This window comes from Pseudorca crassidens, chromosome 16 (assembly GCF_039906515.1).
Source record: "Pseudorca crassidens isolate mPseCra1 chromosome 16, mPseCra1.hap1, whole genome shotgun sequence".
NCBI classification, from domain to species: domain Eukaryota; kingdom Metazoa; phylum Chordata; class Mammalia; order Artiodactyla; family Delphinidae; genus Pseudorca; species Pseudorca crassidens.
Genome location: NC_090311.1, coordinates 28,279,555 through 28,409,947, shown reverse-complemented (window position 1 = coordinate 28,409,947; position 130,393 = coordinate 28,279,555). Strand labels below are relative to the sequence as shown.

Genomic DNA, 130,393 nt, shown 5'->3' with positions numbered 1-130,393 from the left:
CATTTCTTCCAGGTTGTCCATTTTATTGGCAGAGTTGCTTGTAGTAGTCTCTTAGGATGCTTTGTATTTCTGTGGTGTCTGTTGTAACTTCTCCTTTTTCATTTCTAATTTTACTGATTTGAGTCCTCTCCCTCTTCTTCTTGATGAGTCTGGCTAATGGTTTATCAATTTTGTTTATCTTATCAAAGAACCAGCTTTTAGTTTTATTTGTGCTCTGATCTTTATGATTTCTTTCCTTTGCTAACTTTGGGTTTTGTTTGTTCTTCTTTCTCTAGTTCCTTTAGGTGTAAGGTTAGATTGTTGAGATTTTTCTTGTTTCCTGAGGTAGGCTTGTATAGCTATAAACTTCCCTCTTAGGACTTTTTTTGCTGCATTCCATAGGTTTTGGATCGTCATGTTTTCATTGTCATTTGTCTCTAGGTATTTTTTGGTTGCCTCTTTGATTTCTTCAGTGATCTCTTGGTTATTTAGTAATGTATTGTTTAGCCTCCATGTGTGTGTGTTTTTTACGTTTTTTTTCCCTGTAACTGATTTCTAATCTCATAGCATTGTGGTCAGAAAAGATACTGATATGACTTCAATTTTCTTAAATTTACTGAGGCTTGATTTGTGACCCAAGATGTGATCTATCCTGGAGAATGTTCCATGCGCACTTGAGAAGAAAGTGTAATCTGCTGTTTTTGGATGGAATGTCCTATAAACATCAATTAAATCTATCTGGTCTATTGTGTCATTTAAAGCTTCTGTTTTCTTATTCATTTTGTTTTGATGATCTGTCCATTGGTGTAAGTGTGGTGTTAAAGTCCCCCACTATTATTGTGTTGCTGTCAATTTCCTCTGATAGCTGTTAGCAGTTGCCTTATGTATTGAGGTGCTCCTATGTTGGAGCACCTCCAACATAGGTTGTATCTTCTTGGATTGATCTCCTGGTCATTATGTAGTGTCCTTCCTTGTCTCTTGTAACATTCTTTATTTTAAAGTCTATTTTATCTGATATGAGTATTGCTACTCCAGCTTTCTTTTGATTTCCATTTGCATGGAATATCTTTTTCCATCCCCTCACTTTCAGTCTTTGTGTCCCTAGGTCTGAAGTGGGTCTCTTGTAGACAGAATATATATGGGTCTTGTTTTTGTATCCATTCAGCAAGCCTGTGTCTTTTGGTTGGAGCATTTAATCCATTCATGTTTAGGGTAATTATCGATATATACGTTCCTATTACCATTTTCTTAATTGTTTTGGGTGTTTTTTTTTTGTTGGTCCTTTTCTTGTGTTTCTCACTTAGAGAAGTTCCTTTAGCATTTGTTGTAGAGCTGGTTTGGTGGTGCTGAATTCGCTTATCTTTTACTTGTCTGTAAAGCTTTTGATTTCTCCATCGAATCTGAATGAGATCCTTGCTGGGTAGAGTAATCTCGGTTGTAGGTTCTTCCCTTTCATCACTTTAAGTATCTCATGCCACTCCCTTCTGGCTTGTAGAGTTTCTGCTGAGAAATCAGCTGTTAACCTTATGGGAGTTCCCTTGTATGTTATTTGTCATTTTTCCCTAGCTGCTTTTAATAATTTTTGTCTTTATTTTTTGCCAATTTGATTACTATGTGTTTCGGCATGTTTCTCCTTGGGTTTCTCCTGTATGGGACTCACTGTGCTTCCTGGACTTGGATGGCTATTTCCTTTCCCATGTTAGCGAAATTTTCGACTATAATCTCCTCAAATATTTTCTCTAGTCCTTTCTCTCTCTTTTCTCCTTTTGGGACCTGTATAATGCAAATGTTGTTGTGTTTAATGTTGTCCCAGAGGTCTCTTAGGTTGTCTTCATTTCTTTTCATTCTTTTTTCTTTATTCTGTTCTGCAGCAGTGAATTCCACCATTCTGTCTTCCAGGTCACTTATCCATTCTTCTGCCTCAGTTATTCTGCTATTGATTCCTTCTAGTGTAGTTTTCATTTCAGTTATTGTATTGTTCATCTGTTTGTTCTTTACGTCTTCTAGGTCCTTTGTAAACATTTCTTGCATCTTCTTGATCTTTGCCTCCATTCTTTTTCCGAGGTCCTGGATCATCTTCACTATCATTATTCTGAATTCTTTTTCTGGAAGGTTGCCTATCTCCACTTCATTTAGTTGTTTTTCTGGGGTTTTATCTTGTTCCTTCATCTGGTAGATAGCCCTCTGCCTTTTCATCTTGTCTATCTTTCTGTGAATGTGGTTTTTGTTCCAGAGGCTACAGGATTGTAGTTCTTCTTGCTTCTTCAGTCTGCTCTCTGGTGGACGAGGCTATCTAAGAAGCTTTTGTAAGTTTCCTGATGGGAGCGACTGGTCACTGCAATGCTTTGAAGAAGTTTTCTTTTCTGCTAGTGTTGGAGGGTCTCCTGCTGAGGCGGGAGGTGGCTGTGGCTCACCATGGGGACAAGGACACTAGCAGCAGAAGTTCTGGGAAGTAGTCCATGGCGTGAGCCCTCCCAGAGTCTGCCCAGACCTGTCTATTTCTTCCTCCCCTCTAAAAAGATTTTTTGCCTGTACTTTCTAACTCAAGTGGTGGCATCATTGTCCATACAAGTCCTACAAAATGAAAACCCGTGTATCACTCGCAACTTTTCCTTTTCTTTCCAGCTCTATTAGCCATCAAGCCATTCCAGTTTTACTTCTGCACCCCTACTGTTTTTGCCATAGTTCAGTTTCTCCTCACTTCTATCCTGGACTAAGGGCATAGTTATCCCTGCTTCCAGTGTTGTTTTCCTCACATATACCCACCAATGGCTACTGGAGCGATCTATTATGAAAAACTTGACCAGGTTACTCTTCTGCTTAAACCCTTCATTCAATAGCTATCTGGAATAAAGTTAAAATTCCTTAGTATGGTATAACGAAGCTCCCTAACATCCAATCCAGTCTCATTTATTCCAACTCCCGTACCTCATGTTAAGCTCCAGCAACATTAAAATGCTTTCAGATTCCCCATACCCACAATTACTGTTTGACTCTAGTCTTTTCCTTATCTATCCCCTCTGTTTGGAATCCCAGGACTACCTCTAACTCACTCATTAAGACTCAGTAAGAAGTCATCTTCTCCCAAGAGCCTTCCCTGACTCCCTCTCCTCTCAACCCCCAGGCTAGCTTCAGCACTGCAGTGGATTTTCAATCTTTTGGGCAGCTCTGCACGGGAACCTCAGTTCTACATGGACTCCTCCAACTTAAGATTCTTTGTGGGAGACCAGGGTGCAGCACTGTGATGAGTTTCCAGTAATCAGATACACCTGTGCCAGATTTTGATTCAGCTGCTGGAGACAAGAAAGAGGGAAATGTGTTTTGGCAAAGGTGACAGTCACTGTCATTGTCCAGAGGTAGGCAGGGGTGGTGATTAGGAGCAGGATCCAGTGATGTTGTGGTGTGATACTGAGAATCGTTCCTGGCTTCAAAGACTCAAATCTGGCTTTCTTATCCTCCCAAAGAGTCGGTGAGCAACCTATTAATTATTTGAAAACTTCATTTCTGCTTAAGTTTATGACTTGGGGATTATTGTGCACACTTAATTTGCTTTTACTGTATTTATTTTGTTAGATAATTTTCTGTTTGCATCTCCCTCACTAAGCTCTGAGCCTCTTGAAAATAATTTACTCTGTTTTATATCTCCAGTGGCTAGACTATAGTAGCTACTCACTTGTTTTTGAGTGTTCAAAAAATATTTATACAAAACACAGTGGAAAAATGTATGCCAAGAGTACAGCAACAGGATTGAAGATGACAAGGTAACTCCAACAGAAAGAATATACCAATCAATCAGACCTAAATTTTTTGCCAGCTAATTTTGTGAAAGTATCTGTTGAAACACCCTCTGAAGAAATGTTTCCTTTTAGGTAACAGAAATGAATACATTTAATCACAAATTCACACTGATCATGACTTTACCTAAAAATTAGCATACAACATTGTACAAATGCTGACACTTAAATCCCTAAACTGCTGCAACGTAGATTTAGTTAGCAAAAACCATATTCAACTATCAACGTGGATTTAGTCTTCCACATAATTTAGACACTAAAACCAGTTTTTGAAAGGCTTCATATTGTTTGAAGACTAATCAAAAGTTGTAAAAATGCATGAAAGAACTGGCTGTAAGAAGCACTCCATTTTCATAGTATTCCTTTTTACTTTGTATGCAAATAATGGGTTATGCTGTAGAATTTAACTGCTACAGTGAAAAAGTATTTAGGATGAAGTAGAAAAAAGGGGGAAGAAAAAGAGTATATAGTATTTCTCTTAAGAAGACTATTTTGGGGGAATTCACTGTGGTGCAGTGATTAAGAATCCACCTGCCAATGCACCCTGGCCTGGGAAAATCCCACATGCTGCAGAGCAACTAAGCCAGTGTGCCACAACTACTGAAGCCCATATGCCTAGAGCCTGTGCTCTGCAACAAGAGAAGCCACAATGGGAAGACTGTGCACCTCAATGAAGAATAGCCCTCACTTGACGCAACTAGAGAAAGCCCGCGCACAGCAACGAAGACACAACACAGCCAAAAAAAAGACTACTTTGGTTCTCGCTGAAAAAAAAAAAAAAGACTAATACTGCTCCTTTGTTCAACTTTAAAAGTCAAGGCCCTCCACCATCACCCTGATACCGAAACCAGACAAGGAAGTCACAAAGAAAGAAAACGACAGGCCAATATCACTGATGAACATAGATGCAAAAATCCTCAACAAAATACTAGCAAACAGAATCCAACAGCACATTAAAAGGATCATACACCATGATCAAGTGGGGTGTATTCCAGGAATGCAAGGATTCTTCAATATACGCAAATCGATCAATGTGATAAACCATATTAACAAATTGAAGGAGAAAAACCATATGATCATCTCAATAGATGCAGAGAAAGCTTTTGACAAAATTCAACACCCATTTAGAATAAAAACCCTGCAGAAAGTAGGCATAGAGGGAATGTTCCTCAACATAATAAAGGCCACATATGACAAACCCACAGCCAACATCATCCTCAATGGTGAAAAACAAAGCATTTCCATAAGATCAGGAACAAGACAAGGTTGCCCACTCTCACCACTCTTACTCAACATAGTTTTGGAAGCTTTAGCCACAGCAATCAGAGAAGAAAAGGAAATAAAAGGAATCCAAATCAGAAAAGAGGTAAAGCTGTCACTGTTTGCAGATGACATGATACTATACATAGAGAATCCTAAAGATGCTACCAGAAAACTACTAGAGCTAATCAATGAACTTGGTAAAGCAGCAGGATACAAAATTAATGCACAGAAATCTCTGGCATTCCTATACACTAATGATGAAAAATCTGAAAGTGAAATCAAGGCAACACTCCCATTTACCACTGCAACAAAAAGAATAAAATATCTAGGAATAAACCTAAGGAGACAAAAGACCTGTATGCAGAAAATTATAAGACACTGATGAAAGAAATTAAAGATGATATAAACAGATGGAGAGGTATACCATGTTCTTGGATTGGAAGAATCAACATTGTGAAAATGACTCTACTACCCAAAGCAATCTACAGATTCAATGCAATCCCTATCAAACTACCACTGCCATTTTTCACAGAACTAGAACAAAAAATTTCACAGTTTGTATGGAAACACAAAAGACCCCGAATAGCCAAAGCAATCTTGAGAACGAAAAACAGAGCTGGAGGAATCAGGCTCCCTGACTTCAGACTATACTAGAAAGCTACAGTAATCAAGACAGTAAGGTACTGGCACAAAAACAGAAATATACATCAGTGGAACAGAATAGAAAGCCAGGAGATAAACCCACACACATATGGTCACCTTATCTTTGATAAAGGAGGCAGGAATGTACAGTGGAGAAAGGACAGCCTCTTCAATAAGTGGTGCTGGCAAAACTGGACAGGTACATGTAAAAGTATGAGATTAGAACACTCCCTAACACCATACACAAAAATAAGCTCAAAATGGATTTACGACCTAAATGTAAGGCCAGAAGCTATCAAACTCTTAGAGGAAAACATAGGCAGAACACTCTATGACATAAATCACAGCAAGATCCTTTTGAGCCACCTCCTAGAGAAATGGAAATAAAAACAAGAATAAACAAATGGGACCTAATGAAACTTCAAAGCTTTTTCACAGCAAAGGAAACCATAAAGAAGACCAAAGACAACCCTCAGAATGGGAAAAAATATTTGCTAATGAAGCAACTGACAAAGGATTAATCTCCAAAATTTATAAGCAGCTCATGCAGCTCAATAACAAAAAAACAAACAACCCCATCCAAAAATGGGCAGAAGACCTAAATAGACATTTCTCCAAAGAAGATATACAGACTGCCAACAAACACATGAAAGAATGCTCAACATCATTAATCATTAGAGAAATGCAAATGAAAACTACAATGAGGTATCATCTCACACCAGTCAGAATGGCCATCATCAAAAAATTTAGAAACAATAAATGCTCGAGAGGGTGTGGCAAAAGGGAACACTCTTGCACTGCTGGTGGGAATGTGAATTGGTACAGCTACTATGGAGAACACTATGGAGGTTCCTTTAAAAACTACAAATAGAACTACCATAGGACCCAGCAATCCCACTACTGGGCATATACCCTGAGAAAGCCATAATTCAAAAAGAGTCATGTACCAAAATGTTCATTGCAGCTCTATTTACAATAGCCAGGAGATGGAAGCAACCTAAGTGTCCATCATTGGATGAATGGATAAAGAAGATGTGGCCCATATATACAATGGAACATTACTGAGCCATAAAAAGAAACGAAATTGAGCTATTTGTAATGAGGTGGATAGACCTAGAGTCTGTCATACAGAGTGAAGTAAGTCAGAAAGAGAAAGACAAATACCGTGTGCTAACACATATATATGGAATTTAAGAAAAAAAAAGTCATGAAGAACCTAGGGGTAAGACAGGAATAAAGACACAGACCTACTAGAGAATGGACTTGAGGATATGGGGAGGGGGAAGGGTAAGCTGTGACAAAGCAAGAGAGGGGCATGGATATATATACACTACCAAATGTAAGGTAGACAGCTAGAGGGAAGCAGCCGCGTAGCACAGGGAGATCAGCTCGGTGCTTTGTGACTGCCTGGAGGGGTGGGATAGGGAGGGTGGGAGGGAGGGAGACGCAAGAGGGAAGAGATATGGGAACATATGTATATGTATAACTGATTCACTTTGTTATAAAGCAGAAACTAACATACCATTGTAAAGCAATTATACTCTAATAAAGATGTAAAAAAAAAAAAGTCAAGGCCCTGGTTAACACACTGGTAATCTCTTGATTAGTCACCTTGGTCCTCATCATGATAGCCATCTGGCTATTCTGCCTCAGATAACCACTGTCACTGATTTCAGATCCACTTGTCCTGTGGATGACGGGCTCTGTCGGAGCAGCAGGCTTTGGAATGTTTATTTGCTGCTCAAGCCCATAGTCACTTGTTCTCACTGGGGAACAACCCTGTTGGTATCCATCTGTAAAGACTATCGAGTTGAGAGGGGAGAGAGCAGAAGTAAGAACTACAGTTCTGCAGCCTGTGGAACAAAAACCACATTCACAGAAAGACAAAATGAAAAGGCAGAGGACTATGTACCAGATGAAGGAACAAGATAAAACCCGAGCAAAACAACTAAATGAAGTGGAGATAGGCAACCTTCTAGAAAAAGAATTCAGAATAATGATAGTGAAGATGATCCAGGACCTCAGAAAAAGAACGGAGGCAAAGATTGGGAAGATGCAAGAAATGCTTTAACAAAGACCTAGAAGAATTAAAGAACAAACAAACAGAGATGAACAATACAATAACTGAAATGAAAAATACACTACAAGGAATCAATAGCAGAGTAGCTGAGGCAGAAGAACGGATAAGCGACCTGGAAGAATGGTGGAACTCACTGCCATGGAACACAATAAAGAAAAAAGAATGAAAAGAAATGAAGACAGCCTAAGAGACCTCTGAGACAACATCAAAGGCAACAACATTCGCATTATAGGGGCCCCAGAAGGAGATGAGAGAGGGAAAGGACCTGAGAAAATATTTGAAGAGATTATAATTGAAAACTTTGCTAACATGGGAAAGGAAATAGCCACCTAAGTCCAGGAAGCAGAGAGTCCCAGCAGGATAAACCCAAGGAGAAACAGGCCGAGACATATACTAATAAAATTGCAAAAATTAAAGACAAAGAAGAATTATTAAAAGCAACAAGGGAAAAATGACAACATACAAGGGAACTCCTGTAAGGTTAACAGCTGATTTCTCAGCAGAAACTCTACAAGCCAGAAGGGAGTGGCATGATATACTTAAAGTGATAAAAGGGAAGACCTGGCAAGGATCTCATTCAGATTCAACAGAGAAATCAAAAGCTTTACAGACAAGCAAAAACTAAGAGAATTCAGCATCACCAAACCAGCTCTACAACAAATGCCAAAGGAACTTCTCTAAGTGGGAAACACAAGAGAAGAAAAGGACCTACGAAAACAAACCCATAACAATTAAGAAAATGGTAATAGGAACATACATATCGATAATACCTTAAATGTGAATGGATTAAATGCTCTAACCAAAAGACACAGGTTTGCTGAATGGATACAAAAACAAGACCCATATATATTCTGTCTACAAGAGACCCACTTCAGACCTAGGAACACATACAGACTGAAAGTGAGGGGATAGAAAAAGATAGTCTATGCAAATGGAAATCAGAAGAAAGCTGGAGTAGCAATACTCGTATCAGACAAAATAGACTTTACAATAATATTACAAAACATAAGGAAGGACACTACATAATGATCAGGAGATCAATCCAAGAAGATATAACAATTATAAATATATATGCACCGAACATAGGAGTACCTCAATACATAAGGCAAGTAGTAACATCTATAAAAGAGGAAATCAAGAGTAACACAGTAATAGTGGGGGACTTTAACATCTCACTTACACCAATGGACAGGTCATCCAGACAGAAAATTAATAAGGAAACACAAGCTTTCAATGACACATTAGACCAGAAAGATTTAATTGATATTTATAGAACATTGCACCCGGAAGTGGCAGAATACACTTTCTTCTCAAGTGGACATGAAACATTCTCCAGGATAGATCTCATCTTGGGTCACAAATCAAGCCTCAGAAAATTTAAGTAAATTGCAATCGTATCAAGCATCTCTTCTGACCACAACACTATGAGATTGTAAATCAATTACAGGGAAACAACTGTAAAACAAAACAAAACAAAACACATAAATGGAGGCTAAACAGTGAGCTACTAAATAACCAAGAGATAACTGAAGAAGTGAAAGGAAATCAAAAAATACCTACAGACAGGGCTTCCCTGGTGGCACAGTGGTTGAGAGTCCACCTGCTGATACAGGGGACACGGGTTCGTGCCCCGGTCTGGGAAGATTCCACATGCCGCAGAGCGGCTAGGCCCGTGAGCCATGGCTGCTGAGCCTGTGCTCCATAACGGGAGAGGCCACACAGTGAGAGGCCTGCGTACCGCAAAAAAACAAACAAAAAAAACCCTACAGACAAAGGGCAACAAACCATGATGCTCCAAAACCTATGGGATGCAGCAAAAGCAGCTCTAAGAGGGAAGTTTAGAGCAATACAATCCTACCTCAAGATATAAGAAAAATCTCAAATAAACAATCTAAACTTACACCTAAAGGAAGTACAGAAACAAGAACAAACAAAACCCAAAGTTAGTAGAAGGAAAGAAAAAGATCAGAGCAGAAATAAATGAAATAGAAACAAAACAATAACAAGATCAATAAAACTAAAAGCTGGTTGTCTGAGAAGGTAAAGAAAATTGATAAACCCTTAGCCAGACTCATCAAGAAAAAGAGGGAGAGGACTCAAATCAATAAAATTAGAAATGAAAAAGAAGTTACAATGACAGCACAGAAATACAAAGCATCATAAGAGACTACTACAAACAACTATGCCAATAAAATGAGCAACCTGGAAGAAAGGGACAAATTCTTAGAAAGGTATAACCTTCCAAGACTGAACCAGGAAGAAACAGAAAATATGAACAGACCAATCACAAGTAATGAAATTGAAACTGTGATTAAAAATCTTCCAACAAAAGTCCAGGACCAGATAGCTTCACAGGTGAATTCTATCAAACATTTAGAGAAGAGCTAACACCCATCCTTCTCAAACTCTTCCAAAATACTGTGGAGAAAGGAACACTCCGAAACTCATTCTACCACTATCACCCTGATACCAAAACCAGACAAAGATACTCTAAAAAAAGAAAATTACAGACCAATATCACTGATGAATATAGATGCAAAAATCCTCAACAAAATACTAGCAAACAGAATCCAACAACACATTAAAAGGATCATATACCATGACCAAGTAGGATTTATCCCAGGGACGCAAGGATTCTTCAATATACATAAATCAATCAATGTGATAAACCATATTAACAAATTGAAGAATAAAAACCATATGATCATGTCAACAGGTGCAGAAAAAGCTTTTGACAAAATTCAACACCCATTTATGATAAAAACTCTCCAGAAAGTGGGCATAGAGGGAACCTACCTCAACATAATAAAGGCCTCATACGACAAAACCACAGCAAACATCATTCTCCATGGTGAAAAATCAAAAGCATTTCCTCCAAGATCAGGAACAAGACGAGGATGTCCACACTCACCACTATTGTTCAACATAGTTTTGGAAGTCCTAGCCACAGCAATCAGAGAAGACAAAGAAATAAAAGGAATACAAATTGGAAAAGAAGAAGTAAAACTGTCACTGTTTGCAGGTGACATGGTACTATACACAGAGAATCCTAAAGATGCCAGCAGAAAACTACTAGAGCTAATCAATGAATTTGGTAAAGTGGCAGGATACAAAATTAATGCACAGAAATCTCTTGCATTCATATACACGAATGATGAAAGATCAGAAAGAGAAATTAAGGAAATAATCCCATACACTATTGCAACAAAAATAATAAAATACCTAGGAATAAACCTACCTAAGGAGGAAAAAGACCTGTACTCAGAAAACTATAAGACACTGATGAAGGAAATCAAAGATGACACAAACAGATGGAGAGATATACCATGTTCTTGGATGGGAAGAATCAATATTGTGAAAATGACTATACTACCCAAAGGAATCTACAGATTCAATGCAATCCCTATCAAATTACCAATGGCATTTTTTACAGAACTAGAACAAAAAATCTTAAAATTTGTATGGAGACACGAAAGACCCCAAATAGCCAAAGCAATCTTTTTCTTTTTAACATCTTTATTGGAGTATAATTGCTTTACATTGTTGTGTTAGTTTCTGCCGTATATCAAAGTGAATCAGCTATATGTATACATATATCCCCATATCCCCTCCCTCTTGCGTCTCCCTCCCACCTTCCCTATCCCACCCCTCTAGGTGGTCACAAAGCACTGAGCTGGTCTCTGTGTGCTATGCTAGCCAAGCAATCTTGAGGGGAAAAAAATGGAGCTGGAGGAATCAGACTCTCTGACTTCAGACTATACTACAAAGCTACAGTAATCAAGACAATATGGGACTGGCAGAAAAACAGAAATATAGATCAGTGGAACAGGATAGAAAGCCCAGAGATAAACCCATGCACATATGGTCACCTTATTTCTGATAAAGGAGGCAAGAATATACAATGGAGAAGAGACATCCTCTTCAATAAGTGGTGCTCGGAAAACTGGACAGCTACATGTAAAAGAATGAAATTAGAACACTCCCTAACACCATACACAAAAATAAACTCAAAATGGATTAAAGACCTAAATGTTAAGACTGGACACTATAAAACTCGTAGAGGAAAACATAGGAAGAACACTCTTTGACATAAATCACAGCAAGATCTTTTTGGACCCACCTCCTAGCATAATGGAAATAAAAACAAAAATAAAGGGGACCTAATGAAACTTAAAAGCTTTTGCACAGCAAAGGAAACTATAAACAACACGAAATACCAACCCTCAGAATGGGAGAAAATATTTGCAAACGAATCAACAAAGGATTAATCTCCAAATATATAAACAGCTCATGCAGCTCAATATTAAATAAAACAAACAACCCAATCCAAAAATGGGCAGAAGACCTAAATAGACATTTCTCCAAAGAAGACATACAGACGGCCAAGAGGCACATGAAAAGCTGCTCAACATCACTAATTATTAGAGAAATGCAAATCAAAACTACAATGAGGTATCACCTCACACCAGTTAGAATGGGCATCATCAGAAAATCTACAAACAACAAATGCTAGAGAGGGTGTGGAGAAGAGGGAAGCCTCTCGCACTGTTGGTGGGAATATAAATTGATAAGAGCCACTATGGAGAATAGTATGGAGGTTCCTTAAAAAACTAAAAATAGAATACCATATGACCCAGCAATCCCACTACTGGGCAGACACCCAGAGAAAACCATAATTCAAAAAGATACACGCACCCCAATGTTCATTGCAGCACTGTTTACAATAGCTAGGTCATGGAAGCAACCTAAATGCCCATCGACAGACGAATGGATAAAGAAGATGTGGTACATATGTACAATGGAATATTCCTTGGCCATAAAAAGGAACAAAGTTGGGTCATTTGTAGAGACGTGGATGGACCTAGAGACTGATAGTGAAGTTAAGTCAGAAAGAGAAAAACAAATATCATATATTAACACATGTATGTGGTATCTAGAAAAATGGTACAGATTAACCGGTTTGCAAGGCACAGATGTAGAGAGCAAACATATGGACACCAAGGGGGGAAGTAGAGGGTGGGTGGTGGTGGGATGAATTGGGAGATTGGGATTGGCATATATACACTAATATAGATGTATAAAATATATATTTTTATACCTAATATGTATAAAATAGATAACTAATATAAGAACCTGCTGTATAAAAAAATAAAAGGGGCTTCCCTGGTGGCTCAGTGGTTGAGAGTCTGCCTGCCGATGCGGGGGACATGGGTTCGTGCCCTGGTCCGGGAAGATCCCACATGCCGTGGAGCGGCTGGGCCCGTGAGCCATGGCCACTGAGCCTGTGCGTCCAAGGCCTGTGCTCCGCAACGGGAGAGGCCACAGCAGTGAGACGCCTGTGTACCACAAGGAAATAAAAAAAATTCAAAGATAAAATTTAAAAAAGGCCTGTTGAGTTGTCCTCTGGTTGTACCTCTGAGCACAGATATCTCCCCTGGTACTTGGTGCTAACATTCTTGCCTGCTGGCTCCTCTGTTAGTCTGCAGGTACACTGTGATCTGGTTTGTCAGGGTTTACATTCTGGCATCATAAAGATCTCTCATAGTTCCATAAATATCTGCTAGACTGATACATTAGTTCAAATCTGTAAACCAATTCCACTTTGGCTAGCTTTTCATTTTCTTTCATCAAAGCATCTAATTTTTCACATACGTGGCTTCAATGTTAATGGTGGCACAGAGCCCTTTTGTTTTAGCGGGACGTAGAGTTAGGGTTATAGCATAAGAGCAAAATATGGCCTGCTGTTTATAAATAAAGTTTTTTTGAAACACAACCATGCTCACTTATTTCTGTATTATCTATACCTGCTTTCATGTCACAATGGCAGAGTTGAGTTGTGACAGAGTGTATGGCCTAAAAAGCCTGAAGCAGGGGTCCCTAAGCCCCAGGCCGTGGACCCATACCAGTCCTCGGCCTGTTAGGAACCAGGCCGCCCAGGAGGAGGTGAGCAGCAGGCAAGCTTGCAAAGCTTCAACTGCTGCTCTCAATTGCTCGCGTTACTGCCTGAACTATCCCCGCCCCGTCCGTGGAAAAACTGTCTTCCATGAAACCAGTCCCTGGTGCCAAAAAGGTTGGGGACCGCTGGCCTAAGGTATTTATTATCTGGCCTTTTATGGAAAAGGTTTGCCAATTCCTGCTCCAGAATCAACAGTGTAGTCTGGACTGGATCATGTTTCCATTCTCAGAAAGACAATTTGCCTCAAAAATGTCATGTGGCTCCATACCTGCAGTAGATAATGGTCCCCAAAGATGTCCATGTCTGAATCCTCAAAACCCTGGGGATTTACCTTACATGGCCAAAGGGACTTCGCAGATGTGATTAAGGATATTGAGATGGGAGATTATGCAAAGTGGGCCCAGTGTAATTACAAGGATCCTTAATAAGAGTCAGGAGGGTCAGAGTTAAAATGAAGATGATGTGATGACAGAAACAGAGACATCTGAAGATGCTATGCTGCTGGCTTTGAAGATGGAGGAAGGGAACACAAGCCAAGAAACACAGGCAGCTTCTAGAAGTTGGAAAAGGCAAGGAGACAGATTCTCCCCTGAAGTCTCTGTAAATAACCAGCCCTACCAACCTTGACTTTAGCCCAGTGAGACTGATTTCAAACTGCTGACCTCCAGAACCGTAAGACAATAAATTTCTGTTGTTTTAGGCTACTAAATTAGCAGTAATTTGTTAAAGCAGCAATAGCCAGCTAATACAATACCATAAGCCCAAGCAGCTCTGATTAAAATTGCCAACATTCTCCAACTGAAGTCAGTTTAGCAATTCATTGATCTTCACTGAATCCCACTGCAGTGTGAATTTGTAGAGGATTATGTTATCTTTAAAGCCCAGCTAGAAATGGTCTCAGTGCTCAAGGCTATCACCCCTTCTATCAAATTGCAAAGATCTTATTCAGCTTAATCCTACTTGGAGGCAATCTTTTGATCTCACCTGAGAGGCTGCAGGAAGGTCCTTTGTTCAAATTAGTCACAGTGATTCTGACGACAGGAGGCGGCCATGACAGATCGGTAATCTTTCACTCTCAGCTTCCCTGATCCTGGAGCTGGGGAAGGGCTGCCACGGGGAAGGATTAGAGCTTGACTCCTCTTGAAGTTCCAGGGGACACCCAGGCTGGTGGTGCACAGGCAGTGCCTTGTGACATGGTCCTGCTGAGTCTGCAGACCCCCACGGCCTGCTGCTGAGTCCCACGCACCTGCCCGCTACCAACAGATCTTCCCGAATGAACACATTGCCCGCTCCTACCACCACATCACAACTTACCTCTGGGAAAGCACTACCTGCTCCTTCAGGGTCACCTCTGAGTGGTACTAAGGAATAGATATTCCCATGCAGCTTGCAAAGCCTGCAATTTGTTGTAGAAAACTCCCTTATTGATACTCACAAAACACTACTATTGATCTTCACTAACAATCACAGTGGGCTGGATGAAACAAAGCAGCGCAAACTGGAGATTGGAGATGATCATCCCTGCTCTGTGGCACTGAATGTCTGCCACACCCAGCCCAGGTGAAACAGTACAAACTTCATCAATATGATGTACTAACAGATGGGAGAGTTTAAAATCCTGAGTTGTGTGTAGCGACCAGAGAGAGGATTTAGAATTAAGTATATGATGCTCAAGGTTTCTCGGTCCTCAGGCCTAAGGTTCTGCAAATGAAACACAACTCAGAGCACACTACTCCTGACCCTGAAACAAAATGCACAGAGTTCCAGCTTCACAACTAAGTAAAAGGCTGACATAAAATTCGATCGTTACTAAAACCATGTATTTCTAGAACTCACAGTTCACAAAAAGTTGCAGAATCATCTTATTTGTTCTCACAACAATCTTGAGAGAGAGGTCAGAAATCTACATGTTTCAGATGATGATAGACTCCCACCACCACTCCCTGTTCTCCGAGGACACTTGGGAGAAAGCATAATTGAAGAGCTACTTCCAGGCAGGAAAGGGAGCAAATTCATGACAGGAAGTAAGCAGGCAAACCGGATTTGGAAATTTTCTTCAACATTTCCTTCTGTTGTGCAGGAAACATCTGACACCCTTTCCTTCCTTGGTTTTTGTAATTCCTACTTTTCCAACAGTAGAAAGTTCTACTAAAAATAACTGCCTACACAGGTGCTTCTCAAATTTAACATGCACACAAATCACCTGGTAACTTGATGCCGTAGGCCTGGGGTGGGGCCTGCATTTCCAGTGAGCTCCCAGGGTACACGGATGGTGATGCTGCTGGTCTGAAGACCACACTTAAAAAATCACCTAGGGACTTCCCTGGTGGTCCAGTGGGTAAGACTCCATGCTCCCAATGCAGGGGGCCTGGGTTTGATCCCTGATCGGGGAACTAGATCCCACATGCATGCCACAACTAGGGAGTCCGCATGTCGCAACTAAGGAGTCCATATGCCACAATTAAGAGCCCACATGCCACAACTAAACATGTCACAACAAAGATCCCATGTGCTGCAACTAAGAGCTGGTGCAGCCTAAATAAACAAATATTAAAAAAAAAAAAAAGCATCTAGCAACCACTGTGGAGAACGGTATGGAGAGTTCCTTAAAAAAACTAAAAATAAAGCTACCATATGATCCAGCAATCCCACTCCTGGGCACATATCTGGAAAAGACAAAAACTCTAATTAGAAAAGATACAGGCACCCCAATGTTCACAGCTGCACTATTTACAATAGCCAAGACATGGAAGCAACCTAAGTGTCCACCAACAGATGAATGCATAAAGAAGATGTGGTAAATATATACAATGGAATACTACTCAGCCATAATAAAAGGAATGAAATAATGCCATTTGCAGCAACATGGATGCAACTAGAGATTATCATACTAAGTGAAGTCAAAGACAAATATTGTATGATATCACTTATGTGTGGAATCTAAAAAAATGATACAAATGAACTTATTTACAAAACAGAAATAGACTCAAAGACATAGAAAACAACTTATGGTATACCAAAGGGGAAAATGTAGGAGGGATAAATTGGGAATTTGGAATTAACAGATACACATCACTATATATAAAATAAACAACAGGGACCTACTGTATAGCACAGGGAACTAGAGTCAATATCTTGTAATAACCTATAATGGAAAAGAATCTGAAAAAGAATATATATGTATAACTGAATCACTTTTCTGTATAACCTGAAACTGTAAATTAACTATGCTTCAATAAAAAATAAATTAAAAATAAAGAAAAAGCAAGACCTAGCAGACATCTAGTGTTTATAACAATACTCATCTTTTCATAAACTTGCTACCATCCCAATGACCTCCCCTTTGTTACGGATTCATCATTTCTTCAATTTCATATTCTTTATAGGATGTTGCTGCTTTTTTCCATTCTCAAGCAATCTTAAGCCCCATCAGTTAACTCTTAATTAGATTTTTCTGGCCTTCGATCTGTCCTCCCTCCAAATCATCCTGCTATCATTTAGCTTTCCTACAACAAGGAATCCACCTAGGTAAGGAGTTTCTCTTGAAATCTAAATTCCTTGACTTGGACCTCGGGGCTCTCCAGTTTATTGTTCACTATGTGCCAGCGTTCTAGCACTCTCCATGTATTAACTCATTCCATCCGTACCACAACCCTGTAAGGCGGACAGCAGTATTTTCTCTACTTTAGATGAGGAAGCTGAAGCACAGGTTAGGTAAGTTGCCAAGGTCACAAAGCTCTTAAGTGTCTGAAGTCAGTCTGGCTCCAGAACAAGGTGGAAAGGCTCAGCCTGAGGCATAAGTTTAAATTCAGGATCCATCAAAAATTGATGTGAGACTTGGGCAAGTCACAATGTCACTGGACCCCATCTTCCTACCTCATAAAATGAAAGAGTTGGCCTCACTGGCCTGTTTCTTTCCCACGGAGTCTGTCTATTCACCTACGTTTCCTATTCCTTAACAGTATCAGGTGATACTTCCGTCACCCACTGTCCTCAGTGCCACCTCCGCTAGTGCTCCTGCCACTTCTCCCCCTCCCACCCCCTATCTGGCTTGAACTGCTGTGTGGACTTGTTAGTTCATCACTAGTGCATCAGTTTCCACATCTGTCATGGCTGGGAAATACTTACCTCTTCAAGATCCCAGCTTTTGTGTTTTGCTAGGATTTTATCATAGGAAATGGCTTAATGAAGAGGCCTGCAACATAAACATATTTTGAATATACAGTGATTCTGCTGAAATTATATTTGACAAAATGAATTTTTAAAAAATAATTATTTTATTTATTTATCTCTGGCTGCGTCTTCATTGCTGCACGCAGGCTCTCTCTAGTTGCGGCGAGCGGGGGCTACTGTTTGTTGCGGTGTGCAGGCTTCTCATTGTGGTGGCTTCTCGTTGCAGAGCACAGGCTCTAGGCGTGCAGGCTTCAGTAGTTGTGGCATACGTGCTCAGTAGTTGTGGCTTGCGGGCTCTAGAGTTCGGGCTCAGTAGTTGTGGCACACGGGCTTAACTGTTCCGCTGCATGTGGAATCTCCTGGACCAGGGCTCGAACCTGTATTCTCTGCATTGGCAGGTGGATTCTTAACGCGCCACCTGGGAAGTCCCGACAAAATGAGTTTTTGACCTGAGTTTCTTCAGTTAGTCTCTCCCATCTCTTGGGATCTGAGCATCACTGGATTGTCAAGAAGTTACCCCCAGAAACGTGAGAAGGTTCAGGCTAAACATGGAGGGAAATCAAGAAAACATACTCATGGCCCTTAGAAATGCTTTTATTTATAAAATAACTACTCAAATATAAACATCTCTAGATACAAACACTATTCACAAGAGACTCTTGCCTTGCTTCCTTCTGACCAACCAGCAGACTCAGGGGGGCCAAGGAGTTCACAGGTGTCTCCCAATTCATCATAACTTTAAGGCAAAGGTGCATTTGGAGGAGCAAGGGCTGTAAGGCTGTTCTTAATTCCCTTTCTTAAAAGACAAAATTCACAGTTTCCTGTTCCAAGGTAGGCTTTCTTGTCTGGGGCAGACCTTAAGAATCAGAGCCCTGCTCAAATAGAAACTTCAGGGGGAGATTCTTAGTGTTAGGATTAGTAAATATCTTCCTGAGGTGGAGGGAGGCACAATCAGGCACTTTAGATTCTGTTTGGCTTAGACCATGGTCTCTGAAGCACGGGGGCTGATGAAACAGGAAATGCTTATTTCCAAGTCTAGGATAAGCTACTTCTGGGACTGCTTATCCGAATTCAAATAAGACACACGCGTTATGTTTTCTGCATCTGTGGACAGTAGTGTGCTTGGATGAAGAGGAGAGGCATCCAGTCTCCCAGCAGGCTAGACTGGCTTCAGCCCATCGCAGAATGAGTCCCTCTAATGAAATGGCAGGAGCTCTGATCCTGTTCTCCTAGGAGAGTCTATCAGATATTGAGCTTCAGGAGAGAGACCAGGAGACATTATCACGCACAGACCATATAAAGTAGGATGACTGTCAGCAAGGTGTGGAGGATAGCACCTAATGGGAAGAGAACCTTTCAGATGAAGGTTCAAGGAAAAGAAAGACCCTAAGCATTTTTTAAAAGGAGAAAGAAAGTCGTTGAATTTTGCCCAAGCAATCTGGAAGTGCAGTGAAATAAATAAGAAAAAGATTACAGGTGGTAGCGTTTTAGGGACTTTTAGAAATAAGGGGTGTGTGTGTGAATGTGTGCCAGACACTGAGGTTTTAAAACACCAGATTTGGTACAAGGTCGACAAACTCCTTGCCACATGCAGAGGCGCAGCCTGAAAGGGCTCCCAGAGAATTCTTTTCATCCAAGTCGGTTTCCGGTCAGTCGATCATGGCGCGTGGGGCCACCCCAAACTCAGTATGGCACAACCAACGCCAACTTCTTCTAATGCTATAGCACAGCTTCCAGCATATATTGGATACTGGTCTTCTGACTGGAAATTTCTCGTTTCCAAAAGCTGACCCCAGGATTGGCCTCTCTTCTCACGGTCACTGAATCACTTGCAAGCCCCAGGGTCCATTTCAAATTCTAGAAATTCTAGCAAGCATCAAGGTTGACAACCCAATCAAAGAGAGCAAGACTTATCTTGTGCCCCACTGTGCCATGGTTAAGCCATGCAGGCAGGGCCAGTGTCTCAAGAGCAGGCGCCCTCTCAGTGGACACCAGGACCCTTCAGCAGAAGGAAGCAAAGGCAGCAAGGTTGAATGGGAGGCAGAACAGGTTCAGGTGTACTCAGTTTTGCAGATATAATTGGATGGAACATAGCCCTTCTTCCCATTAACTTCGGCTAACCACCATTCTGTATTTCCTGTAACATCTTTAAACTCCAGGATCTTGAGTCTCTGATTGGCTGACACACTCAGCTCATTTGGGTTCCGTGCCTTGAAGGTATAGACAGCAAAATAGACCTGTGTGAGGAAGAGAAAGTGAGTTAGGAAATGGGAAACAGCTTAGAGCAAAGCTGCCCAACAGAACTTCCTGTGGTGATGGGGACCATCTGTATCTGCACCATGCAATATGGCAGCCCTTAGCCACATGGCCATTGAACACTTGAAATATGCCTAGTGAAATGAAAGAACTTAATTTTAAATTTTGTTTAATTTTACCTAACTTAAATAGCTACATACGGCTTGTGGCTACCCTAATGAACAGGTCAGATTTAAAGAAAACCAAAATTCACATATTTTTACTTTCAGAGTTGCCTTAAAGAGTGAAAGAAGCTGCAGTCAGCATGGAAGATGGATGAGACACGAGGATGCCCTTCCATACCCCTAACACAGAAATTCTGAATTTAAAAAACTTAAAAAAAAACCCAAAACACAACTAACCTCAAAGTAAGAAAGGATGCTCTCTAGATGCCCATAACAAAGCTATCATGCAAAGCAAGGGTGGTATTCAGTGATCAGAAGGAGAAGTCAGGAGGCCCGCAGGGGCACAGGGATGAATACACACCCGAAGGCTGGGGTTTAGGACCTGCTCAGGAACTGGAGTTTATGAGGCTAGAAGTGAGCTCCTTGCACAAAGTCAGAATCTAAGAAAGGGCCATTTCCTCTCTTATCACGTCTAGAAAAACTGCCTGCTGGTGGGTCCAGAGCTGGCTGTGGTTTGTAACAGAACCACAGAGAGCTCACAGACGAAGGTAAGACACACACAGAGACTCACTGCTGCAAGTGAGCAAAGGCAAGAGGCAGGTGGCCAGGGATTCCTCAGCTGTGGATGTGAAAGTGGCTTTAAAATATGTAGGTTTAAAATGTTTAAGATACAAAGACAAGAGCAGGCCATTATGAAAAGAACAGGAAAAACTGAAACAGAGCCAGACTTTTATTTCTGAATTCTAGAAATAAACATATAGTTATTTGAATAAAAAACTAAGTGGACGAGTTAAACAGCAGACTTTATACAATGGAAAAATCAGCACACTGGAAGAGTGGGAAAAGCTTCATGGTAAAACCCTGTAAATGCTCCAAGACACAACAGCCTGTGAAGTCAGCCAGGGAAGGGCCCAGAAGGGGTGGAGCTGCCCACTCCTACAGCAGCGAGTTTCCACAAATGCTTTAAGCATTTGTCTGCGAGCCCATCTCCAGGTCACCCCCAGGCCCTGGGTAAGCCTCTGACTCACCCACTCCTGGGAGGGCATCACCTGCATCTGCTCAGGCGCAGTAACCACAGTACCCAGCCCGCACTCACCTGGTTGCCTTCCGCCTTGCTGTTTTCCAGCTGTCCGTTTCTGTCATCCAGAGACAGGGCTGTTCTTGCACATCCTTTTACGAGGTCTCTACCCTGCCCGTTTCGCCCTGGCACCGAGTAACCAGCCATTTCTGGATGCCTGGGGTTTCGGGAGCTCCTCAGAGTGGGAGCAGGCTGCTGAAGGTCTCTGGCAGCGTCTACCGAATCCCAGGGCCCATGCTGGGAGGGGGAGTCTGGGTCCGAGGGGCATCTGGAAGGGCTGCTCTCTGAGTTCAATGATGCGCTGAGAGTTCCTTGGTCAAATTCCGTCATTGAAGATGTGTCTGGAGGCTGTTTCTGGGTAGGCCCTGAGCTAAAGGACACGGCCACACTGCTGGGGTTGAAGGTCAAGGTGCCGCCGCTGTTCTGCCGCCGGGGGAACCTGGGGGAGGAGCTGCCGTGCTCCGACTCGGTGGAGGAGTGGCTGCCCACGGAGGCGTCAGAGTGGCTGCGGCGTGCATTGTAGGGCTTCAGGAAGGAGCTGTACACAAAGCCTTTGGTGACTGCGGGCAGGAAAAACAAACACGAAGAGCTTTTCGTGGGAGGAGGAGGGCAGAGGAAATCAGGAGAGAAGAAACTATGGTTTAAGGTCAATAGTGAGACAAAATAAGATTCCTAGAGACAAACAGAACAGACACCATCCCAGGGCATAACGTGGGTGGTAGAGACAAGATGCTGTGGCCTCCTGCCAGTTCACGCCTATTACAACCGCACAACAGGTGAGTGACAAGGGGCTTTGCTGAGAATTAAGAGACAGTAACAGAAACAACCACAGACCACATGTCTGAGTGAGCATGAGTAGATGAAGAAAACAGAAGGGCCAGACCATGGGAACAAAGGCTAATGGGAAGACAACTAAGGATGTGTTCAATTGTCCATTGAGTGTGGTAAAAAGGGATTTTAAAAACCATCCTCAGCATGACAGAGCCCCTCGGATACACCTCCCTGCCCTCTCCAACCACACACTTGAATCTCTGTCCCTGGTTTAGGAATGAGGTGGGAATACTGTGAGAACTAGCTGCTTATATTAGTTAGAATACACATCTAACACATATCATATCAATATCATATCAATTCATATCAATAAATTGCCTAAGATGAGGACAGAGAGGGCCCTCAGCTAAAATTTTTAAGCATAGATTAGGGATTGAGATCCCTAATCCATAGGAAAAATTGTTATATTTATTAGGAAAGAATTATCTGTTAAGGCAGGGACCCAGAGTATGTAACCTCGACTTGAGCAAGGGCCATCTCTGTCTTGATCTTTAGAGTGTCTCCTGGACCTAAAAAAAAGGCCGGCTTGCACTTGTTCTATCTGCTGGGCAATAGGGAGGAGTCCCCTGAGCAGATGCCAAGGGGTGGAGGGTCTAAGAGCTGATGCTATGAGCTTCTGGCTACCACTTTACTCACCAGGATTTAGTAGATAAGGAAGAACCCCAAGGACAGGGGGGGCTCAAACAGCCTGGATCTTCACTAGGAGTTCATCTGTCTATCAGTGGCTCTCACCTGTCATCACCCTGGGGGCCCCATCCTTCGTCCTTCCTTTCCCACTTCAATCTTTATTATTTTGGGTAAGCAGAGCACGGGGCTGGGGGAGGAGAAAAAAATCCACACAACACTTTTAAAGAAACTGAGAAATGTTAAAATTTTCAGTTCTTGTGGTATGAACACAGATGTTTATTATAGAGGCCCACAATCCTTTTCTAAAACACTCGGGGCCAGATGTGTTTTGGAATTCAGATTTGGGGATTTAGGAAAGGTAATCAAGTATACTACAGATTTCATGATATACCCAGCAGGGTCTGGGTCAACACCCCATAGTCAAACCCATTCATGTTTCTGTAGCAAAACGTATGCGACTAGTCCCACCAAAAGGGAAGAGTAATGATCATAAACAGCCTCACATCATTTGTTCAGGTTTTGTCACCAAATGAGTTCAGATCAGGGCAGGTTTTGGCAAATTAGTTCTGAAAAAAAAAGCTCTGATATTTCAAAGCTTTTCAGATTTTGGAATTGTTATTCTTTATTATTCTTTGTACGTTGAAAAAAAAATTCTGTATGCCTTCCCCACCCCCACTCCCAACAGAAAAAAAAGCTGTAAGCTGTTTTTAAAGTCATTCCCTAAATAGTCATGAAGTAAAATTGTTTGTTGGTTGGGAGCAGGGGTAACTCAAAAAGCAAACAACCCCTTCTTAAAGGTTTTAAACTCATATGCTCACAAAACACACCTACAGAACTTGTGGTTCACTCAGGTTAGGATCGAGAGGGCAAAGGACCCTTCAGGCAGGATTCACTGCCTGTAAAGGTAAAGCAAGGCAAGATCTTGCAAGGTAAGTAATGGAGTCTCCTCTGGAATTTTTAAAAGAACAAAAACAAAATCAAAGACTGGTTTTGTTTCAGTAATGACTTGAGCATTACACTCTCTAGAGACGGAGAGAACTTTTAAGGTTGCTTTTCCCTTTAACCGAACACTCTCATATTTTTCTCTGGCCTACCCAGGATTCAGGCACAGTCCAAATCACTCTTTCCTCATTTAGAGTTACAGTAATCTGTCGCCTACTGTTCTTACCTCCATTGTCAATCAGCCAGCGGTTCTGGCTGCCCATGGGGTCCTTTTTCTTAATCACGCCCACCAGGTCACCTTCCAGAAGTGAGACGTCCAGGTCCTGGGCAGCATTGAAGTTCCGTTCTGCTTGGAAGAGCTTTTCAGGGGGATACCTTACCAAGAGGGAGGCCCGGAGTTCTTCTGACTGAAGCATGTAACTTGGCTGAAAGGCAATATAAGAAATACAATCATCAGGCTTCCCTGGTGGCGCAGTGGTTGAGAGTCCGCCTGCCGATGCAGGGGACACGGGTTCGTGCCCCGGTCCGGGAAGATCCCACATGCCGCGGAGCAGCTAGGCCCGTTAGCCATGGCCGCTGAGCCTGCGCGTCCGGAGCCTGTGCTCCACAACGGGAGAGGCCACAACAGTGAGAGGCCCGCATAACGCAAAAAAAAAAAAAAAAAAGAAATATAATCATCAAAACCCCTTCCGGGCCGTTATCCCAGCAGCTCTATTTAATCCCATATGCTGTCAGTCTCAGAAGTGGAGGCAATGACAGCCAGCTCCCTACTCCCATCAGACGCCTTTGTGCCTGAGTCAGTCCATGTGGCTACAGGTAAAAATTGTAATCTCTTGGGTCACGTTTTGGTGCCTTTGTAGTAAGAAAATTTAACACACCCTTAGTTTTATATCTGTTATCCTGTGACAAAAATATGTGATTAAAGTGCCACCTAAAGAATCAAAATATCTAAGTAACATGAGTAGGTCTGCTTTTATTTTACTGTATGAATCTAAACAACTGAGACTTTCCTTATCTAGACTTCATATCTATAAAAACAATATTCATAAAAATAAGAAAAAGTAAACGTGATTAAAAAAATCTGATTCCCTCTTTTAGATCATATAAATTAATGTCTATGGGATTACATGGGGCAAAAATATTGTAAGCACAGATAAATCAGCAGTCTTTTAGGTTTTTACCCCATATAATCTGGTATATCTTACCGTACTTTTCAGAATATGCAAGAATCGAGTTCAAAAAGAAAATAACTCCAGGTTAAAAAGTGGTCAGCCATTAACTGTTCGGCAGTGTATCAGATAACCACCTTTTCCAATACATGATCAAAAATAGGGAGCCTGGAAGAATTAACATACCCTTAAGCCAGTTCCTTTCACTGATCAAAGTACTAATATTAATCCTTTACTAACTCCTTTCATTGTATAGGATAGGATCCAAGAATGCTTTTCAGAGGGCATTTTGAAGTCTATACCAGGAGGCACACTAGTGGCGCCTAGTGATAGTGAGTGAAGGAATGAATGAGAGCATGATAGATTTGAACTCAATAACCTTTATTCTCCAATTATTATAAAATATTTAAACTCCTATTAAATTGCTCATCTGTAGAGACAGAGCTGAGTCCATCAATATTAATAATAATAATGATGATGATAATAGCTTACTTGAATAATGCTAACTAATAATGGTGTCAGGCAACGTCCAAGTGTTTTACATATTTTAACTCATTTGAATCTCAAAACAACTCTATGATGTAGGTATAACTATTATCTGTGTTTTAGACATGAGGAAACCGATGAAGCACTTGCTCAAGGACACAGAGTGAGTCATTGTCAGAATTGGGATCTGAACCCAGGCGGTCTTACTCAGGAGTTCACACCTTAACCACCAGGCCATATGAGCCTCTCCAGTTCCACTCACCAGGCCCAGGAGTGGCTTTCGGGTGGACTGGCGGTCCATAGTTTTCCTGTCAAATGACCTCTTGGTGGCAGGAAGAGACTCTGGGAAGAAGGTGAAAACCTGGAGTTGCTGCAGGACCCTGCTGTGCTCCTCATGGAAGACGGCAATCAAGTTCCCTTCCCTACCGGTGACGTTGAGTAACTGGAGTCCATGCACAGGGAGAGCAGAGACAGAGGAAAGAAGAGAACACACGTGAACGATCCCAGGACTGGCACAGTCTCCTTAAAACTCCTCAAGTGTAAGCCACCAACACCGCAGCCCAGTGCCCGCAGCCCGAGCTGGCTGGCTCCTCCGGGATCTCTCAGGGTGGAAAGAGAGCCATTTAAAGGCCACAGGTTCCCCGGCTCCATCAAGGGATCAAGAATTCTGATTCCTGACAGGCCTGACCCAGTGACATACTTAATCTACCTAGTTTAATAATGTCTCTGACAACCTGGCTGTGTATTCCCAGAAAAACTCCAGGAGAACTTGGGATTCTACCTCTCCATGGGGAGGGCGGGCCTCACCGAGAGCAACGGCTTCAGCTGCTCCAGCGCCTGGCGCACGAAGTCACAGTGGGCCTCGGCGTAGCCATGCACACAGTTGCTGAAGAGGCCCTGCGCGTACTGATGGAACTTGGGCAGCTCGTCCAGCAGCTGGGCGTTCAGGGCCTCGTAGTTGTTCCGGGCCGACTGCAGCTCCTCCAGGGTCTTCTTGTCCTTCAGCTTCTCTGCCCGTTCTGTACAGTTATAGAAGTCCAGAAGCTTGTCAAAGCGTTTCTGCACTAGCTTGTGGGGCCCCGTGAACATGTTCAGTAACTGATTCAGGGGAGAGATGACCAGCCGCTCTGTCCTCTCTTTCTGTGGGGAGAGAAAGGCACGGTGTTCAGTGTCCCGAATTTGTTATTCTCAAAACTATCTTCAGGTGGATTTTGTTATGTCCTGTACCACCTGCTTTGCTCCTAGTGCACGAGCTAAACCCATGCAGATCCGACACCAGATGTACGCACATATTCTACAAAGCTTCTCAGCTTATAACTCTTCACCCAACTATTTGCTCATGCCAAAGAGTGTGCAAAATAGCTGCATAGTTGATAACAAATGCTAAACTACATACATGAACATGATGTTTGCATTACAACCCATTTGTGACCATCTGTCTGGTATCACTTACGTGTACGTGTCTATATATAACTTGAATTTAACTTAATGTTTAGTTGTTAAAAATAGAATTACCATATGACCCAACAATCCCACTCCTGGGCATATACCCAAACAAAGATACATGCACCTCTATGTTCACAGCAGCACTATTCACCATAGCCAAGACATGGAAACAACCTAAATGTCTGTTGACAGGTGAATTGATAAAGAAGATGAGGTACATATATACAATGGAATACTACTCAGCCATAAAAAAGAACAAAATAATACCATCTGCAACAACATGGATGCAACCAGAGATTATCATACTAAGTGAAGTAAGTCAGAAAGAAAAAGCAAATAACACATGATACCACTTACACGTGGAATCTAAAATATGACACAGGACTTCCCTGGTGGCGTAGTGGTTAACAATCTGCCTGCCAATGCAGGGGACACGGGTTCGAGCCCTGGTCCGGGAAGATCCCACATGCCGCGGAGCTACTAAGCCTGCGTGCCACAACTACTGAAGCCCATGCACCTAGAGGCTGTGCTCCACAACAAGAGAAGCCACCCAATGAGAAGCCCATGAACTGCAACAAAGGGTAGCCCCCGCTCTCTGCAACTACAGAAAGCACGCGTGCAGCAACAAAGACCCAATGCAGCCAAAAATAAATAAATAAATAAAATATGACACAGATGAACCTATCTATGAAACAGAAACAAAATCAGTGACATAGAGAATACACTGGTGGCTGCCATGGGGGAAGGAGGTGGGAGAGGCTTGGATTGGGATTGGGGATTAGCAGATGCAAACTGGTATACAGAGAATGGACAAACAATAAGGTCCCACTGTGTAGCACAGGGAACTATATTCAATATCCTGCAATAAACCATAATAGAGGAGATGCCGCCGTTAGCCCTGCAGCCACCGCGGAGCTGATACTGCTCTGAGCCAGCCAGCCGCCGGGAGTGGGGTGGCAGTGCAAACATGAATGTTGGAGCTGCCCACAGTGAGGTGAATCCAAATACCCATGTAATGAACAGCCGGGGTATGTGGCTGACATATGCTTTGGGAGTTGGCTTGCTTCATATCGTTTTACTCAGTGTTTTACCCTTCTTCAGTGTTCCTGTTGCTTGGACCTTAACAAATGTTATACATAATCTGGGCATGTATGTATTTCTGCATGCAGTAAAAGGAACACCATTTGAAACTCCTGACCAGGGTAAAGCGAGGCTCCTAACTCATTGGGAACAACTGGACTATGGAGTACAGTTTACATCTTCAAGGAAGTTTTTCACAATTTCTCCAATAATTCTATATTTTCTGGCAAGTTTCTATATGAAGTATGATCCAACTCACTTCATCTTAAACACAGCTTGTCTCCTGAGCGTGCTAATTCCCAAAATGCCACAGCTACATGGTGTTCGGATCTTTGGAATTAATAAGTTTTGAAATGTGTTCTGAAATGAACAAAAATTTTTTACAGCTACTGAGTTTTCTGTAAGGAAGGAGTGGTTAGTAAACTGCACTGTTTCTGTGATAATGTGAAATGAGAGGTAGCTACATTGGAGAGCCAACTGCTGGTTCTTCATATGCTGTTTTGAAGCGCAGATTCTTACGAGAAGATGCCTCTCTTTAATGAATCTGGTATCCTTCTGACGAGGGGCTTTAGTTAAATGGCTATAAAGTAAGGGTGTAGTAGATAAATCCAAGGAAATAAGAGATTTATAAGAAACTAAGTCCAGCTTAGCTTATAATGAATGGGCATTATGTTAGGAGAAGAAAATGTTTAATCATTCAGTCATGGTCAGTTTAAGCAGAGTTACATGTAAACCAGAATCATTTCTTTACAAGTTTATTATAGATTGTTTTTATTACCATGCATGTTCCTCTTGTGTTATATAAGAGGATATATACCCTCTTGTTTTATACAAACCAATTCCTACCTTATGAATGTACTTTTTTGGTTTTGCAGGCTCAACATTGTGTTGATAGATGAGTTCATTTTTACATTTATTAAGTTACTGAGTTCATGAAGGTCCACCTTCATGACTGATTGATGATAGAAGATAGTTAGGCATCTTAGAAGCAGCCTCTGAGTCAGCCTTCTAATTTTGGAACAAAGTGGGTTTTGCTGCCTTTCCAGGTACAAGGCTGCTAAACCAATTAAGAAAATAATTTATTTCTTGTAATTAAAGTATATGGTAACTTAAAGTTCTGCTTATTTGGTTGAGCAATCTAATTGTTGAAGTCTGCCATTCTTTAGCGTTGGAAATTTAAAATGGACAACTACATAGCCAACCTGCGATCTGGCAGAAACTGCTTCTCTAGCAATACTATCAGAGTGAATAATGGAGTCTTTTTTTAGCAGGTCTGCAGTAAAAGGTATATTTCCTTAGTCCTCCTGCTCTCAGTCTCCATACTTTGCCCATTAATATTTTGCCTGTCGATGCACGAGTCTTAGTATAGATAACTCAGAATGGTTAACTATTTCCAAAGCAGCAACCATATTGAATCCTTGTGACTTAAGAGAAGCTTTCTATAGTTGCTGACATTAATTGCAAGAAATAACTATATTCTACTTTGAGAAGTAAACATGTCAAAAGAAAGTTCTGATATGTGACGAAACTGAAAAACCTAGAACATTTGTAAGCAAAACTGAGTGAAAAGAATTATAATACCAACTTAAAAGTCAATTTGTTTCAAACTGACTTTTGGAGGTAATGATCATTGTTTTGTATTTCAAAAGTATTGAGTTTAGAAATCAGTTGTATGATAATGCCTTTGTATGTTTGTCTTTTCTCATGTATTTTTAAATAACCAGTAATCTATACTTTAATAAATTTTTCTTTGGTGTAAAAAAAAAACATAATGGAAAAGAATATAAAAAAGAATGCATATATATGTGTAACTGAGTCACTCTGCTGTACAGAAGTAATTAACATAACATCGTAATTTATACATCAATAAGAAATAAATTTTAAAAAGATTTAGTTGTTACATAATCTGGAGTAGAGAAACTTTCACACACCCATCATACCTCTTCTACTCATAACTACTTAGTAATACTCTGTTTTCACTTTTCAAAAGTTTTTGTCTAATTCTTTCTAGAGGGATAGACATAGAGGGCACAATATTGACACAAAAGAACATAAATAGGTGCTTAGTAAATTACTTTTAATAAGATGCTACTGTTAGAATAACCGTATGTTCCCCCAATGTTTTCTAAAGATGCTTCAAGCATCCAGAGATCTCCAAGAAGCTATCAAAGCCCACCCATTTCTACTCAGGAGATATATATAGAACATATATTTAGAATTTCCCAAGCAATTTGGCATTTTATAGTCTTTACAAAACAGTTTTTGCCATTTCAAAAATCTATTTGTTAATCTCTTAACTATGCAAAAATATTCCGTTTTAAGTTATTAGTTCTTTAGTTGTTTTCTTTTGATCAGTTATCCAGTAGTGATACCAGATTAAATTTCCTGGTTTTCCTTTATCCCCTGAAACTGGGCTGATCACAATTATAAAAAAATCTATTTGCAGGGCTTCCCTCGTGGCGCAGTGGTTGAGAGTCCGCCTGCCGATGCAGGGGACATGGGTTCGTGCGCCGCTCCGGGAAGATCCCACATGCTGTGGAGCACCTCGGCCCGTGAGCCATGGCCGCTGAGCCTGCGCTCCGCAGCAGGAGAGGCCACAACAGTGAAAGTCCCGCGTACCGCAAAAAAAAAAAAAATCTGTTTGCATACATGCAGGTCCTATCTGTCCTTTCAGCTGATTGAAAGTCAGGTTCTGAATATAAAATTCTGATATGAACTTAGCTAAAGAACACTAGGATTCCTGGTCCATGGAAGCGTGTCTCTATGGAATTAACTTTTCCATGAGCTGGATGTTACAGAGAACCCTGGGAAGAGGCCCAGCCTGAAAAAAGTGGGCTGAAGAGTCACTTACAAAATTTGTGAAGAGCTGGTCACTGATGTAGCGATGCACCTTCTCGAACTGTTCCAAGTCTCTGTGTCCCTTCTCCATGCACACATCCCACATGCTCACGGCAGCCACCACCTTCACACATGCGGATTCCTGCAGCCAGTTACAAACACAGGTAAGACCAGACAGAACTTCTAGCCTCCATCATTCATCCTAGATAGCAGTTAGCAGTCAGAACCAAAGCGACCTGCCCGTCCAAGGGCTGTCACCCATTGCTAGGGAGACAAGGCTTTTTAAGAGTTGGGTGCTCAGGTGTATACTTGCTACACATTTAGATAACATGGGGAGAAAATAGCCAATAGGGAGATATCAAAATTAGAGGAATTGTAGGCTAAAGTCCTGAGGCAAGGGAACCATACTTGGTCAAATCTCTCACTTTAAGCCAATGTGTTCCTGGAAAGTCTTATAAGCCCTCAATTTTACTTATCACATTTTCAAAACATGAATGGAGAGAGTTTGCTATTTAAAAGAAGTGTCGGAAGCACTTCAAATCAGTGGGTATTACTCAATAAATGATAATGACAGATAACTAGATAAAAAACAAAAAGTTGGATTCCTATATACTAATATAAATTCCAGCTAGATTGACTAATATAAAAAAATAAAATGATAAAAGTACTGGAACATAGGACATCTTTTTAAAATTATCTTGGAATGGGAAAGACCTTTTAAAGTATGACACAGAACTAAGAAACCATAAAAGTTTAGTTAGACTACACAAAAATAAAACTCTTCTACACAGAGAAAACATTTTAAGCAAATTCAAAAGTCAACAAACTGGGGCAGGGGGTATTTGTAAGCCAGCATCTCAGAAGAAGGGCTCTTTTCTCCAACATATACAAAGGTACTACCAGTCAATAAGAAAAAGAACAATAAATCAATAAATAAGTGCCCCCAAATACAGACAAATCACAGAAAAAGAAATATAATGATTTAAACATACAAAACTATCCTCAACTTCATTCATAATATAAGAAATGTAAATTCAAACTATATTAAAATAGCAATTTTTACCTTTCTTGCCGGCAAAGATAAGACATTTTGATTTTGATAACACTGTATGTTAGCAAGGGATGGGGAAACTGTTTCATACATTGCTGGTGGGGAGTTTTCACGGGTATGATATCTATGAAATTTGCATTGCTTTATGATTTGGCTCAGAAAACCTAGTACTCTGGCCTTCAGATATGCTCACATAGATCAGAAAAATGATCTACATGCAAAGATATTTCTCGTGCCAATGTTTCTAACTTTTTGCAACAACTTAAACATCCATCGATGGGGACTAGTCAAATTTATTATGGCATGTCCATAACAATTAAATACTATACAGTTGTAAAAAAGAACAAGGCAGCTCTGTGTGTGCAAATATGGAACGATTTCCAAAATGCAAAACCCAAGGTGCTCAACAGTGCGTGTGTGTCTCTCTCTCTCTCCCTCACACACGTTATCTCTGACAGAAGAATCTGATAGATGTGTCCGCCTCTATAGATGACTAGGAGACAGGGGAGGGGGAGGAGTTATTTTTACTTTATACTTATCCCTTTGGTAGTTTTTGAATTTTGTACCATTTTACTTAAAAAAAAAAAAATAACAATAATGATTTTTAAAAAGCAAAGGATCTCTTTTAAAGGAAATTATTTGTTTCATGGGATGAGATTTTCCTCAGGACAGGGGTACATGGTATACTTATATAAACACTATTCTATTAAATCAACAGAGAAATTACAGGTTTTAAGAGAAAGGATTCTAGTCCTGGTTCTGATTTCATGAAGGAAGCACTGCCTGAGGGAAGGAAGACCAGGGCCCGCCTGATCTCCCAAGTTCTTGCAACTCTCTAGACCTATTCGTGGCTCTAACAACCTTAGAGGCCTATGTACAGTTGTAAATAAATATTATTATTAGGAAGCACACCCCACAGGAACCATTCTCTTACTATTTGATCTTCAAAATGACTTTGACAAAATGAACTGTCACAAGTGCTTCTTCTATAACTGGGTACAGGAGACAGGGGAAAAAAAGGGTGATGAAGCTCGAAAGAGAGGGAGGAAAGAGCTAGGTCCCTTTACTATGAATACAACAGTGCTGATCTTCTGACATTGTTTAACTTTTAAATAACCTGTAAGAGGGCCTTCCCTGGTGGCACAGTGGGGTTAAGACTCCACGCTCCCAACGCACGGGGCCCAGGTTTGATCCCTGGTCAGGGAGCTAGATCCCACACTCATGCAACAACTAAGAGTTCGTGAGCCACAACTAAGGAGCCCACGTGTCGCAACTAAGGAGCTGACGAACCAAAACTTGCTCACCTGCTGCACCTAAGACCTGCTGCAACCAAATAAATAAACAAAACAATAACAGGAGGATATTCGTTCAGTAGTTATATCTGTAAGAATCCCAATAAAAAGTCTGTCATGGCATACTGGTCATTTGAGTCCAGGTTATTCCACATTCATTAAGCAATATGCTGGATGAACAGGAGAGCGGATGGAATTATACCATATGTGATTCCTTATTTTTTTTTTGGCTGGGATCTTAGTTCCCTGACCAGGGATTGAACCCAGCCCCATAGCAGTGAAAGCACCGAGTCCTAACCACTGAACCACCAGGGAATTCCCCACTGTACATGATTCTAATGAGAGTGATGTCTTTACTCACCCGGATATGCTGGAGGTAGAGAGACAGGTCTCGGATAAAAGATTTGATCAATCTTTCTTGCATTCGGAAGTTTTTCTCTGTTTCTTCAAATACTTCATCTTTAATCTGTTCAAAATAAAAAAGTGCTGTTAGCAAATTGGGACTTTCCCTCAATAGACCTTATTGGCAAAAGCATCTTTCTTAAAGCATCTTTTGTTTAAATTTTAAGCCTTTGATGTTTCCCTCAATCATACTGAATTGGATTTGACAGAGCTCCTAAGTACACACAGGCCCTCCTGGCTCTAACTGACCCCGTCTGTTCCTGATGGAAACCCTTTGCTGGTCAGGCTGTTTGCTTCACCAGTATTGTTGCCTTGCCTGGTTTGCCCTGCCCCTCTCCTTTAAGACTCAGATTAAATCTCTTGCCAACATGAAGCACACTCTCACGGAGCTCTAGTTTTTTTAAGTACCACAGCGTGTAGAGAACAAACTACAAAGCTTAGCAACTGATTCTTTAGCTGGTATTTTCCACTGACTGTATCACATACACATGGTTCAGTGCATGAAGTCTGGAGACTGGATCTACTCTGTTGATAACTGTTTTACAAATCACTCAAACCTTAGACTTTACATTTCCTCATGTGTGACATATGGTGTTGAACAAGGTGATCTCTGAAATCCCTTCTAGCTTAACATGTCTACAATTTTCATTTTGTCTCCCCAAATAGCTTATAAGCTCCTTATGGGTGTCTAAAACCATGATAACTATTACATGGTGACCGATTTGGCCTCCTGATTTGCCTTCATACACACTGTAAGCAGCTCACCAAGGCTCGGATGGAGGGTTGGGTGGATGGATTTAAATGAACAGTAGCTGCAGGGTCCTGTATCCACCAGCTAGCAAACACCAGGGGAGGTACTAAGAGGGGAATCTTGCCAATTCACACCATGCAGGCTGCCCCGTGGAGCCCTGAAAAGCAGCCAAAGACAGGCTGAACCTTCAAGCGCAGGAACCTCACCTGTGGGGCAAAGCCAGTGAGGTGCTTCAGGTGACTGCTAACCCGGTTGGATTTCTTGATGATGGAGTGGATGTTCAGTTTAGAAATTTTCTCCATGAGGCTATCTTCATCACCCTTTCGGTACTTGAGGACTGGGGAGTGAGTCAAATTGGTGAGTGAAGAAAGCCCTCTTCTGAGCATGGACAGACTACAAATGAGACTAACAGCCCAAACTAGAGCTAGTGCTTGTTTGCAATGAGCTTATAACTGAGTACACAAAACGTTAATCCAAATCACCATTTATGGACAGATCGGATACCTGGAGAACAGCAGAGACTGTGCGCAGACTGGAGAAGGTTAGAGATGAGGAAGGAAGGTCGCAGAGGTGTAAGGGACAGAGCCTAAGATTTGGAGTCAAGGAAACCTGAGTTCAGTGCCTGGGTCTGTCATTTCATCAAGGTGTGGCCTTAGGGAATTCCCTGGTGGTACAGTGGTTAGGACTCTGCACTTGCACTGCCAGGGCCTGGGTTCAATTCCTGGTCAGGGAACTAAGGTCCTGCAAGCCATGGGGTACGGCCAAAAAAAAAAAAAAAAAAAAAAGGTGGGGCCTTAAATAAGCCACTTAACTTCTCTGAGCCCCATTTTCCTTTCCAATAAGATGTAGAAAGTAATAGTACCTGACTTATAAGACCACCTTAAATGGTCTCATATACAAACGAGATATTTATATACAATCGTCTCATAGTGAAATGCTATGCAGGAGTTTTTGATTAATCTATGTGTCATGCATCAGGCACAGTCTGCAGAAAAGCCTGGAAATAAGAGTAAAAGGGTAGCAAGGGAAGGCTGGGTGGTAGCAAAAAGGCACACTTTACTGTTGTAGGAGATGAAGATGACATTACATGAGGAGATATGAACCAAGACAAAGGGCCAGATGGCCAGAGAGCTTTAACATCCACAGTCAACATTAAACACGGGTGTCATGGCTGAAGCAGAAGGGGAAAATGATTTTAGATAAATATGGAGAATAGTGGAGAGACAGGCAAAGAGGCTATATTATAGATTCTTTGAGGATATGAATAATAAATCAGTTTAGCATGGTCACCATGCTATACTCATTGAGTGTTCAAAATCAAAGCCTCAACAAGAGATTTGATGAGACAAAAGAAATGGTTCAGTTTGTTCTATATTATAAAGAAAGAGAGGGTGTTTGGCAACTGACTGCACAGTTCTGTGGGGGAGGGGAGGGGCACAGACCAGAGGCAGGACTGATGGGACCAGGGAGGTGGGCAAACCCGGGTCTTCTGAAAGAACACAAAAAAGTTCTAGCTTCAGTGGAAACACTGAAATATCCAACCAGACGTGCAGAGCAAACACATATAAGCATGGACTGGAGAGGACTGCCTTCAATGAGTTGAGAAGGCAATCACTCATGCTTGAAGGAACTCTCCTGATCAGCCATTCTCTAATAGGTCTTTTTATCTCTTAGGAAAGACTCATTGCTATAAGCTTTATCACAGGTGCCTTATTTCCAACATGCATGGTTGTGCTTTTATTATGATCACTGTTTTTTTTCTTTCATTATCTCATTTTCCCCAAATTCTATTACCATTTCTTCATCACAGCCCTATTACCTACCATCTGCCTGTCCACCTCTGGTGAAGTAATTAATTCTTTTGAGAAGGAGAACATTCTCAAGGGTATACCTCCTTTTCAGCAAGTATGCTTTTCTTACCCAGGTCCTTTCGACGTTTATATTCATTAATGTTAACGTTGATTTCCTTGACTGCAAGGACTGCACTGGTTAAAGGCACTTTATCTGGGTGGGACTCGGGGGTGGAATTCAGCAACTCCATCAGCAGCAGTGGGTAGCGCATTACTCTCTGCACTGGTTTGATGAGGAAGGAGCCCAGGTTAATATAATTTGTGCATCCCCTTCAAGAAAAGGAAAAACAGAGACGTCAGTCAACTGTCAGTAACACAGGGCCTACAGGTAGTATTTGTTATTCCTAACATAGCTCCGTTCTTTCACCCTACTTCCCAACTTAATTCATTCACATTTACTGGGCACCTAATAAATACCAGGCAGTGTTCTAGGTGCTGCGGATTTAGTAGTGACCCAAAAAAGTCCCTGCCCTAGTGGAAAGAGGCAGACAATAATCAAACAAACATTATATGAAGTGTCATTAGGTGGTAAGTGCTACGGAGGAAAGTACAGCAAGGCAGGTCTACTTCTAGGTTTCTGTCTATAAAGGAAGAAAATAATGAAATGAGCTTCTGCATCAAGTGGCAAGAACTTACCATTCATTGTACAGGCTCCTACAGGGCAGCGAGCATGAAAAGAAGAAACAACTGATTAAAGAAAATACTGATGCTGATTTTCACATTCCTCTCAGAACATATTAGTCCAACTAATGCCTATTAGCTGGGCAGACAAAAACCACATGGGACAGAAGGGGAATTGTGAATGTCTATGGTGGCATATCTAGTCTATTAAAAAAAGTCAATAAGCCCTTAACTTCACTTTGACCTACTTAGACATATATTATATCCTTATAGCCTGCCTCCCTAAGACAGGAGACTCTCACCTGATGGTCAAGAATAACTGACTTTATCTTCTTACCTTTTCTCTCATTTGGACCAAACTATCTTCCTGGCAGCTTCTTACCTGAAAATGCTAACTTAATACTTTGTGTGTATAGATAAAAGTGATTTTAATGGATAAAACTACAAGCAGGAAGCTACTTAAGATTTCCATGATATAGAATGGGAAACGGCAAGTTACATAATAGGACCTACGATAATGTATCACTTATGTTTAAAATATGATAGATCCATAACATAGACATGGGAGTGACTTCCAAAAGGCAGAACTGAAGAGCTATGATGGAATGAAGTGCTCAAAACTCCTACTTAAGATCTGCCAAGGAGTCCTGAAGATGCTTCTGGATCTTCTCATCCTTCTCATATATTTCCAGCAATGAGATGGCCTCATCATGATTCTGGCAATAAACCTTGTATGTTCCTTCAAGCTCATCTCGGTGATCAAGAAACACTGGTCCTTTGGAATATACACAAACATACAGTGTTTTTTAGTAACTTTCTTCTCAGCGTACTAAATGGAAGGTATATAACCAAACTTTAATACCAGATAATCCTATCACAAGAAATGAGAATAAGACTATCCTTCAAATTAATATGATATTTCCATGTAACAGCTTAAAATTCTACTTATTTAAAGCAAAATTTAAGAGAACTATCTCATCCATGTATTTATTTTTCAGAACGCATACACATGCACACGTGCATGCACACACACACAGCTGGTCCCTGAAACAGAGTCCAGTCCCTTTTCCGTCAGGCAGAGTAAGGCATTTGCAAGTACTCTCCATATAGGCATGTGATCAGAACCTGTAAAGACCCCTCAGCTCTCTAAGCCCCAAATCTCCACAGGGGTGAAGAGATCCTTCTACGGCAGCAGCTTCCAACCTTTTCTTTGCACGTAAATACACAAGACTATGAAGTTTATCATATTAATAAATATATTAATTTATAATATAAATTATATATAAATATATTAATACTATATTATATAAATATAAACCCTCTGAATCTATAATAATATATGTACTTCTTTATAAAGCACTGAATAGCAAAACATAGCAATGAATCTAATAATCACCATAATTTCAAAGTATGATAAGTGACACAAGAAACTGGTGTAACGTGTTGTTTCTGGTCATTGATGGAATTTCGAGATACTGCATGCAACAACTTAAATGTGATACGAGCAGGTGACTTCAGTTGGTGACAAAGTCACTGTTCCCTACAGTCATACCTTAAATCAATGCTAAATTTCTGTTATAAATAAAGAAACTTCTATACAAGTTGGTGGAGTACTTGAAATCTACTCATGGACCCCTGGTCTACACCATTTGGGCATAGGAATAATTCCTAAGCAAACTTCCCCGGAGCAATTTCATTTAGATCAGCTGCCTGAATGTGCTGATTCCCTGAATTGTTAAAACTGGTCTTCCTCTTGCCCCTCTTCCCTCTGTGTACCTGGTCCTTCCTTCTTCAGCTTGCACTGCTCCCCAAAAGACAACGTCCTCTCATCCTTGAGCTCCTCCCTCAAAATATGACCCTACTTACTGCTTCCCCTATAACTATTTCTCCCAGCCGCTGTGGGCATAAACCCCTTCCCTCAGGGAACCCCATCCCTTTCTCTACAAGGTCACCTCTGTTCCCTCCATGTTGTGTCCTATGGAATTCCCTATTCTCGTGCAGAGCACTTTCTATTTAAATGAAATGTATTTCCTTGATTATAGCTCCTTCCAAAAGAGAGCCGTGACTGTGTCCATACAAACCACACTCGTGCTGCCGTCCAACTGGCAGCCTTTCTTTGTCTAATCCTGTGACTCAACAGGCACAGGAGTTAAGAGTGGGGCTGCTTCCTTTTGACGTTCAGGGCCCCTTTGGAATCCCTGAGCCACCAACGTCTTTATCCAGTTTCACCAGCCGGTATTTGCCTGTCTTCTCCCCTACGTCTCCATTCCCCACCAGCACTCCCAGAACCTTCACTCTCACACCGGTTACACTGTACGTCCTCCATTCATGGGTTTTACCCTCCCTAATGGTGACTCTTCTACATCAACTACAAACTAACAAAGCTACAACTTAATTTACAGTGTCTTTCAAATTTGGGTCAAAACCCATGAATGGGTCATGGAATCTACTTTATGGGTATGATCAACACATTTTTGAGGAAATAAAATGGAATAGAAAAGAACAGAAAACATTGAACACAGTAAAAGTAAGCACAGACACACACACAAACATGTATCCTGGTCATTAGGTAAAATGTATTTCTTTCTGTGGGACATGTTTAAAATAATAAAAAAGCCAGTTCCTTAGATACTACTACATATCCAGAGTCTCCTGGTACTTCTTCCTCATCTCAACCTCCTCGTCTTCTAAATCATCCAAGCCCTGAACACCTACCATTCTCTCCTTCCCTGTGGACCCTGTTCTGCCTGTAACTAGAATCCTTCTCCAATCAGGCTTATAAGTTAATTCAATGATGCTTTTTCCAGCATCCTGGTTTACCCTGGATTTTCACCAAGTTATCCGCTCACTGTATACTTTTCCATTTTTATTCCTGGATCATAAAAACTGCTTGGAAGGCATACTTTAATTAAAAGGGGAGTTAAGGCGTAGTGCAGAACAGTTTGAATAGTATGCTACTGTTTATATAAATTTTTAAAGTGGGGATGGGGGACCAGGGTAGAGAAATACATATGTAATTGCTGTTATGATAAACTATCTCTGGAAGGAGATGTAAGAAAACTGGTAACATTAGTTGCTTCTGGTTGAGAAGAGCTGGGTGGCAGGGGACAGATAGAAGAGTTTTCATTAAGCAGTTCTTGGTACCTTTCAAATTTTGTGCCATGTGAATGTATTAAAAATAAGTTACATTTAAAATATACTCAGGGTTTCCTGGTGACGCAGTGGTTGAGAGTCCGCCTGCCGATGCAGGGGACATGGGTTCGTGCCCTGGTCCGGGAAGATCCCACATGCCGCGGAGCGGCTGGGCCCGTGAGCCATGGCCGCTGAGCCTGCGCGTCCGGAGCCTGTGCTCCGCAACGGGAGAGGTCACAACAGTGAGAGGCCCGCGTACCGCAAAAAAAAAAAAAAAAAAAAAAAATATATATATATATATAAAATATGTATCATACATTAAAATAAACTTAAGCAAAATAAAACATTGCTTATGCAATTCATGTCAATCTGCCCTTTGCTAGTGGCTCAGCGAAGCTTTAATTTGCCTTCCCTGACTTCTCAGAACCTTCCCTTATCAGACATTCAAAACCTTGTCCTTTATTAATTCTCCACTGAATGCACTGCTTGGCCTCCTGGTGGACCAAGACTGGAGCTCCCAGGCTGGTGCTCTCATCCAACTTCGGCTTCGCCTATTGCATACCACGGTCACTGCACACTGTCCCTCCTTGTAAAGCTCTGAGCCGGGGCGGTTCCTAGGCCCTCTCCTCCCCCATCCCCCGCACGCCTTCAGCTCATCTCAGTCGGCTACCTAAATCCTCGGTTGTCTTGGGACAAGAAGGGGAAGGGAAAAACAAAAATAAACAGCTGATATTGTATGGGGGTGAGATTATGGATATTCTGTTTTCATTTCCTCTTTTATTGTTGTCATAACACACAGGTAATAAAATAAATTGAAAAAATGTTTGATTAATAATTAATTCCTTTCAGATACCAGTTTCTCTCATTTCTTTCATAATTCAAATTAATAACCTACAGATACTTATTTCAAGTGCCTTATGAAATCCTATAAATTGGCTTTTATGCTTTATAGGGTGACCTCTATAAAAATGGGGTCACCATGGCTACCTCTAATCAATGTGTGCTTCTTCTTCCTCAACCCCCCTGACCTCTGACCTCTCCAATTAAACTGAGAGCAGGACCCCAGGCTTCAGTTTCTCTTGCAGCTGTTCTGTACAGAATTTAACAGCCTATGCAGAGATGACAGAAAAGACCTGAGTCTGAATGTCAGTCCCATCAAGTACTAGCCATGTGACCCTGAGCAAATTACTTCCTGCTGTAAGTCTCAGTTTCCAATCTGTAAAGTAAGATTAATAGCAGCTAAACCTCATAGGGTTGTTGTAGGCAACAAGTGTGATAAAGCTTGACATACCTTGAAAGGGTGTGTGGAGTACAATAAATACCAGAGAAATGTAAGTTGCACTATCACCTAACATCCCACAGCCATTTCTGCAGGAGGGCAGAGCCGTGACTGTTCTTATGTCCATTTCTCTCCCAGGTAAGTCAGGTCAATACCACCTAGCCTAAGTCAACATCATGAGCCTACTCCCCTCTCTAGTGATCTGTGTAGGCATATGCATGTGACCCAGCTCTGGCCAATGAGAAACAAAGAGGATTCTGGTGAGGGGGCTCTGGAAAGGCTGCTTACTGTTAAATGACACAGGGTCAATTTTTCCTTCTGCTAGACGTTGTGATGTGTGTAGTGGAATGGCTAGAACTGTGGTAGCAACTTGTCACTATGATTCCAATAATATAGCAAAGTGATAAGATGACCCCTCCCACAAGGCAGCAGAGCTGGTCTGTATGACCAACAGAATATGGCAGAAGTGATGGTATGTAGTATCTGAGATCAGGTTATAGAAGACACTGGGGGGACTTCCCTGGTGGCACAGTGGTTAAAAATCCTCCTGCCAATGCAGGGGACACGGGTTCAAGCCCTGGTCCAGGAAGATCCCACATGCTGGGGAGCAACTAAGCCTGTGCACCACAACTACTGAGCCTGCGCTCTAGAGCCCGCGAGCCACAACTACTGAAGCCCGTAAGCCTAGAGCCCATGCTCTGCAACAAGAGAAGACACTGCAATGAGAAGCACCCCAACGAAGAGTAGCCCCCGCTCGCCACAACTAGAGAAAGCCCGCGCACAGCAATGAAGACCCAACGCAGCCAAAAATAAAGATAAATTAAAAAAAAAAAAAGAAGACGCTGGCTCCCATCTTGAGCTTCCTCTTCCTCCTGGATCACTCACTTTGAGGAAAGCCTGAGGTCATGAAGATGGTGAAGAGGCTCACATGACAAGGAACCGAGGCTTGATGAGCTGAGTGAGCTTTTGGAACTGGATCACTGATGGAGCCCCAGATGACAGCAGCCCAGGTAACAGTTCGACTCCAACCTCATGAGAGACCCTGAGCCAGAATCACCTAGCTAAGCCACTCCCAGATTGCTGAACCACAGGAAAGTGATCTAACGTGTTTCTAGTTTTAAGGCACTAAATTTTAGTATAATTTATTACACAGCAATAGATAACTAACACAATTCCCTTGTTTATAAGAAATAATTGTTTTTCAAACATTTTGACAATGACCCACATGAATAAATACATTTAAAATCATGACTCAGGGCTTCCCTGGTGGCACAGTGGTTGAGAATCTGCCTGCCAATGCGGGGGACACGGGTTCGAGCCCTGGTCCGGGAAGATCCCACATGTCGCGGAGCAACTAAGCCTGTGCGCCACAACTGCTGAGCTCTAGACCCGTGCACTCTAGAGCCCACAAGCCACAACTGCTGAGCCCACATGCCACAGCTACTGAAGCTCACGAGCCTAGAGCCTGTGCTCCACAAGAGAAGCCACCGCAATGAGAAGCTTCCGCACCGCAACGAAGAGTAGCCCCTGCTCGCAGCAACTAGAGAAAGCCCGTGTGCAGCAATGAAGACTCAACGCAGCCAAAAATAAAGTAAATTAATAAAAAAAAAAATCGTGACTCAGTATACATATACAAAGAATTGGAAAAAAGTTTCAAAAAACTATAGTTATTATTTACAGTACATTCTGATATCTTCTATTTTATTGGAAAAATATATATTGGGTGCTAATTTTTTTTAGAGACCATTCAGTAGTTTTTTTTTTATTATTAATAAGACTATAAATAAAGAAAGGCATCCTTTTTTTTTTTTGGCCACATGGCTTGCGGGATTCTTAGTTCCCTGACCAGAGATCGAACCCAGGTGCCCTGAAGTGGAAGCTCAGAGTCCTAACCACTGGACTGCTAGGGAATTCCCAAGAAAGGCAACTTTTCTTTTTTTTTTTTTTTTTGCAGTACGCGGGCCTCTCACTGTTGTGGCCTCTCCCGTTGCGGAGCACAGGCTCCGGACGCACAGGCTCAGTGGCCATGGCTCACGGGCCTAGCCGCTCCGCGGCATGTGGGATCTTCCCGGACTGGGGCACGAACCCGTGTCCCCTGCATCGGCAGGCGGACTCTCAACAACTGCGCCACCAGGGAAGCCTGAAAGGCAACTTTTTGAAGATCAATTCTCCACGGCATTTCTACATGACTTGGGACAGCTCTTGTCCCAGATTATATTTCCAAGGATGTTAATATAAACAGAAAGCCTTGGAAAATAGAGATAGATTCTCCTTCCTGGACAGACGGCAGGTTTGTTCCTGACCAGAATAACAATGTCTTCTTCCTGTACAAAGTTGGACGAATCTGCCAGCAGCCTGCTATAATACTGCGGTTTATCTAAGTGTGATTGGTTCCTTAGCTGTAAGATAAACCCACTGTGTTACTGGGTTCTAAACTGATCTCATGACCCACTAACAGGCTGCAACTGTTGGTCTGAAAAACATCATATCATGTGACAACAAAAATTTCTTCTATTGCAAGCATCCTCTATCACCTCAAGGTATATAAAAGGAGAAGCAGGGGCCAAATAACCTTCGAACTAAGTAATTAACACTTAATTTTCCTAACAAAACTACCAGCTGGGCCCTTCTTCCCCTGCCTCCTACCTATGAAATTAAACAAACAAACAAACAAAAAAACCTGCTTCTGAAACAATGGCAGGGGCTCATACCTACGGCATCGCTGATTTCCAGATCAGCCAATAATTGCTTTGAGACCTTAATCACCATCTGCATATTTCCAAAAAGTCCCTCAAAATCAATGTTTGGTATCTGAGAAAGGAAAACAAAACAAAGATGCAGAGAAATAAAATTAACGGCATATCATTCACATTAGGAACATCTCTTCAAAGGATGATACAAAAGCTGCTCAAGGTTATCTTCACTCACTCTCACGAAGTTTCCAGAGTGGGAACATCTAACATCGCCTTTAGTGTCACCATCTGTCCTTGATCCAACTACTTTCTGCTCCCCCCTCCCCCACTACCATAGTAAAATGACCGTAGAACCACCAATTTCTATAATTGTACTGGGACACAAATTCCACCCAGTACCCAAAATCGGATGGCACCGTCCACATCCTAGAGAAGTTCTGTGAGTGACTGCTCCAGGAGTCCACACTCAAGCTGAGCCCAGTGGTCAAGTAACAAGCAATAGGATTGTAAATCCCTGGGATACCAATAACGTTTTTTCCCTGTCTTCGGCATCTAAGAGAGTGTCTAGCATACACATATTAGTAAGACTTTCTGGAATAAACCTTATACAATCAGGTGCTACAGCCAGGTAACCCACCATCCCCAGACTTCATTATATTATTGCACAACCTCCCAGTAAAGTGACAATCCCAGACTCACTGGAACTGTTTTCAGGAGCCACAGAAACAGGAAATGTCCTAGGAATTATTGCAGTAACTTAAGTTAATAAGTTAATAATGGACTTGATAAGTGACAGGATGGTGAACGCTTAAGTTGATGACAAATGTAAACTGGGGCCCTTGAATTAAGAGCAGCAAACCCAATAAATTTTATTTCAAACCCAATAAATCTTTGTGGTGAAAGCTTCCATACCCTAATGCATCAGGCTTGGAGAACCACGTTCAAGGCAAAGCTAACTTTCTCCCACAGTTCCCACCTGTGCCTGCTGCAGGGGTACCATGATCCGCTCCAGACACATTTCCAGATCCCGAATGTAGTCTCTCTCCGTCTGAAGAAGTTCCTCTATCACCTTGGCTCTCTTCTCCAGCATCCTCTGCTCTGGGCTCTCAGTGGACACAGACCCAGAAGGGGCCACTAGTGCTGAAGACTGGGAGGAGAGGAGTGTCATTTCTAGAAAGGAAAAGAGAACTGGTCAGTAGCTCTGGGTGTAAAAGCAGACCTCTGCAATAGTTTCAGTTGAAAAGAACACATTCTTTGAGAACCAAAGGTCTCGCAATTGTCAATCATCAGGAAATCTGATCCTCAAGTCAGTTCTAATCACGAAGATGAAGAGCTTAGAAAGCCATCCCTGCAGAAAGAACTTCTCCCATCTGCGATACCATTTCTAGAATCTGTCCTAAAAACAAGTAGCTGGCCCATTTTATGAGGACAAATCAGCGTCTACAACCTCCTTGGGAAAGAGGTGGAAAGAGGTGCTGTTCTTAAAAAGAACTGCTTGGTTAAGAATCTGCCAGCCAATGCAGAGGACACAGGTTTGAGCCCTGGTCCAGGAAGATCCCACATGCTGTGGAGCAACTAAGCCCGTGCACCACAACTACTGAGCCTGTGCTCTAAAGCCTGCAAGCCACAACTACCGAGCCCGCGCACCACAACTACTGAAGCCTGTGTACCGCAACAAGAGAAGCCACCACAGTGAGAAGCCCGCACACTGCAATGAAGAGTAGCCCCTTGCCACAACTAGAGAAAGCCCGCGTGCAGCAACGAAGACCCAATGCAGCCATAAATAAATAAATAAATAAAAAGAACTGTTTTCACTTAGTTAGGTATAAAACCCGTTTCATGAACTTAGCAGCAGAAATACCAAGCTGGAAGTTACAAATACTGATACAGCACATTAAAAATAATATTATGGGGAACATAATAATGCCAACTAAGGGAAAGACAAAAATTAGGTAGGAATTATCTGTCTGAGATCTGGGTGACTGTAGGGCCCACCTTATTCCAGTTACTGTGATGGTGGATTAATATTAGCATGTAATAAAATATGTAAAAACTGTTTAGATTCTCCCTATCAAAACATTAATGAAGGGGACTTCCTTGGTGGCTCAGTGGTTAAGAATCCGCCTGCCAATGCAGGGAACACAGGTTTGAGCCCTGGTCCGAGAAGATCCCACATGCCACGGAGCAACTAAGCCTATGGGTCACAACTACTGAGCCTGCACTCTAGAGCCAGCAAGCCACAACTACTGAGCCCACTTGCCTAGAGCCTGTGCTCCCTAACAAGAGAAGTCACCGCAATGAGAAGCCCGCGCACCGCAACAAATACCCAACGCAGCCAAAAATAAAAAAATAAAATAAATTTATAAAACAACAACAACAACAACCAAAAAAACATTAATGAAGACTCACAAGCAAGTTTTGCTACTTCAAATGTCCTTGAAGATACAAATGTCCTATAAGTAGGAAGTTCTTTAATAGTATTTTCAATTAAAAAAACCTCTATAAAACCACACCACATGATCTAAGAATGAAAACAAATATGTATTTTGTCATTAGCTTTTACAAATACCTGTTACTTAGATACATATGAGGAGAGAACTATTATGCATGAGATGGCATTTGTTCATTTAAAATGAAAGTTAAATGCTAAAATAAACAACTGAGAAAATTTCAACAGTGAAGCAATCTCTGCTGTTTACTTCAAATTCCTTAAGATCCACTTTAAAAAATGACAAATTTGGTAAGTAAACATACTAGCAAGTCTGAGTATGATTACAAGAATGTTTTTACCCAGATCTAAGAAGCAAAAACACAAGTGTTCAAACTACTTACGGAAAACTAGGCTTTCACAGCAGATTTTAGTCTCCAAAAACCTTCCCCACTGCTCCTTCTCTAAGAATTTAGGAATTGCAATGTTTAAAAAGTGTAACCCAGATTCTGGTTTCTAAAAACCACTCTTCAGTAAAAGGAACCAGAATTCTTCATGTGGAAAGGGCATGGAGCCAACTTGAAGTAGCTCCCACTGGCCAAATCTGTACAATTTGAGTATCAAAATAACTAAGCACAGCAAAGCATTGTAATCCATTGACTAAAATAAGAATCCACGAGCTCTTATTGATAGTATATAAGTATATAAATAAATGGGGGAGAAGAGAAAGCTCTTTCTTATGGTAGAATGTCAGCTAATAAATATAGAACAATGGAATTAGAAAAATCAGTATTTTGCAATCATCGGAATAAAATTTGGTTCAGGAACAAACCATCAGTGAATGATTCTGGTGTTGGTGGTAGGGTTTTGATGATGATCGGGATATCTACATAGTTTTGAACTAGTTATTAAAAATTATTTATTACAAAAATGAAAAAGTGACTCTAGAGTGGAGAAGTGGGTTACACCATAACCTAGTAATCAAAATTAACACGACCAATTAGGGACAAATAGACATCATGTGCTACCAAATGTCAGGTCTAGAAATAACACAATATCCCTATATAGAAAGACAGTCAAAGATGCATAATCTGAAATGAATCTTGAGGAAACATCAGACAAACCTAGGGGTTTGCATCCTTCAAAATGTCATGTCATAAAAGACAGAGGAAGCCTGAGGAGCAATTCCCAATTAAAGGTAACTGAAGGACTTCCCTGGTAGTCCAGTGGTTAAGACTCCAAGCTTTCACTGCAGGGGGTGTGGATTCCATCCCTGGTTGGGGAACTAAGATCCCACATGCACATGGTGCAGCCAGGAAAAAAAAAAAAAGGAAGAAAGAAAGAAGGAAGAAAAGATAACTGAAGAGATGACAAATAAATGCAATGTGTGATCCTGAACTGAATCCTGATCTGGGGAAAAAATTGCTACAAAGGACATTAATAGGACAAGCTGATGAAACTGGAATATAGACTATAGATTGGGTGTATGATTAAACCAATTAAAAATTTCCTGAAATGGACAGCTACATGTAGAAGAATGAAATTCGAACATTCTCTAACACCATATACAAAAATAACTCAAAATGGATTAAAGACCTAAATGTAAGACCAGATATTATAAAACTCTTAGAGGAAAACACAGGCAGAACACTCTTTGACATAAATTGCAGCAAAATATTTTGGATCCATCTCCTAAAGTAAAGGAAATAAAAGCAAAAATAAACGGGACCTAATTAAACTTAAAAGCTTTCTCACAGCAAAGGAAATCACTGATAAAATGAAAAGACAACCTACTGAAAGGAGAAAACATTTGCAAATGATATGACCGATAAGGGATTAATATCCAATATATATAAACAGTTCATACAACTATACATCAAAAAAACAAACAATGCAGGACTTCCCCGGTGACGCAGTGGAGAAGACTCTGCGCTCCCAATGCAGGGGGCCCGGGTTCGATCCCTGGTCAGGGAACTAGATCCCACATGCATGCCACAACAAAGAGTTTGCATGCCACAGCTAAGGAGCCCGCTGGTGCAACCAAATAAATTAATAAATATTAAAAAAAAAACAAAACGCTATTTCAAAATGGGCAGAAGAACTGAATAGACATTTTTCCAAAGAGGAAATGCAGACGGCATATGAAAAGATGCTTAACATCAGTAATCACAGGGAAATGCAAATCAAAACCACAATGAGATATTAACTCACACCTGTCAGAATCGTTATGATCAAAAAGAACACAAATAACAAACGTTGGCAAAGATGTGGAGAAAAGGGAACCCTCCTACACTGTTGGTGGGAATGTAAACTGGTGTACCCACTGTATAAAATGGTATGGAGGTTTCTCAAAAAACTAAAAACAGAACTACCATATGACCCACCAATTCCACTCCTGGGTATATATCTGAAAAAAACAAAAACACTAATTCAAAAAGATATATGCACCCCAGTGCTCATAGCAGCATTATTTACAATAGCCAAGACATGGAAGCAACCTAAGTGTCCATCAACAGATGAATGGATAAAGAAGATGTGGTGTGTATACATATACACACACACAATGGAATACTACTCAGCCATAAAAAAAGAACAAACCGTTGCCACTTGCAGTAACACTGATAGACTTGGAGGGCATCATGCAAAGTGAAATAAATCAGACAAAGACAAATACTGTATAATATCATTTATATGTGGAATCTTTTTCTTTGGCTGCTCCATGCAGCACATGGGAGCTTAGCTCCCTGACAAGGGATTGAACTTGCGCTCCCTGCACTGGAATCTCCGAGTCTTAACCACTGGACTGCCAGGGAAGTCCCTTATATGTGGAATCTAAACAATACAACAAACTAGTGAATATAACAAAAAAGAAGCAGACTCACAGATATAGAGAACAAACTAGTGGTTACCAGTGTGGGCGGGGAGGGGCAATAAAAGGGTGCGGGAGTGGGAGGCACAAACTGCTGGGTATAGGATAGGCTCAAGGATGTACTGTACAACACGGAGAATACAGCCAATATTTTCGAATTACTGTAAATAGAAAGTAACCTTTAAAAATTGTATTAAAAATTTTTTTAATAAAAAAATTCCTGACATGGCACATCTATGGTGGTCATGTATGAAAATATCCATATTACACACTGACACTTACTAAGGGGCATAATATATGCAACCTAGTCTCAAACAGTAAAGAAAAAAAAGTGTGTGTGTGTGTGTGTGTGTGTGTGTGTGTGTGTGTGTGTAGAGAGAGAGGGAGAAAGTGAGCGAGAGAGAAAATGAAAACAAAAATTTGGCATAATGTTAAATACTGGCAAATGTGAATAAAGGAGGATCTGTGTACCACTGCAATTTTCTATAAATTTGATATTATTCAAAATAAAACGTAAAAAGACATAATTAGAAAATTTCTCTTTTTTGGTAGAATGACAAAATTTCAAGCATAACTCTTATTTCATCAGAAATTAAGTAAATCATGATTAAATTAATTGTAGTGTACAAAAAATTGATTTTCAATGGCCTTAAATTTTCTTCGTGATTTCAAAGCTACAGAATTTCAGACCCAAATATGGTTTCAGAAGCTGTAAGTTGAGAAGAGAAATTCACCTTAAACACAGGACTAAAAAGCTCTGGAAAGGGAGAACACTCACTGAATTCCTACCACGTGCTAGGTGCTTTACGAGTTATGTCCCTGAACTCATTTAATATTCACATCAAAACTCTAAAGTAGTATTACTATTCCCATTTAACAGATAAGAAAACCTAGCCTTTGAGAGACTGACCAACTTGTCCCAGCCTATGTGATGAGTAAATGGCAGTTCTGGAATTTGAATCTAAATATATTTAAATCCAAATCCTGTATTTAAATCCACTTAATCCTGCACCATTCTGCCTCTCTAGCCTGGAATCTCAATTTAAAAAGGTCAGGGCCGGGGCTTCCCTCGTGGCTCAGTGGTTGAGAGTCTGCCTGCCGATGCATCTGCCTGCCGATGCAGGGGACACGGGTTCGTGCCCCGGTCCGGGAAGATCCCACATGCCGCGGAGTGGCTGGGCCCGTGAGCCATGGCCGCTGAGCCTGCGCGTCCGGAGCCTGTGCTCCACAGCGGGAGAGGCCACAACAGTGAGAGGCCCGTGTACCGAAAAAAAAAAAAAAAAGGTCAGGGCCTATTTGCTTCAAATCTTAAAAATTCCCTGGAAACTATTATCTCTCAGGAATCAAAGTTCTATTAATTATAATACTTGAAAGCATAAAATACCAGCAAGCACTCATCAATTAGAAGTCAGCAACTTACAACCTAAGAGACACAATTAGATTTTTATTTATATTTAAAAAGAGAAAAAGAAATGGTAACAATTCTTCTAAAATATCAGCATGCTATTTTTTCCCTGCAGGTAGATTTATAAATTCTGGAACAGACTTTAAAAAACAAAAAGGAAAACAGTTTAGCTCGATCAAAAATCCCTGTGGGGTGTTTTTGCTAAATTGTGTTTCCTGGGCATCACCCCTGAGACTGATTCAGCAAATCTGGGTGGATCTGCAGTTTTAACAAAATGCTAGGTGCTTCTGAAGATGCAGGTGACCTCCAGGCTCCACACACACATGAATTAATACTCAAGGATTAAATCAAACTAGGAACACCTGGATTGAAATAGCTGCAAATGTAAAATTGTTTTTCCATTATTCCAAATATACCCTAGGGGGGAAAAAATGATCAACAATTTTACTATCTGGGACACCAAAGTGAGAGAGGGGGCCCCTCACCCTGAAAGCCTTTGAATCGCGCACTCCCCCACTCTTTAACTGGGGGAACCCTGAGAAAGTCCATTTTCACCTCTGGGCCTCAGCGTCCTCATACGTACAATGAGGATAATAATACCTGTTTTGCAGAACTGCTGAGCAAATTAAACAAGGTAATTACTCAACACAAGTTAGTTCTCCCACAACGGGCCAGAAAATGCTACCTGACCAGGTTAAGGTAAAATGCACCGAGGAGAAATGGTTCAGATACCATAAAGTTCCACTTTTCTATAAGAACAATAAAATCTGGGGATGCGGAAGCACATGGAGGAAACTGAGGCCCAGTACCAGCCTAACAATAAAAGTTGCAGACTAGCCCCACTTTCTTCCTAGGGCGGCCCGGGAGGCGTTAGGAGCTGGGGCTGACTGCACAAACTTACTACTGTGATAAAGCAATTAGGGATGGGTTGTTTTTTTTCTTTTGTCCCACCCCATCCCCTCCCCCGCAAAGTCCCCATTCCATTCCTTCTCAAGATATCCTCACCCCCTCAGGTTAGTGCATGGTCCCAGGCTCATACCTCAGTGTTCCTAGGAAGCGATTCAGTTAACCTGCAGCTTCCCACAATTCTACCAACCACATTCCAAAGCAGAGTTAAAGAGAAAAGCCGCTCACTCTTCCCTTGCCTCTGAAAGCTGGCTCCGTCTTTGCTGGGGAGAATCTTTGAACCCCGGCGAGGTCCCAAGCGGCACTTGAATGAGGCGGCTAACTGTTCTACCTGCTTTTGTGAGGCTCCAGCAACCCCGGAACATACCTGCAGCGCCAAAATTCTGGTGCAAATGTTCCCACGGGTGGAAGGGCTGGCAGCCAGAGCAGAATCTTCCCAGAGCTCTGGAATGCTCCACAACCCCCTAAAATCCTTTGAATAGGGTAGGCATTTCCCCCAGGCTTTCCCATATTTACATATGAATCGTCCCGAGTCCTCCAGGCTATCACAACAGGGCCTGTTCTAAAGGACGGAACTGGAATTCTCCAATTCCTGGACTGAGATGCAGAAGAGCGGGCCCAGCTCTGCTCAGACTCAATGCCTTTTCCCTATTAGCTTTCCTTTCCTAGTCCTAAAACAGCCAAAACTCCACTTCAGGAGTTGTTTTTTTTTTAGGTTTGTTTTTTTTAATGTATTTATTTTTGGCTGCGTTGGGTCTTTGTTGCTGCGTGCGGGCTTTCTCTAGTGGCAGTGAGCAGGGGCTCACTCTTCCTTGCAGTGCATGGGCTTCCACTTCCACTGCTCTTGTTGCAGAGCACAGGCTCTAGGCACATGGGCTTCAGTAGTTGTGGCACGTGGGCTCAGTATTTGTGGCTCATGGGCTGTCGAGCGCAGGCAGGCTCAGTAGTTGTGGCACACGGGCTTAGTTGCTCCGCTGCACGTGGGATCTTCCCAGACCAGGGCTCGAACCCGTGTCCCCTGCATTGGCAGGTGGATTCTTAACCACTGCGCCACCATGGAAGCCCACTTCAGGAGCTTTTAATCACGAGTTTTATCTCTTTTTCCTACCCCTTGCTACATATTGTGTTTTTTTGGATACTCTTTTCAGGGAAGCAGTCTTATGATAAGAGGCAAGGATGTAAAGGGGGCAGCATTTGTCTACTTTTCTGCCCTTAGGACCTCTCATTCGGCAGGCAGTCCCTCTCCCTGGCCAGGCACAGGTCTCACTCCCCCCCCCCCCCCAGGTCTTGGTACTCTAGGTACCTTACCCTAAAGCCATCAGAATGCAGATCTTACCAGGCTGGTCCCAGGACAGCAAGAACAGCACAGAGTAATTCACTGGAATTGGGAGCCATGCTCACAGCTCACATTTACATTTTAAAAGAAAGTGAGGAAAAGAAAGTTGCCGAACAACATGTCATTTTTGTTTAAAAAAAGAAGGTGGAAGAAGAGGAGGAGAGAGAAAAAAAAGAGAGAAAACATGCAAAAACCTCTACATATTTCCATATACACACATATAATATGTAAGTGCACAGAGAAAGGTCTGGGAAGAGAATACACTAGACTTCTCAGCGAGTTTTGCCTCAGAGAGGGAACTGGGATTTGGGATAGAAGGATCAATGGGGACTTGAGCTGAATCAGTACTTTTTAATCTCACAAGAATCTATTAATGTATTGCCAGTAATTTAAGACAAACTGTCATGCTAGCCAAGATTCATCTCTACTAGTGAAATTTTAAGCAATCTGAGAGAAGAACTTTTGGTAAAGAGCCATCCCACTGCTACTAGGATGGCACCATTGACTCCTGAGGCGTTACTGGATGGTGCCTAACTCCCGGGTTGTTGCTTCCCTCCACCATCGAATGGAGCTCTTTTTAACTTTAAATTTTACCACATATTTATATGGCACTTACTCTATGTGTCAAGCATTGTTCAGGCACTTTACAAATACTGGCTTATTTAACCCTCATCACAATCCTACTATCGTCCCCATCTCACTACTGATGAATGAAGAGAAATTCAGTAACTGGCCAAGTATGTGGAAGATGTGAGCCCACACTGGCTCCAGAGCCTGCAATTGCTACTCTGCCTCTAGTGCTTTTTCCAGGCAGGCAAATCTTGGGAACTGTGACCTGGAAATCTACTTGTGGGTTTTGGTGACCACCTGGTAGCTAATGATAAAATGATGTGATTTTAAAGCACACTTAACCTCTGTGTAGCCACAGGTCACCCACCATTAAGACTGTGAACAATTATGTATCTAATCACATATACATATGTTCACATCATTATAGCTGTAAAACCCTACTCAGTATAACGTAAATAATTCCCCAGACAGAATCAAATCTAGCAGTGTCATACACAGTAAATATTCAATAGTATTCCAGACAATTTATGGCAGAAATTATGTGCAAGTGAAGGGATGTTTACCAGCGCATAAAGAAAATTTAGAAACCACCAAAATTTCTCCCAAAAGGGGCCTGTTAAATAAATTGCTGTGTATCTGCATAACAGAATGCTATTACAGCCACTGAGATACAGATTTATATTCATTAATACAGAACATTGTCTCATGTGTGTCGTTAAATGGAAAAAGATTACAAAAGAGCTTGTGAAAGAACTGCAATTTTGTTAAAAAGGGAAAAATATTTTCAATGCACATATTTGAAAATGAAAAAGTCTTGGTGACAAAATTCTGATTTTTTTCTTTTCTTTTCAACTTACTGTATTTTCTAGTTTTCCTCTAGTGAACATATAATATTGACATGACAAATAATAAGGTGGAAAAAAACATTTGCTATACAACAAGAATACTCAGTCCTCTCTCAATTACCCTGTTAAATCCCTTTCAAATTCTTTCCTCACTTTTTTATAATCTGAGACTTCTTTCCTGACCTAATCCCTTCAAATTGCTGAAGAAAATGGGTAATAAAACACTTGAAATAACAGTTTGCTAGTCTAATAAGAAAAGCAAAAAAAAAAACCCACCTGCTTAGCAATCTGTCTAGAAAACTCTGAGAGGAAGCGATCTTTGTAAATTTGTTCATATTCCCACCAGGCCAAGCAGGGGATCATTAAGTCCTGGTTTTCCATGTGACCACATCACTCCAGCCGGCCCACCTAGCCCCACCACTTCTTTTCCTTCAGCACCTATGTTACTTGTATTTGGAGAAAGTTTATCCGGCTCAATGTTAAACTTTCAGCACTGTGGTCCCTGGCTTTTCTGTAGGACTCATAGCAGACTCTTCCCGGATCACCAGACTTCAGGGAAGAATCTATTATATTTTGGTCCTAAATCTCAACAGTAACTGAAAAAACTTTCCCTGTGCCTTTTGCTCAGTGACTGCCTTGCCTATTTTGGCAAGTAGCCTCCATCCAGCACAATCCCTGCTGGGAGGGTTTCCACCTCGGGAAACCCATTTCCCCCTTCTTCTACCAGGGCCTACCCTGGCCTCTAAAAGAAGAGCAAACAAGAGTCAAGTGCCCAGAGTACAAGAGTCTGCAACTTCTTATGCTGCCAGGATAGCGAAATTAACACTAGATCCTCTGAAACACCATTTTTGAACACTCACCAAATCCTAGAAAGGTGTGCTGTTAGGGTGCTTAAAACTATGAGGTTATTATTATTGTTGAATCTTTAGGCAGCAGAAGTGAAATAACCAAGAAGGCAAAGATAGTTTTTGTAAAATAATAATTAGAAATAAACCATCACTGTTTAATAAGCAAATTTTGATTACAATCAGCCAATAAAACTTTACATGAAAACTTTATTTTCAGACACACATCTGATGTTTTATTTACCAGGTCTCTTGAAGGAAGGTATTATTGCTCTCATTTTTCAAATGAGAGCAAAAAGCAATGAAATGACTTGCCTGAGACCACGCAGCTAATAACTATTCAAAACTAGCATCTCAAGCCGGTGCTTTCCATCAAATGTCAAGGCCTGTTCTGGGTTGCATGGCTTTTTGATATGAGTGTGGCTGTTTCCTGCACTGTATTTCCATTTTTGATAATAACATTACAGTGATGTCTCAAATTTTGCTCATTAACAGGACCCTCTGGTTATTTTTCTATCCTACTCTAGAAAACCAGATTTTCTTCAGCTTCTATTAGTTTACTTTTATTCCTTCCACTTGTTCTCACATTTTATGTATCTTTTAGAACTGTGTACAAAACAAAACAAAAACCAGTTGATCTGAGTTATAATCCCGTTCAAAGTTTTAATTACAAAAATATATGAAAATATTGAATAGAGAGCTACCAAGCAGACTGCTAGGAGATGGGGCAAAGTACAGAAAGCTGAAAAGTCCTCTAAAGCTTTCTTCCGTCTCAGGCAAGTCATTTCATCTGTCTGGTCCTCAGGAACAGCAAACCAAGTGGCGTGAAACTAGGTGGTGTTAGACATAAATTCATGAAACAAAACAATAATACAAAATAGAATGAACTTAAGCATTACGTATTTTGGTTACATTAATTTAAAAGGGTGAACCCAGTCTTTCAAAATAAGGATTCTTTCCAAGTGTGATCCAATATTTTTATGGTAAAACCTGATTAAGCCTAGGATATCAGTTAGTACTATCTTATTTTCTAGCTGAAACCTGGGGAAAAAAACAAAACCTCAATATGAGGGAACATAAATTGGGTTTTCCCCGGGACCCCAGCCATTCATGCTGTACAGGCTTCAATGAGCTCTCGGCATTCCAATAGTCACTCTGTTCCCTTATATCTCCCCAGGCTTCCACTTCTAGGGACACATGTGGAGCTGCTTCTAGATCTTCCGAGGGCAGCAGGCTCAGTGAATTAAGGTACTCAGACTACAAGTCAGAAGATCTGGGGTCTAGCCCTGCCCCCACCTTACCTGAAATGTTACACAGCCTCTCTGGGCTGTTGTTCCCAGGTGTGTATAACAGAGCAGTTGAGCCTCTTTGATTACTTCCAGGCTCTAAAATCTTATGTACTTTCCTACTCTGTTACTTCACTTACTCCTCTTGGTTTGGTATAACTACACTAGTCTCTAACTAGCTCCACAAGGAGTGTCACTTAGCGTGTCACTTAGTGACTAACCTGGGCAGTTAGTCGCTTCCCCTCCCCGAGGTCTGTGCTATTACGGAACATAGCACAACATATTTTAAGTATTTGTTTCCTTATTATTCCTTGAACATAACAAGCTCAGCTTGTCTCTGTGCTTTTCTGCTTACCTACTGTCCTTTTAGCCCAGTTAGATGAAGGCTTCTCTAGTCCTTGGATTACTCTTTTCTCTAAACTTTACTTCTTGAGTAACAACACAAAATAATACTTACTATTTATCTTTTGATGTACATGTTCTGTGCCCTCAAATAGAATATTTCACTGGATAACAAATATTCATTGAGTACCTACTGTATGCTATGTAAGGGTCTGGAAACACCACCTTCACTGCCATCATGGAGATTAGAGTCTACTGAACTTTTCTGCATACCTAATCTGTACCTAATTTACAGCAGGTAGCACAGCAACCAGCACTTAAGAGAAGGCACCAATTATTATTATTATTTAGAGTGCCCTACACATTGTTCTGCATGATTGTAATGAAAAACACTATGCAAAGATTTTAAAAAATCATTAAATATCCTAATTTTTGTTTGTCTTAAGTACTTAGCTGCCATACCTATGACACTGGGGTAAATAAGGTTTCAATCTTCCCCTGAGGGGCAGAGGGTGGAGAGCAGAGGAAACTGAATTCCATATCTCCAAATCACTGAGGAAAGGACTAGAGGAATTCTACAATAATTTTTATCTAAGTATTGCTGTGAGGTCAATGGTAAGTGGAAGCATCTCCATATTTCAGTAGATGCTAAGATGCGCACTTTTTCATATTTTAACATTTCAGAAATGGAAATGTCTTTTCCAATCAATAGCATGTTAATTAAAGTCTTCTAGGGACTTCCCTGGTGGTCGAGTGGATAAGACTCCACGCTCCCAATGCAGCGGGCCAGGGTTCGATCCCTGTTTGGGGAACTAGATCCTGCACGCATGCCGCAACTAAGAGCCCACATGACGCAACTAAGGGCCCACATGCTGCAAGTAAAAATCCTGCATGCCACAACGAAGATCCCGTGTGCCACAACTAAGAAGCCCACGTGCTGCAACTAAGACCTGGGGCAGCCAAAAATAAAAATTAATTAATTAATTAATTTTTAAAAGGAACTAGTTTAAAAAAAAAGGCTTCTAATTAGAAGTCTTTCTTTTTAAAAATTTTTAAAAATTTATTTATTTTTATTAAAAAAAATTTTTTTTTTCATTTTTGGCCATGCCACTCTGCTTGTGGGATCTTAGTTCCCCAACCACGGACCAGGGATTGAACCCGGGCCCTTGGCAGTGAGAGCACTGAGTCCTAACCACTGGACCACTGGGGAATTTCCTCTTCTTTCTTTCTAATGCTACATAAATTATTCAGTGTCTTACAATAGATGGTGTTTTAGATTCAACGAAATGCAATATATTTCATCTGTTTGCCTCCTCTCAGCTTATGATTTGAAGGGGTTTCTTGATACCATAGAATGAGGTCCGTGATCTAGAATCTAGCCCAGCTCCCTGCTGTGTGGCCATGTACACAAATGTGTATCTTCCCACCAGAAATGACTTGCATTGCACTGTCACACCCCTGTGGCTTGACAGCCTGATGTTTACACAGTTCGGGCACTTTCTGGTTTCTCAGGAAATATCAAATTGGACAACTCTGTGTTAGGGTGGGAGTGTCAAGTTTCTGAGCTCCCAGCCCAACACTCCTTTGAAGGCTGGGCCTGCCGTGGCACTGCAAGTTAGCTGCTTGAATTCACCCCCCTCCCACTGCCCCCGCTTCAACATCCTCAGGTCCACAGGAATGACAATGCCCTAGAATACTGCCTCTTCCTATCCTACCTCAATTTCTTGCCTTTCCTGGTTATCTTTTTGCTTTTACAGAGACCTGGGATCTTCCCAGAGCAATATTCCTTTATCGATGATGAAACATTACATAAAAATAATGTAGGTAACAGCTTGTGGAGAAAGCAGACAGTCTAGCTTACTGAGACTACCACACATGATCCCAGTAGGCAGGACCGCCTTACTTTCTCTAAAGCTTCGATTATCTCCCAACTCTTGACAAAATAGGACCCTTCATTTATTCCCTTTTGCCTCCACATATTTTCTCATTCCCTCTCCTTTGCTTCCTACCTACTCATCTATCTTCAAACAAGCACTGACATCTGATTTTAAAAAGTAAATACACGAAAACTTTGTTCAACTCTGTGCCCCCCTCAGCCACAGTCACACCTCTTTGATGCTTTCTATGCAAGGCCTTGAAAGAGTGGTCTTCATGCCCTCCCTCTATGACCTCCCTCCCCCATCTAAATCCTTTGCAATTAATTGTGTCATCACTATATTCCAATAATATTGCCTTTTTAGTCAACCGATAACCTCAACAAACCCACGGCATCATCCTTGACTTCCCTGCAGCATCTGAAAGTGTTGGCCATTCTCTCCTACTCTATGTCCTCTGGTTTTCTTCTGCCCTCCCCTAGTGTTCCTGCCATCTCTCCTCCTCCTGTCCCACGCTGTGGGCGTCCCCTAAGCCCAGTTCTCAGACGCTTGTGCTTTCCCCAGCCATTCCCATCCTCAGAGAAGTCATCCACTCACAGTGTCAGTGATCACGTCTCAGAGGGTGAATCACCACGTGCAGGTCCAGCTCTGACTCCTTCCTCAGGTTCTGGTCCGAACTCCCATCTGGTTTGTAAGATTTCAATACGCTAGTTCTTCCCCACACCGTGTTCCTCTTTGTCACCACAACTCTGCATCTTTGCTCATAGGCTTTCCCCAGCTGGGAATTTTCTCCTTGCTTCTCTCTTCCTATCTCAACCCCACTACTCCTTTAAGCTTTAGCTCAAATTCAAACATCTTCCTAAAGTCTTTTCCATTAACCCAAGTAAAAACTGAGCTATTCCTCTTCTGATTGTCCATAGCATTAACTGTCTATGCTAGATACTTCTCTACTTTATTTAATTATTCATATTTTTACATTTTGTCTCTTCAACTGATCTATAAACTCCCGTGATGGGGAGGGGTCAGGGGGAGGTATCCTTCCCTGGATACCCCAATGCTTGGTACAGTGCTAAGTACAAACACTAGTTAATAAACACCTGTTGAACTGCATTCAAAGGGGATATGGGATCTATGTGCTGGTATAGTATGATTCATGATGATGATAGCAGCTCATGTTTATTTAGCATTTACTATGTGCCAGGCTCTGTTGCACTATTCTGAATATTTGCACATCTATAAACTCACCTATTCCTCATAATACTATCATGTACGTACATTATCTGGTTTTGTTGATGAGGAAACTGCAGCATAGAGACAATAAATAATTTATACAAAGTTACACAGGTAGCAGGGCCAAGGTGGGGGAAGGTACCTAATAGTTCTTCTTATTGCAGTTATAAAATTATATTTGAATCATTTGCTTATATGCTGCTTTCTGTTTAAAACTGTGAGTTCCTGAAGGCAGGCACAAGTCTTATTCATCTTATCCAATGTCTCATTAGAGACACGGCTTGCATTTGGGGCAGAACAATTCTTCACTGTGTAGGATGGTCCTACACCCTGAAGACATTTAGTGTCCCTGGTCCTTGCCTCATAAGTGCAAGTAGTCCCCTGCACCCTGCCATTGTGACAACCAAAAGATATCTCCACCCATTTCCAAATGCTGGGGCTGAGCTCGCCAAGCCTCAGAAAGCCTGCCGCCTCCAGAGCCCTCTACATACCAAATCGACACCTCAACAGTCCCTAGAGCTCTGATTTAAGCTAGGTGATTCCCCATCCCAGCCTTCACTACTGCCATTGGACCACGGCTGGATACCTAATCAATGAACGGTTAATTCATATGATGAGGCCTAACTAAAAAACTCAAGCTGAGTCAATTATACTCTCTCCTGGGAATTTGAATTAAGAACCACCAGGCAGGGCTTCCCTGGTGGCGTAGTGGTTGAGAGTCCGCCTGCCAATGCAGGGGACACGGGTTCGCGCCCCAGTCCGGGAAGATCCCATATACCACGGAGCGGCTAGGCCCGTGAGCCATGGCCGCTGAGCCTGCACGTCCGGAGTCTGTGCTCCGCAACGGGAGAGGCCACAACAGTGAGAGGCCCACGTACCGCAAAAAAAAAAAAAAAAAAAAAAGAACTACCAGGCAGATTAGATAGAACAGAGGCAGAAGCTGCAAGAATGCCCCAGAGAGTGTTGGGACAACTATGGTTATGTGCAATCTAGTGAAGGAGTAGAAAATATAAGTGGAAGGTGTTGGTCTGTGGTTAGAGAAGACCAAGGCAGAGGCTCAGAGAACAGCAAAAACATCTTGAGGAAAGATGGCCTGTGAGAGAGGGATACAGAGAAAGCGAACAGCTGGTCCACGGGGTACCTGGCGTCAGTCCACTTGTACTACAACAGCAGCCTTAGTCCTCCTCAGGGTCTTAAGGTCGTTTCTGTCTAACCAGAACATAGTACAGTGTTTGGTACTCAGTAAATTTGTTAGATAAAGATACATGAATGGCTCATGTTTGTTAAAACAGAACCAAATTAGAATAAAAGCTGCAAAAAGGGCTCTGAAAACTGTAAAGCATGTAAAATTAAAGTGGTACCACTATTACTACTGCTGATGATGAAATGCCACAGTTCATTCTGCTGAACTTTTGTTACTGCCCAGTTAATTCCTAGAAGCAGGCCCCTGGTCTCTGGAGGGGCAGAGACCTCTTGGCACCTGCTATACTCATGGCTTGTAAGCAGCCTATGAAATTAAGAAGGATACAAAGCTAATGCCTTGGGGACTTCCCTTGTGGCCCAGTGGTTAAGAATCTGCCTTCCAATGCAGGGGATGTGGTTCAATCCCTGGTCAGGGAACTAAGATCCCACATGCTGTGGGGCAACTGAGCCCCCATGCTCTGGAGCCCACATGCCACAACTAGAGAGAAGCCTGCATGCCACAATGAAAGATCCCCCATGCCACAATGAAGACCCCGTGTGCCACATGTAAGACCCAATGCAACCAAATAAATAGTAAATAAATATTAAAAGAAAAAAAAGTTAACGTCTTGGATTGACTGGCAGATATTTTATTCCAATAGTCTGAATACAGACTGTAGCTATAGAGATATATTCACATACTCGCAATGAAAAGAAACCTTGACTCTGAGAGTCTTAAAAACTTTGAACTATCTGTGTAACACTGGGAAAAGTGCCTTCAAATCTGCGCAGGTTTTTATCTTGGGAGAAAAACAAAACAAGATTTTCTTGCTCCACTGCAATTACTGTCCAAACTTTTAAGGAACCGCTTTTACAGTAGGCCCTCTGTATCCACAGGCTCTGCCTCTGCCAATTCAACCAACTGCAGAGAGAAAATATTTTTAAAATCCAGAAAGTTCCAAAGCAAAACTTGAATTTGCTACACTGGCAACTGTTTAAACAGCATTTACACTGCATTTACAACCATTTACAGAGTATTAGGTATTATAAGTAACTGAGATGATTTAAAGTATATGGGAGGATGTGCATTAGGTTACCTGTAAATACTATGCCATTTTATCGAAGGGACTTGAGCATCTGTGGATTTTGGTATCTGCAAGGCTGTGAAGGTGGGGGTAGGGTGTTGGTCTTGGAACCAACCCCTCGCAGATACAGATACCAAGAGATGACTATAAATCCCTCATCACCACTTCCCTCCTAAACTCCCTGTAATATGCCTTGTGTCTCTGTTGCTCCTATTCCTCACCTCATGTCCCAATGGTCTTTACTTAGAACACATCCTCTCATAGCTTTGCCGCATGTAACACAGTTGAACCCACCCCATTCGAAGCCCTTCTCTGGCTCCCATAACACAATACTTTTCTGCTCTTCTATGTTCATTTATTTGAAATGAACCTAAACCTGCACTTCTGGCTTTAACTGTGGTGCTGTAGTAAAAGCACTGGTCTGGGCATCAAGAGACCCAGTTTCTATTCCTGGTCTAAGGATCGACCAGTTACCTTGGCCACACGGTTCAACTTCTCTGAGCTCTGTCTCTTCATTTATAAACTGAGTGAGTTGGATTTAAGTATTTTTTCACAGTGTGACTCACATTTTACATTGTGCTTCAGTAGATACATACATACATTTATCTAATCCATGTATGTATGTTATATACACACACTCAGAAGTATTACATGCTTACTTTTACTACATGAGATGTACTTGAAACTTTCTATTCATTTCTATTTTATTTTTCAAAAAATGCTAGTTGTAACCCACTAAATAGACTTCAAAACCCAATCACGGGTGGTTACCCACATGTATAAAATACTAGACTTGTTGAAATGTCAGGTTCCTTCTAGTAATAATATAAGAGGATTTTGTGTTGTAGCCTTCCAACCTTGAACCATTAGCCTTAACTCACATCTGGATTCCAGCTTTCTATTTCTCTCTGTAAGAGTTCTTCATTTAGATATCATAATATCACTTAAATTAACCTAGTTAACATGGAATTTGAAGCACCAGGTCCCCTTCCCATCAAAACTATTTATGTTATTAGCAAGTGTAAAATCCTAGTGTTGACTTTTGGTCTAGTAATGGTAGAGTAACCTACATTGTACTAACCTCCCTACTGAAAATTATTAGCAACTCTGGACAAGATTTTTTTTTTTTTTTTTTTTTGCCATACGCGGGCCTCTCACTGTTGTGGCCTCTCCCGTTGCGGAGCACAGGCTCCGGACGCGCAGGCTCAGCGGCCATGGCTCACAGGCCCAGCCGCTCCGCGGCATGTGGGATCTTCCTGGACCGGGGCATGAACCTGTGTCCCCTGCATCGGCAGGCAGACTCTCAACCACTGCGCCACCAGGGAAGCCCCCCGGACAAGATTTTTTTTAAAAAAATAACTGTGTGAAGACACTAGAAAGCCACCAAAAGCAGCCAGACACTGGAGGGGATACGACTCGAAACATGGCTGGAAAACTAGGTAAGATCCCTATTTACCTGATACCTCCTCCCCCTACCCCAAGGCAATCCCTAGTCTTTCAGCATGCTGGAGAATAAAGCAAAAACTGAGAGCCAGCAAGTGGTAATCTTACTGGGCTGCAGAGTCAAAAAGGTTCTGGGGCTCTGAAGTGGCTTGATGTTAAGGGAGAAATCCTGCAAAAGAGTACGCTGCAGAGAGGACAGCCCCAAAATCTATGCAGAAATTCCCTTCAAATCCTTGAACTGTGCATGCAGTGATGAGACTCCAGGGAACCCAGCAGAAAGCAATAACAGCTGGAGGCTAAAGAGCCCGGCAGATATTCAGAACTCTCTGCAGCTGGGAAGACAGTTTGAAATCTGAGTCCCTTCAAATCAGGAAGTTCAATAAATATGTCCAGTGTTCCACTTAGAAACCTCTGCAGAGCCGCACCTTAGGAGTAAGGCCCACCTCCCAGGAGCCATACCCTAGGACTAAGGGCAAAACCGTAACAAACCTGCCCTAACAAAAATCTAAGCTTGAGGCCTTCACAGGAGAAACTGATAAGAAAGGTGAGGGGAAGGAAAAACCCTGGCAGACCAACTTGGTTTCTAGCCTGGAAGATGGTCGAGGAGCAGGCACTGAACAGCGCTTTGTCTCTCAGATGCAGCAGGTGGAGGGTGGGGAAGAGTGGGGGAGAGGAAGGCACGGGCATTCCACTTGGGTAATTACACCTGCAAACACAGGGTGCGAGGGCAGATGTCTGTCCAGTTGGGGGAGGGGGGTCAGTCTGGATCTCAGCAGGGCGGGGACCATGCAGTGACAATTGGGGTAGCGGAAGGATTTGTAAGGGGGATGAGAGGTGGGTAGATAAAAGATGAAGAAATCATAACTTATGAGCACCTACTATGTCCCAGACATGTGATTGTTTTATTTATATTATCTTACTACGAGACAGGTATGATCATCTTCATTTTACAAATAAGAAATCCAAAGCTCAGAGAAGCTAAGTAATTCCTCTAAAGTTACACTATTAGTAAATGGTGGAGCTGAGATGTGCATTCAAGGCAGAAGACCAACTCCAAAGCTTGTTTCCTTTCTGTAATTAACTGTTGTAACTGTGTAACTTTCAGGAAGGGCAGTGGCACATGTGCTGTAAAACAGCTAGCAAAGAACATTAGAAAACAAAAAGATCTCTGGGACAGACTAAGATTTTGTTACAAGTCAAGGAGGATATTAGTGGTATAAAAAGGGGTGTCAATATGAATATACTATCAAAAGTTAGTTAAGTCCTCAAGTAGAGAGAGAGTTGTAAAAATGGAAATGGTATAAAGTGGAACTGAGCTGATTTCAGAGAGCTCATAGGGCATATTACAACACTCCAGAGAGAAGGGTTTGACTGCTAAGTCAAACAGAATAAACACAATTAGGAGGCTTAATACAATAAGGAACTAAAGATAGGAAACAAAGTTCATCTAAGGAACGGCTGTGGGGGAAGGGAAAAAGAACGATGTAAAAACTAACCTAAGGAATCACAGAATCAGATTTTTTTTTGAGCTGGAAGGAATTTAGAAGTCATCCAATCCCTATCATTTCAGAGCAAAAATGCACCTAGGAAAAAACACCTAGCTGCTAAATATCTCAGCCTCCCAACTAAAGCCGGGTTTCATTTTTATCTTTATAAATACAGGTAGAAAGCCTGCTTTGTCCAAAATGGTGCCCTGGAAATTCAAGTTAAGTCAAGCCTGTGTTGAAAGACCACTGGATAAACCACTGGCAGTTCCAGGATCACACCAGGGACTTATGTTTTCAGTGGTCCCCACCACAAATCTAACCGGTGGGCCTATTCTGAAGGAGACCTGGATGAGAAAGCTTCACTTGGGAGGAAGGTGTGACATGGATTTTCCAGATTGTTCACATTTTCTGACTCTAATCCTTCTCCTCTCATCATATGCTGGACTCCCCCCAAACTGGCCAAAACCAGAAAGTCTGTTTGGCATGAGTATAACACATATTAAAAAAAAAAAAAAAATTCAAGACTTAACAGGAACAACAAAATAAAATAAACATAGTTCATTTGAGACCTGGAGAAGAGAAGACAAACTGGCAAGAAAGAAAGAACCTCTAATGATAAAAGACTCTTAATATCCCCATTTTACAGATACCTTAGTTAAAGCTCAGTGAGATGAAGCCATCTGAATACCTAACATGTACAAAGCACCATGAAGAATATAAATAATCTTCTCATTTCCACAAGGGTTTTAGTGCTCACCATTCACTTAAGATTCCTGAATGTCAAGGAATGAACAAACTATAAAACAAGTTAAGTCTTCTAACCCCCTAATGTCTAAAGTGCAGGGATTGAGAGAAAGAACACACCAGGAAAATAAATTTTCACTTGGTGCCCTGGTAAAGGACTTGCCGTCTCCATAAGACAAACAAAAGATATTAAAGTAAAAAGGGAAAGATACCTGGGATTAGAGACCCTGACAAAAACCAAGAAAGGTAAAGGAGAGTTCCCATGACAACAGTCTGATTTTCAAAGCCATGTCACAAATTTACAGTACTATGCACACTCTCGCTCTGTGATGTCCCACCCAGAAGAATTAAATCTCTAAGGCTGTTCTCACTCAAGATACACTTAATAAGAATTTTGGGGGCCAGGTTCCTTAAGTATACAAATGTACCCGGTGCCTGGTAGAACCATCACCCCTTTTATCTATGTCCAGGTCTTATCCTCTAAGAAGGCTGGCTGAGTTCATACCTTGGGCTCTCTTCCTGTTTTGCACAAATTCTGAGCATCTCAGGGTGCTGGGTGCTGTGCTGCGGAAGCGGCTATTCCTTTTCCAAGTCTCCGGGCCATTTAATTTTCTCTCTTCCTCTAAATGCCAGCTATTCTTCTCTAATGAATTGCCCCAAGGAATGCCACGATGATGTTCTCCTTGGTTGCCCCCGGTCCACTGATTCCGCAGACCCTCCGGGATGACCCCTCTGCTCCCAGGTGCCATCATTCCTTGTCTGTCAATGCCATTACACTCCAAAGTCTTCATTTGGTGGAGAGAATCTGTTCCTCTGTAATTCTGAAATTTATACTCACAGTTTGCAAATAGAGTATCAGAGCCTCTATTCTCCATATCAAAATTACTCTGATCCCCGGCATGAGTCTTCACTTTGAGATCGATTTTATCATTTTGATAAACATTCCTGTCCCTGTCACAGTATTTGACAAATTCATTACCTTCACTGACACCATTCAAGTCTGGGAAGTCCACAGACTGACCATTAGTATAATTCCCAGGAACATGATATAAATCATTGAGGTCTCTATAATAAAAATTAGTTTCTTTACAATCCTCAAGATTGTAATTAAAATTCCTGCGGTCTATATGCCGGTTTTGAGGTTGACCAAAATTCTCCACAGAATCATCCAGACCCCTGTAGCCAGTCCACTGTCCAGTTTCTTTAGAGTCCTCAGGATTATGATTCCGATTCTTACGATTTACACAGCCATTCGTCTCCCCACATCCTCCAGCTTTCCAGGTTACATCTGGGCTTCCTGCAAACCAATCATCCTTAGTCGCAGGGTTCAGATTCCCATAATCTACGTTTTCTGAATTCTTATAATCATTACAGCCTGGAGTCACACTTCCGTGGCGCATACAGTCCTTTCTACTTTCCTTTGATTCCTCATTGTCCATATAGCTTGGTTCACTCTGCTCAAAATCCCAGTATCCACAATGCCTTTTTCTGTAAGGTCGATTCTGCCCTGTGGCCTGGTATCTGGAATCCAAGTCATCTTCTCTGTAAAGTCCATCCAGCGCTGTAAGGTTCCTTTTCTGTAGACTTCTGCAATCTTCATACTCCCAGCTGGAGCTCCAGTGCCCTTTCTCCTCCAGTTCTCTTTCTTTCCTCATCTCATGGGTTTCACACATATTCACTGTGCTCAAAGACACACGCTTTATCACTCTCTTCCATGGACCTGGGTTGAACGGAGATGTGGACAGGTGCAGTGTAGCCTAAGCCTGAATCTGTCCTTCTTAAAGTGTCTTAAAATGTCTCCCAAAGCCCTTTAAACGTTCTTCTTCCTACTTCAGTTGGAGCACGGGGAGATGTGAGGTTATTTCGACCTCAGGATCCAATCAGTGGGCTGCTCTATCTTTCCCCAGGGAGCCCAGAAGGTAATTAGTAACTAGCGTTCATGTGATTGGAGTTGGCAGCTTTGTTTGGTGTTTCCCTCAAGCTGGTCAAACTGGCTTGGCTGCTTTATGAGCTGAAGGTAAGAAGCATTTTTTTTTGCAGAAAACGCAGAGTGAAAGAGAAAGAGCCCCCTTTAAAAGCCCGAGGTAAGATCATGTAACAGTCTCATCTGCCTCTTTAATCCTTTAGTAATCAATCAGGGGTACGAATAAATGCTTTCATGTGCAGCTCAAACGGGACCTCCACTACCTGTCCTCCCAGTCTGGCTTTCTACTCTCCTTGGACATCTGAAACTCTTCGGGATTCCCCTTCCCTTTAGTCAGCGGCAGGACTCTTCCGCCTTTGAGAGCTTTGCTTTTATGGGATTCAGGTTACCCATTAGTGTATACTCAAATCACAAGCTGTTCCAGCTCCTGTCTGCAGACACACTGGCTTATCCCACTCAGGAAAGAAAAAGTACGTCTTTTATTCTGATCTGGTGTATGGAATTTTATAGTGTAAAGACTCTTTCCCAGAGGAATACAGTTATATATGCTTTCACACTTTCCTTGATACTTGTCATGCCAGCGAAGCATCAAAACCATTCATCTCCTAAATCTCTTTCCTATCTAATTCATATAGCATATTTAGGAACTGGAGAATGAGGTTGGAAATCAGAAAGGTGGGTATAAAAATACCATTATGAATTCATCAAACATTAGATTATTTTATGTGAAGCACTGTGGAAGAGAAAAGGATGAAGTTGGTCTCTGTCTCTTACCATGCAGGAGCAACACACTATAAAGTAAGATTGCATGTGAAAAGTGCTTTGACAAACACAAATGACAATGGCAACAAAGCAGAAGTCCCTGGTAGGACAACTGGAGGTTTCATGGAAGTGGTAGCATTTGAGCTGTGCCTTCAAGCATAAGCAGGGTTTCCAAAGACTTTCCACATATGGAGAACTAGGTAATGGGGAACACTCTGAAGAATAAGTAACAGGGATCATGCTGGAGGGGTAGGTTGCAGCAGATCCCAAGGGACTCGAATGCCACTTATTTTATTCAATGGATAATAAAGAGTCACTGAAGGTTTCTGAATAGGGGAGTGACATGCTAAGAGAGTCTTTAGTAAGATTACTCTTTTAGCTATCTGGTCATCTATCAAGTATCCTTGAACTTTTATCTAATCCTTATTTGTGAAACAATGTAAGTACCCTAAGGAGACCAGGGTTATATGCTTTATCAATAATGAGATGTTGGTCTTCCCTGGTGGCGCAGTGGTTGGGAGTCTGCCTGCCAATGCAGGGGACGCGGGTTCGAGCCCTGGTCCGGGAGGTTTCCACATGCCGCCGAATGACTAGCCCGTGTGCCACAACTGCTGAGCCTGCGTGCCACAACTAATGAAGCCCGCGCAGCTGGAGCCCGTGCTCCGCAACGGGAGAGGCCACCATAGTGAGAGGCCCGCACGCTGCAGCGAGGAGTAGCCCCTGCTCGCTGCAACTAGAGGAAGCCCGTGCACAGCAACGAAGACCCAATGCAGCCAAAAAAAAAAATAATAATAATAATAATAATGAGATGTTTACTCTTGGGTAAACCACTTATTCTCTCTGGGACTCAACCAACCCATCTATAAAATGAGGCAGCTGGCCTCAATGACATCATTGATTCCTCCAGTTTTAAAAATCCATGCTTCTATTTTCCTCGCAACTCCTTTTTCCTTTCCTCAAATACCTAATGTGCTGTTACACACCTTTTAGGTTCTACACTAATAGTTACTGAATGAACCTCTAGATTGTTAAATCTGATTTTCATGCAAAGGTTTTTGTTCCATAGTTCTGTTGCAGTAGTAGCAACAGCCCTGGCAGCTGCCGTGTTGTCAAGTGTGTATTAAGTGCCAGGATCAGGATGAGGGGCTAGGAAGTTGATATAAATGCTTTTTGATCTTCACTAACTGTAAGGAGGATATTATGTTATCTTTATTTTACCACAGATAAAGAATCTCTGAGACTTTGAAAAACCTGTCCAAGATCACATAAACTAGTACAAGGAGGGGCCATAATTTGAACCCAGATCTGTCTGACTTCACGGCACTAGGCTCAGAGGAGTATCTCAAAAACATAGGAAAGCCTTAATTTCCCTCAAACCAAGTAAACAAACAAGTACACTCTATCATGGTCTAATTCAGGGGTGGACCACTGCCGAGGCAAGTGTGCACACACCTCGCCCCACACTGCCATTCCCTCTTTGTCTCCAGTCCTGGCCTACTTCCACCCTGCCCCAGTGCTGAACCTCACCACCCAACCGCGATGAGCACTTGTACCAGCACATTACAGAAAGACTGTCCAGTATCGGCCAGCTCAATAATCTAAAACCTACTGCCTAAACCCAATAAAGACTGTGGTCTGGTTCACAAACCAACAGGATGACAACATAATTTGGGAGGACAGCTTTGACTATGAGTTATACAGAGGAACAGCGTAAAAGAGGGCACATAGGAGGGGGAATTAGGACAGCTAGCTTCTAGAAGTTCAATTTCTGCTAATAACCAGTTTGTAGCTATGCTTAACCTCTGGCTGTCAGTTTTCTTAGTGTAAAATGAAGAAGTTAATAGTTTCTCTGCCACTTTAAATCTAAAATTCTATGATCTTACTTATTTCTAAGTTAAAAATAAAGATTTATCTTTCCCTAACTGTTACGGAAAACAGAGTTTCCTTTGGCAACTTAAAGTCTTTGATAAAGCTAGCATGATAAGAAACACACCTAGTAAATCGACCAAGAGAACAGATAAAAAGAGGATAAATTACAGGTAAGAAGGATACTAGTTATAAAAATAATCCAGTAGTAAAAGTTACACAAAGGTAAAAAGAAATGATCTTTGGATGAGTGGAGAGTGAAGAGCTGGTTATAATATGGAGCTCCCCTCTCCCCACCTCACCCCCTCTTCTCTTTTTCTAAGCCCTACTGCCTGTGGGACTTTAAAGATATAGTCTGTATAAAAATGTAAACTGCCTCAGGTTTGCCTCATTACTGAGACCCAGAACTAATCAAAAGCTGTGAATGGGTTGCACTTTTCATGTGATAAATCTGTGTGCAAAGAAATGTGGCCCAAGGGAATGAGGAGATAACAGAGAAATAACTTTCTTATTTTTCTCAGTCCTAGTCCTACTGGTGAAATACAACTTTGTAGATAGTTATCTTCCCTTTCACTTGAAACAACAGTCACATTCCACAGGCCCTCTTCAAAAGCCCTGAGCAGTACTCTGCCATGATGTTTGTTACTGGTTACTATAGGGTGGGTGATCAGCTACAATGACCATCCCTGGATAGAAATTCTCCGAACATAATGCTAGAAGCGAAGGTGGGGCAGCAGGATTTGAAGGATGAGAGAAAAGAGGCAGAAAGTAGAGGAAAGGTAAAGGAACAAAAGGGAGGAGACAGTAAAAATAAATAAATCAATCTAGTAAGAACAGGTAATTACCTAAACTTTTCACAGTATCTCTGTAACTGCCCACGTGGTTCCTCCAGCCTGATGATCAATTCCTCCTCACTTTCTAAGACTCTGCCCCAGTGACGCTCTCTGATTCCCATAGTTCTTGCTATTTTCCAGAGCACCATGCAAATATCCCTCTCATCTTACCTGTTACTTTATTATACTTGTTTACCTCCTTTTATTACACTGAAAGCTTGAGGGCAAGGACCAAGTCCAATCTCCAGCACAGCTCTGTACGTGGGGCACAAGAGGTACTCCCATGTTTAATGAGTTGATGGTGGTCATATTTATTGGGCACATGCTAGATGCGAGGCAGAGGGCAGGAGAGCTTACAAGTTAAAAGCACAGGCTGTGCTTTTTTTTTGAATCCTGACTCTGCCACTAACTAGCTGTATAATCTTGGGAAAGTTCTTAAGCTCTCTAAGCCTGTTTCTTCATCTTTTCACCATCAAATCTACCATCCTACCTGCATCTGTACCCATCTGCTCTGCTTTCCCTCTTGTTAGAATGGAAGAACTGTCTCTGCTCTGATAACAGGCCAATCTCTCTCTCTGTTGGTTCACTGATCCACTCCCTCCTGACCCCTCAAAGACTTTGTTTCGGCAATTAGGCCCTCCCTCTCCTGCACTTCAGTGTGCCCCCTCTAACCATCAGTCTCATGAGCCTATGAATGTTTCCTATCTTTTTAAAAATTTTATTATTTATGGCTGCATTGGGTCTTCGTTGCTACACACAGGCTTTCTCTAGTTGCGGTGAGCGGGGGCTACTCTTTGTTGCGGTGCGCGGGCTTCTCATTGTGGTGGCTTCTCTTGCTGTGGAGCACGGGCTCTAGGAACGCGGGCTTCAGTAGTTGTGGCACGCGGGCTCAGTAGTTGTGGCTTGCGGGCTCTAGAGCACAGGCTCAGTAGTTGTGGCGCACGGGTTTCGTTGTTCCGCGGCACGTGGGATCTTCCCAGACCAGGGCTCAAACCCGTGTCCCCAGCACTGGCAGGCGGATTCTTAACCACTGTGCCACCAGGGAAGTCCTGTTTCCCATCTTACAAAGAACTTCTGCTTTGAAAGACTTGAGCAAGCCAAATACTCAATGCCTCTATTTCCTTACCTCTCACTCTATCTTTAATCCATTCCAATAAGGCTTTTATCCCTTTGTTATCACTTTACTGAAACTGCCCTTGACAAGGTCATCCAATCCAATGGTCATTTCTGAGACTTCATCTTACTTGGCTTCTCAGTAGCTTTTGGACAGAGTCACTTCCTCTTTCCTGAAGCTCTTCCTTCACTTAACTGGCTGCTCCTTTTCCTTTGCTAGTTCATCTCCCTTGTCTTCCACATTCCCAACATTGGCTGCCCCAGGTCTTTTCCTTTGTACCCAGTTACCTAGCACACAGAAGGAATTCAAGAAATTCCTTGACTAGGAATGTGGTTTCCACTCTTAGTGCAGCTGCCTCTCAGCCTAAGGGTTAATTAGGAGGAGCTGTAAAGAAGACCCTATCATTAAGGTTAAAGTAACTTGAGGGATCTCAATACAGCAACAGCCTCCAGCTAAGTGGGAAGAGGGTCTGGAAATGAGGGAGAAGACAGATACTTAAGATCAAAAAGTAAGTTCCCCAGTAAAGGAAGAGACTGTGGACTAATGAAAAGACAACTGACTGGGACAGGGGAAGGCAGAAACAGAGAAAAGAGTCTGAGAGCACTGTAAAAAGAAAAATAAAGACTGCAATACAGGAAAATAAGAGGTGTTGGGGGGATCTGATATACTTTGAAGGATGTTCTAAATGGACAGGGCTGTGAGAAGCATTCAAGATGTTTTAGAGTTTAAACCTTATGATGCACTTAAAGGTGAGTTAGGTGAGGGTTCAAATAGAGAAACTGGAAACCGTGAGCAGCTTGGGGATGTTACTAGTATGAATGAGTAAACACTTTGGAAACTTAAGTAACTTCATGATAAGCCAACAGTCAGAAGTATATCTGGGGCTTCCCTGGTGGCGCAGCGGTTGAGAGTCCACCTGCCGATGCAGGGGACACGGGTTCATGCCCCGGTCCGGGAAGATCCCACATGCCACGGAGCGGCTGGGCCTGTGAGCCATGGCTGCTGAGCCTGCGTGTCCGGAGCCTGTGCTCGGCAACGGGAGAGGCCACAACAGTGAGAGGGGCCCACGTACCACAAAAAAAGTATATCTGTGAGGAAGGATTAAATATTTTAAAAATATATATGTCAATACATACATATATGCTCTTAAATCCACAGATATATGTAATTTAGCAAATAGTTTTCAACCAATCAGAGTACTAAAAATGTTACTGTTGGCATAAATTATTTTGGAAGTAAGTTGGCAAGAGTCAGTTGGGATCCTTCCACCTTGAGCACTTGTAGATCTGAGTTTTCCAACTGTTGCTTCCTACCACCCACTCTCAGAGGTCAAGCAATCCCTCCTTACGTCAAAACACGCTGCCACTTCGCTGTGGCACAGTGAGAATGTACATAAAGCTGTACAGTGAAACCCACCTGAATCTGAATCTGGCTCTCCCACTTAACAACTGTGAGACTTTCGGCAAACCTCAGTTTTCTCATCTGTCAGCTGTGGACAATTTGGGGAACTGGAAAAAGTGTATAAAAGCACCTAGCACATTGTTTGACAAAGTATAAGCACTCAATTATTTATAATTGCTGTCATCATCCTACTCTTTCCGTTCCTATCTTCCAGACAGCTCACTCCCTGGGCCTCTTCTCTTTTTCTCTATCTATACTTTTTTTGTTTTTTTAAGTAATCTCATTAAATGTCGTGACTTTAAATAATGTCTATGTGCTGAAAGAATTTGTCTATGTGCTGTCAAAATTCATTTGTCCCAAATTTATGTCTCCAGGCCTAACTCCTCTGAACTCTGGCCTGTGTATCAAATTGTTCGGTTGACCTCTGCCTTGTCCCACCTCCCCCACCAACCAGCGTCTCCTGCACTCTTCACTATTAATTGAGAAATTACTGGCAACTCCAGTCCTTCCAGTTGCTCAATCTCAGGGTCATCCTCATCTCTTTCACCTCACATCCAATCCACCAGCAAGTCCTACTGGCTCCAACTCAAATATACCTTATATATGATGCTCAAAATAACTGAGCACTTCTCCTCAACCCCACTCTGCCATCCTGGTGCAAGCTACCATCACCTCTTGCCTGGATCATTACAGTAGCCTCCTAACTGGTCTCTCTGCCTCTGCACTTCTGTATTTTCTCAACGCCACAGACAGAGTGACTCTGTAAAGTTCTAAGATCATGTTGCTCCCCTGATCAGAACCTTCCTGGGGCTTCTCGTCTTACTCCGAATGATGGGCTACAAAGCCCATGCCTTTGCTCTAGTTGAACTGGCCTCCTTGCTATTCCTCAAACAACAGGCACACTCTTATACTTGCTGTTCTAGCTGCCTGAAATAATCTCCCCCACCCCCAAAATGGTTTGGCTGGCTTCCTACAATCATTCAGATCTTCACTCAAAAGTCACTTTCCTGATTCCATAGGTTCTTTTGCCTCCTAATAATACGCATATTTTTACTTATTGTTTGTCTCTCCCCATGGGGGCAGAGATCGCGGCTATAACTCTAGAACGCTGCCTGGAATACAGCAGGAGCTCAACAGTATTTATTGAATAAATGACTGCCCCAGAGTTTTTCATCTTTGGGGTCTTGCTACATCTGGTAAAGTGAACAGTAGTAGTCAACACGCTCAGGTAGCCAGTGGCAGCAGGAATGCCTGTGGCTGAGGCAGGAGGCTAGCACTAAGTGCTGCAAAGCCTGGGTGAAATCTGAAACCCATACTTGAAGTCCCTGGAGCTATTCCAGTTTCTCCACCCCTCTGCCTGGAGCTGAGGTGAAGAAATGTTCACAAAGCCACACTACAAACTGCAAAGACTAGTGCGTCACGGGCTAATTATAAGTTAACCATTCCTAGCTACGGTTCTTGACATACATTAAACCCTGTCTGCTAAAAGGAAAACTAGCTTCTGTCCTGAATCATCATGGACTCTGAATGGCTTCTGACTATGGTTGCTGTTTTATGGATTTATATACCAAGATAAAATCCATTACAAGTAACTGAGCTAATTTTTACTGAGCCAACACCCTGAACTAGATGTTACAAAAGCCGAGGATATTGGGTTTTTTCTTATGTACTGACAAACTAGAAAGAAAAATCATTATTTCTTTTACATGAACTTTTATATCTTAAAAGACCACGAAACGTTTTACCTTTTAAACTCTATTACCTTTTACTAGTTTGGGAAAGAATTCTTATACCTGAGGCATTCCAAGGAGTCTTCAGAATAATAAATTGCTTCTGTATGTAGAAAAACCATACCTTCAATTTTAAAAAATCTGTCTGGAATATTATGTATCACTTCAGTGTAAAGATGTTATTATTCCATATCAGTCATTCTCCAACTGGTTAACCTAATGGCTCTCTTTAGTGGACCTTAGATCTCACCCAATATCTTGGTTACTTTCATTTCATTACTAACATTTCAGGAAAATGTTACTTTCCTGAAAAACATTCTGATTTGATGTGCAACAGTCATTTAAAATTCAAATTAAAAATTACCCCGAGTGTCTCTGGCCAACCTTCTTCCTGGCATTACCTTAAGGGGAGACGTTTAGGAGCAAGGTTCCTGATGCGGAAGAGGCTGACTCTACAATTTACCAACCACTGCACTGATTTAGAACAACAGGGTCTTGGCCCACACAGAAATTAACTATGGCCATAATTCAAAGGCAGCAAGACAGAGAGACAGTGTGATTAAATACAGAGGTCAATATCAGTATGATCACTAGAGTTTCAAAGATACACAAATATGAATGATACTATGACTATATCCTTTTTATTAATCAGTGTATAGCCAGTGCCTGGGTCATACTATGTGCTGAAGAAATGTTTGCTGAGTAAAGAAATGAATGTACAACCCTGACTGTCCAATTCAGGCATGTGAACCTCTCCTCGAGGTAGAAAAGGACTATGATATGCTAAAATGAGATTCTCTCAGGGCCACAGGATGTAGTTCTAATAAGGGCTTCTAAAAGTAACTTGTACTGGTAAATCTGAAAAGTCTGTGGACTAACGCTGAATGTTTCTACTGCTTCGGAAGCCAAACTATTTATCAGATTTGAAGGTATCATTTTTGGTTTTGTTTTTGTTTTGTCCATGCCCCGCAGCTTGCGGGATCTCAGTTCCCCGACCAGGGATTAAACCCAGGCCATGGCGGTGAAAGCCCGGAATCCTAACCGCTAGGCCACCAGGGAACTCAATTATTATTATATGCTTAAATTATTAAGCAATTTATTATTCTGAAGACTCCTTGGAATGCCTCAGGTATAAGAATTCTTTCCCAAACTAGTAAGGTACTGTGTTTTATGGACTTCTACTTGTTAATTAGCAACTCATCTGACCAGAAGCTCCTGGAAGGCAGACAACACATCTATGTTTATTACTATATACGCTGCCCTTAACACAGTGCCTGGCACATGGTAAAAACTTAACCAACATTTGCTGGATGAATGAGTGACTGACTCGATAGCATCCTGAAGCCTACAATGACATATCATCCCCAACACACTATACTCACAAATGCCTCCTAGCATTCTACCCTGACTCTACATGATAATTCCAGACTTAAAACTCCTAATTCTCAGACACAGCCAAACACTAGCTTATCTAAAACTACTAATAAAGGACTTTCTATTTCCAATAATTGACGTTTAGGCCAACCATCTCACAGAAAGAAACCTTAAAAAGTTAGACGAACTATTTAAAAATCTTAAAACTATCATCAATGACAAGACGGTAGAGTACAGGCCAAAACCAAAAGGAAAACTAGAATCCAGAGGGGTAAATAACCACAGAAACTACAATGCCCTGGGGCATCTACCAGTCCCAGAAAACTCAGCTTTTGTTCCAATGGCCCTCTGAGGAGAAGAGGTTGATAACCCAAAGCCCAAGGCAAGGTAAGGAGTCTAAAAGGAGACCTTTTCTATAAATAAGCTAAGATTCCAGAGACTCCTGAGAGAGAATCAGAACTGGACCAGCCCTCCTGCAAAATTACATCTCGGGCTCTAATACCTTCACCGTCCAAGGTACTTTAAGCCTTGAAATTAGTTTAAGGTGGAGGTGGACTCAGAATGATATCGTTTCCACGTGGGAATTCCTCCTCAGCGTTGCTTAGGGAATTTATATTACGATAATATTTATATAATTTATATTACGATCTTACGATTTCTGAATCGTAAGAAAAAATCAGCGGAGAAATCTGGAAAAAAAGGAGAAAATACTATAACTCTCTGTGAGAATAAAGCTTAACAATAAATGTAGAGACATTACTGGTCTCATTACTGGTAGAAAGAATCTACCAGTGTCAAGTTGAAAGCAAGAGCAGAAAATACTGACCCACAGAGTAAAGATTAAGGTTGACCGGGACAAAAGTACATAGGAGAAAAGTGACTAGGACCTAATCAGTTAGTATTGCTTGTAACTGTTGCTATGTTATGAATGTGTTTATAAAGCACGTGTGTTCATGGCCCTGTGCGCTAACAGTGAGTCACTCTTGCAAATAAAATAAATACTAATAAGGGGCTTCCCTGGTGGCGCAGTGGTTGAGAGTCCGCCTGCCGATGCAGGGGACAAGGGTTCATGGCCCGGTCCGGGAAGATCCCACATGCCGTGGAGCGGCTGGGCCCGTGAGCTACGGCCGCTAAGCCTGCGCGTCCGGAGCAACGGGAGAGGCCACACAGTGAGAGGCCCGCGTACAGCAAAAATAAATAAAAATAAAAAATAAATAAATACTAATAAGCGTATTTGCACAGTATATTTTATATAAACCTTGTAAGTGATGGTCCAAGAAATATCAAATTTTAGAAGTAAAATAAGTCCTTAAATTGGCAATTCTGACACATGATTCTGTGTAGCACTGAATCTTGCTCAGAGGCAAATGTTCCATTATTTTAATACTACTCAAAAATGTTTGCTCAGTGTTTTCCAGTGTTTGTATTTGCTATAGGCTATAGTTCTTTGTAAGTATTTTAACAAGAGAAATGCAGAGAAGATGTGAATATTAAATATTGAATCATTATATTGTATTACCTGAAATTAACATCATATTGTATGTTAATTATTTCAATTAAAAAAATTTTCAAAGATGTGAATGTTGTCATAAATTTATTGTCTAAAATTTGAATTAGCAAAACAATATTGATTCCAATGGCAAAGTCAAAATCAGGGCAAGTAGACAAAATATTTTCACTGTTAAAAAAGAATATAAGCACACATATGTATAACTGAATCACTTTGCTGTACGGCAGAAATTAACACAACACTGTAAATCACCTACACTTCATTAAAATTTTAAAAAAAGAAATATTCAATGCAAATAGTTGCTAGAAAATAAAAAAAGAAAACCTGTCTGTAAAAAAAAGAAAAAGAAAGATTATGAGCTTATGCAAAGCAACATGTACCCTAATGGCCCCACCTGAAGATGTTTTTGGATACATTCTTAACACTCAACCAACATCAAAGGAAACTTTTTTCTATGTCTGGAATATTAGTCACAAAACAAAGATCAATCCCATCAGACAGGGCAACTAATACTTTGTGTATTTAAAATTTTGTTTTAAAAATCACTTTAAATACTAAATATTTGTGGTATGATTTTACAGTTTTTAAATTATTTTTATTTAACATTTATTTTGTGTTAATATTCCCTTATTTTAATGTTTTATATTATCAGATGTCTAGTATCATGTTAATTTTCTAATTTTGATAAATATTTTTGAGTTATGTAAGATATTAGGGTTAAGGGAACTCTACTATTTCTGCAACTTCTCTATAAATCCAAAATTATTTTAAAGTAAAAAGTAAAAAATAGGGACTTCCCTGGTGGTGCAGTGGTTAAGAATTCGCCTGCCAATGCAGGGGACACGGGTTCGAGCCCTGGGCAGGGAAGATCCCACGTGCCACAGAGCAACTAAGCCTGTGCGCCACAACTACTGAGCCTGCGCTCTGGAGCCCATGAGCCACAACTACTGAAGCCTGCGGCGCCTAGAGCCCATGCTCTGCAACAAGAGAAGCCACTGCAATGAGAAGCCCGCGCACCGCAACGAAGAGTAGCCCCCGCTCGCTGAAACTATAGAAAGCCCTCGCGCAGCAACGAAGACCCAACGCAGCCAAAAATAAATAAATAAAATTTTTTAAAAAAAGTAAAAAATATTTCAAAGTTAATTATCAGGTAGAGAATAATTTTACATGTCATTAAAATATATAATCTCATAATATTTTGGTTCATAATAATAAAAAATTATGCATTTATTTCATATATATGTGTATATATACATAAAATCTCTGAAACTTTTAGTATAATCCTAACACAGGAAAATTGCTCACTGTTGATTATTACATACATTACTGTTATTACTTAAGAACACGTAAATAACAGTTTTTTTAAAAATACAGAATAATTTATAATTTCAGGAATTCCAATTTCTTGTTCCTGAATCTCAAAGATTACTATCCTTCAGGAATTGCGAAACATTAGCTGACCAGAAGCAGCTGACAGAAAGAAGTGCAAATCCTCTCTGGAGACAGGTGCCTTCATCTCCGGTCTTAATGTTTTCTAAATACTATGACTAGCACACAGTAAAAGGTAACCAGACACACAAGGAGTCTAGACCACATGAATGAGAACCATGTGACACCAAAAACAGTCCCACTAAGACTTAATATCTTGGAATTATCATATGCAGACTATAAAATAACTATTCTTACCATAGGTAAAGAAAATAAAAAACAAGCTGAAAGATACCTACAGGAAACAGAAAACTATAAAAGGTAACATATCAGGTTTGAAAAAAAATACAGCTTCTAGGAAATGAGTCCTCATGACGTAATAATTCCAGAGTTTTAAGGAGCAATATGAAGAACAGTATAAAGGCTATATATATTTAAGTGTGAGCTATATGTAAATCTATATACCATCCTATACTTAAATTGAATCCATTCAATGTATTCCCTGTTGATCTAACTAGATTCACACTTATATGCATAAGGTGGAGCTGAATGTAAACCAAACCGTCAAGTGTATCCTGCTCTAAAACCACCAAGCACAAACCAGAGCCCTCAGTTGACTACAGTTCAAATAAATAAAGCCATACCCTTTCTTCTTATACTTAAGTCTTGCAATTAGAAGTGCTTCTTAATTATATTTCTTCTAATTTCTCAAACCCCTATTAAATGCCTATCACATGATAAGCATAGCTAGGCATTTGTCCATACATTTTCTTATTTAAAAAAAGAAGAAGAAAAAAAAGAAGAGGAAGGAGGAGCAATAGCTACAATAAAGAACCTAATTTTGGGTCTGGCACAGCACTGGACTATTTTGCTACCATTGACTGTGTCTGACAAGGGGACCAGCATCTCAGCACTGACAGTCCTTAGCTCTCCAGTAGTCCAAGTTCAAAGTAACAATGGAGGAAGGAGATCTTTGAAAGTTCTGGAAGGTAGAGCAGAAACTTCAACTTCATTCAGTTAAACTAAATTCACCAAGTATTTACTGAGTCTACTACCTGTTGGACACTATACCAGGTGTGTGGGAAATGACAAACCAACTAATGTACAGTATCTGTCTTTTCATTAGGCTTAAAATTTTCATCGAGAGGCATATAAACAACTAAATATAATATCAATCAGGATTAGATAAATACTGTATCAAAAGTTCTTTAAATCTTATGCCTTAAATTTCAAGGTTAGAGATTGTATGGGACTGGATTGGAGGGGTAAAGCCTGGTGCTCAAACTTATTAATTCTGCCTCTTTCAAGGGACTTCTTGTATTGCTGGATACACTTTTTATGAAGACAGAAAAAGATGACCTTAAGAGGAACTGTCAGTGATTGCAAGAAGTAAGTAATTTCATCATACTAGCAAATAATACACCTATTGAAAAGCAATCAAGTCAATATTAATACAGCCAATGCTGTATTTGGTGAATGCAAATAAAGAACAGTTTCCTGATTAAGACTATACCCACCTACTGCAGGTCTTTCACAGCATTAAACTTTTAGAACTTAAAAAAAAACAAAAACATAGTAAGAACACCAGCTGAATTATTAGTCCTGAAAAAGAAGGTCAATTGAATAAAAAAGAATACCAATTTCATCCCTCAGTACCAGTCCATTACTCCATATAGTCCTTTAAAAACACTGCACACTGTTTTTATGCATAGAAGACATAATATTTCTCTGGAACACTACTAATTCTAATAAGTATCATTATTGAGAAATTTTTGCTACCTGGAATTTGGGAGAGTTTTGTTCTGTCACCTGTATGTCTAATGCAAGAACAGTTTACAAGTATATCTCAAAACTTGTATGTATGGAAGGTGATGGAGAATCTGGGGCTTGCTATGTCTTTGAGGATGTAGCGCTGAGCCAAAGTTCCCTCAGGATTCCTTTTCAGGCACTCTGAAATCGTCAAGGCATCTGGCATTCCCCAAGAGTTCAGATACTCATATTAAATGAACACCCTCTTGAGGACATGTCTAGGTGCTCACCCTCGTGCTTTACCTTGAGAGCAAATGTCACCACTGTCCTGTTGAGCACAAATGACCCAGGGGCCCAGTGATCTGGCTGGTCCCTAATTCATCACCCTGCATGTGCTCCAGGACATCCTCCCGGGCCATGCCTCTGAGTTTGGAGTTCCCGCAGAACTGTGTCCACTTGCACAGCAATTCTTGCCTGAGCATATTTTAGACAGAGGTTTCCTCTCTTTCTGTAATCCGTCTGCTTTCCATCTTTCAGAAAGTTACTCGACTTCTGGCCTTCTGATAATACTCTTTCTTCTTGGAATTTATTATTTTTTTTTTTCATTCACTTTTAGAGATCTAAAGGACAAGGGGAAGTTGGTATGTGTACTTGGTCTGCCATCTTGATTTAGTCTCTCTGGGCCACCATTATCTTGTTTTTATTTATTAGGATCCTGCAACTCCTAGATCCACAGAGTGCTTTTTATTATTGACTTTCCTAAGGACATGTAGGTTCAGAGCTCTCTGGCACGCATGCCAAAGGGCATGCAGTCATGCTCTCCTCAGGCTCTAGACCAGTTGCTATTATCTCACTCTTTTCTTCTTCCTACTTTATAAATTATTTCTCTTGATAGGCTGGTGAATACAAATGAAGTCTCCAGAGCCTGGTCACCCCCCAGTTAAGAGACAGCATTTCAATTTTTGAATATGCAAGGTGGGAAACAGTAAACCATAGTAGTTAAAGACATGGGCTCGATTCCCGGTTCCCTTAGCAAGCTACTTAATCTCTGCAAGTCTTGGTTTCCTCATCTATAAAGTAGCCAAATGAATTAACCCAGTACCTTCAAGGTAGCTGTGAAGATTCTTTGTGACAAATGCTTGTTAATACATTAATAAATGTTTGTTATTATTATTGAAACTTAGTCCCTGGACCACAAAGATACAACATACTGTTTTCTCATGAGTCTTAGCCTGGAAGTCTTCAGTCCTGAGCAGAGTCTGGTTAAAGAAAGTTATATCTGGGGACTTCCATCTGCACAACTGCTATGGATGTCACAGAGGTATAGGAGGTATAAATGTCACTGAGGTCTGAGCTTTTTTACCTGAGCAGCAAATGGAGTTAGGAGGCTATAGTGGTCATAGGATACATTCAGACAGAGCCATCTAATTGTGGTGACAGAGTGAGAAATTAGGTAATAAAAAGCAAACCATTCCTTAATTGTCCATCATAGATGATAACACATCGCTAAAAGCCTGGGTAGGCTGTTACTTGGACTTGTGGGTGTCAAGAAACAAGTATATACTATCTCCTCATCACTTACCTCTAAGTTGCTGGAGTTCCATGTCCAAACTCTCAATGTTACTCTCGTAGAACTCAAGATTCTCAGGGGTCTCTGCCCTTAGTGATTCCTCTTGCTTCTCCTCCAGCGGTAAGTTCAGCTCTTCTTGAGCCCTGCAGCACACATCCAAGTCCTGTTCCATCTCCTGAATCCTCACCAAGACTAAGGGACACTGGGAAGTCTGGTCCAAAGTTTTCTCCATGTTCTCAGGGCCCTCCTTTTCTAGGCTCTCCCAGCCAGGACGGTTACAGGTTAGGAGCTTGGGGGGTACTGCATTCGTTCTTTGCTGGGCTGAGGGAGGCAGGGGAGCGGGGCGAGAAGGTCGCATTGCCAAGGGTGGTTCCGGTCTCAGGCTCTGGTCCACTGGCAAATGGGGAGGAGTGGATGCTGGAGTACAGGGACGGGGTGGCGGTGGCCTTAGAGCCTTTCTCCTCTCAGGCAGCTCCTGCTGGATGATCAGCTTCGAGGAACCTCGGAAAATATCCTTTTTGGAGTTAAAGTCCATGATTGAAAAGTGGCGCAAAATTTTATCTGGTTCTGTGCCGGGCCCTGACAAGCTCTTCTCAAACTCTATCAGTTGTTGTGTCAACTTAGAATCCAGGTCCGTGTTGCCGTCTCCCTGTGAAAGTGCCACTGCTTCCACAGCAGGTGTCTCGTCTTGCAGACCAGGCTTCATCTCTGATTTCTCTGATGCAGAGCAAAAGCTGGAAGCATTTTCTTTGGGTGTGAGGTGCTTTTTCACACACCTCGCCATGCCCTGGAGCTGAGGGCTCAACTGGCTGGGTCTGACTGCCCTGGAGGCTAAACGGGAAAAGGTGCTATGAAGAGGTGTCACTGGCTTCTGAAGGGTTTTCGGCTGGGAGTATGTTCTTCTGGGAGGTAGGCTGGAGTAGTCTCTAGTCCTTGCTTCTAGAGGAAGAGGGTCAGAGTACTGGTGGGGGCGGGGGTTGCTTCCTCCTCCTATAGAATAATACTGGTTTTTCTGCAATTCGGGATGAAAAGGTACTGGAGTTTGGGACGTAACACCATTTACCACCTCTGAAGGATCCTTTGTGGAAGAGTATTTGGTAAGAAGCTGTTCGTGCCCTGAACCTGTGCTTCTTGGGGGCCCTTCTGAGGTGCCCACGTCCCAGTGAGAGTTTTTGTCTTCTTCATACTCAGAAGTCAGATGCTCCAGTGGGGAAGTGGATGTTTCAGAAATAACTGAGTTGGACTTCTCTGCTTTATACTCATGAGATTCATGTCCTTTTCCTTCCACTTCTAAGAAGTCCTCTGAACAATCCAAAGATGTGTCAGGGATGTTGGTGAGGCTGCTTTCCTGTGGCAGATCCACGGTTTCCTCCACCCTTGTTTGAGGACATAACTTTACAAAGCGGTAAGGAAAGATGCCTGTCCTGCCCTTCAGTGATCCTTCTAGCCAGCCATCTTCCAGGGTCCCCAGGATTCGGATTTTATCGCCTACTTCGAAATCCAGCTCATTTGGCTCCAGGGCTTGGAATCTGTAGAGGGCAATCCCGTAGGTGCCTGGCTGCTCGCCTTCCTCTTCTGGCTGTCTCTCTTCTCCTGTGTTGGTATCTACTTCACCGTTAGTAATGCAGTCATCGCAATTTCCAGAACTTACTGACTCATCCACAGTCCTCAGGGGCCCCAAAAGCTCTACAAAACCTTCCGGAAAAATGCCTCTTCGACCCTCTAACTCCCCTTCAAACCAGCCTGGTTCAGGAACTCCAATAATGGTAATCACATCCCCTTCTCTGAAGTCCAGCTCCTCATCCAGCTGCGCAGAGAGCCCCATCAGTGCCCGGGCCTGTCCCATTGAATACTCGGGAATCTGGAGAAGGGCACTCTGTGAGTGCCACTGCCGACTCTGTGAGGAGAGGCAGAGCTCCCTAACACATGAGGATGGGAAGAAGCCCCGGGCACCCCAGCAGCTCCGGCCCTGCAGCCAGCCGGCAGTGGGAGTGCCATCGAGAACCACTAGGTCACCTGAAGAAAGAGAAGAGAAGCAAAGATAATGACCTCGGTTATCACCTCAGCAGGATACTGGTATAACTAATAGTGCAACTCATCATCTTAAATAGCTACCAAATTCAAGGGAATATAAACCTAGAGTTTTAAGTGCATGAACACTTTTTGACACTTAGGGTGGATCCCTAAGATCCTTTCAGAGGGTCTGTGAGGTCAAAACTATCATATTTTCTTCATACACTTCATATACTTCAGTCAAAACAATGTAACGTGGCAAACTGAATATAGATTCAAGAATCTAGATTTCTTCTATTAAACCAAGTATTAAAGACATCTGCAAAAAATGCAAACCAATGTTACTCTTCTCACTAAATTTTTTTTGTTTAGGAAACTAGTTATTTTTCATAAACTGTTATTTATGTTATTAATGCTAATATGAGTTTTTAAAAATAAATTGATAATTTAAAAAATTTCTCAGCTTTAACAGCTAATATGGTAAATATCAATAGACTCACACAAGCAAGTGCTCTTTAGGGTCTCAAAAACTTCTAAGAATGTAAAGGCATCCTAAGATCAAAAAGTTAGAGAAATGCTACTACCAGCAATAGTCTGTACCACTGGATTCATTTATAAATGATGAAGAATATAGTCATGGCCACTACAGTCCTTTGAATAGATGGATCTAATTTCTCACACTAAATTATATTCAATATCAAAAATCGAACAAAGAAAGAATCTTCAGGAATGGGTTGGAAGTGTAGGGTGTGGACAACAAACTGTTCATTTATTTTCTCCAGAGCCCTTCTTTTTTTTTTTTTTAAACACCTTTATTGGAGTATAATTGCTTTACAATGGTGTGTTAGTTTCTGCTTTATAACAAAGTGAATTAGTTATACATATACATATATCCCCATATCTCTTCCCTCTTGCCTCTCCCTCCCTCCCACCCTCCCTATCCCACCCCTCTAGGTGGTCACAAAGCACCAAGCTGATCTCCCTGTGCTATGTGGCTGCTTCCCACTAGCTCAGTTTTACATTTGGTAGTGTATATATGTCCATGCCACTCTCTCACTTGGTTAGAGCCCTTCTTGAACTATCCTTATCCTGAAAATACATCATAATGAAATCTTAGAAGAATGTTCTAGTAATCAGCAGTTTGTTTTTGAAAATAACCAGTAGCTCCAATATTGTTGTTTCAGGCTATCTTCACAAAATATAAGCTAAACAGTTAGCATCTGCCTTATTATTGAAGAAGGTGAGGAAAGGATTTGTCCCAGTTAAAAAATTACCCTATAGTTTTGCAGCAAATTGTTTTGCAGCAAACTTTTAATTACCTGATTATGAACTATTCATTTTGTAGATCATCAGTTTTAACTTTTTTAACTAGCTCCACGCTTCTAACTTCCTTTTGTCCTCTAATTTCTTCTCTCAAAATATTTATTCCATTCGTCACTTACTCTTTGCTACCTTATCCAACTCCCATCATATCTCACTCTTTTAAACCTCGCCCCAGACACTGTCTCTTCCAGTCTACCAAATGATTCATGCCAAACTAAGATTACAAATGTACCCATTTTATCATATCCCTCCCCTGCTCAAACGTTTACCATGAGGCATGAAGGCTTCTTCCTACCGCCTAAGGCTTCTACCCTAATTATCCTATTCTTACTACGGGAAATATATTTAAAAAAATAAGTTTGCTGTGGACACTCTCCAAAGAGGTTTAGTTAACTAAGCTACCAAAAGGCTACTCTTATGTTTTCACCTCAGTGCAAACTGGTATTCACATCCAGTCACAACCTCCCCTTGCCCCATCCCCAGCTATCCAATATTATCTCACCTCTGAGACCCTATTCCACACAAGGGGACTTTTCATTGTCTCCTACAGAAGCCTCTCCTCTCCATCTGAAACCTTAGCATGCTTCCCTGAGAAACCTTAGAAGCCTACACACATCTTGGCCATCTGTAGCCTACTAAAGAAATTATCACTTATATCAACAATTTTGACACTTGTATTTTTATATACTACACAGCTTCTAATGTAAGATTTTGCATTTACTGGTAGGCACCCAATACATTTTCACTGATTTCATGCTGTTTTGCTTAGATGTCCCTGAAAATAGGGTCTTGGTCCTGTATTTCTATTTTCCTTTAATTCCTGATTCAATATCCATTGGTCAGAGCTTGGGGTCCTGAGAATTACAAGTGACTTTTTCCCCCACTAGTTCTAAGGCCATTCCATCAGGACCACAGAGGGAATTCACTGGAGACATGGCTACTGTTCAGACACAGTAGGTCTTTTGGTGATTAAGAATAAAAGCGTGGGTTTCCCTGGTGGCACAGTGGTTAAGAATCTGCCTGCCAGTGCAGGAGACGCGGGTTTGAGCCCTGGTCCAGGAAGATCCCACATGCCGCAGAGCAACTAAGTCCATGTGCCACAACTACTGAGCCTACGCTCTAAAGCCCACGTGACACAACTACTGAGCCCACGTGACACAACTACTGAAGCCCACGCGCCTAGAGCCCATGCTCCGCAAGAAGAGAAGCCACCGCAATGAGAAGCCCGCGTACCACAACAAAGAGTAGCCCCCACTCGCCAAAACTAGAGGAAGCCAGCGTGCAGCAACGAAGACCCAACGCAGCCAAAAAAAAAAAAAAAAAAAGAATAAAAGCGTGCCAAAACTCCCACTCTCCTGGCTTTGAAATGAACTGGCTTTCTTTCCTTCCTTCTGTCCTTCTTTCCTTCCTTCCTTCCCTCCTCCCTCCCTCCCTTCCTTCCTTTCGGCTGTATTGGGTCTTTGTTGCTGCGTGCGGGCTTTCTCTAGTTGTGGCGAGCAGGGGCTACTCTTCATTGCGGTGTGTGGGCTTCTCATTGTGGTGGCTTCTCTCGTTGTGGAGCACGGGCTCTAGGCATGCAGGCTCGGTAGCTGTGGCTCGCGGGCTCCAGAGTGCAGGCTCAGCAGTTGTGGCACACGGGCTTAGTTGCTCCACAGCATGTGGGATCTTCCCAGACCAGAGATCGAACCCTTGTCCCCTGCATTGGCAGGCGGGGTCTTAACCACTGTGCCACCAGGGAGGTCCCTGAACTGGCTTTTTGCTTGTTTGTTTGTTTTGTTTTGGTTTTGGTTTTTTTTTGCGGTACGTGGGCCTCTTACTGCCGTGGCCTCTCCCGTTGCGGAGCACAGGCTCCGGATGCGCAGGCTCAGTGGCCATGGCCCATTGGCCCAGCCACTCCGTGGCATGTGGGATCTTCCCGGACCGGGGCACGAACCCGCGTCCCCTGCATCGGCAGGTGGACTGCCAACCACTGCGCCACCAGGGAAGCCCTGAACTGGCTTTTTTAAACCTGCAGAATTAGAATATTTTCTTGTTTTACCAAATCTTCATGAAACCCTTATAATAGGGTTTGTTTTCCTATTTTCAGTTGTTTTTTTCAGACTGTTTTTTCCCTTTCCTTCTTTCTTTTTTTTCTTTTGGCCATGCGGCACGACTTAGTTCCCTGACCAGGAATCAAACCCATGTCCCCTGCACTGGAAGCACAGAGTCTTAACCACTGGACTGCCAGGGAAGTCCGAAAACAATTTTGTTTGTTTTTATTTTGGCCATGCCATGCGGCTTGCAGGATCTCAGTTCCTCAACCAGGGATCGAACCCGATCCATGGCAATGAAAGGCTGGAATCCTAACCACTAGGCCACCAGGGAACTCCCTGGGTGACTGTTTTGATAAGCTTTGTTACCTGGCAGATTGTCATTCTGTTGATTATTTCTATATAATAAAGGTTTTGTTTGTTTGTTTTAAGTCACAATTTAGGCCCTGAAAAGCACTTTAGAGATAATTTTGGTGAACACTTTTATTTTACAGCCCTGTTACTGAGTTTTTTGCATTCCTATGCCTTAGGAATAGAGGCTGCTTAGTGATCATTTCTAAACTTCAAAAACAACAATATGAGGAACTCCTGGAATAGAGTGAACAAAAAAATAGGAAGTGGGGTGACTCTTAGGGTCAGCCTGAGCCTTTTGCTTATGCACAATTAATCCCAGCCACCACACTGCTTGTTTCTTCTGGTTAGATTTTTTTATTCAAACAAGAAATGCATTAAGAATAAGATGATAAGAAAGAATGAACGTCCTAGAATCTGAATATAAGTAGTTTGACCCTGCAGGATAAAGTCCCTCACTGAAATCTACTGCCCAGGGACTCTGTACTCTATGCAGACCTACCACTCTTTACCTGGGTTTCCACACGAGCCATATCAGAACCTAAATCCTGATATCTCACACACATGGCACCACAGACTTATGACACAAGTGCTTTAACTGATAATTATCATTTATCTATTTATTTGTAAATAAGTTTATCAATTTTCATTGGTCTTTTCTGGGGGTTGAGAGGTGGCCTAGAAGCATGAGCTTATAGGCAAGGGATAAGCATTCTGTGTTGTGTCAGGCAATTAAATATTTCATCGCTCTCACTAATTTTTTTTCTCTCCTCTTTCTCCGTCTTTTCCTTGTTGTTTTGTTTTTGTCTTTTGTTTTTTCTCTCTTTTTTCCCCTTTTTATTTTCTAGGACAGCACCTACATTGATCTAAGAGACAAACTTGTTTCTGAATTTAAATATAACTCAAAATACAGGGAACAGACCAAAACAAATAGAAAGCTTCGGGAAAAGGAGAAAGGGTGACACCTGCTGGAAGAACTACTGGTGGTCTGGATTCGAAATAGAATCTCCCAGGGAAAATGTACATACACACAAAACTTCACATAATCATCAGAAAATAAGGTCCCCCGAAGCACATCCATGAACCCCAAGAATCCTAGGTTGAGAATAATAAAATAGCTAATCTTTATTGAGTGCTTACCCTCTGCCAGATGTGTTACATGTATAACCTCATTTAATCCTCACAACTACCCTGATGTAGGTATTATTATTTGTAGACAAGGAAACTGAGGCCAAAAGAACTTAAGTAATTAGTACAGAATCACAGTTATTGAGTTGTGAAGTTGGATTTAAATCTAGGGCCATCAGAATTCTTATCCCCTAAACTATACTGCCTGCCCTAAATACATATATATTTTTAATAATATAATTTTATAGTTAAAATATATAATTTTTTCTCTTATAACTCTCGATACTTCTGAAAGGTAAGTAAATAACAACTAAAGGCAGCATGGTAAAACAAAACAGATCTCAAACATTATCCCACATGCTCTTAAAGGTTTCCAAATCCCTCCTGACATATATTAAATCACAGAAGAGGAGAAGCTTCACTGCTACACTGAAGGACCAAAGGAAAGGCAAAGAAACAACAGGGAACTGGATTAATAGTACTAGAGGACAGGGATAAAGGAATGTATATACTCATGAGCGGAGACGCTGATCTAATGGAAAAAGCAGAAGGGCCATTTTCAGTCTAAGAAGTAGAAGGGCCATTCCAAGCAGTAGACTTAGATTCAAGTCATAAACTATATATAGTATAAAACAATATTTTCATTTTTTTTAGTGATTTTGTTTCTAACTAGTAAAATATCTGTTATATATATAGAAAACAAGAGGAATTAAAATCATTTCTGTGTCTCAAGCTAAACTTCCCAGAAAAAGACAAATTGTATAGATACACCTACTATCCCCATCCTCAAAGGCTATTATTATGTTCAAATCGGAAGACATACAGAGCTAAAATACGTGAACAGCATAGAAGGAAAGAGAGCTGAATAGTCAATGTGTTTACTGGCAGCACAATATCACAGAAGATAAAACCACTAATAATTAGTACATCTCTTTCTATTCTCTCTTTTCCTATGTATTCCCCCTGCCCTGCATCCTCTTCTTTTGAGCTCTGCTTATGTTTTTCAGCTCCACAGCCTTAACTTGTTAAAAGATAGTCAAGATAAGATCTACAGACTCCAGGACCCAGCCTGACCTTGAGTCAGTCTTGGTAGAGGTGACTTGTGGCTGAAAGGTCCACACCAGGGTTTTCCTGAGAATCTCAGGTGGCTCTGGGATTCCTGAGGTGGATTTTAACTTCAAATCAAGTTCAGAACACATCAGTCCACCAGGAGAGGCATTCAGCAGAAAATCTGTTTAGTACCTAAGACTTGACTATGCAAGATATATTATGAAGCAAAAAAACTAATTCCAGAAGCCACTTCCTCAAATTCCTCAAATGTTGTAGACATACTGTATATTCCCACATAGTACATTGTTATACACAGTATTTGCTCCAGGAACCAGGTGTAGGAAAAAACAATGCCAGGCCACCCACATCCTCTGCACAGCTCTGGTGGAAGCCACTGTGCCTTGGCTTCCACCAGACCCTCTGACTGGTCTGACATGGACTCAGCCCCCCTATGGGAGAGATGTGAGTAGGGACATATGAGGCTCCCTCCTATAACATCTTCATCTATTTCTGTCTGTCTTCCCAACGTGGATTAGCAAAAAAGCACACAGAACAGAGGTAGAGGCTTAGTGTAAAGTGAAGGCAAGAAACTCTGAAAGCTGATTTTGAGGATTAAGGTCAAAGCCCAATATTCCTTTCTTCTCACTGACTAAGGGTTAGGGACTTTGCTAGGTCTCTCTCCCCACCTCTGCACTCTCTCTCCCATATGTGTACACAGTTTAAGAAATTAAGCCTATCCCTTTAGTGCCATACTCAAAAGAGTAAGTAACAACAGTAATAACATACCTAATAAATTATACAATTTTGATGACTGTTGTGAGTCATCATAAAATTGCACTGATCATAAGCTTCAGTTTGTGGAACACTACTGGCTTCTATGCTTATGCAGAAATGTATGGACTTAATCAAGTACATGTGCCGAAACTGTTTAGTCACTCTTTAGACGTTCATATGTCTATCAGAGTGTAAGAAGTGAGAAATACTTGGAATATCACTGAGACATGGCTATGACCATCCGTTTTAAACCACTTCCCTTTAAACTGGTTCTGATGAGAACTTTAATAACATTACCTAATAGTTGAATAGCAATGGGGCTGTTTTGCATCTCTCTCTTAATTTGCATACTGTAATTCCTGCTCTACTATTATGCATTAATAAATAGTATGTTGTTAGCAAAGTCATATCAATTTTTACGGGAAAAAAGATAACTGTAGTCTGAAGTGTAGCTACAACCTGGGGCAGTAGAAAGAGAATACCGGGCTTACAAATAATCAGGTGATGTAACTTCACATTCTGAGGCCAAAACTTCTCAACTGCAGGTAACATTCTTTGAATCTCATTCTCATTATTATTATCATTTTTTTTTTATGGTAAGTGGAGGAAGTCATTTTCATTATTTTTTAAATGCAGTTAATAATACTCACTTTGCTACCTGCCAGGTCTGTGCTGAGAATGAAATGAGAATGTATTTGTGAGAGAAAATGCTGTGGAAATTATGAAATGCTACTCAAATATAAGGCATTATTATTGTCAGCACTATCTTGGTATTATTGAAGACTCTCTAGAGGTTAGTCACATAAAAATTCAAAAAAAAAGATCTAGTTGTCAAAATGGACTGACTCCACCAATCTTATTTTGAACAGTCTACTCTTGGATGATCAACTTACCTCGATGGAGGGAAAGGCTGTTCAATTCTAGGGATGTAAATTCACAGATACAGACAAACAGTCTCTCGCCCTCTTTTAGACTGGGAATGGTAACAACTTCCACAAAACTGCTGGGGAACTGTCCTGAAAATAAAAGCAAACATTTCCAATATTAAAATTCCTTTTTTCTGTCTGTGTACCAGGACAAAAACCTTTTTTGTGATCCCATTTATAAACCCTGAATTGAAAACTCACTGAGTACTCATCACTGGAGAATATAGTGTAGAAAACATGCAGTGCACAAAATTAGGTGCATGCAGAACACAGAGAGTGCAATTCAATTCAATGAGCATTTACTGGGTGTCACTCTGTCAAAGGCACACTGCAGAGGGGAAAATGAGTAAGACAGTCTTGGCCCTGAAAAATCTTAAAATTTGATTCAGACATAAAATCGAATTCAGACATAAACGATAATTCAGTTTGAAATCCAGTGTCACATCCTAGGTACACAAATTGCTATGGAAGTTCAGAGAAGGTAGGAAATGGGTCAGGAAGAAAATGAAAAATTTTATGAAAAAGACTACAGTTGAATCTGAAGATTGGCAGGGTTTTAACAAGTAATAATAGACAAACAGGGCCTGTCAGTTGGAACACATCGGAAAGTTTAGTTGATTCCACCTTCTAACTATCTCTTGCATATGTCCACTTATCTCCAGATTCACCACCTCGGTCCAAGCCATCAGCACCTCTCACCTGGATTACTGCAACCACTTCCCATCCCACCTCCCTGCCTTTGGCTTTGCCCTTTCCTATCATTCTTCAATCTGCAGCATCGAGCTTTCTAAAAGACAAATCTGATTGTGCTTAAAGCACGTTTACAGTATCCTGTTTCCACAACTCCTTTCCATGGCATGCGCTGTCCTCCATGATCTAGCTTCTGCTCATCTCCCCATGCCATCTCCCCCCGCTCCACCATTCACACTCCATATGCCAGAATGAACTTTCTCAGTCCTTCCATGTTCTTTCTCTCTCATTCCAGGGCCTCTGAATAATTCTCTCTGCCTATCCTCTTTGCCTTGCTAACTCCTACTCACCATTTTTATCTCAGCTGAGATGTCACTTCTACTGGGAAATAATCTATCATCTCCCAAATGTGGCTTAAGTAACAATAAGAGTCTGTTCTAAGGACTGTATGATATACTCCAGCCCAGACTTCCATAAATATATATAAGTTAAAGATTGGATTTAACATAGATGCATAGTGTGGGGGAAAAACTTCCAGCCTTCCCTTGGCAAATTCATAAAAGAAACTGGTGCTAACATTTTTCAAGAATAGAAAAAAGGAAACCAGGTGCATGGAAAGTGGGAGTTAAGTGCATCTAGGGTAGAGGGCAGATTTAATAAATTTAGGACACCCACGAATCTAGGAGGGCAGCTGGTACCTAACCATGTCAACCTTTTAAAGGAACCAGTAAGGAGAGAGGCAGTGATAACAGACATTCTCTCCTTGCTGGCAGAAACCACAGTAAACACACACAGAAAACACAAAAGGATCTGAAGTGTATTTATTGGGCTTCCCCTTAAACCTTTATTTTTTATTTTTTTATTATTTTTTTTTTTTTGTGGTACACGGGCCTCTCACTGCTGTGGCCTCTCCCGTTGCGGAGCACAAGCTCCAGACGCACAGGCTCAGGGGCCATGGCTCACGGGCCCAGCCACTCCGTGGCATGTGGGATCTTCCCGAACCGGGGCACGAACCCGTGTCCTCTGCATCGGCAGGCGGACTCTTAACCACTGCGCCACCAGGGAAGCCCAAACCTTTATTTTTAATATGGAAAGAAGGGAGGGTCTGTGGTCTATTTTGTACGTGAGGAATTATGAACCTCTTACCTGTCACATCCTCTTTCTTTCCTAGAAGCCAAAATTCATCCACCACTGCCAACACCTCAATAACATCTCCCACAAAGAGCGGCAGTTCTTCTGATACGCTAGGGCAGAAGTCAAAGATGGCTCGAACCACTGAGCCAGCCTCCATCTTTCATAACCTGGAAAGAAAGGTCAAAAGAAATGGGAAAGCATAAGTATTTAAGACACTGTAATATAGATTGGTATCTTGAGAATTATCATTAAGATATAAAGTATCTTATTAATAATAAATTATTACTAAGATATAAAGTATATATAAGACTACTTATAATGAAGTCAAAGCTAAGCAAATAAGAAGTTTGTACTTTCAAAATACTGTCTCATTTCTTTAAAAACAATAATTTCCTCATATGTTTTCATTTAATTCTCCAAGTCATTCTGGAATTGAAAAAAAAAAGTGACTTATAGCTATGTGGAATAGAAAACATGCAACTTGGAAATGCAGACTTTCCAATATGCTTGAAGAAGGCAACATGGGAATTAACATTTTTAAGGTACCAGGCAAGAGGGTGCTCTTAAAATATGGTATTTAAAAAGTAGGGATTTTAAATATGGCATTTCATCTATTCCCCATAACTATCTTTTTTGCTTATCTTTTTCCCTTTGTATTTCCACATGTATTTTATTTTATTTTTTCTTCAAGTTTTATTGCGATATAATTGGCATATAGCTCTGCATAAGTTTAAGGTACAAAGCATAATGATTTGACTTACATACAACATGAAGTGATGATCACAATAAGTGTAGTGAATGTCCATCACCCCATACAGATACAAAATGAAAAAGAAAAAAATGTATTTTTCCTTATGAGGATGGCTCTTAGGATTTACTCTCTTAACAACTTTCATACATAACATATAGCTGTGTTAATTATATTGATCGTGCTGTACATGACATCTCTAGTACTTATTTACCTTATAACTGGGAGTTTATACCTTTTGACTGTCTTTGACCAATTCCCGCCCCTCCGCCCGCCCAGCCTCTGGTCCCCACAAATCTGATCTTTTTTTCCATGAGTTTGTTTGTTTATTTTTGAAGTATAGTTGACCTACAACACTGTCAGTTCCTGTTACACAACTTAGCGATTCAATATTTCTATGCATTTCAAAATGATCACCACGATAAGTCTAGTCATATGTCACCATACAAAGATACTAGTTATTAACTATATTCCCCACACTATACCATGACTCATTTATTTTACAACTGGAGGTTACTTCTTAAACTCTCTCACCTATTTCTTTCCTCCCCTCACCCCCCTCCCTTCTGGCAACCACCTGTTTGTTCTTCGTATCTATGACTTTTTTTGTTTTATGTTTGTTCATTTGTTTTTTAGATTCCACATATAAGTGAAATCATACAGTATTTGTCTTTCTCTGACTTATTCATTTAGCAGAACACCCTCTAGGTCCATCCATGTTATTGAAAATGACAAGATTCCATTCTTTTTTTATGAATAATATTCCATTGTCATGGAATATTCCATTCTATCTTCTTCATCCATTCATCTGTTAATGGGCACTAAGCTTGCTTCCATAGCTTTTGTAAATAATGCTGCAATGAACACAGGCGTACATATATCTTTCTGAATTAGCTTTCTTCAGATAAATACCCAGGAGTGGAATTGCTGGATCATACGGTAGTCCTATTTTTAATTTTTTGAGGAAACTCCATACTGTTTTCCATAGTGTTTGTACCCATTTACATTCCCACCAACACTGCATAAGGTTTGCCTTTTCTCCACATCCTCGCCCACACTTGTTATTTATTATCTTTAACAGCCAATCTGACAGGTGTGAGATGACATCTCATTGTAGTTTTTCTTTGCATTTCCTTCATGTGCCTGTTGGCCACCTGTATGCCTTCTCTGGAAAAATGTCTAGATCCTCTGCCTGTTTTTTAATTGGGTTGCTTGTTTTTTTGATGTTGAGTTGGATGTATCATTTGCAAATATCTTCTCCCATTCAGTACGTGGCGTTTTCGTTTTGCTGATAGTTAGTTTCCTTTGTTGTACAAAAGCTTTTTTTTAATATAAATTTATTTATTTTTGGCTGCCACGGGTCTTGTTACTGTGCGTGGGCTTTCTCTAGTTGCGGCGAGTGGAGGCTGCTCTTTGCTGCAGTGCACGGGCTTCTCATTGCGGTGGCTTCTCTTGTTGCAGAGCATGGGCTCTAGGCGTGCGGGCTTCAGTAGCTGTGGCACACAGGCTCAGTAGTTGTGACTCGTGGGCTCTAGAGCGCAGGCTCAGTCGTTGTGGCACACAGGCTTAGTTGCTCCACGGCATGTAGGAGCCTCCTGGACCAGGGCTCGAACCCGTGTCCCCTGCATTGGCAGATGGACTCTCAACCACTGGGGGAAGTGACTGAGAGCTTTTTAATTTGGTGTAGTCCCTCCCCACAGCTATCTTAAAGATGAGGGTACTGAGGCTCAGCAAGTTAGAAAATTTGTTCAAGATCACAGAGCTTACAGCAGCAGGGCCAGGATTCAGACTGAGTGCATTCCGGCCTCTACCTACTGAGACCGTGCCTGTAAAAAAACCGATTTGACCTGAAGAACAGCAGCAGGACCATACCTCAGTGGCCCAGATTTAAAATGCATTGAAAAAGACAAATCCATAAGAAGAATAAGAAAGGGCTATGTAGATGGCGCCTCCAGACAAGCTTTAGTACACTATACCAGATCAAGAATGTGTTTTCGGTTCAAGGACGCCTACGGCCCAAACTTGCATACTATCTTATGGTGTCTGTGCTGTAATAAGACAATGCGTCTGTTACTTTGTGTCAAGGGAGCCTAAGGACATGTTAAGCAATAGAAAGGGAGGCAATAAATAGAGGGCATATGCCATCAGCCATGATTACCTTCAGCCATGATTACCTTACACTTCTCCAAGGTCTTTTGCAAGGAGCGGCAGAAGATCTCCAGAGTGTCCAGGCCCCAAGCCTATTTTTCTTTATTTGCCTCAAGTATCATTTGGTGTTGGCAGAGATGAGGATTCTAACTTTCATCTCACATATAACAATAAACAACATCAAAAAGCACTAAGTGCCTAATTACAAAAAAGGATAGTTATAGCTCTAAGTTTACAGTCTACAAATGATGTGGACAAACATTTAGGCACATAAGAAACTGTTCAGTCCGTTAATGTGAAGGGCCTATAAGATTTTAATGGCACATGCAACACACATATTACATATTTAATTTGAACTGTTGAGTAAAAAGAGCTTATCTTTGAGTTACTGAAACTTTTTTTCCTATAATGAGATGACTTGGGTACACAATGGAGAAGAGAAGTAGCTAGTACCATTCCCCACATCCTCTCCCACCACATATTTTCTTTAAGTATTAAAAATATATAGAATTAAAATCACACACTGAGGAGGCAGCATAATGTGAATGCAAAGTACGAGGCTCCTTGAGTCAGAGAAATCAAGGTTCAAATCCCAGCTCCGTTCGTTATTAGCTTTTTCACCTTGGATATATTACTTAAACTCTTTGGGCTTCAGCTTCCTTTTTCAGAAAAATGGAGATAATCATACTTTCATAATAATCATCAAGAGGATGGTCATAATGATAAAAATAATTATACTAATGCCTAACATTTATTGAGCACTTACTATGTGCCATGCATTGTACTATGAATTCCCTCACTGAGTTCTCACAACAACCTTATTGTATATAATTGATTCCCATTTTGCTAGTGAGGATACGAGGTCAGAGAGCTTATATAACCTGTCCAGGTCACAAAGTCAGTCAGACATGGAATAGGAACCCAGATCTGCCTGTCTCCAAAGCCTTAACCAGTATGCTAATAGTATGAAAGGACCTAAGCCAGCACCTAGGTGCTCAATAAATGTTAGCAGTTATTACTAAACATCATTCCCATAATCAGCTACAAGATCAAATGTGTGCCACCAATACAGCATCGCCAGAATGTGATATTTCAAGTATATAAACTCTACAGAATTTACCATTTCAACACGTCAAAACGTGGTTAACTTTGACCATGTTTTAAAATAGGCACATTATATACACCCTTGCCTTCTTCAGTAGAAGAAAAGACACTGAACATGAACTTAGTAAGTTCATTATTAAGACCATACCTTACTGTACTCTGCTGTAATACAAAATACCAGTACTATGTAACTTTTAGGTCTTTCTCTTTTAATGTCAGCTTTCCCTTTGCTATCACTTTATTTCCTCTGTCAACTTTTCTACCTCTTTCTAGATTGTTGTTTATAATCTGTTAGGGGGTGGGAGGACCACACACACCCCACCAAAATTATTTAAAGTTTCCAGATAAATAAAAAGTAAACATGCGTCAAATGAGAGGCTAACAAACTCTTCTGCAGTGGTAAAGTACATGTGGTAGTGCTCGAGTCCTTCAACAGTTATTTTTTATGTGCTCTGAGGCCCCTTTCTTACTTTCTGGCTGTCTTCCAGATGTCAAATTTCCACATAAGGGTGGTGCCATAAATAGTTTTTCCCTAAAACAAACAATACTTTTCAAAACCCTTAGCCATCTATAAGTTATTAAAACAATTCCTCAAGGCTGAGCCAGGTAGATATTATTTTCCTTCTACTACTGTATTTTCTCAAATTCCATCTCACTATCAGACTAAATATATACCTCATTATCTAAAGTATCAAGTAAAGAATTAGCATAAGCCCCACAGGATAACTTAGAGACCTACCCTGTTACACGGAGGAGTAACTTTTGTTATTTGAAAGAGTTAAAGCTTCTCCCTGAGAACCTTCCTTCCAGAATATGACTCAGAAGCAGAGGAGGGTCTGGCTCAATAAATACGTTTACTGACTGACCTCCCACCCTATTGGAAGGAGTGTGTAATCGCTGAGGAATACACACCCTGGAAGGGTGATGAAATCAGAGCCTGGCTAAACTACATGATTTGTGGGTGAGACCAGAGAGGAGATCTTTATGTCCTCTGTTTTATGTGGAATATCATGAATTTCATCTGTCTTCCCTGTATACACTATAAAAAGCAACAATTATTGTTTTTGTCTGGGCCATTTTAGAAGCCGGGACTGGGAATTCCCTGGCAGTCCAGTGGTTAGGAGTCAGTGCTTTCACTGCCGTGACCCGGGTTCAATCCCTGGTCAGGGAACTAAGATCCTGCAAGCCACACAGTGCAGCCAAAACAAAAAACAAAAAGAAAGAAAAAACAAAACAAAAAACCACCCCAGAACATATGTTTTGAAACTCAATCATAACTAGCTTATATATGAACTGTTCCACCAACTTCAGATGGAAGTAAAAAGAACTACATTGGAAATCAGAAAGCAGATGGGCTTGAGAGAAAGCAGAGGAAATAAATGCCTGTATGGCATAAAGTCTGGGATATCAGAAAGTTTGCTATGAAAACAACACTTCTTCTCTTGCTGGTGAATGCCAGCCCTTCCACCTTTGCAGAGTCACTGCATTTGAGGTGTAAAGATTCTTCATTCTTCAAACACTTACAGGATGTAAAACTCTATGAGGGAGGAGATTTTTGTCTGTTTTGTTCACTGGTCTGGAGTAATGCTCAATGAGTAATTTTTGGTGAGCAAATGATTTATTGAACTTTAGGAAAACACATGGAACTGTTCATATCAAAATCTCTTCTTCCACTTACCTGAAACTAAAGTAACCATCTCTTCTCCACAGTTTTACCTTCCAGCTTCAGTAACAGTGTCATATAAATCTTTCAGATCAAACATTAAAATCTTGCACTTCATCTTCTACAGCCCACAGACAGTAGGCTCAGCTCTCTGGCAAAGAGCTAAACCAGAACCAGAGTTCAGGTCTGTTTGACTCCAATGCCCATGTTCTTTTTACTATAAATGTTACTTCTCTTAAATCTCACTGGTTCTTCCTCCAAAATCTCTAGATTTCCTTTTTCCTCTCCTTAGTACTCTGATATTGTATTACAAAAATCTTCAAACAGCCAAGTTGAAAGAATTTTACACCCACCACCTAGAGTCTACCATTAAGAGGTTATTGCAGCCACTTTATCACATACCATCTCTCTCTTTATCCATTTATCAGTCCATGTTATTTTTTGATGCATTTCAAATATATTTTATTTTATCTTTGATGCATTTCAAAATAAAGCACAGACATTTCCCCCAGTACTTCAGCATATGTCTTAACTAGAGTTTATTATTTGTTTACAGTTTGTCTGTTTTCTTTTTGGGAAGTACCATTTTCCTCTCTTCTTGGCTAAAGATACAATTCTTTTCTCCCCACTCATCTGTCAGTGAACCTGGTTAATCTTTTAAACTGTCAATCTTTACATATTACACAGTTGCTAAGAATTTACAAGGTTTTCCTACTCTCTATAATTCATTCACATATTCAACAAATATTAATCAAGCCAAACAGAGTCAATCAAATTCCCACGCAGGCTAAAAATTTGGCTCTGCTGGGTAGACTAATCATTTGATGACTCTTTAACCCCATATTCTTTAAATATTTATTCTCTAATTCTGTTGGTGACTGACAGGAGCATTTAAACTCTCCTCTATTGTCCTAAGCAACTCAACTCCTATCCCAAGGTATCCACCCTACACAGGACAAAATAAGACCCTGCAGATAACCTGACCACTCTCTTAGAAGGAGATACTCAGGCTTATCTTTCAATGAGGGAGAGATCTAAAGAGCAGAAACTGTTTGGGTTTTTTTGTTTGTTTGTTTGTTTTTGCTGTGTTTGGTCTTTATTGCTGCTTGCGGGCTTTCTCTAGTTGCAGCAAGCAGGGGCTACTCTTCATTGCGGTGTGTGGGCTTCTCATTGCAGTGGCTTCTCTTGCTGCAGAGCATGTGCTCTAGGCGCACAGGCTTCAGTAGTTGTGGCTCACGGGCTCTAGAGCGCAGGCTCAGTAGTTGTGGCGCGTGGACTTAGTTGCTCGGCAGCATGTGGGGTCTTCCCGGACCAGGAATCGAATCCGTGTCCCCTGCATTGGCAGGCGGATTCTTTTTTTTTTTTTAACACCTTTATTGGAGTATAACTGCTTTACAATGGTGTATTAGTTTCTGCTTTATAACAAAGTGAATCAGCTATACATATACATATATCCCCATATCTCTTCTCCCTTGCCTCTCCCTCCCTCCCACCCTCCCTATCCCACTCCTCTAGGTCGTCACAAAGCACCAAGCTAATCTCCCTGTGCTATGCGGCTGCTTCCCACTAGCTATAGGTTTTACATTTGGTAGTGTATATATGTCCATGCCACTCTCTCACTTTGTCCCAGCTTTCCTTTCCCCCTCCCCGTGTCCTCAAGTCCATTCTCTACGTCTGCGTCTTTATTCCTGTCCTGCCCCTAGGTTCTTCATGACCATTTTTTTTTTTTTAGATTCCACATATATGTGTTAGCATACAGTATTTGTTTTTCTCTCTCTGACTTACTTCACTCTGTATGACAGACTCTAGGTCCAACCACCTCACTACAAATAACTCAATTTCATTTCTTTTTATGGCTGAGTAATATTCCATTGTATATATGTGCCACATCTTCTTTATCCATTCATCTGCTGATGGACAGTTAGGTTGCTTCCATGTCCTGGCTATTGTAAATAGAGCTGCAGTGAACACTGTGGTACGTGACTCTTTTTGAATTATGGTGTTCTCAGGGTATATGCCCAGTAGTGGGATCGCTGGGTCGTATGGTAGTTCTATTTTTAGTTTTTTAAGGAACCTCCATACTGTTCTCCATAGTGGCTGTATCAATTTACATTCCCACCATCAGTGCAAGAGGGTTCCGTTTTCTCCACACCCTCTCCAGCATTTATTGTTTCTAGATTTTTTGATGATGGCCATTCTGACCAGTGTGAGATGATATCTCATTGTAGTTTTGATTTGCATTTCTCTAATGATTAATGATGTTGAGCATTCTTTCATGTGTTTGTTAGCAATCTGTATATCTTCTTTGAAGAAATGTCTATTTAGGTCTTTTGCCCATTTCTGGATTGGGCTGTTTGTTTTTTTGATATTGAGCTGCATGAGCTGCTTGTAAGTTTTGGAGATTAATCTTTTGTCAGTTGCTTCATTTGCAAATATTTTCTCCCATTCTGAGGGTTGTCTTTTCGTCTTGTTTATGGTTTCCTTTGCTATGCAAAAACTTTTAAGTTTCATTAGGTCCCATTTGTTTATTTTTGTTTTTATTTCCATTTCTCTAGGAGGTGGGTCAAAAAGGATCTTGCTGTGATTTATGTCATAGAGTGTTCAGCAGGCAGATTCTTAATCACTGCACCACCAGGGAAGTTCCCTGATTCTTAAATCTGCAGTGATTTTTTTTTTAGTGCCGCAAGGATACTTTAACACTTTCTATGGACTGAAGACCTTGGCAGCTACCTCTTAATCCATTTTTGCTCCCCTGATGTACCAAGGAATACTCAAGATGATATAAGCTGTAGTTCCTGCCCCCAAGAAGCTTAGCTTAGTCTCCACCACTTCCCCAAAATATGTTCTGAGGACACTAATCATATTGCACCCAAATACAAGAGCTCTATGGTCATTATAAACCTGGGAAAGGCTATAAGCCATATTTCTCTCTTGGAGGGGCATAAAAAATAAATACTGAGTCAATCCAGGCAAGAATCACTTTTTAATCCAGCTTTCCTAAATTTATCTGGCAAAGCACACTTTTTTCAAGTCAAACTTTAAATTTTTTAAATTGTTTCTCACCCCACTTATTCATAAATAGTCCTTGTGCAGTTCTAGCCAATCGAAATGCTCTCTGCTCCCATAAAGCACTTTCTGTCCAGAACTTGTTCTTTGTTTACATGCTGTTTCTTTTTTCCATGGGGGGTTCCACTGTCTGTCCACACATTTAAACTCTCCCCACTCTCTACTGCTTCCAGATGATGCCCTTCTCTCTTGCTCAAGCCCACCTCCACCTTTCATGTCTCAGCTCCCTTGCTCTTATTCACCTTGTAGATTTGTGAGACATCAGACTGGACATGTAAAAGTTACAGCCATGAGAGAGAATGTATTAATGAAAACATACTCAGAAATTGGGCTTCCCTGGTGGCGCAGTGGTTGAGAATCTGCCTGCTGGTGCAGGGGACACGGCTTCGAGCCCTGGTCTGGGAGGATCCCACATGCCGCGGAGCAACTGGGCCTGTGAGCCACAACTGCTGAGCCTGCGCATCTGGAGCCCGTGCTCCGCAACAAGAGAGCCTGTGATAGTGAGAGGCCCGTGCACTGCGATGAAGAGTGGCCCCCGCTTGCCACAACTAGAGAAAGCCCTCGCACAGAAACGAAGACCCAGCACATCAAAAATAAATAATAAATTAATAAACTCCTACCCCCAACATCTTAAAAAAAATACTCAGAAATAAAAATAACACTTAAAAAAGTATATCATGCAACCCAAGTGTCCATCAAAAGATTAATAGGTAAACAAAATGTGGCATATACATACAATGGAATATTATTCAGCCTTAAAAAGGAAGAGCATTCTGACACATTCCACAACATAGATGAACCTTGAGCATATTATGCTAAGTCACAAAAAGACAAAAACTGTGTGATTTCACTTATATGATGTATCAAGAGTAGTAAAACCCATAGAAACAGAAAGTAGAAAGGTGGTTACCAGGAGATGATGGGGAGGAAAATGGGTACAGTGTTTCAGTTTGTGACAATGGAAAAGTTCTGAAGATGGATGGTGGTGATTGGTTGCACAAAAATGTGAATGTACTTAATGCCACAGAACTGTACACGTAAAAATGGTAAATTCTATGTTATATATATATATTTACCAAAAGAAAAAAGATTTTAAAAATCTATGTCATAAAATGTGAGAGAATGTGAAAGAAGTCCTGGTAAACTTCAATAATTTTTGATAAGAAACATATATGCAAGTCTGGACAGACTTTACTACAAAAATCTCCTGAGATAACAAACTAAACTTTTCCCCTGATAGACACAGATATCAGACCTGGGATAGACTGAGAACACTGACCAATAAGCCAGTGCTGGGTGTCTTCCACTTCCCCTTCCAGGTCTGTCCTCCACCCTTCTGCTCTGCTCTGTGCTCCACAAGGCTAACCCCCAAGAACTGCATCAAGGCGCTCTTCTACCTCTGGCTTCCAGCTGGGTTCAGCCAATGGGTGGCACCAGCAGGAGATCTGAAGGCAGAGGGATGGTGAGGTTGGGTATTTTATTCCCATGTGTCCCTCCCTGCTGGGCTGTGGGTTGGCTATATTGTTCTACTAAAGGCCACAGCCACCATCAGAAAGCCCCCTCAAAACAGCTCTTTCTCTTGGGTTAGGTAACCACCCGGTTTCTTGCCCCTGAGGTCTGGGTGGCTCACCTGCTATCCCTGGGGTACAGTACAATTCTCTGTTATTTTCCCTAAACCTGTCCATTCCAAGTGGGACCTCCTCAAATTATCCAATTTGAGTGTGCCTTCTATGTTCTGCTGAGCCCTTGACAGATACATGCCCAAAAGGATTTTCTGAATTTATGAGAACTATGCATAAAAAAAGAGACAGGGCTTCCCTGGTGGCGCAGTGGTTGAGAGTCCACCTGCCGATGCAGGGGACACGGGTTCATGCCCCGGAAAGATCCCACATGCCGCGGAGCGGCTAGGCCCGTGAGCCATGGCTGCTGAGCCTGCACGTCCGGAGCCTGTGCTCCGCAACGGGAGAGGCCACGACAGTGAGAGGTCCGCGTACCGCAAAAAAAAAAAAAAAAAAAAAAAAGACAGAAAATATAGGAAACTATATAAAGTTAGTTTCCTAAATCTACCATTCTAAATCTAGGTGAGAGATAAGAGGTAGATATATAAATTTTGAAAGCTTAAAACATGTTTAGAAAAATATTGATGCCTGGGGTCCTGTGCACCCACCCTTCAAAAAAATCTCCACTTTTTTGACAGATTTGGTGCATCAGACCCAGACTCTAAATTGTTTTGAAATTCTGAGTGACCTATTTTACTACTAGGAAAGTAGGACACAATGTGTGAGAGCTTTGAAAATTTACTATATTCTTTCAAATAGCACTGATGATACCTTGCACATTCTTCCTAATATTGCCCAATTCATAGTATAAGTCTAAATTCTGGACTTTCAGAAGAAAATTTCTGAAGGAGTTTCCTTAACTAAAAGACAGTTTCTCCTTTCTTGTTTGCGCCTACAAAGTGGGAGGTACATCTTTGTCAACCTGAGAAGAGATGCAAGAGGGTCCTCTTCGTAGGGACTCTCCAGTATAGGTTCCTTCAAAGGAATATGCTTTCACGAGCATCTGGAAATTTCCTTATGTCTTGAAACTGAACTCTCCATAAAACATTTTGGGGAATGGAAATCCATTTAAAAAATTTCAAGTCCAAGCAATGAAAAGTAATATTTAACCTCAAAAGCAATTGCACAGTTCTCTTATTCTTGGCAATATAGGACTAAAAAGAATGAGCTCTTTCCTCTGGGTGAAAGGATAAGAGGTGTCAGAAAATGAAGTCTAAATCTGTTTCCGGAAGGAAATGAGAGAAGCTAGGAAAACATTATTTCCTCCTCTGGTTTATGTCACTAGAGTTCATTTTGGACAGAAGGTCAGCAGTCACTGCCAGGTGATTACTCAGAGAACTAGCAACAGATGAAGAGGAAAAGTAGAACCCACCTAGATCATGGTGGCCCCCATGAAGCTGAGCAGCATGGCCTGGGCTAGCTGTCCTCCAACAAGTATCTTCTTCCAACCCACTGTGCTCTCCTGATGACAGCAGCACTGACTCACATGTACTTTGCTAAACAGGTTACGGAATGTTGGACTGTAAGAAAAAATAAAAAGCCTGTTCTGACTTAGGTGGGATGATCAGAGAAATGAGGTAGAAAAGGAATCTGCTATTGTAAACTGTCTTACAGTTTATATTATATTTTGCTTATTTCAAACTTGTCTCAAGTTGGAAGGCAACAACCTCAAGCGATGGAACAGGACATAGATCAGAGTTTCTGCCAATCATGGAAGGGCCCTTCAGTCCTCTTCAGGATTTAAACGGAACACCTCTCATCTAAAACAACTAATTTTTTTTTTTTTTTTTTACAAAAGACAATTTAAATTAAGAAAGCTTCAGGATTGACTCTTATGGAATAGCTGTTTCAAGTAACTTGAAGGATTCCACCCTCCTCTCTCCCCCACATTAAGCTGATATTTTTCTCCCTTTTCAGTTATTTTAAAAATTTCTTATATATCTCTACATCAATTTTGTCTTTTTTGGCAAATTGCACTGGTGGAGGAAGGTTCCAAGACTAATATTTTAGGACTACCAAATTTGAGGACATTTACATTAAAGAAACATTTTTCAAATGGGTCAACCTAAGAGTTCCTTAAGTACTTGCTCGGGTTCCCATTTCTTAAATCCTGCATGAATCTCAATTATGAAATTTAAGCATCACTGACTCCTAAGTAAATACATTGGACATGTCTGAGCTAAGGAGCTTTATTAAAATTAACAGCTGTGATACGTTTTGTATACAATAAATGCCCAGATAATACAACTGACAGCAGCTGCAGAAGTGCAGATTAACTTGAAACTATAAAGTGAAACTTCAGGGTGAAGCTGCAGTTAACAAGGAACAAAACAAACATGTGATAACAGGCAGTTTTTAGGACAGTTTCCAGGAGATGCCAAGAACATTTATTAACCCAAGCTATGAGGATTAATAGTACAGAGATCTGCAAGGTAAGCATCTTTTTTCTTTTCCTTATCTCTTTCAAGCACAGGCTATTTTTTTGGCTAAAGAAGATTTAAAAGACAAGGAGTTTCTCTACCCTTCAGGTTTTTTACAGTATAAAATATTCTTGATATTTTGTAAGAAAGAATCAGAAAAGGAATTTAGAAAACTAAAGATTCTGAGAAAGAAAAATAGGGAGGAAAGAAACTGTGCAGTTGGAGTTAAAAATAATTGAGACCATTCTCAGGGTGAGTGATTCTAGATCATTCTACGCAGTACCAACTTCCAAGGACCGTGGAAGAGAGGGACCAGCAGCTCTATACAAATAAGTAAAAACTAACACTTCTAGTTATAGAAACTAGAGTCACTATACTTGAAAGGAAAATGTATATATGGATCTTCTGGTAGTTTCTATCCAAGATGAACCAGAGAGTTACGCCAAGACACAGCAAACTTGGTGAATGGTGGATTCCTTAGATGGTATCAATGGGGATTAAATGTCCTAAGTCAGGATGTTCAAACCTAAAATTCAACAATGGAAAGGTTCACTTGATTTAAAAGAGATATCTCACAGGAAAGGAAGGGCAATGGTATGATATGTAAAGAAACTAATGTATCTACATGGAAACATGTGAATCTAGGAGTGAAACATTAGGAACTGTAGCTAGGATAAGAAAAAAGGAGAAACAAACAGGTGGGAGATTTATATTACAGGCTGCCATGAGAGATGAAGAACAAAGATGATATATTAATAATAAGATTACAAAATCGATACAGAAACTAACCAAAAGTAGTGTCTGGTAGTTGATATGAGCTAGAATACTAATTCCTTAACAAACAGCAAATACACACAAATCACAATCCAATTAATTAGCTACATCCTAGAGATTTCAGAGTCCTTTGCTGGGCTATCCAGGCAGCTAGCATGTCAGATCATGGTGATTCCTAGCAAGAGGAATGAAGGAAATAGTTCAGGACTTTGCTCTAGTTCTGCATACTATTTTGTTTTGGCTTTTTTTCTCTAAACCATGAATAGGTGTTAAATTTTATTAAATGCTTTTTCTGCATCTACTGAGATGATCATTTTCCCCCTTCATTCTGTCGATGTGGCAAATTACATTGATTTTCAAATACTAAGTCAACCTGCCATTTCTGGAATAAACCTACTTGCTCGTGATGTATTACTCTTTTTATATAGTGCAAATTTACTTTGTTGGAGATTTTACACCTATGTTTCCCAAAGGATATTAGACTGTAATATTCTTTTAAGTGTCCTTGTCAGATTTGCCAGTAAGGGTTAGGCTAGCCACATAAAGAACTGGAAAATGTTCCTTCATCCTCTAATTTCTGAAAAAGTCTGTGTAAGATTGGTATTATTTCATCCTTAAATATTTAATAGAATTTGTTACTGTAATAATCTGGGCCTGGAGAACTTCAAGGAAAGATTTTTCATTAAAAATTCAATAGCTTTATCACATATGGGGTTACCCAAATTTTTCATTTCTTCTTGTACTGATTTTGTTAAGTTGTATTTTTCCAAGAAATTTGTCCATTTAATCCAAGCTGTCAAATTTGCTGCATGAAGTTGTTCAAAATATTCCTATATTAAGATTTTAATATCTGTATGATCTATAATGATATTGGAAATTTTGTTTTCTCTTTTTTCTTAGTTGTGCTAGGGGTGTATCAATTTTGTTCATCTTTTCAAAGAACCAACTTTTGACTCTGCTAAATGTCTCTATTGTTTGTTTTCTAGTTCATTGATTTCTTCCTCTATTATTGTATCTTTGTTATTTCCCTCTTTCAACTTTAGGTTTACTCTGTTCTTCTCATTCCTGTGAAAACTTAGATAACAGATTTTCAACCCCTCTTCTTTTCTAATATAAGCATCAAAAGCTATGAATTTCCCTTTAAACACTGCTTTAGCTACACAGATTCTGATACAGTGCTTTCACTTTCATTCAGCTAAAAATTTCCTAATTTCCCATTGATTTCTTCTTTTAACTATGGGTTATTTAGAAGGGTGACATTTACTTTCCAAATATTTCAAATACCCAGAGATCTTTCTGTTATTAATTTCCAGTTTAGTTCTGCTGTGGTCAGAAAGCATGCTCTATATTATTTTAAATTTATTGAGATACTTTATGGCCTGGCATATATGGTCTATATTAGTGAGCGCTCTATGTGCACTTGAAAAGAATGCAGTTGTTGAGAATGGTGTTCTATTAACGTCAGTTAGGTTGAGAAGATTGATGGTGTTATTTCATCTCATATATACCCTTGCTGATTTTTTATCTACTTACTCTATTAATATTGAGAAAAGAATGTTAAATCCCTAACTTATTGGGATTTGTTTTTCTCTTTAATTCTGTCAGTTTTGCTTCATGTATTTTGAAGATCTGTTACTAGGTAAATGCACATTTTGAGTTTTTCTATCATCCTGATAAACTGACCTTGTTATCATAACAAAATGTCCCTCTTTATCTCCTTACCTTAAAGTCTACTTTCTCTGACATTAATATAGCCATGCCAGCTTTTCATGCTTACTGTTTACTTGGTATACATTTTTCTTTTTATTTATTTTTTTATTATTATTTTTTACTTTCAACATGCCTATGCCTTTATATTTAAGGTACATCTCTCTTTCCTCCCAGCTTTATGGAGACATAATTGACATATAATATTGTTCAAGTTTAACATGTACAATGTGATGATTTGATACACATATATATTGTAAAATGATTACCACAATAAGGTTAGTTAACACATCACGCACCTCAAATAATTACAATTTCTTTTCTTGTGGTGAGAACATTTAAAATCTACTCTCTTAGCAATTTTCAAGTATATAATACAGTATTGTTAATTATAGTTACAATGCTGTATATTAGATCCCCAGAACTTATTCATTTTATAAGTGGAAATTTGTTCTCTTTGACCAACATTTCCCCATTTCCCCCACCCCCCAGCCCCAGAAACTACCACTCTACTCTTTTTCTATGCATTTGGCTTTTTTTTAGATTCCACATACAAGTGACATCACATAGTTATTTGTCTTTCTCTGAATTTCTAAAGTGCATCTCTTTTAGACAGTTGTTAAGTCGGATCATTTATACTTTTAAATTAAAATATTTGGACCATTTAATGTAATTACTGATCTTGCATTTGTTTCTATTTGTCCTATTTTTTAATTCCTTCTTTACTGCCTTCTTTGGGTTAATCAAATATTTTTTAGTATTTCATTTTAGTTCCTCTAGTGGCTTTTATTTATACCACTGGATTTTTCAAGTGGTTGTTTTAGGGATTGCAATATGCATCATTAACTTATCACAGTCTACTTACATTTACTATTATACCATTGTACATACAATGTATGAGATACATAACTGTATAATTCCATTTACCACACCATCCTGTCCATTGTGTTATTGTTGCCATATATATTATTTCTACATATTTGTGGTAGCTTTAAAGTAGATGCAAAAATGTTTTGATACTACTCCCTATCTCCTCTTCTCCTGAGTGTGGGCCATACTAGTGACTCATTTCTAACCTACAGAATGAGGTGGTAGCGACAGTGTGTGATTTCCAAGACTAGGTTGTGAGGACACTCAGGTAGGCTTATGGAGAAGCCCACATGGTAAAAAAACTGAGGCCTCCTGCCAACAAGCATGTGAGCAAGCATCTTGCAAGGAGATTCTAGGGTCCCAGACAAGCCTTCAGATGAATGCAGCCCCCACCAACATCTTGATGGCAACTTGTGACACACCCTGAGCCAGAACCACCCAGCTAAGCCACTCCTGAATTCCCAACCCACGGAAACTGTAAGATAATAAATATTTAGTGTTTTAAGCCATTAATTTTGGAGAAAATTTGTTATAGAGTAATAGATAATTAATGCAATATATTATAAATCCCATAATACAATGCCATTTTTGTTATAAACAATCAGTTGTCCTTTAAATAAATTAAGAAAAGAAAAGAAGTCTTTCACTTTTGCCTGTACAATTACCATTTCTAGTGCTCTTCATTCCTTTCTATAGATCTGAGTTTCCTCCCGGTATCATTTCCTTCAGCATTTCTTGCAGTATAAGTCTGCTGACAACAAATCTGCTCAAATTTGAAAATATTTTAATTTTACTCTCATTTTGCAAGGATTTTTTGCTTAGTATAGTATTTTGAATTCATGGTTTTATTTTTCTTCTTTCAAACTTTAGAGATGTTGTCCTATTGTCTTCTGCCTATTTCAAATGAGATGTCAGCTGTCATTCTTTGTTGTATGTAATATCTTTTTTCTCTGGCTACTTTTAAGAATTTTTTTTTTACCTTTGGTTTTCAGCAGCTGACTACAAAGTGTTTAGGTGTAGTTTTCTTCATATTTACCATATTTGAGGTTCACTAAGAGTTTGGGATCTATGGGTTGATGTTTTTGACTAAATTTGGGGAAATCTTGGTCATTATTTCTTCAAATATTTCTTCATCTTTCCTCCTCTGTTTATGTGATTCCAATTAGACATGCTAAATTACTTGATACTGTCTCACTGTCACTACAGCTCTGTTCTCCCCGTCCCCAATCTTTCTTCTTTTCAGCTTGTATAACTTCTATTTATCTGTCTTATAGTTCATTGGCCCCTTTCTTCTGCAGTATCCTTCCTGCTCTTTTAAGTCTATCCAGTTAATCTTTATTTTAGCTGTTGTACTTTTCAATTCCAGAATTTCCATTTGGCTCTTTTTAATAGTTCCATTTCTCTGGTGATGGTCCCTATCTATTCATTCATTATGGCCATCTCTTCTTTTAAATATCTGAACATATTTACATTAGCTGTTTTAAATTCCTCATGAGCTAAATCTATTATCTCAGTCATCACACAATGAGTTATATTTTTTCCTCTACAGTATGTGTCACATTTTTGCTTGTCATATTTTCACTTCTTTGTATTCTAGTAATTTTTATTGTATGATATACATTGTGTATGATATGTTATAGATGGTCTGGATTATACTGTTCCTTTAATGTGTGTTGAATTTTGTTTTGACATTCAGTTAAACTACAGGAAGATCCTCTTGATCCTATTAGGCTTGGTTTTATATCATGTAGGTTGGGTTTTGTCCTGAGTCTTAAGGTATGGCATTTATTGTAGGTATTATTCTTACTCCTAAAGTTGTCCTAGCTGGGGTCTCAAAGGAATGCCTGTAGTGCTCATCAAGGTCTCTCTACTCTGGCCGGACTATAAATCCAATATTTCTGAGCACTGTGCACCCTCAGGTATCTCTGCTCAGCTCTCGGCCCCACAGAAGCAACTCTGACTCAGGACTCACAGAAGCTTGCCCTGTGCATGCCCAGCCCAGCCCTTGGCCAAAGACCTGAGATAAATCCCCAAGAAGATTCCTGCCCCTATATCCATTTGCTGCTGTCTATCCTCCTTTACTCTGACCTACAAATCTCAGCCCTCTCAAACCTATGAAAACGAAAGCAGATGGTTGTTGTAATAAGCCATTGAGATTTTGAAGTTATCTGTTGCACAGCCAAAAAAAAAAAAGGACACAGTGTGATATTAGCTGTTTTGACTGGATCAGCTGAGCACTTCACTTTTCCATCAAACATGCATAACCCTTATTATCTGGGTAAACTATTATCTTCTAAGACCCAACTCATGATACCTCCTCTATGAAGCCTACAGAATTAGTCCCTATCTCCTACATGCTCTACAGGGCAGGGATTCTTTTCGTCTATTTTATGTACCGATGTATATCAAGCACCTAGAGCACTGCTTGGTATGTAGCAGGCCCTCCATAAATAGTTGCAGAATTAATGAGTTAACACACTGAACTACTTTAAGTTATATATCAAAATATATATTCATATTCCCAATGATCATGCTCCTCTTTCACACAGAGCTATACAGGATCTCACAGGATTCATTTCCACATTAGGAAGGTTGGGCTTTGATTTTAGGTACTTGGGAGCACCTGAAATATTCAAATAAGCAAGTATATTTGTTAGAATTAGAACTGGTTCTAAGTAACTGAGCACCCCCAAATACAAGGGGGAAAAGTGTGTTTGTGTGTGTGTGTGTGTGTGTGTGTGTGTGTGTGTGTATATACAAACAATTTTTTTTCCAGATGAAGACAAAAAGGTATTCCAAGGTAAATCATCCTGGTCACTTATCGTCATATCATTTTTTTTTTGGAGGGGGGTGCGTTGGGTCTTCGTTGCTGCACACAGGCTTTCTCTAGTTGCAGTGAGCGGGGGCTACTCTTCGTTGCAGCGCATGGGCTTCTCATTGTGGTGGCTTCTTTTGTTGCAGAGCATGGGCTCTAGGCGAGCAGGCTTCAGTAGTTGTGGCTCACGGGCTCTAGAGTGCAGGCCCAGTAGTTGTGGCGCACAGGCTTAGTTGCTCCATGGCAAGTGGGATCTTCCCGGACAAGGGCTTGAATCCGTGTCCCCTGCATTGGCAGGTGGATTCTTAACCACTGTGCCACCAGGGAAGTCCTTCATATCATTTTTGAAAAACAGGTTTACTGAGTTATAATTGACATACTATATAATTAATCCATTCAAAGTGTACAATCCAATAGGTTTTAGTAAAGTCCCAGAGTTGTGCAATCTGCACCACTATCAATTCTAAAACATTTTCATCATTTCAAAAATAAACTCAATACCCACTAGCAGTCACTTCCCATTTCCCTCCATAAAATCTCCCCATCCATCCCATCCCTAGACAACCTGTAATCTACTTTCCGTCTCTATAGACAGAAAGATTTGCCTATTCCATATAAATGGAATCATACAATATGTGATCTTTTGTGACAGGCTTCTTTCACTTAGCATGGTATTTTCAAGGTCTTCATATAATTTTCAAATACAAAGATAATCAGCTTAAAACACAAAGAATAATTAAGAGCACAGATTACAAAGCCAGACTATCTGGATTTATCTTCTATCTCCACCCCATATTAAAGTTATGTGGGCTTCCCTGGTGGCGCCGTGGTCAAGAATCCACCTGCCACAAAACAAACAAACAAACAAAAGAATCCACCTGCCAATGCAGCGTACATGGGTTCAAGCCCTGGTCTGGGAAGATCCCACATGCCACGGAACAACTAAGCCTGTGCACCACAACTGCTGAGCCTGTGCTCTAGAGCCCACATGCCACAACTACTGAGCCCGTGTGCCACAACTACTGAAGCCGGCATACCTAGAGCCCGTGCTCCACAACAAGAGAAGCCATCACAGTGAAAAGCCCGTGCACCACAATGAAGAGTAGCCCCCGCTCGCCTCAACTAGAGAAAGCCCACGCGCAGCAACAAAGACCCAATTCAGCCAAAAAAAAAAAAGGAATAAAATAAATTAATTTTTTAAAAATTACATGATTTGGCTTCCCTGGTGGCGCAGTGGTTAAGAATCCGCCTGCCAATGCAGGGGACATGGGTTTGAGCCCTGGTCCAGGAAGATCCCACATGCCGTGGAGCAACTAAGCCCGTGCGCCACGACTACTGAGCCTGCGCTCTAGAGCCCGCGTGCCACAACCACTGAGCCCACGCGCCTAGAGCCCGTGCTCCACAACAAGAGAAGCCACCTCAATGAGAAGCCCACACGCAGCAATGAAGACCCAGCACAGCCAAAAATAGAATAAATAATTTTTTTAAAAAAATTACGTGATTTGAGGCAAGTTACCTAACTTCTCTGTGCCTTAATTTCCTCACCTATAAAATGGGTTTAGTAATAGAACCTGCCTCACAGGATCACAGTGAAATTTATATTTGTTAGTATACATAAAGCACTTAGAATAGTACCTTACATATAGTAAGCACTACACAGGAGTTAGCTGTTATTATTATTACTGTTGTTATCATCATCATCTGCGTTAAAGAGGAGATTATGGATAGATAGTCTCAAAATCTTTTTCATAGGTGGGGAATGACTGCTAATGAATACAAGGTTCTTTTTCAGGGTGATGAAAATGTTCTGGAACTAGACAGTGGTGATGATTGCACACCTTTGTAACAGACCCAAAAAACCCCACTCAATCGCATACTTTAAAAGGGTGAATTTCATGATTTGCGACTTATATCTCAATTTTAAAAACTGAGTGGCTCTCTTGTTTCAGAAACTGCTGTACTTCAAGCAAAAAATAGTGAAGGCATACATGGATATCCTGCCTTGAAAAAAGCTAGAAATTTAAATAGCCTCCCTATTTCTGCCCCGCCCCATCCCCAAGATTTTCCTGTACTTATGTTTTAAAAATGTGTCCTCGCTATTAGCTGCAAATGGAGGGTAGGTAATACAGTGTTTGATTATGTGGACTTTCACTGGGCATGGCTACATAAAGGAGTAAATTTAAGATGAGAAATCATTTTTGCTACTAAATTGTATTAAGTAATAACTACATTCATAACAGTTAAGAGCTCAGAATTAAGTCAGAGAGAATTAGGTTCAGTTCTTGGCTCTGCCAGTTGTCAAGCTATGTGACCTTGGGTAAGTCACTTAAACCATTCTGAACTTTTGTTTCCTCATATGTAAACTGAAGATAACAATAGTAATTTATTTCATGGTGTGTTATGAGGATTAAGTTTGATCGTATAGGTAAAACATTTAATACACTTCCTGGTAAATAGTAAGCACTCAGGTATTTTGTAAATGTCACCTATGAGGATTGTGCTGATGATGATGATGATGATGATGATGAAGGGGGAAGAGAAGGAGAACTGTCATCGTCCTGCAGACTGATTGTAACAATAATACAGATGAGGCAGCAACTTCTGGGTGGGGTTAACTGCTCAAAACTGTTACTGTCTTTTTGAGAGGAAGGGGGAGTAATGTGACTGTTGTTACTGGTCACAAGGACATAGCAATTGGCATCCCCTTCTACGCTAAGCTCTAAATGAACTGTGTATTCCCACAAGGATTCGGCAGCAGTTTCACTTACAAGATCCTTGCCTATGGGTCTAAGAAAACCTTTGCCAAATGCCTTCCAGTGATAGAAGAGGAATATGAAATTAATTTATTTACTCTTCTAAAAAAACCCTCTACTTCTAGGAAAAACATTAACACTATCGTTCAGTCCTTCAAACTCATCTACCTTTGAAAAATTGTTCTTTGGCTTGACATTTACAATTTAAGATTGCCACTGCCCTACTTTAGACTCTCACCGTCTTTTCTTTGGGACCATGGCAATAGCTTCCTAATTGGTTCCCTACCAGTCTTATCTCCCTCTGTTCTATTTTCCACACTGCAACTAGGATTACTGTTTTTTAATACAAAATCTCATAATTCTTTACTGCTTGGAGTTCACAAGAGCTTCCCATCCATCACTGGTAGGAAGTATCTAAAACTCCTATGCAGATCGTACAAAACTCTTCATGATCTGGTCCCCATGCGTAAGTTTGGCCTCATTTCTGGACATTCCCCACCCACCATACACCCTAAACTCTAGCCTCATCAAAATACTGGCAGTTCTCTGCAAGGCAGTACAGCTTTGTAACACATATTATTAGAACACAATACATCTACAGACTGCTTTTCAAACACATTATCTCATGTGTGTGCTGTTGCTTCCTGTGATCAGGGTGAATATGAAGTGCTTATTTTTGTTAACTGATCACTGCAAGGAAGAGCAATCAATAACTAGCAAATCACTGATATTTTTGCCAGTGTCTGACTGACACTTTTATTGTGAATAATAATTATATTTTACTTTTTAAGTATTTGGAGTAACGAGAAGAGAATGTTGACCAAGCCTAATTCCCACCTATGGAATATAAGAATAAAGTTTGAGGGACTTCCCCAGTGGTCCAGTGGCTAAGGCTCCACACTCTCAATGCAGGGGGCCCAGGTTTGATCCCTAGTCAGGGAACTAGATCCCACATGCTACAACTAAGAGTTCGCATGTTGCAACTAAAGATCCTGCATGCAGCAGTGAAGATCCTGCGTGCCCCAACTAAGAGCCAGTGCAGCCAAACAAATAAATATTAAAAAAAAAAAAGAATAAAGTTTGAACATACTGGTAAAATTCAACACAAAGATTTCCAGTAATTTACTGTTATTAATTAAAGCAAACCTCTTACTTAAGATAACCAGTTAATTTCAAAATAAAAGTATAAGCAGGGCTGTAACAAATGTATTAAATGTCCTTCTCGTTCTATGTTAGATTTTTAGCCTTGGTTTATTAACTGTTCGGCTTTAAAACTAGATGAAAATACTGACATTGAGATACTTTATTCTTACAATCGTCAAGTCACTAAATAAAGCTAAATATAGCGTCACATTTCAACAACTTTCATTCTTTTTACTTTAATATTGACTGATTACCCTGCAGAATTATCACAGTTGACTAGCAGGTCAAGGCAGCAAGACTACAAGAGAAACAAAACAAAAACTGGACTTCTTCATGTCTACAGTGGTCCAGATATTATAATTACTGAACAACATCTAGACAGTGGCAGCAAAAAGACCAGGTAATGTACACTATAGGTCTGAAGACCATACGTATTAGTATTATGCTCCACAGTCTGGCTACATGCTCAAGAATACAATACAGGACCCCCAACAGGAACTGACAAAGGTCTGGTTTTAATGTAAACTCACTCTCCTCTTACCTGATCCTCCAGGGGTTCTGTTTCCTGATAAGCAGATCTAAACTGTAAGACGATAATATCCCAAAGAGGTTCTGGCACTGAGCCCCAGAAATCCTTAAAGCAACAGACACGTCTAAAAGAAGAAAACCAGACCACTCACTCGCTTCTCTATTCTCTTCTCTGACTCTAGGGAACACGAAAATGCCTTGCCAAAGAGAAGATATAAAATTCCTTCTGAGGCAAAATGTTTTTAAATAGAGATGGTCTGCTGTTGATTATGTCATTCCCTGTCACCTGGAACATTTTGGAAGACTCCTTGGAAATGACCTCTGGGCCAGACCAAGCTATATGTGGGCTGGTGAATCCTTTCTATTTATGGAGGCTGAATAACTTGGAACCTCCTAGAGTGACTAACAAAAATGTAAATTAACTCACAACAGGACAATAAGGTTGCATCACAAACCATTTTTAAAAATCCAGAATGTGGGAAACTATATGACAAAATTCTTTAATAAAATAAACTATAATCAAAAATTAAAATGAAGGGCTTCCCTGGTGGCGAAGCGGTTAAGAATCCACCTGCCAATGCAGGGGACACGGGTTCGAGCCCTTGTCCGGGAAGATCCCACATGCCGAGAAGCAACTAAGCCCGTGCGCCACAACTACTGAGCCTGCGCTCTAGAGCCTGTGAGCCACAACTACTGAAGCCCTTGCGCCTAGAGCCCGTGCTCCGCAACAAGAGAAGCCACCACAACGAGAAGCCTGCACACCGCAATGAAGAGCAGCCCCCGCTCGCCGCAACTAGAAAAAGCCCACGGGCAGCAACGAAGACCCAACACAGCCAAAAATAAATTAATTAATTTTTAAAAATTCAAATGGAAATGGAAGGAAAGGCAACTTATCAATTAAAAGCTACTTAAGAAACATATTAGCTGAATGCAATGGGTGCCGTTTCTTGGATCCTGATTCAAACAAATCAATTGTTTAAGAAATTGAGACAAATGGCAGAAATTTTGAACACTGACTAGTTTCTTGATTATATTAAGGAACTACTGCTGCTTTTTTTTAGGTGACAGTAATGGTACTGTTGTCATATATAAATAAAAGGGAATCCTTTTTGTTTTCTAAGTCGCTAGAACCAGAGGATCTACAAAACGGCAAAGGGAGGTGGAACGCAGGAACCAACTTAGCTTTCTACATCTTTTTTTTTTTTTTAACTTTATTTATTTTTGGCTGTACTGGGTCTCCGTTGAGGTGCGCGGGCTTCTCATTGCGGTGGCTTCTCTTGTTGCGGTGCGCGGGCTTTCAGTAGTTGTGGCATACGAGCTCAGTAGTTGTGGCTCGCAGGCTCAGTAGTTGTGGCCCACGGGCTTAGTTGCTCCGCGGCATGTGGGATCTTCCCGGACCAGGGCTCGAACCCATGTCCCCTGCACTGGCAGGCAGATTCTTAACCACTGCGCCATCAGTGAAGCCCAGCTTTCTACATCTTAAATTGAGTGTTGGATACATGGACATTTATTGTATTGTTCTTTATTCATTTTTGCAAATCTTAAATACATTATTAGCAAAAGGTCAAAAAGCCAAAGAATGCTACCTGGATTTGTAGTTTCAGAGCCTTTCCTGTTTTGAGGTGCCACCCATTTCTGACTGTAGAGTCGACATCACATAGGATCCAGGGAGGAGCTCCCTGAGCAGTCCCAGCTGCAGACAAAATCCTCCCAGCCCCTTCACATCTCACAGAGCACTGGTGAGTAGTGCGGCAAACATGAAAAAAGCACAACTACCAATAACCATGTGACCATATAAGTCACTCCTGTTCTTCAGTCACCTGCTTACCTGAGGCCTGCTATGGCACACTGGTTAAGAGGGTGGGCTTTGGAGAAAAATAGATTTGAGTTTGATTTCCTGTTCTATCACTTAACAGCAACATAAACTTTAGGGCAAGTTTCTTAACCAGTTTGTACCTTAGTTTCTCCATATGCAAAATGAGGATTACAACAGCACGTTCTTTATAAAATTGTTCTGAAGATTAAATAGGAATGCAGTTAGTACTATGACTGGCTAAAATATTAGCTGCTGTTATTATATTATTGTTGTTGTTTTATATTCCTTTCCCTTCATTTGAATTCAGACTGCTAGTGAAACCAAAGACATATAATTATAATTAATAATATACTTAATGCTATCATATTGTTGTAGGAAAGAAAAAGAGACATATCTGATTAGAGTAGAAAATAGGGACATGGAAGTAAATTAGAATATATATGGACAGTCTGGATCAGATTCGAGGGCCAGGTAACAAGTGTCAAGCAGTAGAATAATATAAGCAAAATAATAGTAAAGTAGTATTTCAGGGCCATGACTCAGACAATGGTCTACATAAGATAGACTGGGTCTATGGCACTGGGCTCCAGGACAGCATTTTGGTGCATTTGTGGCAACCCAGTTTTTTTTTCTTTAGCACCCTACAGAGTGCTATTTCATATGACTGAGCCTTGCTTTACAATAAAGTGACCAGGTATATGCAGCATGACTATTCATCATGACAATTCTGAACCAGATCCAGAAATGAGACAGAAATGCCAAAGGTTTCTGCATGGCTGGGGATGGGAGGAAAGAATAAACTAGAAAGCGGGAGGACACGGGGTGTGAGGCTGGGAGTTCAGCACAACTCGGCACATTCACTGCAACTTTTTCTGCTGATGGGACAGATCATTTATCGTAAGAGAATCAATCACCTCATGAAAACAATGCAGAGTGTGTGCTGGGCCCAGAACCCACGGCTAGAACGTCAGCAGTGACTATTCTCTCTGGGGCCCTACTCCCACCATGTGCTTGTCAGCAACACAGACACTCACACGCCACTTTCAGAAACCACAGACCCCACAGGAGCGGCTAAAACAGATGTAGAGAAATTAGCTCTGTGGCTGGGTTGACAGTTACGCTTACAAGGTGAAGGAAGAAATGGGGACTCTACTAGTTTATTGAACCCATGCATTTAAAGGAGGCTAAGAGAATTTTCTTCCCTTATCCCTCCCTTAAGAGTTCCCCTCTCTGTATCACAGAGCTGCCTCCTTACAGACTGACTCATTTTGTGGGTTCCATCTGTTGAGGGCATGCTATGTACCAGGCAAGGCTAAAAGGTGCTTGGGATTTATCAGTGAATGAAACAAAGGTTCCTGCCCTTGAAGAACTTCCTCCGTGAGGGATGGGGAAGGCAGACAACAGCATTTTAGGAAGTGACAGGTGTTTTGGCAAAATGAAAAAGCAGGGTGAAGGGATGAGGAGTGAGGAGGAGAGGGCAGTTGGATATTGAATCTACCAGCTGATAAGAATGTTACCTTAAAAATTCTGTCACTTCCTGCAATTTATTACGACACTCCCTCACCAGTCATCACACTAGCAGAAGGTGATTAGGAAAACAAGACAACAGCATTGGGTTTATTTCAGGGTCAAAAGAAAATAAATACAACTATTTTCTTCATACTTTTTATTTTCTGAAAGATGAATGCAAATGTGGTCTAAAGAAGGAAGGTGCTAACTGAACTGAAGCAAAGTGACATCAAATAGACTTCTCCCCTTCCTCTCCTCCGAGCTAGTCTTCGGTCTGCTGGCATGTGGCCTATGACTTCTGCATACTCTGAGGCCGGGCTGCCTGGGCACTCCCACACAGCCTGTTCGAAATGTCCAAGTCATCAGCAAACTGTAACCCCAGCCCTATAAGCTAATCATATCTTTCTTATTGCTTTTTTTTGGAAGATCAATCAAAGCAAGACAAACAAGAGTTGATGGCCTAAGGCTGAAAAAGGAGGGGTGATACACAATTATATAGCCCAATGTTAGGTGCATTCTCCTCCTCCACAAAGTAGCCCCTCTATTCCCACCCCCCCAAAAAAAGATCAGAGAGAGAGAAATAAACACTTTAACAGGGGTTGATGCTAAAAGGTAGGATTAAAGATTTGCATTTCTACTTGCAAATTTTCTACAATTAAGAGGTATAATTTTTATAATTCGGGGAAAATAGTTAAAAAAAAAAAAAAAAAAAAACCCAATCATGAACCAAAAGAGATAGCCCTGAGACTACTGCACAACACCCTAGCAGTTATGGCTGCTAAAGAGCTACCTGCTGAACCATGTCAATATTTTGTGAGATATACTTAGGTGAGATTTATACCCGGAGCAGAGAGTGATCCACAGAGTAAGGAAACTATAATTTTACATATCTTATATTTACAATCATGCTGACGACTACAGTTATGCTGAATATGGCACTCTCATTCTTCACAACAGCTTTTTAAATTCTGACTCAAAGCAGGAGGGAAAAGCTGATCTAACGGTGAAATAAGCTTATATTGGAATTGTGAGATGTTTACCATAAATTTATATACATAGGGTTCAAAAATATTGAAGACTTTTATTAATCTTCTTATGCTTGAAGCTTAAGCTTAGCTTAGGATTTTGGGTTGCAGCCTCCTGATGCCATCTTATTTCTTTGGAGGACAAATCCTGAAAGAGTATTTGACAAGGCTTAATACCATTTATGATGAAAATGCTCAGTAAACTAGGAATACACAGAGGAGAACACCTTAACCTGACAAAGGTACACCTAAAACCTAAAACAAACATTACATGAAATGGGGAAACTTTAGACTCATTCTCTTTAAGACTGAGAACAAGACAAAGATGTTCACTAGCATAGCAACTGTTTTGACACTGTCCTGGAAGTTCTGGTCAGTGCTGTAAAGGAAAGATAAATAAGAAGTATAAGGATGAGAAAGGAACAACAAAACTATCACTATTTTCAAAGGATATGATTAACTATGGGGGAAAAGAAACAACAGAAAACAGGAGACTATTTGAATAAGACAGTGAAGCCAGGCTGTGAAATACAAGATCAGCTTACAATAATCAATACCTTTTCTCTTAAACTACCAATAGCTAACTAGAAAACAACAGTAATAGAAATAGACATGATTCACAATAGCAACAAAACTATCAAGTAGTAGAAATTAATTCAACCAAGAATATACTCTTAGACCTTTATGGAGAAAACTTTGAAGTTCTAATAAAGGACTTAGAAATGAACTGATGAAGTATTTAGGGGTAAAGGGTCATGATGTCTGCAACTAATAACTCAAATGAGTCAGCAAAATGCACAGAACTGAAGAGAGGGAGTAATGAAGCAAATATGGCAAGATGCTAACATCTGGTGACTCTAGGTAAGGGATATACAGGAGCTCTTTGCACTAATCTTAGAACTCTTCTGTTAGTTTTAAATTATTTCCAAATAAAACAAAAATTCTGAAAAAAATAAGCTGAGTAAATGAAGAAACACATTACATACTCTTGAATGAAGTAAGTTAATATCAAAAAGATGTCAAGCCTCTCCCAAATAATTGATAAATTCAATGTAATCCCAATAAAAATTCCTCAAAAAATTTGAGGAACTTGATAAACATATTCCAAATGTTATATGGAAAAACAATGGCACAGAAGTAGCTAAGAAAATTTAAAAATGAAGAACAGAGATGGGGCACTTGTGCCAGTCATGAGGATGTATTACCAAATCACTGTAATAAAATCAGAGCAATAAAAAACAGAGCAAAGGGCTTCCCTGGTGGCGCAGTGGTTGAGAGTCCGCCTGCCGATGCAGGGGACACGGGTTCGTGCCCCGGTGCGGGAAGATCCCACATGCCACGGAGCGGCTGGGCCCGTGAGCCATGGCCGCTGAGCCTGCGCGTCCGGAGCCTGTGCTCCGCAACGGGAGAGGCCACAGCAGTGAGAGGTCTGCGTACCGCAAAAAACCAAAAAAACAGAGCAAGAACTGACAAACTAATGTAACAGAATAGAGGCTTAGAGCTAGACTGGTGTATCCATGGGAACCATATAGGAGAAAGAGGGTACCACAATGTAATGGAGGAAAGCATGGGGTTTGGGGATATGTTATTGGAAAAACCGGCTCATTAAATGGAGAATAATAGGGCTGGATTCCTATCTAACACCACGTGCAATGTGGGCTCTAGATGAATTAAAGAAATGACCTACGGACTGGGAGGGCCTTCTTAAACAAAACTTGAAAAACTCTAAGCCAAAGAATTTATTTACCTGATTACATTGAAATTAAGAATTTTTCTTGATGAAAGGACAACAAAGACAAAATTAACATATGAGAAGATATCTGCAAAGTTACTATAAGTGAACATCTATAAACTGTCTTCCACAAGTCAACAGCAACACAGATAGTAACTGCAATAGAAGAAGACAGGAATAAGTAATTTACAGATGAAACTATATGCATAAGAGATGCTCACAATCATCAGTAACCAAAGAAATACAAATAAAAATGACAAGGTATCACTTTGCACCTATGAGATTATAAAAGGTGGAGAGCTAGAGAAAGCTGAGTGCTGGTTGGGACATGAGGATACAGGACCCCTCAAACACTTCTGGCAGGAGAGAGAGTGGTGCAGCCATTGTGGGGAGGAATCTGGCACAGTTTGATCAAATTCAGGACATGCAAGCCTATGACGCAGTGATTCCCTTCGAAGTGTATATCCCACAAGTATATTACACAGCTTTATAAGTGGACCGGTATGAAGATGCTCACTGCAGCAATGTTTGTGGTGGTAGGAAGTAGAGACAACCTGAGTATCTATCACACAGAGAGGAGATAAGTAAAACTGTGGTTCACACACAGCATGGAATATAATGCAGCATTTGGAAGCAAAGAATTAGATGTACATGTAGAAACACAGGTGTATCTTAAAAACAGTACTCAGAGAAAAAAGAAGCAAAATGAAATACATTACAAATTAAAATACATATGAAACAAATATCCCCACTTTGCAAGATCCTATACAGACAAAAAGAAACGTTACATGTGTTCAAATGAGCATCTGTGAAGCATGAGGTGAATGGGAGGAGAAGGGAATTAAAAACAAAAGAAATCTTTTAGGCTCCTTGCATGTTAAAAAAGAATTCAAATGACCTATGATAAAAATAAAATTAGAATTGTTTCCTTCCCCTAAGTTTCCAACTTTCCTAACAACAAAAGCAACTTTGGTTGCCAGCTCTGTTGATGAGTAACAGCTTTTCATCCTTTTTCAAGCAGGAAGGGAAAAATTCAGGGATCAGCAGAGTACTAAAGGGATCAGTGGAAAATAGTCACGAATCAGTGTTTTTGTTCTCATGACCTGACAACCTGACTGAAAAGACCCCATTACCTCTTGATTAGGAGTGATTCAGCTCAAGACACGTTGCTGGCGTCAAGTTTTCATGTCCTTTGAAACTATTTACTTTCAGAACCTCTTCATATACAATCCTTTGGCCTCCTCACAGTGATTCCACACTATTTAAAATCTAAAAATTCTAGAGCTAGAGAGCACCTGGTTATTCTACAGATGAGGAAACACAGGCCAGAGGAGGATTGCGGTTTAGGCTCACACAGCTGGTAGGAAAGGCAAGCTCTTACTGACTGTGCCCTTGTCCCCCTTCTGTCTCTCTGGCCCAGCAGCCAGAGTGATCCTGTTAAAACATTAAGTCATCAGAAGCTTCTCTGTTCAAAACCCTCTACTGGCTCCCCCCTCACTCAGAGGAAAGGCCAAAATCCTTACAAAACGGCCTACACGGCTGTGCCCCTCCCCACTCCCACCACCTCTCATCTGCTGCACTTTCCCCTCGCCCACGTGGGGACCGCCTGGCCACTGTGACCTCATCATCCCTCACACATGCCAAACATGCTCCTACATCAGGGCTTGGAACTTGCTCATCCCTCCGCCTCCTGCTCACTCTCTCATTCCTCTCAAGTCTTAGATCAAAAGTGATTACAGTAGAGGCCTTCTCTGACCACTGTGCACTTTGTGCGTACTCCCCCCGCCCCACTTTTTTCCTCACTTACGCCTCCTTCAGGTTCTCCACAGCACTTACGATCGTGTGACCATGATCCGTTCACATATTTATTTCCTGTTTGCTTCCACACCACCAGAATACCTACTGCATGAGGGCAGGGCTTCGTCTGCTTTGTTCACAGCTGTATCCCAGCACCAAGAACAGATACAGGTGCTCCATGACTATTTGTTGAGCCTTGGTTTAACAGCTCTTTCATCACAGAGCTGATCTGTGATCTGATTTCATGACTGCTACTTTAGACCTTTCTGCCTTTCCAGGCAAGAGACTGATATAATTAGCTCCTGGCCAACGAGACTAAACGAGACTAAGTTATCCAATCTTGAAGATTAGTTTATTCAGATGTTTTCCTAAGCAAGGCATAATAAGAAATTATTTAATATTAATTGAATTTATGTTTAAAACTTTTCATAAGTATTCTGAATGAATTTTAAGGATGCTTTAGCTGAAGATCAAGAACAATTGAGAATTTCAAAGCAGATAATCTTGTAATAATGCTGTGGGGTAGGTAATACATTAACCGACTTCAGAAACGACAGAATAATAAACCCAGAAAAAATTCAAGCCTTATACCTGGCAGTGGGTATGCAAGCCTCCATTTGCATTGTAGTTTAATTGCTTTTATCATTTAAAAAAGTTCCCCAAATTTAAAAAGTACCTGTAAGCTGAACAATCACTGAAGTGTCTGAAATTTGAGAAATCACTGTTTGCTTATTTAGCCCAACCTTGATAAAGTGAATGGGAGGGTTGAGAAGAATAATGCATTTGAAGATTCACTATGCATTCTGCAGAAAGGGTTTCCTTCTGAGGCAGAGAGAAATGAGTTTACTGGCTCTGGAGGCTTCGTAAATTGCAGTCTCCAAGTTTAGGGAAAATAAAAATCTAAACACATTCCATTTAACCCTTTTTCAGAACGAGAGCCTCATGGAGTCTTGCACTATGTTCTAAAAACGAACACCCACTCTTAGTTTTTAGGAGATCTAAATGACAATTCAAGAATTATGATTTATCATGTGCTTTAAGAGGAGAAAAAGTAGTGTAAGTTCAATCAGTGCTTGAGAGAGGCTCTGAATTGCCTCTTTCATGTGGATGAAAAAGGAATGTGAAAGGGTCTCTCGAGGTAAGAGGGACCCTAAGAAGAAAGGACCCAGAAAAGAAGAAACAAGAGATGGGAAAGGCTCTGCTTTGGGGCTGCAAGACAAAATAACTTGAACATATTTGGACAGATTGTCTATGAAGATTATTGTATCTCAGTTGAAAATTCACACAATATGAACACTGTATAAAAAACATCTTATCACATTTTCTGAGGCAGAATGTTCTCGGCTTATTGCAAGAGTTATCTGTGTGCTGCACAGACGCCATCCCCAGGCCAAATTTTAGCTATTCTCCACCATACACAAAGCACTCTATTCCAGTCTCTGACTTTAGTGAATTTAACACTGAGGTAATTTGAAAAATCTCTTTTCACTTATGTTAGCTCAATAATGATAAAGTGACCGGGAGTGTTGAGAACAACAGTGAATTTGAAGATTCACTATGCATCACGCAGAATTTTTTAAAAACATGTTTTCTCAAAACTTTGTGTCGTTGACACAATGAGTGACATATGTTTCAAATTAACACGTAAAAATCAGGGAACTTTGGAGATAGAAGGTAGTCTTAGAGGTCCTTTGATTCAATAATTTAGAGAAAAACAGGTGCTGGGGATAAACTAACTTGCTCATCACCTGGAATCTGTTCTATGCTACGAAAGTAATAAACGCAGCACCAACTCTAAGAAACCACACCTGTATGCTGGCAGGTACTTCACTTTTCAGTATACAACTACAGATTAATCAGTTCTGTAACTTCAGCTATACAAACACGTGAAGCTAAACTATGCTCAAACGCTAAATATTAGTGCTACCACTGGCTTGCCACATACCACAGCATCGGTGATTATGAAAGTGTTTAAACACAAGACGTTCATATGACTATAAAAGAATTACTGTAAAAATAGACCTAAAGGCAAGTTATCAATTACAGAATAATGTTGTGAGTGCCCTTCATTATTATATCAATATAAATGACATAGACAATAAAGGATAATGAGATTCCATTTAAAGTGGGTTTTTTTTCATTTAAAATTTAACTCTATACACCATGCATTCCCCACAGCACCTAATTTGCAGCAGACCTGGCCTGTTTGTAACCCCAATATTCCTTTATTCAACTGACAGCACTGACATCCTTTTCAAGGTTAAATACTCTGAGAAATTGATGCCTGGTGGACATTAGTACCGGCGGCAGGAATGCAGGTGTACAAAACTCCACCATAACCAAACCTGCATCTCTAGCCAAACAGGTCTTACTCTTGCTTCGGTAAGCCATTCCCCCCTTGTCTCCCTGACACAGAATCACGGACTCCTATTCCGACTGAATGTGACTCTGTGCAAGCCTGAAGAATCTCTTCATCTGTTAAATAAGGGGGCTGGACTAATGCTGGATTCTTTTCCAGCTTTCAAATTCCGCCTCATTGCCGGAGTGGCAGGGTGGTGCAGTGAAAAGAGCCCTGGGCTTGCCTGACACCATTTAAAAAGCCCACGTCTGCATCCCTCTGACTGCCGGCCCCCCGGCCTCCAACTCCCCGGCACCTCCCTGGGCCCGACTGACCTGGACCGGAGAACTCCGACGAGGGCCCGGCGCCCTGCTGCCCCTCGGGGGCTCCCGGCCGGGGCAGCGGCCGTGGCGGGGCAGGGGCGGCGCAGGCCTGGCCGCCCGGCGCGTTCCTCGGGGCGCGGGTCCCTTCCGCCCGCCGTCCCCGGACAGCGACCCGGGCTCCCCGCCCGGCCTCGCCCGGCCCCTGACCAGCTCTCCGCCGCCTGGCGGTCCCTCGGCGCAGCGGGCAGCTACGACCGCCTCTCCCAGGCCCGCTGTCACCTCCGCCCCTGGAAGCGGCGGGCGGGTCAATCCTGCGTGACTCAGCGTGGCGGCCCCGCCTCCGGACTCCCGCCCAAGCTTCCGCCTCGCGCGGCCCGCGCGGCCCGGGGGCGCCACGCTCCTTACCCGCGCGCCCACCCCCTCAGACGCCCGCCCAGCTCTCGCACTCCTTGACGGCCCGCCTTGGATGCGCCCGCCCCTTTACGTCAGAGGGGGCGGTGCCCCAGGACCTCCATTCTGGGAAACTGAGGCACCTGGCGGAGCGGCGCCGACCCTGCTAGGGCAGCTCGAGCGTTGGCTGCTCGTGGAGCGTTCAGTTCTACGTGCAGCTCCCGCTGATCGAAAGCTCCTTTCCTTCCTTGCCGATCCCTCAACCGCCACACTCCCGCTCCAACCTAGAAAAGGGTTAAATCCCATTTAGAGAAGCCGCATGCAGTTCCTGCCGGTGGTGCGGTCCTCTGTGCTGCCCGGAGGCAGTTTCCTTTATCACCTCACAAATACTCGGCGTTCACTTCGGTCTGTTCATTTTTTTCTGAGGAAAGTCTCTCAGGACACCTTTGAGAATTTAAGAGCAACGAACAGCAGAATGCAAGAACTAGGCAGGGCTGAGAGCACGCTTTTAACTCGTTCGTGAATCCTCGCGGGATTCCTTTTGTGTATTAATGGCCTCAAAGTCACACTGCTTGGTTTGTTGCTTGAATTTCTGTGCCTAGTTTCTGGGATCTACCTGGGGGATGCTGAAGAAGATGGAACAAGTCTGTCACTGTGAACGTATAACAGATAAACCTCTACAGATGGTCCCCACCTAAAACTGTTGGACTTAAGATTTTTCCACTTTACAATGCTGAGAAAATCGTAGGCATTCAGGAGGAACCACAGTAGAATTTTGAATTTCTATCTTTTTCCGGGCTGGCAATATGCTCTAGGATACTCTCTCCTGATGCTGGGCAGCGACGGTGAGGCAGCTCCCGGTCAGCCACAGGATCAGGAGGGCAAACCACCGATACACTTACAGCCGTTCTGTACTCATGCAACCATTCTGGGTTTCACTTTCAGTACAGTACTCAATAAATTACATGGGATAACCGGTGCATTATTGTAGAATAGGCTTTGTGTTAGATGATTTTGCCCAACTGTAGTTAATGTGAGTGTTCCGAGCACGTTTAAGGTAGGCTAGGCTATGATGTTGGGTAGGTTAGGTGTATTAAATGTATTTTCGACTTAGGATATTTTCAAATTACCATGGGCTTAACTCCACTGGACATAACCCCACTGTAAGTGGAGGAAGATCTGTATTTCAAATTTTTCATCAGCTATTTCCCCTTTCTAGTGTTGTGTGTGTGTGTGTTAAAATACATGTAACATAAAGTTTATCATTTTTAACGTTTTTAAGTGTATGGTTCTATGGCATTAAGTACATTCACATTACATCACCACCATCCATCTCCAGAACTTTTTCGTCTTCCCAAACTGAAACTGTAATCATTAAACGTTAACTCCTCATTCCTCTCTCCTGCCAGTCCCTGACAACCACCATTCTGCTTTCTGTCTCTATTAATTTGACTACTCCAGGTACCTCTTGTAAGTGGAATCATACAGTGTTTGTCTTTTCTGTTTGTTTGTTTGTTTGTTAGTTTTTGCCGCACAGCACGGCTTGGGGGATCTTAGTTCCCTGACCAGGGATCGAACCCCCGGCCCTTGGCAGTGAAAGCCTGGAGTCCTAACCACTGGACTGCCAGGGAATTCGCAGTGTTTGTCTTTTGTGATTGGCTTATTTCACTTTGCATAGGTCCACAAGTTTCATCCATGTTATAGCATGTGTCAGAATTTCCTTCCTTTTTAAG

General features: G+C 41.1%; 1 protein-coding gene and 1 pseudogene across 6 annotated transcripts; one reads left to right on the top strand and one right to left on the bottom strand.

Annotated features, from left to right (window-relative positions):
- Nucleotides 1-17,984: 17,984 nt before the first annotated feature.
- DNMBP (dynamin binding protein) lies at nucleotides 17,985-129,077 on the bottom strand. Of its 6 annotated transcripts, none has more exons than XM_067709715.1 (17): nucleotides 129,040-129,077; nucleotides 94,445-94,599; nucleotides 92,576-92,698; nucleotides 83,026-85,029; nucleotides 44,852-45,045; nucleotides 43,894-43,993; nucleotides 37,399-37,546; nucleotides 36,787-36,804; nucleotides 36,221-36,420; nucleotides 34,507-34,637; nucleotides 33,509-33,613; nucleotides 30,818-30,946; nucleotides 26,248-26,580; nucleotides 25,703-25,882; nucleotides 24,012-24,210; nucleotides 21,404-21,945; nucleotides 17,985-20,124 (listed from the first exon to the last, which is right to left on the bottom strand). In XM_067709715.1, exons 2-17 carry the CDS (start codon nucleotides 94,587-94,589, stop codon nucleotides 19,939-19,941), a joined length of 4,737 nt encoding a protein of 1,578 aa, XP_067565816.1. In that variant the 5' UTR covers nucleotides 94,590-94,599; nucleotides 129,040-129,077; the 3' UTR covers nucleotides 17,985-19,938. The 6 variants fall into 6 exon arrangements, with proteins under 6 accessions (XP_067565816.1, XP_067565813.1, XP_067565814.1 ...); XM_067709712.1 differs by lacking the exon at nucleotides 129,040-129,077 and adding an exon at nucleotides 128,283-128,665; XM_067709713.1 differs by lacking the exon at nucleotides 129,040-129,077 and adding an exon at nucleotides 106,093-106,385.
- LOC137208896 (ORM1-like protein 1 pseudogene) lies at nucleotides 26,423-29,738 on the top strand (annotated as a pseudogene).
- Nucleotides 129,078-130,393: the final 1,316 nt, after the last annotated feature.

Bases quoted from the DNA above. Each gene is read 5' to 3' on its own strand.
- DNMBP (XM_067709715.1), bottom strand. From the start codon at position 94,589: ATGGAGGCTGGCTCAGTGGTTCGAGCCATCTTTGACTTCTGCCCTAGC. The intron at 45,046-83,025 runs GTAAGTGATGAG...TTTCCTTTCTAG, and splicing joins GGAACTCCAGCAACTTAGAG to AAATGACACTCCTCTCCTCC. The intron at 34,638-36,220 runs GTAAGAAAAGCA...CTCACTCCCCAG, and splicing joins TAAACGTCGAAAGGACCTGG to TCCTCAAGTACCGAAAGGGT.